Here is a 140,290-nt window from a genome sequence, read left to right on the forward strand (position 1 = left end):
AAGTAGGACGTGGGGGCGGGGGAGGAAAAGGAAAACATGTCCAACTCTTGGAGGCAGGCGAGACTGTGGGAGTTGAAAGAATCCCGCAGGGGACCCTGGCGTGCCCTCCACTCTGTGCACTTGAGGTTGTCTGATTTCGGTGAAGCTGAAAAGAGAGAAAAGGGGAAAAAGGAGTCAAAAGGATCCCGTCTGTCTTCACCAGCACCAGGAATGTATGTCAGCTGGTGCTTCCAAGGGGTGTCAGCTCCACCTCGTGGAATGAGAGCCAGTGATTTGTTTCTGATGCAATTCTTCAGCCAGTAAACACAAGAACAAGGAAGTTATGGCATGACCTTTCTAAAGATCTTTAAAAATACACCAGCCAAAGGGACGTGTATGGAGAATATGTAAAGGATCCTTGCAACCTGGCAGAGCATGGTGGCTCATGCCTGTAATCTCAATACTTTGGGAGGCCAAGGTGGGTGGATCACTTGAGCCCAGGAATTCAAGACCCGCCTGGGCAACATCATGAGACCTCGTCTCTACAAAAAAAAAGAACTTTTACAACCTAATGTCAAAAGACAAATCAGCAAAGGGTTTTGTATTGGTCAGTTCTCACATTACTGTAAAGAAATACCTGAGACTGGGTAATTTATAAAGAAAAGAGGCTTAATTGGCTCATGGTTCTCCAGGCTACACAGGAAGCATAGCAGCTTCTGGGGAAGCCTCAGGGAGCTTTCAATGATGGCAGAAGGCAAAGGCGGAGCAAACAACTCATATGCTCATATGGCCAGAGCAGGAGGAAGAGAGAGAGTGAGGAGGTGCTACACGCTTTTAAACAAGATCTCACGATAGCTCACTCACTATCAGGAGAACAGCACCGAGGGAATGGTGCTAACCCATTCATGAGAATTTGGCCCCATGATTCAATTACCTCCCACCAGGCCCCACCTCCAACACTGGGGATTACAATTCAATATGACATTTGGTGGGAGCACAGATCCAAACCATATCAGGTCTGAATAGACATTTTTTTAAAAGCCAATAAGCACATGGAAAGGTGATCAACATGATCAGCCATCAGGGACATGCAAAGCAAAATGACAAAGACATGATATCACACCCATGAGGTGAGCTAAAATCAAAAAGACAGGTGTTGGTGAGGATGTGAAGAAACCAGAACCCTCACACACTTCCAGGGGGTGGTGGGGAGAATGGAAAATGGATGCAACTTCTTGAAAAACAGCCTGGAGGCTTCCCAAAAGGTTATATAGTTACAGTATGACTCAACAATTCCACTCCTAGTTATATATATATCCAAGAGATGAAAACATATATCCACACAAAAACATGCACACAAGTTCACATAAAAGCATCATTCGTAACAGCCAAGAAGTGAAAACAACCCAAATACGCACCAAATAAGATGTCTATAGTCGGCAGGGCATGGTGGCTCACGGCTGTAATTCCAGCACTTTGAGAGGCGGAGGCGGGCTGGTCATTTGAGGTCAGGAGTTCAAGACCAGCCTGGCCAACATGGTGAAACTCATCTCTACTAAAAATACAAAAAAATTACCAGGCATGGTGGCACAAGCCTGTAATCCCAGCTATCAGGAGGCTGAGGCAGGAGAATCAATTGAACCTGGGAGGCAGAGGTTGCAGTGAGCTGAGATTGCGCCACTGCACTCCAGCCTGGGCAACAGGATGAGACTCTGTCTCAAAAAAAAAAAAACAAGATGTCTATAGTCATACAATGGAATGTTATTTGGCAATAAAAAGGAATGAAGAACCAACACATGCTATAACATGGAGGAACCTTGAAAACATTATGCTAAGTGAAAGAAGCAGTCACAAAGAACTGCATATTGCATGATTCTGCTTATATGAAATGAAATGAAATGTCCAGAATAGGCAAGTCTATAGAGACAGAAAGTAGATTTGCAGTTGCCTAGGGCTGGTGCAGGTGTGAGGCCGGGGGTGGGGGTAGACAATTATGGCTAAGGGGTACAAGGTGTCTTTATGGGCTGATAAAAATGTTCTTAAATTGCTTGTGATGATGGTTGCGCAACTCTGAATATACTAAATGCCATTGGATTGTACACTTTAAATGGGTGACTTATATGGCAGGTAAATTATTTATCAATAAATGTGTTAAAAAAGTAAAATAAACCAAGCTCTTCTTTGTACACCTGCTTGAGGCAAGGTCAGTTTCCAAGCCCCTATATTCCCAACAGTATGAATCACGTAAGGAAAACAAAATCAGGACCTCTGGAGGCTGGAGGCAGGAGAGTTGTGTTGCACTGTGACCCTCAGTGCCCAGAGGGCTCTTCAGTCCTGGCAGCAGCTCATTGCCAGTGGCCAGCATGGCCAGGCCCGTTGAAGCTGGAGGATACACTGTAACCAGCTGACACCATGTACCAAGGAGAGTAACACAGCTCTACTAGCACCAGGTATGGCTGTAAGGCCGGGTGTGGCATAAACTCTGCCAGGTCACACATGGGGTCCAGACCCACAGACACCTGCTCTAAAGACAGAGACAGAACAGAAGCAACATGAGCTTTGGCAACAGACAGACCCAAATTGGCACCACATCCCTTCTATCTGTCAGTTCTATGACCTTAGGCCTATACTCATCTTTTAAAAAATTCAATAATAATGCCTATCATGTGAGCTGCCCTCACTCTTCCCCTCCCCAGTTTGTTTTCTTTTGTTGGGCTAACATTTATTGAAGGTTTACTAGGTACTAAGCAAATGTTGTACAGGCATTAATATCTCTGTTAGTCTTCACTGCAATCCTGGACAAATCCAGAATGATTTCTTATTATGCCATTTTTGGGTATGAAGGAACGGAGGTTCAGAGAAGTCAGACAACTTCTCCATTGTCACAAAGCTAGCAAGTGGCAAAGACACTATGCCCAAGTCATCATTTTAAGTGTCATACTATACTCTATCCATATAGCAAGAGTGACATTTCGTAAGTAGATAAAGAGCTTGACACAGAGTTGGGCCCTCAGAAAAGAGTCCTGAGAGCCAGGTGTATCAGTCTGTCCCCACATTGCTATAAAGAAATACTCGAGACTGGGTAATTTATAAAGGAAAGAGGTTTAATTGACTCACAATTCTGCATGACTGGGGAGACCTCAGGAAACTTACAATCATGGCAGAAGGTGAAAGGAAAACAAGGACCTTCTTCACATGCAGGCAGGAGACAGTGTGAGCAAAGGGGAAAGAAACCCTGATAAAACTATCACATCTCGTGAGAACTCACTGTCACAAGAATAGTATGGGTGAAACCACCCCCGTGATCCAATCACCTCCCACCAGGTCTCTCCCTAGACACATGGGGATTACAATTCAAGATGAGATTTGGATGGAGGCACAGCCAAACCATATCACCAGGGTACCAAAATCATTCCCCCGAGTGGTGTCCCTATCCAGAGGCCACAGACAGGACACCTGGCATGAGAAGGTGACATGGCTTGGATGTGTGTTCTCTCCAAATCTCGTGTTGAAATGTGACCTCCATTCTGCAATTATAAAAGCAGTAAGAATAAAACAAAATGAAACAAACAAAAAAGAAATGTGACCTCCGATATTGGAGGTAGAGCCTAACAGGAGGCATTGCAACATGGGGATGAATCCCTCATTAATGGCTTAATGTCATCCCCTTGGTGATGAGTGAATTCTCTCTCAGTTAGTTCATGTGAGATCTTACTGGGGAACCTGCCCCGATAGTCACATAAGTTCTTTTCGATTTTCCCTAAGCATCAGCCGGTTTGAGAAACAAAGGGACAGAGTACAAAAGAGAGAAATTTTAAAGCTGGGCATCCGGGGGAGACATCACATGTCGGTAGGTTCCATGATGCCCCACAAGCCACAAAACCAGCAAGTTTTTATTAGGGACTTTCAAAAGGGGAGGGGCTGTACGAATAGGGTGTGGGTCACAAAGATCACGTACTTCACAAGGTAATAGAATATCACAAGGCAAATGGAGACAGGGCGAGATCACAGGACCACAGGACTGGGGTGAAATTAAAATTGCTAATGAAATTTCAGGCACCATTGTCATTGATAACATCTTATCAGGAGACAGGGTTTGAGAGCAACCGGTCTGACCAAAATTTATTAGGTGGGAATTTCCTCTTCCTAATAAGCCTGGGAGCGCTATGGGAGACTGGGGTTTATTTCATCCCTACAGTCTTGACCATAGAAGATGGCCACACCCAAGGGGGCCATTTCAGAGACCCACCCTCAGGCACGTACTTTCTTTCCCAGGGATGTTCCTTGCTGAGAAAAAGAATTCAGTGATATTTCTCCCATTTGCTTTTGAAAAAAGAGAAATACGGCTCTGTTCCGCCCGGCTCACCGGGGTTCGGAGTTTAAGGTTATCTCTCTTGTTCCCTAAACATTGCTGTTATCCTGTTCTTTTTTCGAGGTGCCCAGATTTCGTATTGTTTAAACACACATGCTCTACAATTTGTGCAATTAATGCAATTATCACAGTGTCCTGAGGTGACATACATCCTCCTCAGCTTACGAGATGACACGATTAAGAGATTAAAGTAAAGACAGGCATAGGAAATCACAAGGGTATTGATTGGGGAAGTGATAAGTGTCCATGAAATCTTCACAATTTATGTTTAGAGATTGCAGTAAAGACAGGCATAAGAAATTATAAAAGTATTAATTTGGGGAACTAATAAATGTCCATGAAATCTTCACAATTCATATTCTTCTGCCATGGCTTCAGCTGGTCCCTCCCTTTGGGGTCCCTGACTTCCCACAACAAGATCTGGTTGTTTAAGAGTCTGAGACCTCCCTCTTCTCTCTTCCACTCTCACCATGTGACACACCTGCGCCCCCTTTGCCTTCCTCCATGATTGTAAGCTTCCTGAGGCCCTCACCAGGAGCAGATGCCAGTGCCATGCTTCCTGTACAGCCTGCAGAACTGTGAGCCAACTAAACCTCTTGTCTTTATAAATTACCCAGTCTCAAGGAATACTTATTCTTTGATAGCAATGCAAAAACAGACTAATACAAAAAAATTGGTACCAAAGAGTGGGGCATTGCTATAAAGGTACCTGAAGATGTGGAAGTAGATTTTGAACTGGGTAACAGTTAGAAGTTAGAAGAGTTTGGAGAGTTCGGAAGAAGACAGGAAGATGAGGGAAAGTTTGAAACTTCTTAGAAACTGGTTAAAGGGTTGTGACCAGAATGCTGATAGAAATATGGACAATGAAGTCCAGGCTGATGAGGTCTCAGATAAAAATGAGGAACTTATTGGAGAGTGGAGGTCAACAAAGGTCACCCATGTTACACCTTAGCAAAGAGCTTGGCTGCTTTGTGTTCAGGCCCTAGGGATCTGTGGGAGTTTGAACTTCAGAGTGATGACTTAGGGTATCTGGCAGAAGAAATATCTAAGCAGCAAAGCGTTCAAGATGTGGTATGGCTGCTTCTAATAACCTACGATCAAATACAGAGACAAAGAAATGACTTATGTTTGGAACTTGTATTTAAAAGGGAAGCAGAGCATAAAAATTTGGAAAATTTGCAGCCTAGCCATGTGGTAAAGAAAGAAAAAGCATTTTTCAGGAGACGAATACAAGCAGGCTGCAAAGTAACCACTTGCTAGAGAGATTAGTGTGACTAAAAAAGGATCCAAGTGCTAATAAGCAAGACAATGGGAAAAAGGGCCTTGAAGGCATTTTAGAAATCTTCTAGGTAGCCCCTCCCATCACAGGCCCAGAAGTCTTGGAGGAAAGAACAGTTTCAGGAGCCACTCCCAGGGCACACGCTGCCCTGCACAGCCTCAGGACACTGTTTCCTGATTCAGGCCTACTCTGGCTACAGCCTTGGCTCAAAGGGGCCCAGGTACAGCTCAATCTGCCACTCTAGAGGGTTCAAGCTGTAAGCCTTAGTGGCTTCCACATAATGTTAAGCCTGTAGGTGTGCAGAATGCAAGAGTGAAGGAGGCTTGGTAGCTTCCACCTATATTTCAGAAAATGCATGGAAAGGCTTAGGAGCCCAGGCAGAAGCCTCCTGCAGGGGTGGACCCCACCACAGAGATGTTCTACTAGGGCAGTGCAAAGGGAAAGTGTGGGGTTGGAGCCTCCACACAAAGTCCCCACTAGAGCACTATCTAGTGAAGCTGTAAGAAGGGGGCCACCACTCTTCAGACCCCACAATGGTACAGCCAACAGCAGCTTGCATCCTGAGCCTGGAAAAGCCTCAAGCACTCAACTCCAATCTGTGAGAGTGGCCATGGGGGCTGCACTCTGCAAAGCCACAACGGCAGAGCTTCCAAAGACCTTAGAGTCCCACCCTTCCATAAGTGTGCTCTGGATGTGGGACATGGTATCAAAGGAGACTATTTTGGAGCTTGAAGATTTAATAACTGCCCTGCTGGGTTTCAGACTTGTGTGGGGCCTATTGCCCCATTCTTCTGGCTGATTTCTCCCTTTTGGAATGAGAACATTTACCCAATGCTGGTACCACCATTGTATCTTGAAAGTAAATAACTTGTTTTGATTTTACAGGCTGATAGGTAGGAGTGAGTCTCAGATAAAACTTAAAACTTTGGACTTGATGCTGGAACGAGTTAACACTTTGGAAGACTGTTGCGAAGGAATGATTGTATCTTGCAATGTGAGAAGAACATGAGATTTGGAGGGCCAGGGGTGGAATGATATGGTTTGGATATTTGTCCCTTCCAAATCTCATGTGGAAATGTGACCTCCAATGTTAGAGATGGTGCCTGGTGGGAGGCAATTGGATTATTGGGGCGAATTCCTCATGAATGACTTAGCATTATCCCCTTGGTAATGAGTGAGTTCTCTCTCCATTAGTTCATACGAGATCTGATTTTTTTTTTTTTTTTTGAGACCGAATCTTGCTGTGTCGCCCAGACTGGAGTGCAATGGCGCGATCTCAGCTCACTGCAACCTCCACCTCCCAGGTTCAAGCAATTCTCTGCCTCAGCCTCCCAAGTAGCTGGGATTACAGGTGCCCACCACCACACCCAGCTAATTTTTGTATTTTTAGTAGAGATGAGTTTCACCATCTTGGCCAGGCTGGTCTTGAACTCCTGACCTCATGATCCACCCACCTCAGCCTCCCAAAGTGCTGGGATTACAGGTGTGAGCTGCCATGCCCTGCCAGATCGGATTGTTTATTGTTTAAAAGAGTCTGCGACCTCCCTCTTCTCTCGCTCTTGCTCTTATTTTTGCTCTGTGACGTACCTCCTCCCCCTTTGCTTTCCTCCATGATTGTAAGCTTCCTGAGGCCCTCACCAGGAGCAGATGCCAGTGCCATGCTCCCTCTGCAGCCTACAGAACCATGAGCCCATTAAACCTCTTTTCTTCATAAATTACCTAGCTTCAGGTATTTCTTTTTAGTGGTGAAAGAACAGACTATATGGAAGGGAAGGATAATGCCTTTGGTAGGCACATCTCTTGAGCACTGTGTGCTTGGGACTGTGTTAAGCAATTTACTTGCACATGCCAGAAACTATCTGTCCTGCCCAAATATTCCATGTGTGCACTTCTTCAGGAGACTCTGATAGAAAGGCAACAGTCTACAGGAAAAATCACACCCTTACCAGAAGATGCCTTTTGCTTTAGAGGGAAATGGGGCAGATAATTTACAACTGGCCTAAAGTGAATAAGAGAAGTTCTGAAGACAGGACCAGAGGATGAGGCCAAGGCAGGGCTGCACATCAGCCAGTAGACTTACTGTGGAACAGCCACCCAGTGAGAAGGCTAAACTTAACCTTCCCAAGTCCAGCCACTTCTCACCCTGTGTTCCAGTTACTATTGCTACATAACAAATCACCCCACAGTTTAGCATCTTAAAATAACCATTTTTATTATGTACCTTTATTCTGTGGGTCAGGAACTTGGGCAGGGCATGGGGTGAACAAGATGACCAGAGGGATGACTTGTCTCTGTTCCATAATCTGGGGCCTCAACCAGAAGAATCCTAAGGCAAGGAATGATTTGATGGCTAGGGCTGTAGTTATCTGGGGCCATTTTGCTCATATGATGGGAGACTCAAAGGCTGGGATTAACAACAGAGCACCTACATGTGGTCTCTCCCTGCAGCTTGGCTTCCTCAATGCATGATGGCCTTGGAGTACTGAGACTTCCTACTTAGTGGCCCAGTGCTCCAAGCACCAGTATTCCAGCTACTAAGGCAGAGGAATGTCAAGGAATTAAGGAATTTGGAGGCCATGTTTTAAAGCCTTCACACCCTGGCTTCCAGGAAGGAGCCAAGCTCAAGGGCATATGCAAAAGAGACTCCAGAGGATCTTCCCCTGTCCGGGGACCTATTTCCTGCAGAATCCAATGGCAGAATCTCCCAGGCATAATGATAAGCAAAAGAAGACAGGTGCAAAAGAGTGCGAACTGTGTGGTTCCATTTATGCAGCATTCAAGGAAAGACAAAACTAAGTTCAGAATAGCAGTTACCTGCAGGTGGGGTGCAAAGGGGCACAAGAGAGGGAGCTTTCTAGGCTTCTGGCATGTTCTTTATATTAATACATTTGTTACACAAATGTATTCATATGTAAAAAACTAATCAACTCCTACACTTAAAAGTCATGCATTGACCACACTATGCATTTTCTACTTCAATAAAAATTTTGTAAAGGAATTATCCACAGGAGGAGAGGAGAGGGGGAACAAAAGAATTATCCTATCCATTCAGAGCACCTCACTCTCCATGCCTTCCCCTAGCCAGATTTACATGCCCTAGAAAAGCAGATTCCCAGGCCTCCCCGCTCTGGCTAGTCAATGGCATGTGGATGCAGCTCTTTAGGGGAGGCGTTTCCAGCCCCTCCTCTGCCCTTCTGCCCAGACTTCCTTCTCCGTTTTAGAATCCAAAAGTGCTGGAATGTGCCAGGACTATCGCAGTTTCATTTCATACCGTCATTTTATGGAGGAGGAAAGCAGGAAGGGGAGTGGTGGAGGGACTGGAATGTGCAGCCAGGGAGGCAGGTGAGGCCCGGACTCCTCTGATGGCCAAGGCAGAACTACAGTCTTAGGGTCTTTCTCTTCCTCTCAGTGAGGCAGAGCCCTCCATTGCCCGTAAGACTGCTTAGTGTGGGCTCTGTGCATCCATGTCTATCCAAATGGGAGTTTCTGGAAGGCAGGAAGGTTTCTCACTTGATAAGCTTCCGGGACCCACCCAGCTGGGTGGGGATTTTCCACAGGGCCCAGGCAGAGGGATAATGCTAGCCACTCCTTGGGGCGTGGCTATGATCACAGACCCTGGGGGCTGTGGGCCTGAGAGCTTTCACCCCTCCCAGAATCACCAGAAATGGGATGGGAAGCTGAGATGCTTTCGCTTTCCAGTGAACCTCCCAAGGATCGAACCAGAAGCCAGCATCTTAAATCCTAAAATGTGAAGCCCCAACAATCAAGCTCTTTCCTGATCTGGCTTTGCCCATCCCCCTACCACCCCCTGTGTTTTGCAGTCAGCTTCTATTATAGACAGAATGGTATTCCCCCAAAATTCATATGTTGAAGTCCTGACCCCCCAGTGCCTCAGAATGTGACTATATTTGGAGATAGGGTCATTAAAGAGGTTAAGTTAAAATGAGGCCCTTAGGATGGTCCCTAATCCAGTCTGACTGGTGTCCTTATAAGAAGAGGAAATTTGGACACACAGACACACCAGGGATGTGCAGAGGAGGCAGGGCAAGAAGTCAGCTGTCTGCAAGCCAAGGAAAGAGACCTCAGAGGAAACCAGACCTGCCGATACCTTGCTCTTGGACGTCCAGCCTCCAGAATCATAAGAAGATAAATTTCTGTTGTTTGTGTCTGTAGCATTTTATTACCGCAGCCCTAGCAAACTATACAACTCCCATTTCCTAAATGTAACACATTTTTACACCTGCCTGGGGTGCCTTTCCCTCCCTCCTCCCTTGACCCTCTGAAAAACACCACCTTCCAGTCCTTCCCTGCCAATTGCTCCATGACATGTCTCTTCAAGCCCCGAGTCAGTGAACTGTGCTACACGGTCTTGCATTGTACACATGTAACCATTATCATCTCTATGACACCATATTTGAGTTTATCTTCTTGCCAGACCTTGACCCTGGAGACAGGGGCCATTCCTTACTCATCTCCGCATCCCCAGCCTGAATAACAAATGGTTTGATAAAATGTCTGCTGGATTGAGCTGAACTGGAGAATTTGCTGAGTGCTTCAGCATCCCCTGGCAGGGTCTCTGGCCCTCAGACCCCACACTTCTCCTTCACTGTATCCACCTTGCACCCTGCACAGATGCCAAGAAAGGCTTTAAGGTCAAAAGAATTAGCACTGTCTTAGAAATTGTATAGAGGTGGTCCAGATGGTCCCCAACTTACAATGGTTCAGCGTACAATTTTCTGACTTTAAGATGGTGTAAAAGCAATACACATTCATTAGAAACCATTCTTCAAATTTTGAATTTTGATCTTTGCCCAGGCTAGCAATAAGTGGAAATATGCTCTCCTGTGATGCTGGGCAGCAGGAATGAGCTGCAGCTCCCACTGAGCCACACTATCACGAGAGCAAACAACTGGTACTCGACAGTATACTGTGTTGCCAGATGATTTTGCCCAACTGTAGGCTAATGCCAGTGTCTGCGCATGTTTAAAGTAGGCTAGGCTAAGCTATGATGTTCAGTAGGTTAGGTGTAGTAAATGCATTTTCAACTTACAGTGGGTTTATTGGGCACTAACCCCACATCATAAGTCAAGGAGCAACTGTATTATAAAACAAAGACTGGGGGAGGGCAATGTTTAACCTGGAGACGTGGATTGCTCATGATAACAACGTAGGATGCCAGGGGCTGAACATAGCAAACTTGAGGGGAGGGGAGGTCCCTTCTCACCTATCCAGCACCCCAAATCTTGAATCAATAGCTCCTTCCCACACTGGGTGAAATCAGCCCTGAGCTGTCTGTGAATCAGAGGAAGTGTGTGTGTGTGTGTGTGTGTGTGTGTGTGTGTGTGTGTGTGTGTGTGTGTGTTGGAGAGGGTCCGGGGGAGGGATGTGTATGCGCATCCTGAGGTGGAAAAATCCCTAAACTCACTCACTTGTGTGGTGAAGCAGCAGGGCTGGAGGCTTCTAGAACCCTAGGGAGGGCGCAGCCTTTGACTTTTGGACAGACCTGGTTAGAAGCCTCACTCGTTTGCTGCCAGCTGATAAAGGAGCCAAACGAAAGGGCCCAGCATAGCTCCTGGCCTTTGGAGCATGCCCTTTATCCATAGGATGCTACTCTTCTCCTGATGTCCATCTTCCCCTAGTGCTGAGCCCAAAGCACAGAAGGCATCCTGTTCCGGGCCAGGCTGGCTGGGGTTAACAAGAGAAAGGCAGCTGCTTCCCGAAAACAAAGGGCTGGGTCAATAAATCTGCCACGGCGGCCATTGATCCGTGAGGGCAAAGGCTCCTGTGGGGAGCAGCCAGCCAGTTTCTCTGAAACGTCTAGAACAGAGCCATCCAGGAAAGTAAGGCTGAGGCTTGAAAGGCCCTTAGGTAGGCCTGTCCTGGGGTCAATATCCTCAGAGCACAGGGTCCCTCTCCTCATCCCCAGCACCCTCCAGGATCAGACTCAGAGTCTCACAGAATCACAGAGCTGGAAAGGACCCCAAGCATTCTCCAATGCAGTTTTTTATCTGGGACCATGTTAAGAATTCATCCATCTATGCACTTGGATGGGTCAGGGGGAAAAGGTTCACTAATCTATAACTGAAATTTAGCATTTCTTTCTATCATGAACCTAAGCAACAAACTACAGTAGAATTTGGAGAACCTAAGACTTTGTCACCAAGAGACATGACAGGCATTTTTATAGCTCAGTACAGGCATTCCAGAATTCTCAAGACATTGTTGATTAATACTACCTCAAAATTGTAGTAATGATCAGGGCCACCACTAGATCTCGCTTAATGTATTAATAAATAAGCATTGTTACTGCTATATCACAAATTTGTTTTTTTATTTTGACAACTGTATTTTGGTATCATTAGTTAACTTTGTTATTCAATGTATTTTATATTACCAGCCTTCAAAAGTGTCCACGACACAGAAAGGATTAAGAATTCCTACTGGGCTTTAACCCTCACTGTAGATGGAGAAACCAAGGTCCAAGACAGGCAGTGCTTCTTCCATTCTGATGGATGATGGATGGATGGATGGATGGATGGATGAAGGGACGGATGGATGGTGAGTGAACAGATGGTGAATGGATTAATGGATAGAAGTGCAAATGAAAAAATAGCACAGTAATAGCAATAATAATCCTCATGGACTGCTTACCCTGAGCCAGGCATTATTTTAAACTATTTAATTCTCACAACAATGCTATGAGACAGATAATATTATTTTCTCCATTGAACAGATAAGAAAATTGAGATATAAAGTTATGAAGTGATTTGGACAAGGCTACAGAGCCAGTAAGAGGAAGAGCCATGTATGACTCAAACCCCTGAGCCTCTCTTCTCTATGACTGCTCTGAAGCAGTCTGGTGAAGCTTGGTTTAGTGCTGAGCTCTGGGATCATAAAGCAAGGACTGAATTCCAATTCTGGCTACTTGCAAGATGGTGACTCTGGGCAACTGATTTCACTATTGCAAATCACAGTTTTCATCCATAACATGAAGACAGTAGTATCACCTCCATCACGGGGTCATATGTAGATTAATAAGTCAGGGAAAGCACATAGCACAGTGCCCAGTACATAGTATTGCTAGATAATTTTGTTTTTAATGAATGACAAGACCAAGGCATAGACCCATTTAGAATGGTGATATGTGTCTCTGTGCTAAAATTGCCAAAAATAAGAAAATTAAGGTAACAAGGCTGGAACCCAGATCCCAGATCCTGGCAAAATTGAAGGGTGTCAAGAACTAACAAGTTGAGGCTGGGTGCATTGGCTCATGCCTATAATCCCAGCACTTTGGGAGGCCGAGGCGGACGGATCACTTGAGGTCAGAGGTTCGAGACAGGCCTGGCCAACATGGTGAAACCCTGTCTGTACTAAAAATACAAAAATTGACCGGCATGGTGGTGGGCGCCTGTAATCCCAGCTACAAGGGAGGCTGAGGCATGAGAATCACACCCGGGAGATGGAGGTTGCAGTGAGCCAAGATCGCGCCACTGCACTCCGGCCTGGGCAATAGAGCAAGTCTATGTTTTTTTTTTTTTTTTTAAAAAAAAAAAAAAAAGAATTAACAAGTTGACTTTCAAACTGCAAGAGTTGAAAAAAAAAAAGAAAGAAAGAAAGAACAAGTGCCTAGTGAAATTTTGCTTTCAAGATGGTGTAGACAAAGGGATGAATTTAGATTGAAGTAAATATATGAAAATTCTAGTAATTAGCAATTCCTTCTGAAGAGTATGGTATGGAAAGGGAGGGAAAGAATAACCTTGCAGTGGAGAAATTCAACAAGCACTACCCCAGCCAGCTGGCCAAGATTAAAGTTACCAGTGATAAATCACGTTGATATGATAGACGTATCATAGATAGATGGCACTTTACCTTTAACTTCCAAAAACTCATGTACCCAGTCTAATCATGAGAAAAGTATCAGACTGACTCAAATGGAAGGACATGCTACAAAATACTTGACCAAAACGTCTCAAAAACTATCAAGGTCTTCAAAAAACAAGCCTGAGAAACTGTCCCAATCTAAAGGAATCTAAGGAGATAGGATAACTAAATGTATTGCAGTATCCTGAATAGGATCCTGGAGCAGAAATAGGACATTAGGTAGAAAGTAAGGAAATGTGAATAAAGTATGGACTGTGGTCAACAATACTGTATCGATATTGCTTGATTCGTTGTGACAAATGTGCCATACTAATGTAAGTGACTAACATTAGGGGAAACTGGGGGTGAAGTACAGGAGAACTCTCTGTACCACCATTTCAGCTTTTCTGTAAATCTAAATCTATTCTAAAAAAGAGTATTCGCTTTCAAAATGCTAGTAGTTGATCTGGTGGTGAGATTACAGGCAATTTCTTTTCTTAGTTTTATTTGTCTGTATATTTTTATTTTTTCTTCTTTTTGAGACAGGGTCTCTCTGTGTTGCCAAGGCTGGAGTGCAGTAGCTATTCACAGGCATTCAATCATAGCATACGACCGCCTCCAACTCCTGGGCTCAAGCACGTAAACTGAGTCTGTAGCTGCATCTGTATTTTTCAAATGGTCTATGAGGAATACATACTGCTTTTGACATCAGAAAAAAAATTCAATGAACATTACTTTTTTAAAAAAATGAATGGATGTTAGGCTCTTTGGAGACAGTACTATATACATAAAAGTATAACTAGAGTTGTCCTTGGACAGCGACTAAAACCCATTTTATCGGCCGGGCGTGGTGGCTTACGCCTGAAATCCCAGCACTTTGGGAGGCCAAGGTGGGCAGATCACTTGAGGTCAGAAGTTCAAGACCAGCCTGGCCAACATAGTGAAACCCCATCTCTACTAAAAATACAAAAATTAGCTGGGCATGGTGGCGGGTGCCTGTAATCCCAGCTACTCAGGAGGCTGAGGCAGGAGAATCTCGTGAACCCGGGAGGCGAAGGTTGCAGTGAGCCAAGATCATGCCATTGCACTCCAGCCTGGGCAAAAAGAGTGAAACCATGTCTCAAAAAAAAAAAAAAAAAAAGGCCAGACGCGGTGGCTCACGCCTGTAATCCCAGCACTCTGGGAGGCTGAGGCGGGAGGATCACAAGGTCAGGAGATCGAGACCATCCTGGCTAATACGGTGAAACCCCATCTCTACTAAAAATACAAAAAATTAGAATTAGCCAGGCATGGTGGCGGGCACCTATAGTCCCAGCTACTCGGGAGGCTGAGGCAGGAGAATGGTGTGAACCTGGGAGGCGGAGCTTGCAGTGAGCAGAGAGCGCACCACTGCACTCCAGCCTGGGCAACAGAGCGAGACTCCGTCTCAAAAAAAAAAACAAAACAAACAAAAAAAAACACTTTATCACTCTGCACCCAGGGCCTGGCACTCTCCCCGGGGGAGGGTGGTGTGCTTCTGAACCTGCCAGCATTTTTTCTATCTATGAAGCACTTGCTGGTGGAGGTCAAAGGGCTATCCCGGGTGAGCCTACACTGCTGGTTCGAGAGGCCCCAGGCAAATCAGCCCCAGGAAAATCTCGTCCATCAGCTTCTAGGCCAAGCCTCAGCCTGCTCTAGGTCATCAGTCTGGGAGGCAGGAAGACTGCAAAGGGTCCTCAGTTCTCACCATACGAACAAAAGACAAGACGAGACTCGCCAGGAATGTGTGGTTTGTCCCAGGCACTTTGTCCTGCATCCAGACCTCAAGCAGTCCCATAAAGCTGATTCTTTATTTTTGCACTTCTTTTAAAGCTCAGGCTCAGAGAGAGAGTCCCCAGCTCACAAGAGTCAGAAGCAGGATATAAACTCTGATCTACTCACTCCAGAGCTGCCCACTAGAAGGACACCTGTCTCTACCTGTCTCGGGAACGTGCCATGACCACAGCAGATGGCTGGACTACATTTAGGAGACAGGATGCTGGAGAAAGGAAGTGGCAAGCAGTGGGCAGCACCCTTCAGACTTCCCCTGACACCAACCACTACCACCCCAATACTGAGGACTCCATGGACAAAGGCCAGCTCGTTCTTGGGCCCAAACACCAGTTGCAGCTCTTGGATCCTGGGAAACGTCAGAAAGCACCAGGGACTGCTCCCTGGGCTCCACCCCTGTTCCATTCCCAAGGGCATCCTCCATCATCCTGGTATCCAATTCCTAGGCGGACAGGCCCTCCCCTTGCTGAGGACCTCCAAAGCAGGGGCCAGGAGAGAGATGGTGCTGACACATTTCTACTGTAATTGCATTGGGACCAGACTGTTTCTCTCTCTCAGAGTTGGCAACAAGAACCCCTGAGAGGAACAACAACTCAGCTTTCTAACAGGTAGCCTTGTTTTTTTTTTTTTTTTGAGATGGAGTCTCACTCTGTCGCCCAACCTGGAGCTCAATGGCATGATCTTGGCTCACTGCAACCTCTGCCTCAAGCAATTCTCTCACCTCAGCCTCTGGAGTAGCTGGGATTACAGGCGCACGTCACTATGCCTAGCTAATTTTTGTATTTTTAGTAGAGTTGGGGTTTCATCATGTTGGCCAGGCTAGTCTCGAACTCCTGACCTCAAGCGATCCACCCGCCTTGGCCTCCCAAAGTGCTGGGATTACAGGTGTGAGCCACCGTGACCAGCCACAGGTAGCCTCTCTAAAAGGCCTTTTTTTTTTTTTTTTTAATACAAACACTGAGATGTTGGCTTCAAAGTGGTCCCCTGAAAGGCTGTCCAGTTATTCTAGTGAATTCTCCAGAGCTCATTCAACTCTTCAGAAATTGCCTTCAGCGCAACCTTTGACCAAAATTGGTCAACCTGCTTCATTGTCCAAAGTATTCCCCAATACGGGTAGCCAAAGAACTTTCAGCTATTTCCAAAATCCAAATTCAGGTTCAAAAGACCAAGAGCTGCCCCTCTGAGGCCACTCCCAAGAACCCTGGGCATAGTCTGAGAAAGGGCTGCATGGCAGACATATCATTACTTTCTCAGTTGTGTTGTCAGACAACTGCCTTTAGGGTCAAAGCTTGTGTGTGTTGGCTTCCTCTCTCCCTGACTCCCAACAAAGGCTCTGAACCATTCCCCAGATCTTGGCAGAGTGTGGGACGCCCTCCTCTGACTTCCCCAGAAGCGTGGCCCCCTGCCTCTTCTCCCTCCCAGCACAGAGCCCCTGTGCTGGGATCAGCCCAGGCTCCACTTGTTCCTCTAATGAGTCTTAAGTATTTGGCTTGGGCTCCTGCCAGTCCTACTCCTACAGGGAGGAGGGAGTGGAAAGAATGGGCCAAAGCTCATGCCAGCTCAGTTCTGCTTGGCCCTGGGCAGACTGGCACAGGGGCTGCCTGGCCCAGACCCACCCAGGGGTGCAGCCAGGCACCCATTTGATGCCCACAGCCTTTCTTTACCCTCCATTTCAGGGGCTTCCCACAGTGCAGATTCCTGGGCATACTTCCTGGGTTGGAATCCTGGGGTGAGGCTCAGGAATGTGCATTTTTAATAAGCACCTCAGGAGATTGTGATGCATAATGAAGATTAAAAACCAGTGCTCCGGAAAGTCAATGACAGGGATTCAGGCTGGCTTGTGAAATTGTGTATATGTGCATTTTTCTAGAGTCCACAGTTGTCAAATTCTCAAATTAGGTCAATAGTCCCCATAACCCTTTAAAAGTTTTTTAAAAACAAGCCCAATGTGGTAGCTCACAGCCTATAATCCCAGCACTTTGGGAGGTAGAGACAGGAAGATAGCTTGAGGCCAGAAGTTCAAGACCAGCCTGGGCAACATAGCAAGACCCCATCTCTACAGATAAGTAAAAAAAATAATAACCTAGCTGGGCATGGTGACACATACCTGTAGTCCCAGCTACTCAAGAGGCTGAGGCTCAAGGATCACTTGAACCCAGGAGCTTGAGGCTGCTGCAGTGAGCCATGATCATGCTACAGCACTCCAGCCTGGGTGACAGAGCAAGACACCATCTCTAAAAAAAATTAAAAATTAAAACAAAAGGCTAAGAAGCACTAGTAAATGAGATGATTCCTAAGTTCAGTTGTAGCTCTGACCTACTACAACTTGATGACCCTGTTCAGGCCCCCATCAGGGCAAGCCCCCAGGATGCTCTCCTTTTACCAAACCTCAGGGAAAGATAAGGCTGGCCTTGAAAAAGGCTGGCAAGTCTGGGGAGACCAGGATGACATAGAACTAGGCTGAGGGACAATAGGATGGCAATGGCCATGGGCTTGGGTAAGAAATGACACAGGACCCTTAGATATCAATGAAAGCAAACCCCTGGCAAGAGGGGTGAATTTTTACCAATATCAGGTCCTCTCTCTCTGGCCACATAGCTAAACTACATTTCTCACTCCCCTGTAGTTGGCGGAGGTAATGAGTTGAATTCTGCCCAATGCAATGTGGATCTCTGCTATGGTCTGGATGTTTATGTCTCCCCAAAATTCATATATTGAAGTCCTAGCCCCTAAGGTGATAGGTTTAGGAAGTGGAGCCTTTGGGGAGGTAATTAGGTCATGAAGGTGGAACCCTCATGAATGGAATTAGCGTCCTTACAAAAGAGACCCCAGAGAGCTCCTTTGCCCTTTCCACCATATGAGGACAGTGAGAAGGCACTATCTATGAACGAGGATGGGTGATATGGTTTGGCTCTGTGTCCCCACCCAAATCTCATCTTGAATTGTACTCCCATAATTCCCACGTGTTGTGAAAGGGACTCAGTGGGAAGTAATTGCATTATGGGGGCAGTTTCTCCCATACAGTTCTCGTGGTAGTGAATAAGTCTCACGAGACCTGATGGTTTGATAAGGAGAAACCTGCTTTCCTTGATTCTCATTCTCTTCTCGTCTGCACCATGTGAGACATGCCTTTCACCTTCTGCCACAATTGTGAAATCTCCCCAGCCACATGGAACTATAAGTCCAACAAACCTTTCTTTTGTAAATTGCTCAGTCTCAGGTATGTCTTTATCAGCAGTGTGAGAATAGGCTGCTGAGTTCACATGAAAAGGCCCTCACAAGACATCAAAGACATCAAATCTGCCAGTGCCTTGATTTTGGACCTCCAAGCCTCCAGAACTATGGGAAATAAATGTTCGTTGTTTGTAAGCCACCCAGTTTAAGGTATTTTGTTACAGCAGCCCAAACGGACTAACAACAGAAAATGTGTATCAAGAAGTAGGGTGCTGCTATAACAAATATCTAAAATGTGGAAGAGGCTTTGGAATTGGGTAATGAGTAGAAGCTGGAAGAATTTTGAGATGAATGCTAGAAAAAAAAATCTACATTGCCATAAACAGACTGTTAAAGGTGATTCTGGTAAGGGCTCAGAAAAGGGGTGCTACAGAGAGAGCCTCACTCTTCTTAGAGATCACCCAAGTGGTCATCAGAATGTTGGTAGAAATACAGATGGTAAAGGCTGTTCTGATGAGGTCTTAGATGAAAATGAGGAACATCTTATTGAAAACTGGAGGAGAGATGACCCTTGTTAAAAAGTGGCAAAGACATTTGGCTTTTGTTCATGTCCTACTGTTTTGTGGAAGGTAGAACTTGTGAGCAATGAAATAGGATATTTGGCTGAAGAAATTTCTAAGCAAAGTATTGAAGGTGCAACTTGGCTCTTCTTAAATGCTTATAGTAAAAAGCAAGAAGACAAACTCTAAAGATGGAATTTTTCATCAAAAGAGAAGCAGAACTTAAAGATTAGGAAACATCTCAGCCTATTTATATTGCAAAAAATGAGAAAGTGTGCTCAGGCATTTGCTACAGAGACTAGCATGAATCAGACATGTGCTATTCATCAAGACAATAGAAAAATGGCCCCAAAGGTATTTCAGAGATTACAGGGGCTGCCCCTTCCATCACAGGCCTAGGGTGCCAGGGCCTAAGGAACAGAATGATTTCAAAGAAGGAGCCACAGGCCTCCACAGGCCCTCAGTGCTCACTGTCCAGCATCACCTCAAGGCTCTGCTCCCTGCATTTCAGTGTAGTCCTCCTCACCATCCCAAGTTCAGCTCCAGTGGCCACCCTCCTCCCACCCCTAAAGGACATAGGTGGTAAATTTTGGTGGCATCCGCATGGTGCCATCTCAGCCAGTACACAGAGTATATAAAGGCTGTTCTGATGAGGTCTTAGAAAGACTACTACTACTGTGGGGACATGGTTACCTTCACCTAGATTTCAAAGATGCTCCAGAGAGCCTAAGGGGCCAGGCAAAGAACCACCACAGGGGCAGGGCCACTGTAGAAAGCCCCAACGAGGGCAATGCCCAGGGGAGCCACGAAAGTAGGGCTACCTTACAACCCAGACCAGTGGGGCCACCAGTGTGTGATCCCAGCCCAAGATAGCTACAGGTGCACAGAGCCTCCACAGAAAACGGGACCACAAGACAGAACTGCCATGGAGGCAGGACCACCACCCCAGTGGGTCCAGAAGACAGGACCTCTCTACCCCTGTGGACTTAAGAGGGCAGAGCCTCAAGTCAAAGATGACTGTTTTCCAGCCTTAAAGTTTTGCACTTGCTAGGGATCTGTTACCCCTTCCTTCCTATTTCTCCCTTTTGGAATGAGAATGTCTATCCTATGCCTACCTACCCCACCAGTGTATTTTGGAAGCACCTATTTCACATGTTCACAGCTGGGGAACATTTTGCCTCAGGATGAATTATGAATTATGCTTTGAGTCTCATCCATATCTTTTTTGAGACAGAGTCTCACAGTCGCCCAGGCCATAGTGCAGTGGTGCAATCTCAGCTCACTATAACCTCCACCTCCAAGGTTCAAGTGATTCTCGTGCCTCAGCCTTCTGAGTAGCTGGGACTACAGGCACACATCACCATACCTTTTTTTTTTTTTTCTGTATTTTTAGTAGAGATGGGGTTTTGCCCTGCTGGCCAGGCTGGCCTTGAACTACTGACCTCAAGTGATCCACCCACTTTGGCCTCCCAAAGTGCTAGGATTACAGGTACGGGCCACCATGCCCAGCATTAGATAATATTAAGATGAGACTTTAGATGGGTAGAAAGCCATGGTCTGAATGTTTGTGCCCAACATTTGTTAAATGTTGTTAAATTCCTAACCTCTAAGGTGCTACTAGGAAGAGAGGCCTTTTCCGAGCATGGTGGCTCAGGCCTTAATCCCAACACTTTGGAAGGCCAAGGTGGGCAGATCACTTGAGGTCAGGAGTTCAAGATCAACCTGGCCAAGATGGTGAAACCACATCTCTATTAAAAATACAAAAATTAGCCAGGTGTGGTGGTGAGTGCCTGTAATCCCAGCTACTGGGGAGACTGAGGCAGGAAAATCACTTGAACCTGGGAGGCAGAGGTTGCACTGAGCTGAGATTGCACCACCACCCTCCAGCCTCAGTGACAGAGCAAGACTCCATCTCAAAAAAAAAAAAAAGGGAAATGTTTAGTTCATGAGGTTGCAGGTCTCACAAATAGAATTAGTGCCCTTATAAGAGAGGCCCCAGAGAGCTCCCTTGTCCCTTCTACCATGTATGTGAGGATGCAGCAAGAAGGCACTCTCTATAAACCAGAAAACAGGTCCTCACCAGACACTGAATCTGTTAGTGCTTTGTTCTTCAGCTTCCTGGCCTCCAGAACTGTGAGAAATAGGTGTCTGTTGTTTATAAGCCATCCAAGTCTACAGTATTTTGTTACAGCAGCCTGAATGGACTCAGAGTGTCTCCCACAAAAGATTCCCCCTTTCTCCATTAGATGTGGCAGAAGACTCCAAGCCCTGAAGATGGCCGAGCCACAACAGGGAAAGAGCCCGGGCTCTGAATGACTTCAAGGTGCAGAGTGCCCCTATCACCAGCCCACCCTGGACTGTGTCATGGATGAAATATAAACCTTTTTGTGTTAACTACTAAGATTTAGGGGGTGTCTGAATTCTTGATCAGCCTATTGTAAACCATATACCCTTCTCAGTGATGTAAGTGAAAGGGAAGTGACACATCCAGTGTCAGAGTGAGCCCCTGGTGGGGCAGAGTGGGAATCAGCATTTTCCAACTACAGCCTTGGAAGAGGAGATGGGCAGCCATGACCACGCACCACCACCTGGACAGCACCAATTCCCAAAAAACTTTATTTATTGTTTCAAGTGGCAAAATGTCATTGGTCTCTGTGGGGTACCTGGTGGGGCAGAGGGAGACCTGGGGTGAGGCAGGGGTATAGTCCCACCCATTATAAAAATCAAAGGCTTTTATAAAAAATGCTATAAATTGGTATCAAAAGAAAACCCAAGGGAGGCTGGAGGAGGAAGCAGAGAGGGAGAGGGAAGGAAGAGAGGAAGGGACAAAACCTTCAACCACTAGTGACGAAATCCAGGGAAGGGAAGGTGTGGGGGGAGTTGGGAAGGTGATACAAAGTGCATAAATGTGCCTCCCCAGATGCTCCTCAGAGGTGGAGGGGGACAAAGGCTGCAGCCTGGGGCATGGTGGGGCTCCAGCCGTCTCCTCACCCAGGGACCCCACAGGAATGGGCACTGCCTGAGACTGCCAGGTGGGAAGAACCTGCAATGGGAAGGGAGGAAAAGACATCAGGGAAGGACACTGTGGAGGCTTCAGCTTCCTCTCCCCTACACCCATCTTGGTGCCCCCAGCTAAGCCTGGTCATGGAGCCTGGTAAGTGCCCACAGGGTCCCAGACCAGAAGGGTTGGCTGACCACTCTCCGTCCAGCCAGGGAGCATGGGGGGACTGTCCCTGAGCACAGGGAGGCTGGCTAGGATGGTAGCCCTCCTCCTCTTCCATACCAGGCCAGACAACACCCTGAGCTCCCTGTGGACAAAATCTAGAGGAGTCAAGGGCCTACCGAGTCTCTGGAGCTTGGCTTCACCTGCTGTTTCTAACTTTGCACAGAAAGGGGTGGGAGCTAAGAGACAGAACGGGCACGAGGCCTCCCAAGCCTCCAGGGCAGGCCCTCCTCAGACTGGATCCAAGCCCAGGAACCTGTCCTCACCTCAGTGACTTCTCAGACCTTCTTCTTCTTCAGTTTCAGGGCTTGAAGCCAGTTGGGTGACGATCCTTCTGACCTAGGAGGCAGACGGCAAAGGTTCAGAATGCAAACTTTGAGGAAACTGAACAAAACAAGGAGACGTGATAGGGACAGAAACCACCCTCTAACAAGAAGAGGCAGTCTGGGGCCTGGCTGCAGGGACCCAAATTCTGACACCATCTTCATACCGTTCACCTGGGGCATGTCCGACTGAGGCTCCTCTTTGAGCCTCAGTTTGCCTCTTCTGTGAAGTGAGAGTTTCCCTTTTCATCAGGGTAATACAGTGAGGTCAGCGGATGCCCACAGCTTAGGTCACCTACCCTGAGGATTTCTCTGGCTTGGGAGGTAACGTGAGGGGCTTCCCCAGCCCTGGGACCTTGCAGGATTTCGAACGCTGGACCGCAGACTCCTTCTGGCTCGACTTGCTCTCGGCCGGCTCCCCCTCCTCAGCTGAGCGATTCCGGGGGCGCAGCTTGGCCTGAGAAACAAGTCCAGATGCAGATAGATAGTAGAGGGACAGGCAGTAGGATTCTCAGGGGGTGAGACCTTATCTCAAGAGTGTGCAGTCCCCAGAATCAAGCAGAGACCCCTCTGCAGTCCTTTCACCCCAAAGGATGGGAAGTCAGTTAGAGATGCACTTCCCGCAGAACTGAGCTATGCCTTGCACACCTTTCTGTCCTCAAAAAGATATGGCAGGATTGAATTCAGACAAACTGGGTGGGACAAAGCCAGTGGTGACTTCCCACCCCTGTTCCCTCTGCCTGCAATGCCACCCCACCACCCCGGCTCAGGAGCCAACTCCTGTGCCTGCCGCCGGCTAAGATCAAATACTTACAAGAGGCCTTCTCCAATCCACCCTCCACTCCCCTTCCCCTCCACTCTGCTGTTAGGAAATAACTCCTCTCTCTCTGAACAGGCCCAGGCCTTATCTGTGCCTCTCCTCAGGGACACCTAAACTTCTCCCCTCATCCAGGCTAATTATGGGCATCATGTCTCCCACTGCCCCTGAGGTTCCAGGACAAGAACACGTCTTGTTCTTCTTTCCATCCCATTTGGCACACAGCACAGGGCCCAGCAGGGCACAAAGGGATCTTCTGGAGCCCTCAATGGAGAGGAGAGTGAGAGGGGGAATGGGAGAGGGGACAGGGGAATGAATTGATGGATGGAGAGAAGAAAGACAGCATGCAAGGTGGCCACCTGGCCAGATGGCTGGACATGTTTGCTTAATGATCAGATGGTACCTTCAGGGCTGAAGGGCTCAGGCCAGGAAAGAGGTTGACTTTCAGCCCCTTGGTGCCCAACGACATCCGTGTCCGGCGGCTCTGAGGTTCCTCCACTACCTCTTCATCTGAAGATGGCACCCGAGATGCCCGTGGCTCTGCAAAGGCCCAGGAAAGGGGCTCAGTGAAGGCAGCACACCCAGACTCCCCAAACCCGTAGACCCTGCAAAAGCTTGGCCTAATGCCCCAGAGATCAAGAGACATCACCAAATAATACATCAGCCCTACCCGTAGAGTCCTGGAACAGGCGTGCGTCCGAGTCTGCTGCCTCCGACAGGCCCAGGGTACCCCCAGGCCGAATGGCTGGGGCCCGGTGCCCACGCTTGCGCCCCAAGTTGGCACGGCTCCGATACATGGCACTGTCGAGGATCTCGGTGTCCTGCTCGGGACAATGGTGACACCACTGCCATTACTGCCTCATCCCACAGGAGCCCCTCAACAGTAGCTGACCAGGAGCTGGACCCCTCCTGCAGCCGGAGCTTCACGTTCACATGATGCACCTACAACCCGCTTTCTGCCTCCTGGACTGGGACTGCTCAGGGAAGCTCTGCTCAGGGAAGCTCCAGGAATGGGGCTCTGGCTGCCTTGCCCTCACCCACCCACTGTCTTGGGCTCATCCTCCACTGACCTCAATGAAGGAGAAGTCCTGACTGGGGGATCTGGCAGGAGGGCCTTGGGAGGGTCGCCGAGAAGTCTGTGCTGGCCCCTGATCGCTCCACCTGGCTGCTGAAGAGCCCCAGGTGCCATCCACGTCTTCTGTCTGGCTGGCCTCGCCATCAGGCTGGGGCCTCCAGGAGGGTGGAGAGTCCCTGCGAGGCTCCAGCACCTCCTCCTGGGCAGCACCTGCCCCGGCTCCTTCCTCCAACAGGCCCCCAAGGCCCGAGGCCGCTGACTCCCTCCGAGCCACCGTCTTGGAGCTGCTGGCTGCCAGCATCTCCTCCAGCAGGCCCTGGGAGCCGGAGGGTGGGGGGCGGGCTGGGCACCTGCCAGGGCTGTAAAGGGGACAGAGAGAGAACGAGATCATCGTGAGGCCCCATCTCCCTGCCCTGAAGCCTACTTCACAAGCTCCTTCCCCCAGCCCCCAAACTCTCCCTTGCCCTCCTTCCCATGCTTTTTCCAGACTCCTTCAAGAAGGACACGGTCAGGGCCTTGAGCAACACAGCACACAGGTGAAGAGCTGAGCCAGTCTGGCAGGTTCAAATCCCTGAGACCCTGGGTGAGGCCCCTTCCCTGGAAACAGCTCAGGCTCCTCTAACTGCACGGAGTTGCTGCAAGGATGAAAGAAAAATCTAAAGCACTTAGCGCAGTCTTGGTCAGCACGCACCCCAGAAGGAGCAGCCATTATTCCTGCTGCTGTTGTTGTTGGATGCTAGCAATGTGTTCCCTCCCAGGGCCACGTGCTCGAGCAGTCACACTCCTTAGGGTGAGCCAGGTACTGGCCCACCTGCCTCTCCAGACTCATGTTGTCTTCAGCCCCCACGTTATGCCTCTTCATTCCCCAGGCTCACAGAGCAACCAGGGACCATCAAAGACACCTGGCCCTCACATGCTGCTGACTTTGAACGAGCTGCTCCCTCTTCTGGAAAGCTCCCCGCACCACACTGTCCCTGGTGGTACTGTCCCCTTGGTTCAATTCCGCTTCTGAAGCTGCCCCGCCCCCTCCCAGCCACCATGGCCGCCTCGGACCTACCAGCCCAGGGCTCCAATCCATGCCAGTTCCTGCTTCTGTCCTGTGGTTCTTTGTCCCCACAGCCTGTCGGTGAGCTCCTCAAGGGCAAAAACGGGGCCCTTTCTGCCTTTATGCCCCCAGCACCTGACCCAGAGCCTGGCTACGCACTGGACTAAGCAAATGTTTGCCAAGCAAATGAGGGGATGGGTCACCTTGGACCTCCATGCAGCATATGCATCTTCTGTCTGCTGCTTCCTCAAAACACAATACAGCTGGACATGGGATGCAGGGCTCACACCTGTAATTCCAGCTACTTGGGAGGCCAGGGCAGGGGGACCACGTGAGCCCAGGAGTTCAAGACCAGCCTGGGCAACATAGCAAGACCCCCATCTAAAAACAAAATACAAACACAGCAGGAGCACACCACACACTCTCTAACTCATACTACCCACCCTGTCCAGCGGCCACTCCCCAAAATGACAAGACACATTCACATTCATCACACACACTCAGGCAGAGAGCTTGTGTGCTGTTTGTCACTCCCCCAGATGAACCTCGCACTCACGTCTACAGACACGGCACAGAGCCACACCTGACACAAACACGCGCATCCCCGCGCCCCCACCCCCGCACACACACACACTCATACCACGCACAGAGGTGTGGGAAAGGCTGGCACGGCAGTGCCTGGAAGCCAGGCCCCAGGTTCCCACTGGGATTAAAGCAGGGGGAGAGTGGGGCAGGTGAGTCAATATCAAGCAGGAAGAAGCGGCAGGGAAAGAGAGCATGAGTGGCAGTCTGTCCTTCCACAAGCTGCTGACAGATGGAAATTGAAGTGGTCTGGGGAGAGACATTGGGGGAGGAGGCAGTGGCGGCAGCAGAAGTACAGCAAGGCAGCAGAATTGGGAGCTGCCCTGGCTGGGGGCCAAAGCCAGCTCACCCTGACAGCCAGCTTAAAATCAGGGAGGATTTGGAGGGAGGGGGCGGCAACAGCACCCCACCCAGCCTCCAGAGGACGGGCCCAAAGCCTCTCCCTGGGGTGGGGCAAAAGAAGGCTAAGGGCAGGCCCCATGAGCTAAAGAGATGTAAAATGCCCAGAGAGCTAAAAAGATCCATTCCAGCCAGGCGCGGTGGCTCACGCCTGTAATCCCAGCCCTTTGGGAGGCCAAGACAGGCGGATCACCTGAGGTCAGGAGTTCCAGACCAGCCTGGCCAACATGGTGAAACTCCATTTCCACTAAAAATACAAAAATTAGCCAGGCATGGTGGCAGGCGCCTGTAATCCCAGCTACTTGGGAGGCTGAGGCAGGAGAGTTGCTTGAACCCAGGAGGTGGAGGTTGCAGTGAGCCAAGACGGCGCCACTGCACTCCAGCCCAGGCAATAAGAGCAAAACTCTGTCTAAAAAAAAAATCCACTCCTAAAGCGAGAGGTGGCCCAAGCCACTCAGGCAGAGGTCAGTGAGCTCTGGAGGTGGCCTTGAGGAGTGAAGAGTGGCGAGTGGGGAAAGCCCAAGAAAGTGCAGCTACGTCCACCCCGCTGGACTAAACCCCGCTCGCCCTTCACCCCACCTTAGAAGCAGCTTTTCTACCCCTAAGCACCCAAATCACGTACAAGCTGAGCCCCTCCCAGCACGGGAGCAGGAAAGAGGGGTAGTTAGGAACACAGGTGCTGAGTCCTGCCACTCCAGGACGCAGCTAGGCTCTGTCTCCTCCTATGCCTGTGGCTTTGACCACAAGTTACTTGTCCCACTCTGAACCTGTTTCTTTATCTGTAAAATGGGGATAATAAAAGTACATAAACTGTTCTAGTTTGTTGGAAGAAATATGTGCCTAACACATAGTAAGCACTTGACAAATACAACAAATTATTAGGATAGTCATTATCATCCTCAACATGGGTCCCTGGCCAGAGAGGATGTGCCTCATCTTGTCGCATCTATACCCTTCACCTGGTCTAAACTTTAGAGTACCCTGAGGACCAAGACTGTATCCCACTCCACCCTCCACCACTGCTCCAGAGGCAAACATGGCACTGGAACTACAAAATGTGAATATCCCAGTGTTCTGAGACCTGAAATGAGGGAGGGGTGAAGCTGGAAAGATGTGTCTAGAGAAACAGCAGCTGACCTTGACCCCAGAGAGACACGGAGGGTGCCCAGAGAAGACTGCAAGGCTTGGGCCCAGGGGGACAAGAAGAACCCACAGCCACCAGCCATGGGAACCGGTGCAAGTTACACTGCCTCTCTGGGTCTCAGTTTCCCTAGTTTTTGTGAGGACCAATTAACAAAACCCCATGAGTACTAGGAGTAAGTTACTCCCAACTTACAGATGAGGAATCCGAGGCCCACAGAAGAGAACAAACTTGCCCAGGGTCATAGAGGTGGTGACAGAATCAGAATGCAAGCCTGGCAGATGGACCCAATGCCAGACCCCTCTGAGCTATTCTCAAGGACTTCTCGTTACAAAGGGAACCTCCAAAATTTTCTTTAAAGAGAAAGTGCCCACAGTGTGCCAAGCATGGTGGCTCATGCCTGTAATCCCAGCACTTCGGGAGGCCGAGGTGGGTGGATCACCTGAGGTCTGGAGTTCAAGACCAGCCTGGCCAAAATGGTGAAACCCCATCTCTGCTAAAAATACAAAAATTAGCCGGGCGTGGTGATGTGCGCCTGTAATCCCAGCTACTCGGGAGGCTGAGGCAGGAGAATCGCTTGAACCCAGAAGGCAGAGGTTGCAGTGAGGCAAGATCGCACCATTGTACTTCAGGCTGGGAGCCTGGGCGATAGACCGAGACTCCGTCTCAAAAAAAAAAAAAAAAAAAGAGAAAGTGCCCATAGTGTAGAATTTCCCTACATCAGAATTTCCCTGCTCAGAACACTAGGTTCTTGGACATTAGCCAAATTAGCTTGGAAAATACTGTATTACTTGTCTTTAAGGTACTAATATATGCTAATATACAGACTAACTCTTCTGTACAGCCACAGAATACCCAGCATTTTCCAAACATATTCACAGACTGGTACTCTTTAGGACACATGTTAGAAAAGGCTGCCCGAAAGCATAAAATTCAAACAAGCCCCTGGAATTCCTCTCTAAAGCAACTGTTTCTGTTCGGCTTTTGAGAAGCCATGCTTTCTGTTAGGAGCCACGCTTTCTGTTGCATACAATGAGGCTCACCTGTATGGCATCACTGCTAACCCCTGAACTCAGGTTAAAGTCAACACTGGCCAGATTATGGTAACACAGCCACAAAAGCCTGGGTGCTTTAAAGACACAATGAGACCAAAGCTCAGTGAGTGCTTCCCTGCTTCTCTGACACTATCTGCCTCTTCCCCTAACCTAGTCCTATCACAATCCCCGCCCCACCTCCCTCCATCCTAAATTAAGGGAACAAGATGATCACTTTCCACTTCTTAAGAGCCACCCCACACAGAACGGAAAGGCAGAGAGCGGTGGGTCCCACAGCGGCCACACCTGAAAGCAGTTAACATATACAAGTGAGAAAGAGGTACTCCTGACTCTTTGCCCTTAAGGGGTCACACCACCTTTCCACCCTCCAGCGGAGAGGATAAAAATCACTTTCCTGCTTCACAGAGCAGCTGTGAAGATCAATGAGGTAAGATGTGTGGTTAAGAATGGGGCGTGCGAAGTTCTTTGAGTCCCAGGAAGAGAAATCAGGAATAACCACGCCAAGCCTGGACTCTCCCCTGCACTAGGAACATTAAAGCTGGAACTCTGCACTTCCTGAGTCAAACCCTGAGAAACTGAGGCTCAGAGCCCAGCAACCTGCCCAGGACCACAGGGTCTCCCGACTCCTAGTCCTGCGCCCTCCCCTTGTCCCTGCAGTCCTCAATGCAGCCTCAGTGGTTCCCTGTGCTCCGTCACCACCCCCTCAACAGCCTGCGTTGACAGGAAGCTCCCCTTCCTCAAACCCCCCTGGGCATCTCCCTGGGCCCATCTTCCTCTCTCCCTTCTCCTCCTCCATCCCAAATGTCTCTCCTGACTCCCCAAGACCACCATGATGTGCTCTAGCCCCTTCCTGCTCCTCTCCTCCCACCACCAACCCCTTCCACTTATAAAAGCCCCTGCCCCACACTTCCCTTGCCTTCCCCACATACCCAGTGAGAAGCTCCCACTGTGGGGCTGGAAAAGATAACATTTTCTGCTCACTAAATGGAATAAAAGCGAATCTCAATGGATGCAAATGTTAACAAAAACGGATGCGATGCCTTTTTAGCACCTTTCTCAGCTGCAAAATCGTCTCAGCTGGTTTTAAAACATCCATGAAACAGATTGTGCTTGGCTTGCAAAGCCTTTGGAAAGTTCTTTCAGCGAATTTGCACATAGAGGCCAAGGTCATGGGGCCAGGTCCCCATACCCTTCAGGTTCTTGAACTTGCTATTCCAGGCTTCATGACAGGACAGGCAAGAAGCACCAAGTCCCTAACCTCTTTGAGAACCCGTGGGTGCCACTGTCCACTCCACTCCTGGCTGTGGCGGCCCCGGCCAAAGACACAGAATTCTCTGCCCTACACCTATGAAACCACCTGTGGCTTCAGGGCTGAGAGGCCTAGGGAACGGCTACTGTGTACAAGAGTAGAACCCATCAGAAACCATCCAAGCTATGACATGCACCATTTCCTCCATCACAGTCACAATTCCAAATCACCAAGAAAGCTCAAACACGGGTTGCAAAAGTAACACATTAGTCATCCTTCAAAAAAGGAACTCACCTGTATGTGTATCATATTTCAATTTTTTTTTAAGTAGAATTAAAAATTCTTAGTCCAAAATGTCTCAATTATCCAAACACTAAAAGTCCTCAGGAAAAACTGTTTCTTCCCTCCTCAGAAAGGTTCCGACTTCTTGGACAGCCCTCACACGTTCCCTCCCACACTTGGGATGGGGCTCCGTTCATTACCTGGCTCCGAAGCTGAGGGCTTCTCCTGTCTCCATTCCAGGGTCTGCAGGGTGTGGCTCCAAGGAAGATGAGGAGTCATCTTCACCCTGGGTCTCTGGCCCACTTGTCTCACCAACCCCCAGCTCCCTGGCCTCCAAGGGGTCTCTGGCCTCCAGGCCAGGAGACAAGCTGCCATTGTGCCTCAGGCCAGGCTCCGCGCACTGGCTCACCCCACCCACCCCATGCTCCCTGGCTTCACTCGGAGCCCCAAAGAGCTCCACATTCCGGGGTGCCAAGTCCTGGGTCCAGTCCATCTGCCCCACTCCACATCCCCGTGGCCCCTGAGAACCTCCAGACTCTGGGTCACAGGTCACCTCCAAATCCCTCAGGCCCAGATTGTTACCCCAGTCCATCTGGCCCCCCCCAAGCTCTTTGTGCTCTCCAGGACTGCAGACTGCCCCTGGGGCCATGTTTCTCAGCCCGAGGTCAGGTGTCCAGTCTGCCTGCCCAACTCCACGCTCCCTTGATTTAAGGAACTCTCCGGCCTCCACACCTGACCAGTCAGTCTGCCCCACGCCACTCTCTCTGGCCTGACTGTGGCCTCCTCCTTCCCCGACCTCAGCCAAATCTTTGCTCTTCACATTAACATCAGAAGTCCAGTCCTTCTCCCCAACTCCGATTCCCCCGGGCTCTTCAGACCCTCCACTTTCCAAACAGCCGGCCAGGTTCATGTCTCTCAAGCTCAGGCCACCTGACCAGCCCATCTGTCCCATGGCATTCTCCCTGGCCTCGCTTGAGCCCCCGGAACTCACACAGCTGGACACTTCCAAGTTCCTGAGACCCAGCTGGTCAGTCCAGTCCACCGAGCCAGCTGTGGTCTTCCCAGGAGGCACAAAGTGACCACCTCCCATCTTGCTAGAAGGGCTAAAGCCAGCACCACTCACTCTGTCGTTGCCAATGATGCCAAACTGATAGCTCCTCTCACTGGCCTCGATGCAGAAGTCCCGGCTCCAGTCCTGCTGCCCTGGGCTAAATGCTGCCTCTCGCCGGGGGCCAACACTGAGGCTAAACTCACCGACCCAGCCTCGCTTTCCCATCTCCCCATCTTCCAGGTCAGCACTGCCAGGGCCCCGAGCCCCTGCCTGCTGTCTCTCCTGATGCCCTCCCACCTCCTGGCTAGCATCACTGTTTTGCCAGCTGCTCTGGTCTCTCTGCCCGAGTGCCCCATCCGGCACGTGGGCAGTGCTAGGACTGAACAAGCCCCCTGATTCTCTCTCTCCTGGCCGGCCAGCATCCCTGCTGCCCTCTCCAAGGCTGTCTTCCACACTTGGAATCTTCTTCTCAAATTCCTCATCCTGTTGCTGGGCTTCCTCGGGGCTGAACCCAGAGCTCAGGGGTCTCGTTCCAAAGCCTCTGTCCTGGGCATCAAGGGTCCTGGAGCTGCCACCGCTGCTGTAGTCCCTCATCCAAGTGCTCTTCCCAAACTCCTGTTCCTGTGGCTCTGCACCCCGGCTGCCATAGGTGCTGAGTGACACATCTCTCTTCTGAAATTCCCAGTCCTGTTCATCGGCATCCTGGCTGCTGTACCTGCCATGGTGGTCCCTCTTCCCCAAATCTTGGCCCTGCTCGTTGGCATCTTGGCTGGCATAAGCACCCAGAGAATCTCTCTTCCTGAATTCCCAGTCCCCGAGGCTTACATCTCGACTACTGTAAGTACCCAGTGAATCTCTCTTCCCGAATTCCTGGTCCTGGAGTTCCGCATCCCGGCTGGAGTAAGTGCCCTGGGAATCCCTCTTTCTGAACTCCCAGTCCTGAACATCTGCCTCCTGGCTCCGCTGGGTGCCAAGCTGGGCTGGCTTTCCAACTACCCGGTCCTGGGCTGTGAGCGCCCCTGGGGCAGACACTCCACTCTGGTCTTGGCTGCTGCTGGCCTCCATCTCCTCCTGGCCGATGCCACACCTGCTGGCCCACTCCCTGGTGCTCCCTTCCCCTGCTCCTTGCCCATACTTGCTGGTCCAGTCCCTCTCTCCGAGACCTGGGTCTCCTCTATGACTTGCACCCCCAAGGCCATAGTCCTGAGAAGCACCTTGACACCAGCTGGAAGGACTGAAACTGCTGGGCTGTGGGTCTCCTGTGATCCCAAATTCACTCTGCAGATCTTTCTGGGACCAGCCAAGGAGTCCCTGGGAATAAGAAAAAAAGTAGACAAAGAAACAACGATTAGATTCAATTGGGGTGGGAGTCAATCCAGCAGAGTCAGCGCTGCCTAGTGCCTGAAAGCCCCACTTTGGCAACAGAAAGCTGTGTGACCTTGAGCAAATCACTCAACCACTCTGGGCCTCGGCATCCTCATCCTTAAACGAGGATAATTCCTATTGCATGGGGCTCGTGTGAGAGGATTAAATGAGATCATTTAGACCAAGCACTCAGCATGGTGCCTGGCATGCAGTGGGCACTCAATCGATGGTCCCATGGTCATGTTTACAAGTCTTGGGCAATACTTGGCTAACAGCCAGGAGAGGAGTGGTCTTCACACAGGAATGGCATGCAGTGCACTTTCCTTTTGATTAGGAGAGGTCAAGATTCAAAGCCTCTCTGCGACTTCCCTTGCAAGGCAAGGTTCCAACACCAATGACAGCTTTTCCAGCCCGTCCTCCCCCATGCCCCATCTGACCCCCATCCTCCTATAAGTACCCAGGCCCTTCTTCCCCAACCAAAGTGCCGTCTGCTTAATCTTCCCCAGGAAGACCTCTCAGCCCTCACCCTGGCCCAGGAAAGACAGGAAGGGCAGCCTCTGGCACAGGGGAAAATCCCAGCCAGGGCTTCTTGCACCCCACCCCCCACCTCACGCTCCCTGACTCACCCTTGTGGGCGGGAGAGCCCTGGGCTCAGGGCTTCGGAGCCGGCCAGCCTCATCCCTCAGCGCAGCGTTGGCCAGCAGCCGCTCCAGGATAGACATGCTGGCCTCCCCATCCCCGGGCTGGGCCATGGCCCCCCGCCCCCAACCTGCCTTGGGGCTGCTGGGTGCGGCCAGCCAGGCGCAGGGATAGGGCTGGGCTGCTCCCCGCGCTGGGACCTGTCCGACGGCTCTGGCGCTGGCTCTCCCTCACCCTGGCCCTGCTCCCTCCGGAGCAGCTGCAGCTTGGGCAGCCCCGCCCAGGAGCCAGTTGAGTCACCCACATCCCGGGACAGACACACCTACTGCAGGAGTCAGCTTAACCCCTTCCTGCTCCTCCTTCTCCCCGCCCCCCAGCCCCTAGAGGCCCCCAGGCTCCTCCTTTCCTGCAGCCCCGCCCCTTACAGCCCAGGCCTGGCTTGAGAAATAAATTTCACAAGCCACCTGGCCCCCAGCCCTTAAATTCAGAGGCAGCCTGGCAGGAGAAAGGGCACTGGGCCGGGAAACGGCGCTGGCCCGGGCCCAGCCACCAACTTGCTGGGTAACTGCACAAGGCTCGCCTCCTCTGAGGCCTAGCTGCCTGTCTACAAAGCAGGTCTGGAGCTCAACGTTAATAACGTTTGTAAAAGCCAACACTTCTTAAGCACTTAGGATGAGCCAGGCGCTATTCTTGGCACTTTAGACATTACAGATCATTGAACCCTTGCCAACACCCTCGGAGGTAGAGCTCATCTTGTTATCCACATTTTACAGATGTGGAAACTGACGCAGAGGGCAGAAAAGTCGCTCTTTTAAGGTCACACCTGGGCAAAGGAAAGCAGAGCCAGGAGATGAACCCAGGAGCCCACGCTCTAAATGGCTACACTATTTTGCCTTGAACGATATTCCCATAATGAGACTGAATACCCAGCACCTGCCACACACTGTGCCTAGAGCTTTCCGCCTCGCATTTACCCACAATATAACTCTAAGAGGCCAATGCTACTATCAGGAAAGCACTCTGAAGCTCAGCAGTTAAGGTACATTCTTCCCAACACCGATCAGCTAGCGAATGCTGGAGCCGGGATAGAGTCTCACACGAAACCCCACACACCGTCCTGTGTGGCTCTGCAGAGCTACAATCTGCAGGTCCACAGCTGCCTTGCTCGCTACGTAAAATCCATGTTCTCGACACGTAAAATCCATGTTCAAGCTCTCGACAAGTAAAATCCACGATCAAAGAATGAAGCCCACCCAAGCCCTGGCCTCTGTCCCCAGAAGTCCCACGCTCCCTATGCCCATTCTCACCTCAGAGCAGGTACTTGGGGACTGTGCGTCCTTCAGCTCAGATCCAGCTCCCCGCCTTGCACCGCCACCACTGGCTGGTGGTGAAGCCAGGAGGTCGTCCAGCCAGCGGGAGCTGCTTTCAGGGCCCGGAGGCTCGGGGGACGCCCTACACAAGTCTTGAGCCTCTGTCCTGGGTTGGGTGGTCTCAGCCCGGGCTAGGGTCACGGCCTCCTCCTCAACAGGCAGTGCCTGCCCAGGCTCAGGGGCATCAGCAAAGAGAACACAGGGCTGGTCAGGGGGTGCTGGCTGCTCCTGCCCCAGGACCGGCTCTAGGATGGGCAAGGCTGCCCCCCTGGTAGCCAGGGGGAGAGGGGACTCCTGTCCAGCCAAGGGCTCCTGCGACTCGTATCTCTCCTCTGCCTGCTGCAAAGGTAATCCAGGTGTGCCCTCAGTTGTAGGCAGGGGCTCAAGGGGAACAGCTGGGAACTGAGGTTGACTCTCCCCAACGCCCTTCTGGGTGAGGGACATGCTTGGATCATCCCCCTGCACCCAGGAACTTCCTGACCCACTTGGAGCTGACCCGGCCCCTTGCCCCTGCTGAGACACTCCTTCTTCCCTGCTGGAAACAGCCAAGTTGCCAGCCTCAGCAGCTTCGGCGGCCTCACTGGCTTCAGTGATGGGGGAGGGAGGCGGGGAGTCCAGCCGCCACACGCCCAGACCCGAGGGCCGCGTGGGGAAGGTCCATTCGAAGGACTGTGATAAGCTCCAGTTGGACTCTGCCCCAAAGGGACGATCCAGGGCCAACTGGCTCCCCTGGCCTTGGGGCAGGGCAGCCAGCGAGCCCCCCAGCTTCTCCTGGTCCTGGCCGGGTGACTGGAGCACACCTTCGGAGAATCGGCGCTGAACCAGGCTAGTGGGGCGGAGGTGTGCGTCACCCTTGGCCTCCTCCTCCCCGCCAGATGGAAACGTCCGAGTGAGATCCAGCAACTCACCCACCTCGATCAGGGGCCGGGGTGAGGTGGCAGGGGGCTGATCCAGGCTGTGAGGCTCCAAGACCTCAGGGGGAGGGCTGCTGGGTCTGGGGGCCTCTGGAGCCCCCTCGGCAGGGAGCCCCGGGCTGGGGGTATGGCAGGAGCTCTCGTCAGGCAGGGCTGCACTTGGAGCTGATGGAGTCACAGGGGGACAGGGAGAAGCTTGGGAAGCTTCAGGACTCTGGGCTTCCAGAAGCTGCGAGTGGCAGGGAGAACTATTGTCAGGTGAGTGAAGATGGGGAGAGCCAGGGCCTGAGCCTGAGGCTTCTGCAGGGAGGCCTGGGCTGGCAGGGCCTCCATTCTCTGAGGAGGGGGCTGGACTTGAGGGAATCCAGGGCTTGGAAATCTGCAAGAGAAAGGTCAAGAGCTGTCACTCACCTCTCAGCGGGGTGGGGAGGGTCCCCTCCGACCCCACACAGACCCCAGGTCAGCTTCTCCCAGGCTGGGAGGAGGAAACTGGAACCCGAGGGAGTCCTCTTGGGATAGATGGGAGGGGCCCCACAGACGATGCAAGGCAGGACTTCTCAGAGCCCCCTTTAGACCTTCTCCCCCAGAATGCGCCTATCCTTATTCACAAAGCATAATTCCTACCATCTCAGGTAGTTGGAACCCCTCACCCACTCAACCCAAAGCTCATCTGAGGATCTCCTCAGAGGCCACAGTTTGGGGTCCAGAACACCGGCTTTATAAAGGGAAAAGGAACATTGAGAATCTAGCTCTTGAGGCACCTCAGCACATGGGAGTCAGGAGGGGAGAGAGGGTTTTGCATCCAAGCAGGATTCAAGGTGCAGTGCAGCTACAGAGCAGCTCGCAGGAGTGGCTACAGCGTGCAGGGGGTGCCCCTCGTGGCACGGAAGGTGCCAAGGAAGCAGGAAGGCCATGGGACCCAGGCAAAAGGCACTGGGGGTTGTGACAGCCCCTGGCTTGAGCCATCCCAGCACTGCCTCTTACCAGCATGTGCCCTCCCTCACGTATGGCGGACACTTGGTCTCTCTGAGCCTCAGCTTCCCCATCTGTACATTAGGGCTGGTGGCAACAATGCTCATCTCCCAGTTAGGTGAGGGTGAAGGGAAATGTGTGCACTGGCCCCTCGGCATAGGACTCATGGGATGATGGCGGCAGAGAGTGGGGAGGACATGGAGAGAAGAGGGGGACAAACAAGGCACCAAGCACCTGGCACTCCACCTGTCCCCAGACAATGAAGCGAGTCTGGCTCCATCTGACCTTTGCCCTCTGCAGAGGTCACGCTTCCCTGGCTGCCCTCTCCCATGCAGTTATTTCTCCTACATCATCAGCTACTAGGCCTGGGCAAAATAAAGGGTCCTGCTTGCTTCTCAAGGTCCCTTCTGTTCCCTCCATGCTCACTCCCCTCTGCAACGTTCTAATTTCAAAGTTCGTGCCCTTAAACTACAGCACACACAATTCTTTCTTGTTATCGACCCTTAAACACCCATCATTCCTTGAAAACCATAACCGCTGGATCACTGCAACCCTCTCCATCATTGCTGTGATAGCTTACAGTCAACTCCATAGCCAGATGCGACCCTTCCAGCCTCTGGTTTGTTGACCTCCTCTTCCCAGTGACTGTGCGACCCATCCTCTCAAGGTCACACCCTAGACCTCATCCTTACCAGTGGCTGCAACCTCTGCATCATCTCAATCCCAAGTATCCCGCTTGCCCATCCCCACCGCCTATCTGACTGGCTCACTCTATTTCCCCAATGCCCTCATTTTCAGCCCCTCTCGTAGCACAGCCCCTTAACCCTAATTCTTTCTCACTGTCCCCCACTCCCCTCACACCCTCACCTCTCTTCTTATCACCATTAACGTCACTTTTTACCCAACGCTCAACTCCCTCATCTGCTTCATCACACTGTTTAACCTGTTTAAATACAGCTCTCCAATACAGCTGGGCCAGTCCTAGCCCAGCACCTGAGTAGCTGCATGTGGCTGGAGAAAAACACATAATCGTGACAGCTGGTCTCACTCCAGATTCACCACTGACCTCAAGCCGGCCTTAGAGCTGCCCAGAATCCCACGGCATTCCCCCTCCCATTCACTCCATTACTCTCCCAGGCAGTGTTTTAGCATCTTCTCCCGTCAGACCTCCACACCTCCCCCACCTCCCCCAATCCTCTCTCAGCTGATGGCCTTGCTTCCTGTTCCCTGAGAACACAGAGGCCACCAGCAGAGAACCCGACAACCGCTGCCCCCCACCCCCCACCCCCCACCCGGCCCCCTGCCACACACACACACACCACCCACTTCCTGCATGGGAGCCCAAGCACTCTGCTTCCCTTTCTGCTATCAGGCACTGTCCTCGCTTGGGGCTGAGGTCAATCCCTCCTCTCTCTCCTGCATCATTGATTTTTTTTTCCCTCTCTACTGGATCATTTCCATCAGCACACAAACTGCTCTAATTTCTTCTGTCTTGAAAAGCCAAAAAAGCAAAGCAAAAAACCACTCTTGACCCCACATCACTCACTAGCTACCACCCATTTTCTTGAAAGCCCTGTCTACATTCACTATTAATATCCACAGTTCTTCTTGTCCCCTTCTCTCTTGAACCCACTCCAAACAGGCTTTCTCCTTTACCTTGCCACCTAACTACTCTCGTCAAGGTCACGGATGACCTCCCTGGAGCTGAATCCAATTCTCTGTGCTCACCTTACTTGACCTGTCAGTGGCATCTGACAGCTGATGGCGCCCTCCCCCAGTCCTGGAGGCTGTCTCCACTTGGTGGACTCTCTCACTATCCTCCCAGTCTCCTTGGCTGTGCCTCCGGGCCCTCCCCTCCTGCACCATCCCCACTCTCAGTAATCTCAGCCAGTCTTCGCAAGCATCCCTACTCTGACAATTCCCAAGTGTTTCTTTCAAATTTGCTCACTTCCCTTGAAGGCCAGACTCGACTACCCAACCATCCGCTTGACGTTTCCACATGGATGTCTGAAAGCCATCTCAAATTCAACAAAGCAAAACTCCTCCCATCTCCCCCGATCCTGCTTCACCCTTAGAAGTCCCCAGCTCGGCAACCATAAACTCATCCTTCCGGTTGCTCAGGCCAAAAGCCCTGGGGTCACCCTTGATTCTGTGCTCTCTATCTGAAAGTCCTTTCCACCATGCCTTCAAATTCTATCCAGAACCAACCACTTCTCCCCTTCTCCACCGGTGGCTACCTCCAGGGTCCAAGCCGTCATCATCTCTCACCTGGACTATTCCAACAGCACCCCCTGACTGGTCCATGCTGCTGATCTTACCTCCCTGAAACTGATTCTTAATCCAGTGAGCCAGGTGACTCTTTACAACTAAGACAGCAGCATCCCATGCCTCTCCTGCAAACCCTTCAAATGGCCTGTTGCTCTCACTCTAGCCAAAGTCTTTATAGAGACCTTCGAGACTTGACACAATCCAACCCCACCACCCGTCGGTCCTCACTACCACCTAACTCCTCTCTCACTGCGAGGCAGACATCCTGGCCTCCTTGCCAGGAAAGCACCAATGCCTTTGTACTTGCTGTGCCCTCTACCAAGAATGCTGCTCCCCAGACATGCATACAGCTCAGCCTCTGCCCTTCAGTGACACCTTCCCTGACCACACTCGTCCTTGCACTCTCTACTCTACCTTGACAGCTATCCCAACATCCAGCTCCTAACAGGCACTCAGTCACTGCTTGCTGGATGGACAAATGAATCAAGTCAGATCTCCAGCTAGCAAGGGCTGTATGAGCAAAAAGGGCCATCCTGTACCTTGTTTACTCAAGAAAGCAGGCTGACCATCTTCAAGAACAAGAGTATGATGGGAAAATCTCAGCAAAAGGACTCACCCCTCTTCTGAACCCAGAAAAGGCAGCCCAGCCAGGGAAAGCACAGGAGGCAGACACATCAGCTCCTGCCTCAACCTAAGTTACTTACCCTTTGTGAGTACAGGTGCTCTTACCTCTCACATGGGACTAACCGGATCTACTAGCCAGAGTTATCACAAGGATTGAGTTAGTTAACGTTCCCGGGACAGACCCAGCACATAGTAGGGACTTAATCAATGGTAGTTGCTGTGGATACTATCATTACTGTTTATGATGAATGGCCTCATGGCCTTAACCACACTTAGCCACTTTGGTGATCAAGAGCACTGGCCTAGGAATCAAAAAATCCCAGGGCCAGCCCTCCAGTGAGTCACTCTCTCCATGGGCCTCAGTTTCCCCATCTGAACTACAAGGAGAGTAGAAAAGATGATCTCAGATGACACTTTCAGCTCTAAAATACGTGATTCTGATTCATAACCAGAGGATAACTCACATCAGCAGGTAGCTCCGAGCTGGCTGTCTTAGCCAGGTCCCCGTTGAAGGCCAGGTCGGAAGGAAGGCTCCTGTGAGGGATGAAGACAGGAAATGGAAGCATGGAACGTTAGAGTCTGTCACAGAATGGAAAATGTGGGAGAGTCTCCCAGTGCAACTTTAACAGCACCCAAAGGTTAAACCCTCCTAGCCATTTACTCTTGAGCCCTGCCTGGAACTACTAGGGACACAGAATCTGTCCATTTTCCATTCGGCAAGTGTCCCGGAAAACAGTGCTTATTCCCTACCTGAGCATGAAGGGTTAAATTCCCCAGCTCCTTTAGGAAAAGCATCCTGGATGCCCAGACCTCTCAACGGCTCCTAAAAAGGATAACTCCTCTTTCCTTTAACCCATAAAGAGTTAAAGTTCTCCTCTAGCCAGGAAGAGTGCAGCTGGTCCTGCTGCCCTGCCAATACTTCTTGAAGAATTGCAGTGGGGGAGGGGAAGAGGAAAGAGTGATTTTCCAGGGTTGAAGTTGTTCTTAAGCCCTACTTGGAGTGAGGGAGAGAAGGAAGATGGCGGGTGGAACCTAGCCTGGGCAAGAGTGTGACCTCACAGCACCCTGGTCTGGGACAGGCAAAGGACTAGCTCTGGGGCCAAGGCTCCGGACACTTTCAGGTGAGAGAAGGTCAAGGCCAGAGGGCAGGGCAGGGCAGGGCCCCTCAGCTTCCCGCTCAACCCAGACCACACCAGCCCTTGCCTTCATAGCAGCAGGAAGAGAAAGGGAGCCTCTGAGCCCAGCACAGCGGTCAAAGGCCCAAGGAGCCAGCCATACCTCAAGCTGGCTCTCCCAGCACTGAGGACAGCCTCTGTGCAGCTGATGGCTCCTGAGATGCCTCAGCCTCTTCCTCCAATGTCCTGTGCCCACCACCCCAAGAAGCACCTCCTGGCCAGCCTTGCTTTATACTGGTGGCAAATCTGGAGAAGCGTATCATATGCAAATATCTCCAACCAGCCAAAATCTCTGTGCAGACACTAGCTGGCCTGGCATCAAGATGTGTTCTTCTTGCTGGGCACGGTGGCTAACGCCTGTAATCCCAGCACTTTGGGAGGCCAAGGCAGGCACATCACGAGGTTAGGAGATCGAGACCATCCTGGCTAACACAGCGAAACTGCATCTCTACTAAAAATACAAAAAAATTATCCGAGTGTGGTGGCGGGCGCCTGTAGTCCCAGCTACTCAGGAGGCTGAGACAGGAGAATGGCGTGAACCCAGGAGGTGGAGCTTGCAGTAGGCTGAGATTGCACCACTGCACTCCAGCCTGGGTGACAGAGTGAGACTCAGTCTCAAAAAAAAAAAAAAATTGCGTTCCTCTCTTACCTCTCCCATCAGATTCTACCTCACAGGCAGAGACTGTGCCCTACTCATCCTGACACATGCAGCCCCACCCCAAGACTGGCACACTGCTCTGCCCACTGTAAGAGCTGGCAGTCAAGAGCAGAGGATTTGGAATCAAACAAACGTCTGTCTCTGCCTCTTAACTTGCTGAGACTATGGGAGTCATTTTTGAGCCTCAGTTTCCTCATCTCTACAATGGATCTAATACTCCCTTGAACAAACAGGATGCCAATGAGGCAAAGTTTGGTGCCCAGCTCTCAGTACATAGAAACTAAAAATAAACTTCTTGGCTGGACATGGTGGCTCACGCCTGTAATCTCAGCACTTTGGGAGGCCGAGGCAGGCGGATCACCTGAGGTCAGGAGTTCAAGACCAGCCTGGCCAACAGGGTGAAACCCCAACTCTACTAAAAATACAAAAAAATTATTAACTGGGCATGGTGGCGCATGCCTGTAATCCCAGCTACTCAGGAGGCTGAGGAAGGAGAATCACTTGAACCTGGGAGGCAGAGGTTGCAGTGAGCCAAGATCGCACCACTGCACTCCAGCCTGGGCGACAAGAGCAAAACACCATCTCAAAAAAAAAAAAAAAAAGTCTATTGTCTATTAAACTTCTATACTGTACATTTGAACTCTCTAACATAAACCTGAATCAACTCTGTAAAGAAAACTACAACTTTAAAAGCATACAGTAATGATAACACTATCTGCTGGGGAATGATTTGTGACCTAGATCGGGATCTGCCTGTACTCACAGCACACAACCAACCTACAGGTAAAAGTCACAACCCTATATGGGGCCATGCACTTGGTCCCCAGCCCCCACCCAATCCCACCCCACCTGACCTCCAGGCTGCCACAAAATATACAACCTCCCACCCTTCACCTCTCCTCAGGGGTCTTGCTGTGCTCTTCCTGGCACTCTGCTGGAGACTTTACTGGCCCCTCCTGGGACCATTCCCTGGAGAGGGTGCTGCCATCCTCATCCCTGGGAGCAGTGGTCGTGCCGTAGGTCCTGGGGCCATACCGCGAGCTGCCATCGTGGTTAAAGGTGAGGCGGGAACCCCACAGGCGGTCAGGGCTGGCAGGGACCTCCTTCCGAGGCTGCTCCATCTTGGCCAGGATCTCTTCCACCGTGGTGGCCGCGAAGCGCTCTGAGGCTGGGCGGAAAGGGGCAGGGGCCTTCCGTACGCCCCCTGGGGCGGCACATCGAGCTGGGGGTGTCAAAGGGGGTGGCTCCTCTTTCCCAGCCTCCTCTTTCCCAGTCTCTTGGGTGGCTTCTCCTCCAGTGGAGGCCTCAACTGCAGGCCTTGGTGCAAAGGGAAGGGGGCGCTTGCTGCCACCATAGGGCTGGGGTCCTGCCAGCATGTTCATCTTCCTGGCAGAAGGCAACTCAGCCAGGGGACCCCGGGGAGGCCGAGGCCCAACAGGCACCAGCAGGCTGGGTTTGGCAGGCAGGGCTGGCTTGGCAGGCAGGGCTCGGGGTTTGGGCTTGACAGGGGGTTTGGCCCGAGTGTCACCTACCAAAAGGAAAGGGTTGGTGGGGGAGCTGTCAGAAGAACCAGGAAGCAGAACTTCTTTGTTTCCTGTTCCACCTCAACTCCCACCCTCCAATTTAAGAATATTCACATCTTTCTAGGCACAAGTCATATGCTACCTCTTCCATGAAGCCTTCCTTGATTTTCTACACACATCCCAAAAGCATCTTCTCCCTTCTTCAAACTCCCAAAATGTTTTAGCCGATTCCCCTTTTAAGCTGAAGCTATTTAAGGACCTACCTGGCACCTTATTTCTTCCTGTACTGTATTTTGTACCTAGTATAAGTTATAATTAAACAAAAGAATGAATGAACAAATGAGCCAATAAACAAATGCCTGCCTGCCCCTATCAAGCAGTCAGCCCCCCATATTCCCAATCTAGTTTTTTCACCTTATGTGACACTCTTCTCTATCATCCATAGTAAACTTTCAATCTCAGCTAAGCTTCTCTATCCTGCCTCCAGGCTGCCTCCTCTCAGCCACAGCACACTCCCAGGCCACCTCCCCACTGTCATCTGGTGAGTGACTGGGAATGCAAACTTACTATTGACCCAAGTCAAACAAAAGTAAATCTGCTACGGGAAGAAAAAAAACAGGACCAGAAATCTACCTTCTACATAAAGCTAAATGACCTTGGAAGTACCCTCGTCCACAGTCCTCCTGATAGAATCCCGTATCTCCTACACGTTCGGCTAAATATAAGAAAAGAGTCTACACAAGGAGCCAGGAGGTCTGGGTTCAAACTCCCACCTGTACACTCCATTTTTCCCTGTGGGCCTCAGTTTTCCCCTCTGCAAAGCATGCAGCTTGATCCATATCATCTCAAAGGTCCCTGTCTGCTCTTATACCTGTTTGAGATTTATGATCCCAAACAGTTCTGAGTCTCAAGAGAAGCTGAGAACCTTTCAAACTCATCCTGCACTGCCTTGGTACTCCTTCCCTATCTCAACAGAATCATCACTCAACCACCCCCCAAGACAGAAAGAGGGGGCAGCCTCTGCCCTTCCCACCCCCTCCCAGCCACCCAGCTCCATCCTGCACCCATTGGTACCTGGCTCAGAGCCAGCAGGCACCAGCTCCTCCTCCATCTCCCGGGGCAGTGGGGAAGCCATGGCTGAGCTTTCCCTGAGAGTAGACACTTTCATCACATGTGGCAGACCCTCCTTGAGAGCGGGGAGGCAGAGAGGTAGGAGCCGGGGTGGCTGCACACCTAGGAAAAGAGAGATTAGAGAAGGAAAAAAAGAGTTGGGCGTTGCCAGTAGGTTTAGCAGAGAGAAGTCTCCTGTTTCTAGCAGAGGCAGAGTGTGGGACAGGGAGAGAGAACTTGGGGTGGGGGAGGGTAGGAGGAGGTCAAGGGAGGTTCCCAGCAGCCATATCCTCAACTCTTCCCAGATCCTCCCCAACTCTTATCTCCTAATCCCAAAGTCCTAGCGCTTCAGGGAGTCATTCACTGCTCCCTCCTCTGACAAGCTCTCCAAGACACCCCACTTACAGTCCCCACAGTGCCCCTTGGGTAGGACAGCCCCGCTGGAGGTGTCTACTCAAGGCAGAGCTAGAGAGCTGCAAAGTATGAAGTCTCTCTGTGAATCACCTCACAGGAGACGGGAAAAACCCGCTCCTCCCCAACCTGGGCTCCGCCCCACTGCCTGCCTCCCCCTTCCCGCTCACCCTCCTTTCCTCTCTCCCTCCCTCCCGCAGCTGGGAGTGGTTCCTTCTCCCCCCTCTCCCTGTTCTCCTTCCACATCCCTGCCCCACTCTCCCCTCCCTCAGAGCTGTCTCATCCAAACACGGAAAAATAAGAAATAAAAAGTAAACATCTGGAATATATTTTTTTCTTTAATTTCTCAATCGCTTGGCTTCAGCTTGGAATTTGATGAGGTAAAGCCAGGGCCTAGTCCTGTTGCCATAGCAATGGCCTCCCACTGGATTTCCAGGGCCTAGCCAAGAGGAAGGAGGAGCCGGCCCAGGCCTGGGCTGGGAGAACGGGACAGGGCTTGAGAACATCCGGGGGGTGGAGTGACTTGGGGGAAAATTCCCTGGGGCTCCACCTTCCAAGACAGTCAGGGTGGAGCAGCCACAGCCTATGAAAAGGGGCTATGTGGGCTTCACTCACCAGCCTAGGGTTGGCTTTAAGGAGTTCTGAGGGGGACAGAAGAAATTAAACCAAGTGGCACAGCCCGGTGGTAGAAGCCTGCCACATGAGCTTCAGGATCTGATATACCAAGATTCAATGCTGGGTGGGTCTACCACTTTCTAGCCGTGTGACTTCTCCAAGCCTCAGTTTCTCCAACTGAAAAATGGGATTATTGAGACCCTGAGGGGGCTTACATGAAATAGGCTTAGCACAATGCCTAGCACATAATAAGGGTTCAACAAATGTTGCCTATTATTACTGTGATTCCATTCAGTGTCACCAATGAGCTAACATCCCTGATCACCACCTCCTCCTCTTCCCTGACCCCAGGCTACCAGCATTCCCACACCATTCCTTCACTCTCCCAGGCCCTAGTCCTATCACCTGTTCTTCAGATACTCCACCACCTCCTCAGTTCCCATCCTGACTCCTGAAGCACTCTCCCACCCACAAAAACATGGAGACCCTGGGGGATAGGGCCCTGCACCTCTCATGCAAGGCAGAAGTTTCCCTCACCTGGTATGCAGAGCCCTGAGGACAACCCAAACTTCTCCAACCTGCAAGGGGCATTGCCTCACTTAAAGTCACCCACTCCAGCTGGTCTGGGAAGACAGCACCAAATCCTTAAAAGGGACCCCCAGTGCTCAACCTCTGCAAAATCCAACTCCCCTCCCCTAACGCTGACCCTGCCCCAGGTGTTTCAAAGATGGGAGAGGGTATGAAGACAGTAGAGAAACCTAGTACTGTCAACCCATTGGTCAGTCAACCACCACGGAAGACTGCCCACTGTGGGTGGGTGAATAACTGTGCAGAGCCAGGCCAAGTGTGGTGGGGGGAGGGGCACATAATAGAAAAAATAAAATTAAAACACAAGATTGTTTCCTTGTCCTTGAACATTATTACTAGGGACATAGTGTGGGTGGTTGGAGATGGAAATGAATTGGCTCAGAACCAAAAAAATCCTTTCACCTGGGGTTCTGATGGGCCCCTCTGCGGTATGAGGGGCTGCAGCAATGAAGGCGGGCTCAGAGTCCCCAGGTGCGGAGGTGGCCACAGCAACTCAGAGACCCGAGCCAGGGGCCCCAGGTGACCAAGGCCACCAAGGCTGTGGCCAGAAGCTGCAAAATCGCAGCGGTTCTGAGCACTCCCCACCCCCAAGAGACCGGCGGTAGAGGGTAGCGGGGCAGAGGGTAGCAGGGTAGAGACGAGCTGACCCCTGGCAGATAAGGCCTCCAGAAGGGCTGGGCAGCTCCAGCCCTGGAGGAGACTCGGCGCAGGCGGGGTCGCCCCTATGGAGCCCAGGATCTCCAGCCGGATCCGAGGCTAGAGAGGTCGGCAGAGACAGCACGTAAACTGCTGGAAAGAGGGAGGGCCAACGGGAAGATGGAACAGCCCCGGGCAATGGGCTGTCTGGAGGGGCCCAGTGGGGAGCTCTGGACACAGAAGGGACGGCGGCAGCCGAAGAGGAGGAGGAGAAGAGGATGGAGGAGGAGGAGGGGGCGGCGGTGGTGGCAGAAGCGGAGGACCTGTGAGCGGGCTGTGAAGCAGCCGGCGAACAGACGGTGGGCTGCAGACGTCGATCAGGTGGGGGCGGACTGGGGTGGCTGGGGGCGTGCCGAAGGAGCCGGGGGAGGGGGCTAGCGCGGCCCGGGGGAAGGGGAGGCAGGGGTCCCTCCAGCGGCTCTGCCCGCCCCCGGCCCCGCCCCAAGCCCTCGCCCCCTCCCCCCTTTCTTCTGGCTCCGCCAGCACGAGCTCCGAACCATACCCCGTCCGCCCCCGCGCACACGCGCCACCTTCCCCCGGGCCTCAAGCGTCCCCAGCGCCCCCGGCCCCTGCAAACTTTCCTGGTGACCCCCCGACCACCACCACCTCAACCCAAGGTGTCGGCTGGAAAGCAACCACTCCTTCCATGCCCCTCCCCCGCCCCATCCCGGACCCCGCCCCCTCCTTCGCCCGCCCGCCCCCGCGCACTCACGCGCTCGCCCAGGATCCGGCTCCGCTCGGCTCGGGGCCCCGATGCCAGTCCCCGCCGCCGCCGCCGCTGCTACCGCCGCCGCCGCCGTCACCGCGGGACGAAGCCACTGCGAGCCCCGACGGGGCCCCGCCCCTAGCTCCGCCCAGGCCACGCCCCTAGGGCGCTTCATGAATATGCATGAGCCGGTGGAACCCGCGAGTGGGAAGCCTGTGCAGAATTCGTCCCACCGTCGGCAAACAGGCGCGGCCCAGTACTCAATTATTCATGAAGCTTGCAGATGAGGGGCCCGCCCCAGGCTCAGACCGGGGCGAAACTGACGCAATTCAGCCGGGAGCGCTCGGGTAAAATGGCCACCGAGACGACTGCCTAGAGAAACTGCCTTGGCGGCCTCTCCCGGGCCCCGCCGCCTGCACAGAGCACAGTACCATCGAGCTACGCCGGCAAGAAGGTAGCCGCCGGCGGACTGGAGCGGCTTCCTGGTACAACCACCTGAGTGCTGAGAACGCGCGCAACGTGGCCACTCTCCTGTGTCAATTCAGATTTAGAGCCACCGTGAAGAAGTCTGGCAGCTCTGCATTCTTCATTAGTGACCTTTATCTCCTTTTAGGCCCCTTCTCAGACATGGGTTCCTCCCTACACTGAAGTTTGTATCCCCACCTTCTTCCCGTAAGAACAAAAGCTTCACATATACTCCGTACTTTTCTTGCACCCCCACCAGGCTGCAACCACCACCACTCTACACACACGCTCATCCTCCCCGACTCCGCAAGCTCAGGTTTCCACTCCCCCGGCTGCGGGAAGGACAGTCAATCCTGATTTCATTATCGAAAGCCTTGGAAGACCCTTGACTCATAGGTAAGGATGCAGCCAAGAGCTGCCTCCCCCTAGCTTGGTTGGCTAATGGAGTGTAACTGGGAGAGACTTCCTAATCAGATCAGCTCTCATTTCTAGACTCTCAGGTGGCCCATCCGGGCAGAGGCGGGTGAAAACCAATGCTTGTCCAGCCGGGAACAGAACAGGATGTACCTCGAGACTTGCTTCCCGGCTGGCCAGGAAGGCCCTGCCCAGTCTGACCAGAGCAGTAAACACCACCAATAAAAGTGGGAGCAACACACCAGGGCTACAAAGCAAGCATGAGGACATGGTTTCCAAAGTCAGTTCCCTTTATTAAATCATTTTCACAGACCAGAAATACAAAATAAAAGTAGAAATAGGCCCCAGGTAGGAGCTACAGGCCTGGCCTCACATGACCCCTGCTCCAGCAACTTGAACAGGACAAGCAGCAGCTACATCCTTAAGGTCGGGAAAGTAAGATGAGGATTTGGAACCTGCATTGCCCTGCCTCCCACCCTATCTCTTCCCCAAATTATAAACAGCCATCCTTGGGAAGCAGCAGAGTTAAGACATCTCCCCACTGCCCTAGTGACATACACACCAACAGGAGAGCATGTTCAGATGGCACAGAATCCAGGGACTGCATTTCATGAGGAGAAACTGGTACCAAAATATGGGTGGGGAGTCTGGGGGTGTGAGAAGGCAAGCGCAAAGAGAACCTTCCTCCGTTTCTACTCATCGGATCCTGACGCTGAGTCCTCTGAGCTGGGGGGAGTACTGGCGAGTTCTTCTTCTTCAGAGTCCTGAAAACCAAAGGTGTCTTAAGGGAAAAGCTGGAGTCCTGGGTGCCCCACCCACTCTTCAGTGAAGGGCCCGCAATTCCCTACCGCCCCCAACTACAGCACCCACCTTCAGAACCTCAGAATCCCACCATCCACTCCAACTCATTACTCTTACAGACCAACCCCAGACACACATGCCCCTCACCCTGCCCAGCCCACAGCCCCCACATTCCTGCCGCACCTCGCTCCTCCTCCTCTTCTTTTTGCTCTTGTTCTCTCCCGAAGAGCTCTCATCACTAGACACAAACTCTTTGCTCTTGAAGCTCTCGCTTAGTTGCTTTGAGGACGACTTGGATGATGAGCCCCTAGAGGGCGTGGATTTCTTTTCCATCTTTACCTTTACTTTCTTCTTCTTCTTTGACTTGTCCCTGTATTGGCAAGAGGGAAGAGGAGCTGGGCCTTCAGGTCCCCTATCACCATGACCAAACCTCTCCCAGCTTTAACAAGGCCTTTCCCAATCCCAGCCACACAGCCCATTTCACTCTGAACGTAAATGGATGTGTCAGCCTGAAGAGCACCAAGGGAGAGTATCATGAGTACACCAGAAGAATCAGAGGGCACAGCCTAAAGCAGCCCCATATGCAAAACCTACTTGACATTTCTTGCTTTATCTTTTAGAGTTCATGCGAACTGTGCACTGCACTCCATAATAGTATTTTTTTTCGTTCCCCCGTACCTTCAAATAAAATGGTCCAGGAAAATGGGCCATATTTCCCCAGTGACTTGAATGCCCTGTCATGTCACCCATACTTGGGCAATGGCCTACCCAGGTTTGAGAAGCACTACCCTACTGCAGTCAGAAGCATATCTGCTGTCTTTAACTTTCCAATGCTCAACTTCGGCCTGTTAAAAAAAAAAAAAGTCTGCCACAAAAATCAGTGACTGGGCCACGTTCTCGACACTCACCTCTTAGAAGACTCGCCTCGGCCCCCTTCATATTCTTTCATGGCTTTTTCATAGTCCCTCCTGGCATCCTCAGCCTTGCGATCCCACTCCTGTCACACACACAGAAAAAAACAGTGAAGAATAAGACCTCTCCCATCTCCCCTCTCCCCTGATGCAGGCAAAATCGATATAGAAAGTCCCTCCAATGGCTCATACTGCTCCCCGATCAGTCATGAGACTCGCCACCCCAAGAGAGCACCTCTTGCCAGCCCATAAGAGGCATCACCCCTCCTCTGCTGCTACTCACCTCTTTCTTCTCTTTGGACATTCCCTTCCAGATCTCGCCTGCCTTCTTGGAAAGATCTGTGATGCTGATGCCAGGATGGTCTGACTTGATCTTCTCTCGGCTGGCATTGAGCCACAGCATGTATGCAGACATGGGCCTCTTGGGGGCATTGGGGTCTTTGCCCTTCTTCACCTACGTAAGAACCCAAATACCTTCAGCTATTTCCCATAGAACTCACACATTTTCCCAAATAAATTATTTAGATCACTTAACGTGGAGAAAAAGTGGAGGACTAAATAGCATCAGGCGAGACGAGAGCTCCCTAAGGGCAAGGATAGTATCTCCTTCCCCTCTGCAATTCAGTGCCTAGCTTACCAGGACAGAAGCCCATCTCCTAATTCAGACCTTCCAGAAGCTTATTAATCTCAGGGCTAGTGAGAAAAATTTCCAAGAAGATACCCCTCAAGGCTATAATCACTGGCTATAAAAAACAGCCCCAAGGAAGAACAGGTCCTACTGATGGTGGACAGGAGAAGGTAAAGAGAATGCCTCCCACGCCCCCCACCCACTGCACCACACACAGCCCCTCCCATCTACAGTCTGCACCTCTACAGGCTTCTTGCGGCTCTTGCGGTCCTTGGCCATCTTGGCCTTTTTGAGCTGTTTCCGCTTCTTCTCATCCCGGTCACTGTCACCCTCATTACTGGAGGAGCTGGCAGAGGCGTTGCTGTCAAACCTGCCAGAGAACAAGCCAGGCTTAGACTTGAGGAGGGAAGACAGGACCCCACCGCCTCAGGACAGGAGGAAAGCAAATCCAAAGATACCCACCCAAAAGGGGCAAGGGAGGAAGACCAGAGGACAGTATCCACCACCAATCCCCAACACTGCTTCCTCCCATTCACTGAGGTGGCTTCAGCCATGCCCTCTCTAGACCCAGCCACAGCAATTGGTTACTTGATCGGAATTAATGAATGAAAAACAAATCAATGAGCTTCAGCGGATCTCCCTGGGCGTGGCCAAACCAGGTCCTAGTCCATCCCCAGGACACCACAGGCAGAAACACTGCCTCATTCATGCCTGGAACATGGCCCAAATCCACTTCACCACTTCCTTCGGAGTAATCACCTTAATCTACCCTATACTCTTTTTTGTCTTTTTTTTTTCATGTCAGATGGGTAATGTGTCGACGTCATAACAAGGCTGGAGGGTGGCACGTTTCACACATGCACGTAACACCCAACCATTATGTTTATGAACTACAAAAGGATTGGCCCTACAGTCTTCTGATGAAAAGATAATGAGTTACTACAAAAAGAAAACCAACTTCAGTCCAACCCAGTGCCTACCGCTGTAATTGACAGTCTTATCTGATATATGTGAAACTCCTCAAAAAATGCAACTACCTTACTTACACCTGTATGCTGCTGGACAGTTTTCAAGGCACTTTCACAAATATTTGCTCATTACACCTTCATAAACCTTCATAAATATGTGGCAGGCTGAACTAGTGGACTCCTGTTGGGTGTTTTTTTCCTGCTCGACATTCTTTCACAATCCTTCTGGATTAAGAGAGCAGAGTCCCAATTTTCTGTTGGGAACCACCTTGCCCCCACTCAGGAAGGGTTTACCCCAACCACAGGCTCTAAGGGTGGGCACTTGGCCTATTTCTGGCCCATCAGACCCCGGCCCATCCTAATAACTCAGGCTAGAAAGGGGCAGGTAACCATTGTGTTCACTATGCTGTTCACCAAAAGAGGCACTTCTGGTGTTGTTTTAAACCAGTAGGATTAAGCCTGCCCTGAGCTTCTGAGAGTCACTGGGCACCCCATGGGGTAAACCTATTTTTAATTAAGGAAATCGGAAGAAATAGATTTGAGCGCCTGAATCCAGTAGTGTCTGAAGCCAATTAAATCCCCAGACTCCACAGTAACATGAACTTATGAAATTCCCTTTTATATGTTCCCTTTTAAAGTGAGAGTGAGTCACATTTCTGACACTGCTAACAAAAAGTCTTAACCAGTTTAGCAGGGGTCCTACTGCATTTCTACTGATGAGGAAACAGATTCAATGACTTACTTGACCAGCTCTCATTCCCATTCTCTCCTCATCCAACTGTGAACCAGCCCCGACTGGCACATTCAGGGTGGTATGGCCATAGACCCCACTATACTTTTGTGACTTCAAAATATGACTTGCACTTACAAAGCCCTTGACAATTTCCAAAACATTTTCATGTATCACCGCATTGGAGGTCACTCTCCCATTCTAGGTCATATCAACCTTGTGAAGTATGAAAAAAGATGACCACATCCCCTGTCCCAGCTAATGCTGGGACCTGAGAAATGTCCAGAAATCTTCTGGTCCCTTAAGCTTATGGGTCACCATCTTATCCCCACAAGGTACCACCAAAACTCACTCCTCTGCCACATCTTCCTCCTCTTCACCTGGGTTGAATGACTCATCTGAAAAAGGGCACAGGATGCATCAGCTTCTGCCCCAGTGGAAATCCCCCCACCTCACCCAGGCACCCAGCTCTGGCCCAAGGGTGAGTCCAGCCCGGGCCACAGCGAGGAGCGTCTGACCATCCTCGTGCTCAGCACGGAGGCTAACCCACCGGTTTCTTCTCCTGAGTCATCGCTGCTGTCATTGGCATTCTCCTCCCGGATCTTGCCCTCCTCCTTCATCCTCTCCAAGTAGGCATCATGCTGGTCCTCATCAGAGTCGGCATATTCATCGTAGCTTGGGTTCATGCCCTAGCCAGGGAAGAGTTCACAGTGGGGCCAACTCACCCTCGAGCCAGAATCCCTGCACACTCAAAAGCACACCCCCATGCCTGTCAAGTCAGAGCAGCAGCTCCCAGAAGACCTGGGGCTGGATTGTCCACACACAGCCAACGTGCAGGGCCTACGCCCAAGTACTTCCTGCCAACTGGGTTAGTCCAAGCCCCAAGCCCCTCCCTCTCCCAGCCCCACTGGGGGCTCCTGAGGGGCTGCATAGACTGGTCTAAGGTCATGCAGAGGAAACCTGCACCAGGAGGGGGAAAGGGTCACACGCACCTCTTTTTTCTATAAGGGTAAGAAGAGAAGAAAGAGTGAAAAAGAAGCCGGAAAAAATCTCCACCCCTTTCTCCCCTACAGAAAGACCAGGAGAGGGTCTCATCCTCCCGACACGGAAGTACCTCTTTCAATCCTCGGTTTTTGATGTTGAGCTTTTTCGCGTTGACAAAATCAAACAGTTTCCCGTACTCCTCCCTGTGAGGAGACATGCACCATGTTACCAGAGAGGTAGTGCCAACACAGGGGCAGACTAAACAATGTTCTGATTCCATGAGCTGGGGTAGACTGTGGAGCCTGGAGGTCTTGACTATGCTACCCAACCCAACAGCTTAGAAACCCCCAGAGGACAGCAATAAGGCAGAGCCAGAGCCAGACATTAGTCCTGAAAGAACTGCATGGCTTTGAAGAGCTCTGGGAAAGAAAAGGCAGGAAGGGGTTCGCACCTGTTTACCAGAGGGGAGTAAGTATGGGGCAGGGGATGTGGTCATCTTTTTTCATACTTCACAAGGTTGATATGAGGATTACACGTGAAGATGCTTATAAAACGTTTAGTCCACAGTGAGCACTCAATAAGCATTAGCTGCTATGTTCTCAGGCACAAAGCTCATTCCAGGAAAGAAAGAGATAGCATTTCCATCATGGTGGGGAGTGGAGGAGAAAAAAGACCAGTAGTGAAGACATATAGCTTTCAGAATACAGAAAAAGTTTGTTTGTTTTTTAATGACCAGAAAGAAAGCAATGGAGAGGTTTCTAAAGTCTGAGCACTCCAGGGAAAAGGACCAAATCCTGATGTAGCAAAAGAAAAATTCTGCTCCAGGGTTGGAGAGTGCCCCAGGCCATGCCAGCCTTCCTAGACAAAGCTGGCTCGGGACCAGGATGCCCAGGAAGTGACAGGTGGAGGTTCTCACCTCTCAATGCTGCTGAAGGTATACTGAGTGCCCTGCTTGGTCTCAATTTCAAAGTCAAAGGAACGAGTAGTAGTGGTACCACGAGCAAAGTTGACAAAGGAGATCTCATCGAAGCGGATGTGCACAGGTGGCTTGTGGACATAGATGAAGCCCCGCTCCAGTGGGTAGAGCAGTCCTGAGCTTGCCTTGTAGGAACAGGTAATGCACTGGGCCCCTGAGTGCCTGACAGAGGGTGCAGGGAGCCTGGTTAGTGCCAACCTCAGCAGAGGTAAAGGGCATATCTAGCAGCAGCGACACGCATGCTCATGTCCTCGACTAAGTAAACCTCACTGAGCTGTTCTGACAGAGGCGCTGACACCTGTTGTGACACAAGGTCCCATCCAGGCCTCTAACAGGCTGCATTCCCATCTCAGGAAGGGTTTACCAAGGAGACACGGCATTTCCCATACCCAGGCAGGGCAGGATCCCAGGCCCACACTCTCACCCTTGGAAGTTGCCTGGCACTGTGATCTTGCGGTTCACCAATGCTTTCATGACCCGGCTGACCATCTCATAGAGGGATCCTGACATGTTCTTGGTGAGCCGACCCTCAAAGCGCTTCTCCACTTCTTCCCTACAAAGAAAGCAAGGTGAGGTCACAACACTACTGCCTTCTAATGGCACACCTGTCTCCTGCCTGGACAGTGGCAGAAAACGAGTCCAGGGAGACACTCACTCGTTCATGTTCAGAGTCAACGAAATGTCCTCGTCCTTGGAGAAGAGGAGGATCAGGAAGTGGTAGCGAGTTTGGCCTTGCTTGATTGGGGGATCCAGGCTGATCTAGTAAGGAAGAGTACTAATTGACACTCTACAATAACTTGCAATTAACCAGCATAGAATTCTGCACACCAGTGAGATCCATCTACTTAACACTTAGGCAAAAACCAGGATTATCCGGCCATAGGGATTTCTGCTTACCACAAAGAACATCTGGCGCTGGTCCTTGTGGGGTAACAAAAACAGACGCAGTACTGTGGTGTAGGGGATCTTATAGTCAAAGGTCTTGCCATGCAGGTGCAGAAAGGTGGGGTAGATCCGAATGTCATAACGACCACGAGGAGTCAGACACTGCAGCTCCCGGAAGATGCAGATGGCATCTCCCGTGGCTTGGATTACATCCGCCTTCGACAACACATTCTGGGCAAAGGCCTGCAAAAGCACACACTGGTAACCAAGCAGCAGGCCCTGCTCCCAGGCCAGCCAATGCCTGCTCAGCACCATCTGCTGCCAAGGCAACCAGGGGAAGCCTCACCTCAACAGGGTCCACACCATCCTCCTGGGTGGGTGGGACGTAGAAGCGCACCTCCATGAGAGACACCTCTGCGTCATCGTTTTGGTGGAATTCCAGTGTCACCTCATTCTTGCCTGTGGTGCACTGGGACACATTGCTGAGGGGTATCTCAAAGACTGGCTGGTCACCAATATCAAAGGAAAGCAGCTGCCCTGTGAGGAAAGGGCTTATCCAGCCACAAGCTCCTCCCCTTAAGTCTGCATAAGCAATATTCCCACCAAACTGAGTTCCACAGAGACAGGATACTGGGTTTAGCCTGTTTAGACTGTAACCCCAACCCCAAGCACAGTGCCCAGTATACTGTAGGTACTCAATAAACACATGATGAACATGCACACAGATAGGAAATCAGAGACAGTGGCAGAGGGAAAAGAGCAAAACAAGTAAAAGGCTGAAACCCTTCACCCTATCTTCCTCCCCAAATCTCAGTCTTCCCCACGACTCACCACCAAATTTCACTGTCCCCCAGTTCCAGCCCTTCACACAAAGGTCCTTCTCCATTAGCTCAAGGCGATAGTGAGTTTTGAAGAAATCAGAGAGTTTCTCAAACTCCTGTGGGTGGAGGGAAGAAGACATAATCCCAGTAAACCCTGGTGGCCTTAACACCAACTTGAATGTCCTGGGATTATCTATTTCTGAGAAACTGCCCCAAATAGGCTTTATAAGAAATCCATGCTGACTTAGCAACCCAGCTCATGGTTTAAAAGATTGTTGAAAGAGGTTGCTTCTAGCCACTGGATCTGACATTCCTGGTTATGGGCCATCTGACTTTATAAACTTTGTATAGGTATTACTTTAATGAAAGTGGAAATTAAAATCAAATAAAGCCTTTAACTCAAGCAGTTCAAACTGGAAAACAAAACCCCACACTTTAAGACATCAGGCTAGCCAGGCACAATGGCTCATGCCTGGATCTCAACCCTTTGGGAGGCCAAGGTGGGCGATCCCTTGAGTCTGAGAGCTCAAGACCAGACTGGGTAACGTGGCAAAACCCCGTTTCTACCAAAAATTATGAAAAATCAGCTGCGCATGGTGGCAGATATTCAGCATCTGTGGTACCAGATACTCAGGAGGCCGAGGTGGAAGGATTACTTGAGCCCAGGGAGGCGAAGGCTGCAGTGAGCCGAGATTGCGCCACTGCACTCCAGCCTGGGTGACAGAGCAAGGCCCTGTCCCAAAAAAAAAAACACACAAAAAGACATCAAGCTAAGATTCTGAACCTTGATAAAAGCCACAGGCAAAAACTACTGTCTAAATCAAGACAGAAGAAAGTCTTCTGGAGTCAAGGCACACAGAAATTCACAAGACTTCAACGCTCAAAGCCAAACACTGATTGCCTGATGGCGTCACAGCCCTGCTCTAAGGAGCCCAAACTAGCAATCACAGGGTTACATGAGGAAGGAACATCGAGTCTCTAGAAGATTAAAATAAGATGATGCAGTAAAAAGGAGGTTTACAGCCATGGGACATCTCACCGATTCTCGGAAGCCATCATACTTGTAGACATGGCCATTCTTTGTAAGCAGTTTAAGTCCATGGCCCAGAGCAACACGGCGCCAGATGCCTTCTGTTAACTCCCCAGCCTGGATGTTGTCCACTTTGCCTGTCTTGCTATTCTTGAAGATGATGCCCTGGCGGCTCAACCTCAGTCGACCATCATTCTGTAAGAAAAGCAGGCCCAGATGCATGGAGACAGTACACAGCATGTCCTGGGTTCTACAGCTCTACCTAACACACATTCCTGCTGCAAGTGGACTGGCCAGATTATCAATGCAGGAGCAACAGCTGAGGGGGCCAAGGAGTCTAGATTCTAAACCAGACTCTGGTATCTAGAACCTTTAACAGATTCTCAGTTTCCTCATTTGTAAAACAGGAATTGGGAACTGAACAGCATATACGGTCCCTATAACTCTGAGACTATGTCTCAGTATTGCCTTGTGTTGGGGGAGACACGAGGTATACATTATACTGAGTCTTCTTTTTCCAAAATAACGTTACCAAAGCAAGCTCTCATTAATGGACAAAAACTCTACCCTCCTTCCTTCTCTCTACTTGTATCAACTGTCCAAGCCATTCTCACCATGGAGCCTTTCACCTCCTGATAGACGTCGTTGAACTCCAGTGTTTCTGCCATCTCGACCCCTGCCTGTGGTGGCCTGGGCAGAGCCCCAGGCTGCACAAGGGAAACCAAGTAAACTGGGAGCTGGGCCCCAACTCCTCAGTGAGTGTGCGGATGCTCAGCAGGTTGGGAATCTGAATTCAAGAGGAAGACAGATAAGCATGAAAGGCAGCACCTCGCTGTGCTCACAGATGGAGCCAGGTAGCAACTCCCAACTGCGCCTGGATGTCTCAGGATTTCCTCTGCCTGGAAATCTACAGACGGACGCTGCAGTGCCCGAGGGTCCAGGCCCAGGCCCGGGTGGAGAACCGGGCCTGGAATACCGCTGACACCCAACCCGACGCCCGCTCGGGCCGCTCCGGCGGGAGCCATGGCAACGAGCAGCGGAACCCCAGGGTCTGCCCGGAGTCCGCACCTCGCACGCGCCCCAATCCAGCTCAGAGTGCAGGGTTTCCCTCGCACCGCTCCCACCACCCCGCGACCCCAGACCCACGGTTCACCCCCGCCCCACAGAATGGATTCGCCCGCTCCCCGCGGTTTCGAACGCGGAATGGTCCATGTCGAGCGTCCCGTGGGGGAGCGGGGCCCCTGCCTTCCAGGGACCGGGGGACGACCACTACCTACCTCCTCAGGCTGCAGCCTCGCGAGGGCCCCGGCGCGGGAGGTGGGCTCTCTGGGGGGATGCGGGGGGGCGCGGGGCGGGGGATGGGGGGGACACCGGGGAAGCTTTTCCCGCGTGCGCGGCCCCGCGTCCCGCCACCGGAAGCCGCGCACAGGCCATAGAGAAGACGAGCTGGCTAGAGAGACGCGAGCCGGGCCCGCCTGCGAGACAGTCGCATAGAGCGTCAGCGACTCTGGAGGACCTGAGGGAAGGGTGGTTGCCGTGAAGCCTCTCTCACCCGGCTGGAATCGCCTAGAAAATGTGTGTAGGGATCTTTAGAAACTACAGACACTTCTTCAGTCGAGACTAGATACTAAAGAGAAATTGTGTAGTTTTATTGTATCAGACTTAGTACAGGGGTGGGGTGGGGTGGGGGTGTGTATTGGAATGATGCGTGCCCGTTTCGCTGCAAAATAGTTTCTGTGTCATGGAAAGGAGTCTATGGGACAAGAAGAAAAGTATTTGAACAGTTGTGGGAAGAAACGACCTCTCCCACTGGCTGCGGAGAGTATGCGGGTGTTGGTGTCATCGTGGGTGCACTGCTTTCTGGCTGAACTGTCAAGTTCACTGTCTATACCCAAAATTTTCACATCCCTAACCGAAAATTATAGGTACCTCCAAGAGGCTGGCAAACGGCCGTATCCAGTTCAAGTCCTGATGTCAGATTCACCTTGGAGCCAGAACTGATTTGAAATCATATCATCCTGGGGTTGCAGAAGCCAGGTCTCCCCCGTATAATCCCAGAGTGCATTTTGCAACATCAGAGACCAGACCTGGAAAAGATGTTTTAGTTTTTCTACCCCAACCTCCTTTTACTGATGGGAAAACTGAGAGCCAAAGGGGAGTGAGTTGCCCAGGGTCTCAGTGCGTTGGCAACAAGGCTAGGACCCAGACCTCCTTGACACCACCAGTCCAGTTATCTTCTGTCATAATCACAGTGACTGTATGTGCACAATGACTATTGATATGTGTCCTAGGTGAAGACATTAGTACAGAATATGTAAACTCAAGATTTCCCTGACAATCAGTACACCAGCTTGCTAACTCAATCCTGGGGTAAGAGACAACAGGAATGCACCCTTCTCCCCTGAACTCATAGCTTTAACCTCTGAGTAGTGGCTATTCCAGCATTATCTAGCAAAATAAATTCAACTGGGTTTAACAAAGAGATATTAAGGGCCCATTACTACTTTAGCACACTTCTCGGATTTGAGGAAACTTGAACAAGGTGAAAACATCCCCGGCCAGGTGCGGTGGCTCACACCTGTAATCCTAGCACTTGGAGAGGCCAAGGCGAGGAGATCACTTGAGGTCAGGAGTTTGAGACCAGCCTGGCTAACGTGGTGAAGCCCCGTCTCTATTAAAAATACAAAAATTAGCCAGGCATGGTGGCAGGTGCCTATAATCCCAGCTACTCAGGAGGCTGAGGCACAAGAGTTACTTGAACCCAAGAGGCAGAGGTTGCAGTGAGCTGAGATCATGCCACTGCACTCTGGCCCGGGTGACAGAGCGAGACTCTGTCAAAAAAAAAAAAAAAAGAAAGAGAAAAAAAAAAAAAGGAAGGAAGGGAAGGAAAGAAAGAAAAAAAAAACCCAGCCCCAACCTTTCAGGAAAACATAATCTAACAAATGATTTTGATAAATAAACTGACAGTTTAAAAAAAAAAAAAGAAGTTGGCACATATACACTATGGAATACTATGCAGCCATAAAAAAGAATGAGTTCATGTCCTTTGCAGTGACACGGATGAAGCTGGACTCCATCATTCTGAGCAAACTTTCGCAAGGACAGAAAACCAGACACTGCATATTCTCACTTATAGTTGGGAAATGAACAATGAGAACACTTGCACACAGGGTGGGGAACATCACACACGGGGGCCTGTCATGGGGCGGGCGGAGTGGGGAGGGATAGCATTAGGAGATATACCTAATGTAAATGATGAGTTAATGGGTGCAACACACCAACATGGCACATGTATACATATGTAACAAATCTGCATGTTGTGCACATGTACCATAGAACTTAAACTATAATGATAAAAAAAAAAGCAAAACAAACAAAAAAAGAAGTGCTAACTGCTATGCTACAGGTAGAGCAAAGCTCATTACCAACTGGAGTTAGAAATATGTGACTCTTTACTCATCACACCCCAGAAGACCCAGAAAAACTTTCAAGAGACCCTCTCCCCCTGACCCATGCCACCGGGGGCAACTCAGGAAAGGAGACGGCTGCAGAACTGGGTGGAATTTGGCAGACACTCAGGAATGAAGGGATCCTTAGCTCAGGCAGGTTGTTAGGTGACTGGGGGATGGGAAATTGCAAGGGGCTTTAGGGAGAGCGTGAGCAGCTGGTGAGCTGGGATGAGGATGCTGCAGAAGAGAACAGAACAGAAACAGTAGACAGAGTGCAGATAAAACATTAGTCCCAGAGGGCTCCAGCCAGCTACATCCCAGGCAATCAGGAGCCCAGGATTGGAGACCCCACCCCTGCTGTGACATCACAGGGGAGTGGGGTGGAGACGAACAAAAAGGGGGTCCCCCGCCCTGGTCCCGGCCTCTTGGAAGCCAGAGTATCAAGAGCAGAGAGAACCTGACTAGGATTGCCTGGCTTAAAGGGACAGGCTCCCCATTCCTCCGACCCCTCTAAGCTGCCCCCTCCAGGTCGTGATCTCATCTCCCTGTCCTGTAGGACCTCCCTCTCCTGAGGCCACCACTGGGCCCCCTTCTGAGTGTCCCCTGAGCACTCTCTCAGCATGAACTGCATATCTGACTTCTTCACCTATGAGACCACCAAGTCGGTGGTTGTGAAGAGCTGGACCATCGGGATCATCAACCGAGTAGTTCAGCTTCTGATCATCTCCTACTTTGTAGGGTGAGTCTGTGGCCCTTCAGGTCCCTGGTGGGGTGGGCTGCCTGGCATCCCATCTTCACCCTCCTGCCTCGGTGCTACCGTCCAGCTTCCTGAGCTCCTCCCCTCCTGGGAGAAACAGTTTCTTCTGTGGAGCCGAGTCTTAAAGACTGGCCTCTGCCACCCCCACCTAGGACCTGAATTCACCCAGATGAATTCTTTTCCCGGTTCATCCTCCAGAGTTGAAAGTGGTTTCAAGGCACACGCTCGGAGGAGTAGGGTCCCTGCCCTGGCACTGCCCTCCACCGAGGGAGGGCTCAGGAGCTCCATCTGCACCCTCCCTGCTCTCATCTCCCCAACAAGAGAACAGGCAGACCCCCTCCCACATCTTCGAATTCCCCTCAGTCAACTCTTCGGGGTCTCAAAAAGACAAGACAGCACAGGAATAGGGAAGGGAAGGCACTGAGACAAGGGGGTGGTGGCAGGTTGATCAAGTTGGTGGCCGGGAGGGAAAGAGAGAACTGGATCCATTTTAGAATGAGGAATTTCCTTCTGGCATGGATGGGTGAGATGGTGAGAGAGAGAAGGGCAAGGGAGAAGCCCTCTGCTCTTGAACGGGAGGACAAAGAGGGAACTGCCCCTTGATGAAGAAACAAACATAGGCCCAAGGGAAGAGGGGCCAAGGAGAAAAGGAGCTTTCCTGAACGTGGTGCAGCTCCCTCCCCAGGAATCTAGAAATGCTCCTCTTTGTCAAAAGGCATAAGTTCCCTACCTCTCCTTGACCCTGTGCCATGTAACCCATCCTAGGAGTTGCTTAAGAGCCAGGAAGGTGCAACCATCCCCTCTCAGCCCCCACCGCCTGGAAGCGCGCGCACACACACACACACACACACACAAAGGGCTGTGGAGCAGACAATGGCTGGGGAAGAATGCAGGTCCTATCCTTCTTGTGGTCATTTCCACACACTGGTGGGCACCAGGAAATACAGGCAGAAACCTCAAAGATTTTCTTTCCTGGCATGCGGGTCTCCAATCTTATGCTGTTCTTTCAGACAATGAGTCTTTGCATTTGAGGCAGCAAGCCACTGACTGTGAGGAGTTAGTTCAAGCAGGTCAAAGGAGAATCCTGTGTGCCTGTGGGCTGAAGCTGCATGCAAACCTGCTTGTCTGAAAAGTTGAAGTTTATGTGAGGGTGTGGAGGGAAAGGTGGCTAGATGTGACTGTTTAGGTGATTTTTCCCTCTGTGTGCTGGGCAAGCCCTGGTAGGCTTCAGTGGGCAGGTATTGTAAAAAGGCTGCACCATCCAGTGCTCCTTTGGGAGATTTTAGAAAAGGGATTCAAGCTTTGGAATAGCATTAAATGGCCACAAAATCCCTTCCAATGTTGAGGTTTTGTGAGATACGAGGTTTGCAAATGTTCACTGTCTGTATCTCTAGAGCTTGGCTCAAAGTTGGTTCTTAAATGTTCTGTGTTCACGTGTATATTCAATGCTGTGGTTGTTTATAGCCACAAGATGGTATGTTGGCCCAGGTGAGTGCAAAAGCTGGCTCAGCACATTCCCCATCTGGCCTGGCTCCACTGGCTCCAGGCAGAGATTGATGGGGGAGAGAGTGGGCTCCTAGACCAGCCCGCTCAGCCCCCACTGCCCTTGTCTCTGTCTCATCATGATCAGATCGAATCCTCCAGTCCTCAGGGCTGGAGCCCAGCCTGCTGGAGCGAGTGTGCGAAGCTCTTTGGCATCTTAATTTCCAACCCCATCCATCTCCTAGCCTGACAGCTCCCCACGGGACACTGCCTTCCAGTTACATCGGTGCCCTCTGCAGCCCAGCCCCCTGACCTGAGTCCCATCTCGGTGTATGTGAACCCATGCACGTTGTGACTTCATGAGTCCACCATCATTAATTTAGCAAAAATGTACCAGCATCTCTGTATGCCAGGCACTGTAGACTGAGGACAGAATGGTGGGCAGAAGCAGACAGGGTCCTCGCCCTCGTGGGGCTTACAGTGGAAGGCAAGAGATAGCATTCATCTGATGATCTCTACAAATGTGAAATGTCAACTGTGGCTTGGAGGTGCACAGTTATAGGAGAGCCACTTCTGTGAAGGTGTTTGGCCCGGTCAGGGAGTAAGGGAAGGTTTTCTGGAGATGTGACATTTTAGTCAAGACCCGAAGGATGAGTAAGAGCAATCCAAGTGAAAGAGGGAAGGAAGAGAGTTCAGGGCAGAGGAACCCACCTCTGCAAAGGGAAGGAGCCTGGCAAACAGGGGAAAGAAAAGAAGGTCGTTGTGGCTGGAGCCGAGGGAGCAGAAGTGAGTGAGGGTGGTGTACGGTAGATGGGAACACACACAGAGGCTGGACCTCAGACACCCTTAGAGGGCTTTTTTTGTTTTTTTACAGGAGATGAAAAAACAGAAGCCATGGAAGCATTTTAACCCATGTGTCTGTGTGCACTTTTGTGTGTGTGCACACGTGAGTTTGAGAGAGAGAAACAGACACGATGAGATCTGAGTTGGGAAGAGCACCCGGGCTGATTCGCCTGGAAGCGGAGGGAGTAGGAGTGGGTGCAGGAAAACCTGCTACGAGGCAGTTTATGGAGAGAGGTGACAGTGGCTTGGACCCAATCGAATTTGAAGGGATTTTTAAGGCTATAGTGTTAATATTTCACTGATACTTCAATCCCTTCCCCATCATCCCAACCAGGTCGACAACCTAGACTCTGCCTAACATGAGCCCATCATTTCTCTGAGACCTTCTCAGCAACACACCACCTGGTCATCCCACATACATTCTCACCCCGCCCTCAGCTGCTTGTCTGTAGTTGACACCATTTCATCACTATTTTCCTTTACCCACTCCAGGGCACACAGAGAGGCCTGGACTTACTTGATGTTTCTCACATCTTTTCTGGGTCCAGGTGGTAATCCCCACTTGCCTCTGTGGAGTGGGACTTCCCGAGAGCCCATCCCCATTCTGGATTCTGTGGGGACCTGAGAAGTTGAAGGAAATCCCTGGGATCTGAGTCCCTGGAAGCAATAGCCTGTGCTTGGCCTGAGGTTGATTTCCAGGGCCTTCCTGGAGGAAGCTGCCTCCTTGCAAACTAGGAGGCCAGGGACTTACCAGGCCTTTGATGCCCCATTGCCCTGAAGGGTCACTGGTGGCTGCTGGAGCCTCTGACCCTGTCACAGCCCTGCCCTGCCTGCCCTGTTCCTCCCTCATACAAGACCCAGTCCACAAACTTGCCATCTGTACAGCCCCATGCTTTGGTTCACAATATGCAGCCTCATTTCAGATCTTAGGTGGGAGTTCAATACATAAAGCAGGTAAAAGGGAGGAGCTGCTCTGGTTTAAAGAGAAGGATCTGGAATCCTACCTTCTTGGCTCTCCACTCCATCCTCAGCCCAGGGTATCACTGTGAGGCACCTTGTCAGCACAATTAAGTGACTGATATGGTGGGAAGAGCTGTTATGGTGGGAAGAACTGTTGCGCTGCCCCATCTTTTTTTTTTTTTTTTTTTTTTTTTTTTTGAGACGGAGCCTTGCCCTGTCCCTCAGGCCGGAGTGCAGTGGCGCAATCTCGACTAACGGCAACCTCCGCCTCCTGGGTTCAAGCGATTCTCCTGCCTCAGCCTCCCTGGTAGCTGGGACTACAGGCGTGTGCCACGACGCCTGGCTAATTTTTGTATTTTTAGTAGAGATGGGGTTTCACCATGTTGGCCAGGCTGGTCTCAAACTCCTGACCTCAAGTGATCCACCGGTCTCAGCCCTCCCAAAGCAGGGATTACAACATGAGTCACCATGCCTGGCCGGATGCCCCATCTGGACCAGTAATCCTGGTCCAGAGAGAGGAGTGACTCTCATTCCTGCCTGCCCTCTCCCCCAATATGGAACATAGAGCACTTGGTTAGAAGCCTGGCTCTGACACCAACTAGGAGAGGGCCTCCTAAGAGTGACTTTACATCTCAAAGTCTCAGTCCCCATATCTGTAAAATGGATTTAGGAATACCTCCTCCCTGGGAGTTATAGGGAGGGGAGGTAACATATGTGAAGTGCCTTGCGGAGACGGTGACTCAGTAATAGATGGCAACTGTGACTACTTCACAAAGACCCAACCATCACCCCTCCCCCTTTCCCTCTGCCCAGCTCACACCTTCCTAAGAGACCCCTCTCCTCCTCCCACACACACAGCGTGCACTCTTCACACCCACTCCCCAGCCTCCCCCTTGACTCTCTGGGGGCGGATGGGAGGGTGCTGGGGCGCGGCTCTGGCCTCTCTCCTGCACATCCCACCTGCCAAGGAGCTGCCACACGCCTTCCGCTCTATAAATAATAAACCATGAATGCGAGAAGAAAATAGTCAGAGCAGCAGAGTAAATGCCAAGAATTGAAGGCTCAGGCCTGCCCTAGCTCCTGAGCCCTGGCCTCCAGAGACAGACGCAGCCCCTCCGTTCTGGAAATGAAGCATCCCCTTCTTTCTAGCTGCCTTGATGACATCCTGAGGCCCCGTGAGGCCATTGAAATTCTTCCACTTGTTATTTAAGTCAGAGAGAGAATTCTAATATGGCCTCTCCGCCCCACTGGGCACAAGAAGGAGCCCTGAAGGAGGAGGAGGAGGTAGGAGATTGGTTGATTGTTCCTTGGAGTCCTCGGCTCTTTCCTCCTGAGACTATCCTAAGCCAGGAGGTGCTTTCACTGGTGATGGAGCAGGAGCTGGTAGGAAAAGCACGGGGTCCTGTTCAGGGGGCCAGCATGGCCTGGCTTTGAGCTGGGACACAGCTAGAGACCTTCGAGTGAAGGGGCTGTGAGTGGTCTGGAGCAGGTTGCCTGGTTAGAGCCGACATACCAGCTGTGAAATCCTGGGCAAGTTAACACCCTCTCTGTGCCTCAGTTTCCTCATTCGTGACATGAAAGTAATAACGAAGCTGTCTCAGTAAGAATGCAGTGAAAGATTCAGCTTAGCGTGTGCCGCATTGGTTATATAATAGTAATCTGAACTCCGCATCTCCAAATGTTCCTGGACTTTAAGGACGCAGGGCAGGGGCCTCAGAAAACCATTTCCTTAGGTCGACACTGAGAAATATGTCTATTCTGTGGCTAGGCACATTGAGGCTCAGTTCCAGAAGGGTGTGTTTAGACCACAGTTTGCGCTCTGCGAATGTACAGCTGCGGCCAACAGCCATCTTAGCTGGAAGCAGAGAGCCTAGGCCCCAGACCTCACTCCCGTCACTCTGCAGGGCCCCAGGCTGTGAGCTAATAATGCTCATTTGGGTTTCCTGTGACAGGGAGGCTCCCTTCTCTTCTGCTAGGATGTAATTTGGCAGATGGGATTTCTATCTGTACGTGAGGCATACTTCCTTGCGAAATCTGAATGAAACCCCTCCCCTTCCAAAAAAAGAAGAAAAGTGCTGGGAGATAAAGCAGCACCACAAAGCCCCATAGAAGGCGGTGTGCATGAGAGCATTTTACAAGCATGCAAGTCACTCTAAGTGGTGCATTAATCAGGATGCCGCCTGCCTGCTCTAAAGCAGCAATAGGAAAACAGGTAACGGGTTTAAAGCCATATGCCGTTGCTGTGACTACACCCTTTCTCTCCTGCTCAAGAAATCATTCAAGAAATACTACCAAAAAAATGATAAATATGTGAGGTAGTAAATGTGATCATTAGCATGGCATAATCATTCCACGAGGTACAGGCATATCAAAACACCCACATTGTGCCCCATGAATACATACAATTGTTACTTAACAATAATAAATAAGGCTGGGCATGGTGGATCCCACCCGTAATCCCAGCACTTTGGGAGGCCAAGGCAGGCAGATCGCTTGAGGCCAGGAGTTTGAGACCAGCCTGGCCAACATGGAAAAACCCCGTCTCTACTAAAAACAAAAAAGTTAGCCAGGCATGGTGGTGCCAGCTACTCAGGAGGCTGAGGCACGAGAATCACTTGAGCCCAGGAGGCAGAGGTTGCAGTGAGCCGAGATGGTGCCAGTGCCTGGGTAACAGAGTGACACCCTGTCTGAAATAATAATAATAAATAGTATTTATTTATCAAAAATTTAAACTTAAATTAGAATAAAAAGAAAAAAAGATTCCAGTGAGCAAAGGAAGACCCATGATGGGGATAACGCCAAACCCTCTCACTGAAAACTGAACAAAGAGCCACTTGCAAATATCTGCTGGGGTTTGCAGTAAATAGGATTGTGGTGTCCAAACTATAAGTGGTTGGGACCCCCGGTACATTCTGGGAGCTGCTGCTCTTTGCATGTTCCAACAGTAGGTGACCCCAGAGATCATTCAGTCCAACCTCCACCTGAGGAAGGGGCCTCCTCTCAGCACACCTGCCAGGTGAGCAACACGCTGTCCTGGAGTCTTCCCAGACGTGTGGCACGCATGTGGTGACTTCCCGCAGCAGCCAGTTCTGGGATTGAAGTCCTCACCCACCTCCTTATAGAATTCTCAGGTCAGCCCAGCTCCTGCCTCTGCAGCTTCCCAGCCTCTAACTCCTACGGCTTTGTCTTCTCTGGGCTACACAGTCTCAAATTCCTTCCACTCACCTCCATCTGGTGTGGTTTTCCAACCTCGTGCCACCCTGGTTAGAAGCAGAAAATGCCCTCACCCAGCATTTCCAAAAGTGTGCTCCTCAGTTCCGTGAGAGGTCACCAGTATTTCTCCAAGACTGGCTTTTGTGGTCAAATAAGATTGAGAGACAGTGAGGTTAACAAAATGTAACAGATGTATTTATTTGTTTACACTGTATGTTTCTCGGGGAGGGAGGAGGGTTGCATGGCATTTTCTAAACGTATTTGATGAGGTTTTCTCATCTGTCGAATGGGGATGGTGGCAGCATCTTACCTCCCAGTGTGCCATCAGGAACAAAGGCAATCTTGCCAAAGGCTGGAAGTGTGGGATTAAGTGAGGCTGAGCGGGGACTTCAGCCTTGAGAGCTGTGATTGGCGATTTCAAATGGAAAGGCAGGCACTTTATAGGAAAGCAGAGGCACGAGTTGCCAGTAAGTATCTGCAGGCCCTTCTTGCTCAAGGCCGGGAAAGTCTGAGAAGGAAGGTAGGGATGGAAGAAGGGAAGGCCTCATCCACGTGGTCCCATAATGGCTTAAAGCTGCAGGAAGGAGCCAGTACAGGTAAATGACCACTGGGTGGCAGCACAATCCAAGGAATAAGATCAGACTCCTCCTCTTCCCCCAGCCCCCCACCTTCAACCCAACTCCTTTACCTACCAGGTAAAAGCTCAGCCGCTGTCCCCACTTCCTCCTCTGTTCTCATCTGACACCTGGGCAGATAGATTCTGCCAAGCACCCAGCTCCCAAGGACCTTTATTGATTTGTTTACTGAGCTACTTTGTGTTGGGCATTAGGGTACAGCCGTGGGCCAAGGCTGGAATGCACGGGAGCAGAGGCCTGGGATTGTCTGTCCTTCTGTCTCCTGGGTGCCTGCCAGAGAAGTGGCCCCCATCAGCAGCATGGAATGACTTTGAGCCATGCATTCTCAATGGGGCCATATGGCCCCCGAGGAGGCGAAAATTGGTTCTCACTCTTTTTATTCATAAAGCACAAATTTGCATACAGTACATAAACAGATAGCTGTGATATCAGAGTTTCATGGAGGAGGGGGCCACTAGGGGAGAAAATGTCTAGAAAGGCACCTGAGGGGCAGTAATGGGACAAAAGGTGGAGAAACGCTATTCTAAGTCAACCAAGGGCTCACTCTAGGTCTCACACCTCCAGAAGGAACCACCCGCACACCCTGCCAGGCATGGCCAAGTGTTGGCAGGAAGGTGTCCTCTCCCACCTTCTGTCTGCCGGGTCTATGGACTCCTCTCTTTCTCTTCATTTATGCTCTCCTGCTCCAGGTGGGTTTTCTTGCACGAGAAGGCATACCAGGTACGGGACACAGCCATTGAGTCCTCGGTGGTAACCAAGGTGAAGGGCTCCGGACTCTACGCCAACAGGGTCATGGATGTGTCTGATTATGTGACGCCACCTCAGGTATGGTCCCCCTACCCAGAGAGGCATGTGGATGCCCAGACGCTGGGCAGGTTGGAAGGGAGAAAGCAAGCAAAGAGTGCCAGTGGAATTCCCAAACTAGAATCCATGATGTCACTAATCCAGAGGAACTCTCCCCCAGCAGCTGAGAGCTGTGCGGGAGTTTGGGCCTGCGGTGTGAGGCATCAGGAAAGCTGGGTTCCTCTCCAGGCTCTGCCACAACTTGTAATGCAATCAAGGACCACACACACGGGGGAAGGGGGCCATGTGGGTGGCTGCAAAGAGCCAGCTCTGCCCCTCACCAGCCCTGTGACCTTGGCCAAGTCACTAGACACAAGCCTCGCTTTCCTCATCTGTAGAGTGGGGATAATCAATTATAGTCCCTGTCTCACAGATTGGGACTGCTGGATGTTTTTCTCTCCCTTCTTCTCCCCGCAAGGGCACCTCGGTCTTTGTCATCATCACCAAGATGATTGTTACTGAAAATCAGATGCAAGGATTCTGCCCAGAGGTGAGGGGAGGAGAGAGGTTGGGTGAAGCAGGTCAAGGCTGAAAATGTTGGTGGGAGTGGGAGTGGTGGCAGGGAGGGGCGGGGTATGAGCAGAGGCCCCAAGTCTGGCCTTGCAGCTGGGACCTGGGACCTCCACCCTCCTGAGGCTGCTGGTTGTGGGGAGGTCGTGGGAGCCGAGGGGCTCACCAGGCCAGTACAGTGTCCTTCACCAACCTGTGACCCGTCTGCCCACAGAGTGAGGAGAAATACCGCTGTGTATCAGACAGCCAGTGCGGGCCTGAGCGCTTCCCAGGCGGGGGTGAGTCCAGCCCCTTCCCCACCCCACAATCCCAAGTGTTAGTGGGACCAATGGGGGAGATCCCATCGTTGGAGAGGGAGTGGGAACCAGCCTGTTCCATGTCATTCTGCTGGCATTTACAGATGCTCCCTGGGTGCCACACCCAGCGGGTGCTACAAAGGTGGCATGGGCCCTGTCCCCAGAGGAGTTCCCAGTCTAGGATGGTGGTGACAGACAGGGGTGCTTGAAGTGGCATGTGCTGTCCAGGAGGTACAAAGGACTGTGGAGCCTGGGGGAGGGGGAGAGATTGCTTCTGGGTAGGCGGTACCCAAAGGTTTCCTTGAGGCGGTGACATTTGGGATGGTCCCTGAAGATGAATAGGATTTGGCAGGACAGAGGGGGCTTCAAAAAGTGCATTCCAGACAGAAGGAACAGCTGCAGCACAGACTCAGAGGCAAGGAAGGAAGAGCAAGAAGAAGAGGGGTCCTCAGGGTTGCTGGGGCTCAGAGTACATGAAAGAAAGGCTGTCACCTCCCTTTGGCTGGGTCTGGGGCTCAGGAGAAGCAGCAGGAGAGAAGTTAGATCCCTTTTCCCTGCCGGTTCTTTTCCCCCACTTGCCAGGGTCCCTGATGGGGGGAAGGAAGGGAAGAGGGAGGAAGGGAAGGGAGAGGAGCAAAGGGCAGGCAGCCACCCAGCAGCTGTGGCTCTCACTTTAGGGATCCTCACTGGCCGCTGCGTGAACTACAGCTCTGTGCTCCGGACCTGTGAGATCCAGGGCTGGTGCCCCACGGAAGTGGACACGGTGGAAACGTAAGGCTCCAAGCCAGATGGGAGGAGACAGGCCCCCACCTCAGCTTCCCTTTGCCCATGTGGGAGCCGTGTGTCTCTGAGCTTGAGGAGGGTCTGTGACTCTCTCTGGTGTTGACCCTTCCTGGTGTGGGAGGTGACCTCAGGCCCAGGGTGTCATCTTCCCCAGCCCACCCACCTGCCTCCTCCTCCCGCTCTGACGCTCAGGCACAGACAGCCCCTTCCTATGGCCCGCTCTCAAAGTACCCTTTATCTATAAGAAGTCTCCCTTTGGAGGCACCCACCAGGAAAAGTCGCCCTGGGATAAAAGCCTTCATTTCCTCCTCTTCTTCCGGGAAAGCTAAGGCCTCCTGTGCTCACCCACAGGCCCATCATGATGGAAGCTGAGAACTTCACTATTTTCATCAAGAACAGCATCCGTTTCCCCCTCTTCAACTTTGAGAAGTGAGTCCCCACTTCTTCCCTAAAGCCAAGATGCAGGCGCCCCCAGCCCTGCCAACCTGTTTTCAGGGAAGTGGAGATGCCCCCTCGCCACAGCTCTTCCCACTTTTGCTCCGCTGACCCATCTCCCTGGGGCTTCCATTCCCAATCTCCCAGCGGGCCTTGGCCACTGAGGATCAGGTGAAATTTGGGGTCAGTTTCTCTGCCAGCCTCCCCGCCTTGGGGCTCAGACCCAAACGGGAGTTTTGCTTGGGGTAGGAGAGGGACAACTTAGGCCTAGTCCTGGGTCAAGGATGCCTTCAACGGTTGAAACCCTTTCGGTCTCGTCCCATTTCTTTTTCCCCACATCTAGCCCATGTGTGGAAATCCCTTTTCTCTTAGTCAGTTCAGCCCCCATTCATTGACTTATTCATTCCACAGCTACTTGGTGGGCATTGGCCATGTGCAGAGGGCAATGCCAGTCACTACAGAAGTGCACTAGGCCAGGCGCAGTGGCAAACGCCTGTAATCCCTGCACTTTGGGAGGCTGAGATGGGTGGATCACGAAGTCAGGAGTTTGATACCAGCCTGGCGAACATGGTGAAACCCCGTCTCTACAAAAAAATACAAAAAAAAAAAAAAAATTAGCCAGGCGCCATGGCGCACCCCTGTAATCCCAGCTACTTGGGAGACTGAGGCAGGAGAATCGCTTGAACCTGGGAGGCGGAGGCTGCAGTGAGCTGAGATCAGCCACCGCACTCCAGCCTGGGCAACAGACCGAGACTCCGCAAAAAAAAAAAAAAAAAAAAAAAAAATACACAGAGTAACCAGGAATGATTCCTGCCCTCCCGAACTCCCAGCCTGGCAGCTGGAGATTAGTCACCGACATACATCACCCTGATACAGGGAAGGGGGTGATGGGGCACCAGAAAGATGCAGGGAAAGGAAAGAGAGAAGGGAGATGGCGAGGTCTAGATGAAGGCAGAGGGGTCAGATCCCCCCTAGGCGTGGAGGGCCCTGAGGCTCCGGAAGGCGGGGAGAGATTGCACAAGCCGATCTTCCCATGAACCCTGGGCTGACCTCTCTCTCTGCTCCTCCCCAGGGGAAACCTCCTTCCCAACCTGACAGCCAGGGACATGAAGACCTGCCGCTTCCACCCGGACAAGGACCCTTTCTGCCCCATCTTGCGGGTAGGGGACGTGGTCAAGTTTGCGGGGCAGGATTTTGCCAAACTGGCTCGCACGGTGAGGACCTAGCCACTCTTCCGCGACCCCAAACTCCCCAACTTCAGCCCTTACCCAGATTTCAGGGCCCTTTGGCCGGCACTGGCCAGGAGCCTCCGCGAGACAGCGCCACCTGGTGGAAGCATCCCAGGCCTGGCTTTGTGCCTGAATCCTTTCTGCTCTCCCAGCGCAGAGCGGTCTTGCCCCCCGCCCCGGCCGAGCCCACCTTTCTGAAGCCTCAGTTTCTCACTCCCATTTCACACTTCACCTCAGGGAGAGACCTTAGATCTGTAGTAAGCCCCAAACGATGGGAAAGTAGACCTGTGGCCACTTTCTCCTGCATTGTAGCTAAAGGACTGAAGATCCCAAAATTAGGATCTGTCGCCCAGGCTAGAGTGCATGGCGCGATTTCGGCTCACTGCAACCTCCGCCTCCCGGGTTCACGCCATTCTCCTGCCTCAGCCTCCCGAGTAACTGGGACCACGCCTGGCTAATTTTTGGTATTTTTAGTAGAGTCAGGGGTTCACCGTGTTAGCCAGGATGGTCTCGATCTCCTGACCTCGTGATCCGCCCGCCTCGGCCTCCCAAAGTGCTGGGATTACAGGCGTGAGCCACCGCTCCCGGCCACCACAGCACTTCTTTAATGAGCGGCATATGACACGTCACTTTCCGTTCTCCCTGCCTCCGTCTCCCACCTGGAGGATGGGAGGAAATCGTTTGTCACGACCTCCACCCCAACCCCACCCTGGCCCAGTGCAGGGAGTCAGAGGGCGAGGGGAAAGCTCATACCCGGCCCGTTTCTTCAGGGGGGAGTTCTGGGCATTAAGATCGGCTGGGTGTGCGACTTGGACAAGGCCTGGGACCAGTGCATCCCCAAATACTCCTTCACCCGGCTCGACAGCGTTTCTGAGAAGAGCAGCGTGTCCCCAGGCTACAACTTCAGGTAATTCCCTGTCTCCTGGGACATCAGGAGAAGAAGGTGCGGGCTGTTAACAGCAATGTTTATTGGGGAGACAAGATCCCACATCCATCCACCCACCCCTGGCCCCAAGTCCCACCTCAGGTTTCATTTCAAATCAGGAAGGACTCTCTAACAGCCATTAGGATCTAGCTGGTTGTCCTGGGAGACAGTGTCTCCTTATCACTGAAGGGGAACACGCCAAGGATTCCTGCTGCAGGTCAGTAGTTAGAAGAGAGGGCCAAGGTCTCTTGAAATGCTGGGGTTCTGCGATTCTTTGCCTGTTCCTAACGCTGGCCTGAAACTGTAACGTGCTTAAGTGACTTCCAGATAGGCCCATTCCCTGCCCTGGGCCTGAATTTTCTAAGGTTTCTTGCTCTACAAAGTAAGGGTGATAACTGGTATCATTTTACATTTTACAAGATGGCAACTTTGCATTTCTGTCCGCAAACATGTGTCACCAGTAGCAATTATAATTGTCAGTGGTTCTTCGATGCCTCTCCAAACGAGAACTCAGACCAGTCTTTAAATATCATCCCAATGGCTTTGAGACTTCAGGGATCTTTTCGGGTTTTGTTTTGTTTTGTTTTTCCATTTTGAAGAAAGGGAGAGAGGAATCAGAGGACAAACTGTTTGGTAGCAACTGAAAGTGCTTGAACAAGCCATTGGTCTTCTCCCATCCTGATTTCCCCACCTATGAAATTGTGATAGTACCGCTGTGATCTTCAGGATTCAGTTAACCAGTGTGTGAAAAGCTTCAGCTTTCTGTTTTGTTTCTGTCTTTGTTTTTTTCTGAATCATTCATTTATTGATTCATCCATTAAACATGTACCATTTGTCTACTACATGCTAAGGACCATACTCAGTTATCTTAGGTAAGCAGTTCTTAAAGTGTAGGCTACAAGGTCAACACTACTTATTAAAGGTTTTGTTTTCTTTTTAATTGATAAATAACAATTGTATATATATATATAGGATACAATGTGATGTTTTGATACACGTATACATTGTGGATTTCCCCCAATTTTTGAAGATCCTGAAGCTTCTGGCAGGGCCCTGTTTAAGTACACAGCATTATACACTAAACAGCTTAAATAGACCAAATAGGCAGTGACCAGGGAAAAAAAACACATAAGAATATATTTCATTTACATTTGAACATAAGAATATATATTTGAATATAGTCAAATAAATGTTACTCAAATTTCCTTTGTTGAGGTGGTAGTTTCTGATACAATGGCATACATAAGCCAAAAATAATCATTTCACCTTTTTAAAATGTTAATTTATAACTTAAAAAAATAATCACCCACCCCATTAAGCTTTATATTTAATAGTTTAAAATATACATGTGTATTCTCTGGAAAGAAGAATCTTTAAAAATTGAAAGTACTTTCATAATCAACTCCAAACTTTAAAAAAACCATAGGAAACAACACATATTTTAAAGTAGGTTAAAAATACTGTTCGGCTCACTGGCAGAAATTGGCATATTTATTCAGTTGGTATATCACACTGAGATCAATACAAAGGATATTTGTATGGTGGCTTAAAATAGTAACTATTAATAAAATTCTCATGATCTAAAATGCAAGTTTTCATCTTCATAACCTCCCTTTGGCCATTGGGAATTCTTTAATCCTCCAAATAACTCATTTGGCAGGAAAGCTTATGAAGAATGTGAATATTATAAAGACCCCCAACTACGGATATCATACAGTTTTAGAACAGCATCTCTCATCTAAAGAAGAATTGGTCTGAAGTTCTTTATCTCCAATTTATTGCACTGTGGCTGCCTTCCCTCCCTCCCCACCTGAGCACAGAAGGATGTGAGATAGACCTGGTCCTAAATAAGCTTGGAGGGTATTTGGGGAGGCAGGACAGAGTGTCTCCAAAGATCCTGCCTGCATAATTCCCAGAGGCCTAAGAGAAACCACTCCCTCTTAGGATCTCAGATAAGTGACTCCCCCAACAAAGCCCCCCAGGCCAGAGAAGAAGGAAGCACAGCTGCTTAGTTTGACCCTTGTGATTTAAAAGTTTCCAGAGGGCCCAAGTAATAGCCTGACACCGGGGGACATCTGATATCCGTGGCAAGCAGAGGGCTCTGCCCAAGCCCCTTCCCATCCCTTCACCTGGGTGCCCACCCACCACCCTCATGCAACCCTCAAACTACTGGCACCCAAGGCTAAGCTAAGAGCCCACGTGTGGGAGGCTGCAAAGCCGTCTTTCTGAATGCTGGAATAAGAGAGAAAGAAGGGTCACAAAGCCAGGTTCAGTGCAGGGCACAGTGCACTTTCTGTGATATGGTAAAATTTACTCTGTTTTTTAGCATCTCACCAAGCTACTTATCAGTAGAAACCGTACTAGTCACCCTGTGTGCAAAACGTTTTGTGTGCTTCAGCTCAGCGCTCCTTGCCCGCCCAACAAAGTAGATGCTGCAACATCCCCCCCAACTTTACCGAGGAGAAGATGGAGTCTCACTGTTAAATAACGTTCTCAAAGTCACAAAGCAAGCAAGAGGGGGAGCCTGGATTCAAAACATATTTCTTTGGATGATCTCCACCCCAGCCAGGAAGATTAGGGACATTTGTACTTGTTAATCCTCAGAAAAAAAAAAAAAAAGCATGCCTATGTGGTTGATACTTTCATCCCTGCTTAAAAACAAAGAATCTAAGTTCCAGGGAGATTTAAAGACTAGCAGATGCAGGCAGCACAATTCATAGCCTGGCCTTTTGTCTCCCAAACAAATTCATTTGCCGCTCCCTCCAACAGAGGCAGATTTTTCAACACCCCTACTGTTGCCGTTTGCTCTGGAGGGAATGGAATTATTCAGCCAAGATTCGGCCTTGCTTGAATCCGCTAACTAAGACATCCAGAGGCAGCTAGAGATTCACATTTCCATCACTAATTACATTCGCAGCTCCCTTCCAAATGTCACTCCCCCCCGCCCCTACTTTTTGTAGCTCTTTGCCTGCAGAATCAGAGATTTTGAGAATTTATAGCTGTTGAAGTTCCCTTGCAGTCACCCAGAGTAAGGCGGTCACTTTGCAGATGAGGAAGCGGAAGTTCCAAAGGGGGCATCTTAGAGTAGCCTCAGAGGTCATTGGATCTCAACTTCTAATGCGACCCTTGTGATTTAAAAGAGTTTACAGAGGGCCCATGTAATCACCCTGACACTGGGGGATATCTGATATCCATGGCAAGCAAATTGGCCTGCTCCAGTCATTGGAAAGGTGACCTCAAATTGAGCCAAAATGTGTCTCCCTTCAACTCCTCTCCAGTGTACTTGGTAGTGTCCATGCAAGTTAATCTTTATTTTTGTGATCCCCTAAAGATTCTGTTCTTCCCCTACCTGAAATTTAGTGGAGAGATTTTATTTTTACTCCTTGGTCTGTTCTGCGTGGCTAAAGACTCCGTGGGCCGCTTTAACTTCGTATTTTTATGAAGCCTCTTTCCAAGCACACTGAGATTGCAGTTGGTGGGGTCATCTGGATTTCTAGCAGACAAAGTGCAGCAATTTCTAAAAATAAGAACTGTTGAGAATCACCAGTTCAGTGCCGCACAAGTGAAAGGCGCCCTCAGCAGAGCCCTGCAGTTCTTCAGGAGGCTGTCTTCTCTGTTGACAAGGTTTCTGTGGCCCAGGTAGACCCTCAATTCACAGGAGCAGGATTTTAACAAGAGTACTGTATTTCCCAATGTCCTGGGAGCAGGTGATGTTGTGTGTGTGTGAGTGTGTGTGCACATGCGAGTTCGTGAGAGTGGGTGTATTTGTTAGTGGGTGAATGTGTGAGGCTGAGAGTGAGTGTGTCAGTGTGTGTGTGTATGCGTGAGTGTATAGGCATTGATGGTGCAATGACAGATTAAAAATACTGTATCCGTCAGGGTCCCCGCAGGAAACAGATGGCACATTCTAACTGGGTAATCTGAGGAGAGTTTAATAAAGGGACTGTTTCAAAGGTGTGGGCAGGGTGTACGGAAACCACACAGATAGTGCAGTGCCAGGGCCAGAAACAGGACACTGGTTACCACCCAGGTCTGAAGAGGCGAGGAGAGGAAGCAGTGACAGGAACATGGAGACGGACACAGCTGTGAGCAGAGGACAACCTGACATGTGGCTGTGACTCAGGAGATCCCCGCCAGAAGCCAGAGCTGAGGCAAAGCGGCCCACTGAGGCAGCCAGGGCAGGGCGAGGAAGGGAAGAGCGTGGACCCGAGGGGCACCTGCAGAGATGTCCGGGACAAGTCCTGACAACTTACATCTGTGAAATCACAGCCCTTCCTTAACTTTCAGAGGTCTCTAACTGCTTTATGCCCCCACCGAAAGTGGGGACCATTGTCCAAAGAAGACGCACGTATTCATAGACATGAGCAAATTCGCAGGCAAGTTCTCTTCTTAAAGGATATTTTATTTCTTTCTTTTTTTTTTTTTTTTTGAGACAGAGTTCTGCTCTGTTGCCCAGGCTGGAATGCAGTAGTGCAGTCTCGGCTCACTGCAACCTCCACCTCCCGGGTTGATGCAATTCCCCTGCCTCAGCCTCCCCAGTAGCTGGGATTACAGGTGCCCACCACCACGCCCAGCTAATTTTTGTATTTTTAGTAGAGACGGGATTTCACCATGTTGGCCAGGCTGGTCTCGAACTCCTGACTTCAAGTAATCCACCCACATTGGTCTCCTAAAGTGCTGGGATTATAGGCGTGAGCTACCACGCCTAGCCAGGTTATTTCATTTCTACAAATAAGATATAAATACATTCTCAGAGTAATAAATCCAACCAATACTGATCTGTACAGAGTAATGACATGGGAAGTCCCTTTCATTCCCCCAGGCCTGCACCCTTTGCAGGGAGTTAACATCTGGGACAGTTTAATGAGTTTCCTTCCAGTTCTTATTCTATGCATTTATACTTATGCAGCATAAAATTCCAAGACTTTGAGGCCCTCTAAAAGCCTATCCCATAGCCAGGTGTGGAGGCTCCTGCCTGTAATCCCAGCACTTTGGGAGGCTGAGGCGGGAGAATCCCTTGAAGCCAGGAGTTCAAGACCAGCCTGGGCAGCAATAGCAACACTCCTTCTCTACAAAAATAAGATTAAAAATTCTAAAAAATAAATAATAAATGAAAGCCTATCCCTGCACCTCAGATTAAGAGCGCTAGAGTTAAGTTTGCAAAGCCCTTTCACACCTATTTTTGACAGGATTCACAGCTCACCATCTTCCCCCACCCCCCAAGGTAGGCTCAGAAAGATTTCAAAACTTGCCTGAGATGATACAGCCTAATTAAGAGGCATATCAGGACTCAAACCCAGGAATTTGATCTATATCCATTGCTTCCAGCATACCTTGCGCCATCACATGGCTTGCAAAAAAGGAAAAAAAAAATAGCTCTGAGAGATATACCTGATAGTGATGGCTGGTGTGATTGATGGGAGAGAATCGAAACAGTGCATTTCAAAATGCCTGATTTCTTGTTTCTCCTCTGAGAGTTCCTAAGACAGCTTTGCTACTAAAAGGCAACACAGTTTTGGATTTCCTCTTTTGGTGTCTGGGACAAAAAAACACTTGTTCAGCTGCTAGATGTTCCTGGTGCGGTAGGTGTTTCTAGTGATCGTTTCATGTTGGAAATGTACCCACAGCAGCTTTCATGAAGCTCGGAGATTTGGCGCCTGTCCTGCTTCCAGGCAGAAACGTGTGGATCAGCAAGATCTTAGGCCAATTGACAGAGACAGAATCGAAGTGCGCCCTTGGCTTTGATCATTCTCTCTACAATCTGGATTTTTCTCTTTCCAAAAGCCATAGAATATGTGTTATAAGCAGCCAGCACCGTCATTTCCACAGAAACACTTGAAGGCCCTCTTCCATGGGAAATGTACTTGCTCAGATTCTCTATAATCCATTTTCTTCTTCATCTTTTTTAGGTTTCAGTGGAAGTGATGCAATTAGAGTGATCCTGGATTTAGATAGCCCTTTATCATGTTCATGTCTATCCTATTCTCACAGCAACCAGTATTATTCATAGAAAATATTAGCTGACACTCATTGAACACTTAGCAGTGAGCCAGAGAATTAGCAGGTACTCTGTGTGATTATCTTGTTGACCCTGAAGAGGGAACATTTTAGAGCCAGGTGTGGTGGCTCACACCTGTAATAATCCCAGCACTTTGGGAGGCCAAGGCGGGCGGCTCACGAGTTCAGGAGTTCGAGACCGTCCTGGCCAACATAGTGAAACCCTGTCTCTATTAAAAATTAAAAAAAAAAAAAAAATTAGCCAGGTGTGGTGGTGCACACCTGTAATCCCAGCTACTCAGTAGGCTGAGGCAGGAGAATCGCTTGAACCCAGACACGGAGGTTGTAGTGAGCTGAGATCTCACCACTGCACTCCAGCCTGGGCGACAGAGTGAGACTCTGTCAAAAAAAATTAAAAAAAGATATAACAGCTCAAGAGAACATTTTAGAACTGGATACCTGAGCTCAGGGGTTTCATCTACCTGCCCAAGGCCACACAGCTCCTACTGCTGGAGCCAGAATTCAAACCCTAGCAGCCTGGCTCCAGAACCTGTGCTTGCAACCACAAGTAGGACCAGTATGGTAACGCCCATTCTACAGATGAGGAAACCGAGGCCAAAAAGATCTCAGGAGCAGACAGCGAGTAACCTGGCTCTCAGGTACATCTTCTGGCTCCAGGTCCATTGATCTTTCCCTACCTTATTAATTAAAGATAAATTAATAGTAATGCATTTTTAAAAGATCAACAAGAAGCATTTTTTTAATGTCTGCCTTTGAGGTTGATTTGGTGCCTGGAATATGAATAAATAAGTATGGCTTTGGGCCCTTCTCTAAGGAGAAGAGTTCCAGCCTGTTCTAAGGATGTTGCCCCACCCTGAAGCAAAGAGTCTGCCAGGAGATATTTTCCTATCAGTATGAAATCAACTGTAAAAGTGTATTTCAGCTGGCAAAATTACTTCCCACCAGGCAAAGCTTTGCTGAGAACACCACCACTTTCACGTAGAAACCCAAATTCCAGGCCCAAGTTTTCCCTTGCAAGTCAAACCCGGCTCCGGCAAGTTTGTTGCTGTTTTTCCTGCTGCTGTAACAGTTACGTGTCCCTGCTTTAAGAAGGAATTTCCACCACTCGATGAGAGGATGGATCATTTCTAAACAGATGTCTGAGAGCTTCCAAGGGATTTGTACATCATGATAAAAAACCCTTCTCCATTCAGCAAACGTTTATTGACTGCTGACTACTGCAAATGTCAGCTCAGCATGGGGAAGTACTTCTAACAGTTAGAGCTATCCAAAGCTAAATTTGGGCTGCTCCTACAGGTAGTGAGTTTCCTTGCACTGAATGTATTCAGGCATCGGCAGGGAAACCCTTTGTAGACAATGTAGGGAGAACTTTGAAGGTCTCTTTCAACTTCCAGATTATATCACATGCTGGGCTTTGTGGCGAATACAGAGATGAACAAGACCAGTTCCTAGAATCAAGCAAGTTTTAATATAGTGATGATAAACTTGAATCCAAATAACAAAAAATGCTCATACAAAAGAATATATATATATGTTGTGCAGGGGCAAGCCAAGGATAGTCAAGATGAAGCAGAGGTAAAGCAGAAGGATGTGGGCTACAGTTCAGGCCTTGCTGTAAATGCTGGATGTGATGTTAAGCATGTCTCATTGCCTCTGTGGGCCTCAGTTTCCTCCTCTGTAAAATGGGCTAGTTAAAGATGATGATCTTTTAGGCTCCTTCAAGCTGTAAAAGTGTGAATCAACATGTGTAGGTGTCTGAGGAAAGGCTGTGGAAATTTGGGCTGCTGAAGCATGCACTATTATTTATAGACCTATCACAATCACATTGGAATGGAGCTCCAGCCCTGCCCTGCAGAAGCGCATCTGACAAATGATTTATTATGGTAATTGACGTTTGTACTTACTCATTCTTTATCTCTTGCTGGTAATGCCACAAGGGAGCGCGCGCACTCTCACACACACGCACTCACACGCACAACATCCCAGCACTATTGGGCCTCAGAATCATTTGATTGAGTCCTGTGTTAGAGGTGTCCTGTCTGGTCACAGCTAGGGGTGTCTCAGTGAAGGCCCGGGAGGGAAGGCACATTCAGCTGGGGTTTGTGAAGAAATTTACACAACAGGAACCAGCATGGGAGTCGAGGCGCTCAGGGATGAACAAAGCAGGAAGCCGTCACCACTGTAGACCTGCCGCCCCCGTGGGTGGAATAGGAGCCTGGTTTTGAGCTGGGGTGCCTGACAGGAGCAGCAGTCAAAGTGACACAGCCACAGGCAAAATCAAGGCAGAGCAGGGAAGCGGTGAGCGGATACATACCCCATCCCCTCCTTCCCACCCTCGGGTCCCCTGCCAGTGCCTCCCATTGACCAAATTCCCCAGAAACCAGCGGGGAGGAAGCCAGGGAATGTGGGCTGCAGAGGTCCACCTGCAGGGCTCTCCAGACCGGAGACTGGCTCCCGGGGCAAGTGCAGAGTCTCTGGTCCACCAGATAACCATCCCTGCTTCCCTTCAAGTGTCTGGACTCCAGTGGCCCTTCCAGCCGCGCCTGTCAGAGGAGCCCCCGACCCTGACAACTCCAGCCCTGCCTGTGCCTCTGGGGCTGCTTTCCCCTTTTCCAGCTCAGCGCTGGCAGCTGTTCGGGCTCTGTTCTTTGCTCTGATGCCTACGGCATCCTCGCAGTCACAGCCATGCTATGCTTTCTCCACAGCTGAGGTGTTTTCACAGACACCAGCTTAGCAAGCTCCCTGCCCACTGAGGCTGCAATGAACTCCTTTTGGCTCCTCTCTTAGGGAGGCAGTAGGGGTAGGCAAGGGCTTTGGAGTCAGGCAGCCAGATTTCAGATCCCAGCTGTGCCCCTTGCAGGCAGAGTAGCCTATGGAGCATGTCTGTGCCTTTCCCCAGCCTGTAAAATCAGGCACGTTGCCTGATGACCAGTACACAACATTAAGAGAAAGCTGTGTGCTAGGTACTGTGCTCAGCCTTCACATTCCATAGTCATTTAATCCTCTAGGCAACCCTACAGCTACTGCTCTCATCTCCATTTTACAGATGGAAAAACAGACTCAGAGAAGTAATTCGCCCAGGGTCATATAAACTAGGTGGCACAGCTGGGATTCAGGCCATTTCAAAGTGCGTAAGCCGCCAGCTACCTCGTTCAGCTGTTGTGAGGCCTAAATGAAACAACAAGTGTGGAAGCCTGTAGCCTAGTGCTTAGCAGGAGTAACTGTCCCACATACATTTTCCCACTCTTTCCCCCATTGCCCCTATCGAGAGGCTGGCTCCCACCAGTGGCACCCACTTTCCCACCTAGCTAGCTGCCGAATCTAACTGTGTTCTGCTGGGGAGAGAAACAGCCTGTTGTTACCACCTTATACTAGCTCCACCTGCAGGATCAGGAGCATTTGGAGAAACCAGTGGCAGCAGGAGGGAGCCCTGACGACAACCTAGCTAAACTCAATCTTTGAGATGTCAAGAATCTCAGAAATTCATTTATTCTTCTAGCAAGCATTTACTCAACCCCCTACTGTGGGCCTTAGGCCTTTGGGCAAACAGAAGCAGTCAGATAAGAGGCCAGGTGCGGTGGCTCATGCCTGTAATCCCAGCACTTTGGGAGGCCGAGGTGAGCGGATGACAAGGTCAGGAGATGGAGACCATCCTGGCCAACATGGTAAGACCCTGTCTCTACTAAAAAAAAAAATACAAAAAATTAGCTGGGCATGGTGGCGCACACCTGTAATCCCAGCTACTTGGAAGGCTGAGGCAGGAGAATCACTTGAACCCGGCAGGCAGAGGATGCAGTGAGCTGAGATCGCTCCACTGTGTACTCCAGCCTGGTGACAGAGCAAGACTCTGTCTCAAAAAAAAAAAAAAAAGAAAAACAGTGAGATATGGCTCATAGTCCATAGTCAAAATTATTAGCTATAGTCTGGTGTGGCAGATACTGTAGTAGAGGCCTGAATCCTAATGGGGAGAGAAAAGGCAGCCCTGGGGGATGTCCCAACCTCAGCTCATGCCCCTGGTTTGTAGCATTGGCTAGATTTCTGTGAGGTAAATACTCCAGGATGGTCAATTTCAAGCTACCAGGGTGAAGTCACTAAACGTGGAATTGGGAAGAGTTACACACAATTGGCTGCCAGCTGGGGCATGTGGACCCAACTGCTGCCACTTCCATCTGCCTCTACCCAGCAGCCCACCAACTCTCTTCCAGCTGCTTCAGAAACACCACGTTCTTTCCCATGAGAGGGTCTGCAGTTCCCTCAGCCAGGAATGCGGCCCCCACCTCTGGCCTTCTTGCCCTTTTAACTCTCCATCCTTCAAGCCCCAGCTTGAGGGTCACTTTCTTTTTTTTTTAAGTTCTGGGATACATGTGCAGGACGTGCAGGTTTGTTACATAGGTAAACGTGTGCCGTGGTAGTTTGCCGCACGAAAAACCCATCACTTAGGTATTAAGCCCTGCATGCATTAGCTATTTATCCTGAGGCTCTCCCTCCCCCTGCACCCCCAACAGGACCCAGTGTGTGTTGTTCCCCTCCCTGTGTCCATGTGTTCTCATTGTTCAGCTCCCACTTATGAATGATAACACGCAATGTTTGGTTTTCTGTTCTTGTGTTAGTTTGCTGAGGATGATGGCTTCCAGCTTCATCCATGTCCCTGCAAAGATCATGATCTCATTCCTTTTCATGGCTACATAGTATTCCATGGTGTATATATACCACATTTTCTTTATCCAGTCTATCATTGATGGGCATTTGGGTTGATTCCATGTGTTTGCTATTGTGAACAGTGCTGCAATAAATATGCATGCATGTATCTTTATAATAGAATGATTTATATTCCTTTGGGTATATACCCAGTAATGGGATTGCTGGGTTAAATGGTATTTCTGGTTTCAGGGTCACTTTCACATGAAGGCTTGCCTAACCCCCAGCCTAGGTTAGACATCTAACTGTGCTCATAGAATGGCACTCCTCTCCTTCCCAGCCCTTCCTTATGTCCAATTTAACTACTTATGGGCTTGTGTGGTTAATTAGTATTTCTCTCCTTCTCATGACAGCAGAGCTTGGCAAGGTATCAGCAGTACCTGGAACAGTATCTGGCACAGAGCAGGTGTGCTCCAAATATTTGTTGAATGCTGAAAGAACGAGAGGCCATCTGAGCTGGGCCTAATGGATGAATAGGAGTCTGCAAGGTGGAAAAGGGAGGCGAGAGGAACAGCATGGGCAAAAGCATAGATGTCTGTGTCTGTGGGATGTGTTCAGGAAGTGCAGGAAGGCAGGTAGTCTGGTGTGGCTGGAACTTGAGTATGTGGCAGGGAGAAGAGCCTGCAGATAAGGCAGGTGGACTGGGCCAGGTCGGGAGGGGCCAAGGTATCGAATGGTCCTGTCATTCTCACCAAGCCCAATCCTAACCAAAAAAACAAAAGTGATCTGGTAAGAACCAGAGGACTTGGGGGCAATCAAGGCTTGGGCATGGTGTATGTAGCTGAGCCATTCCCCTTTTTAGATGAGGAGGCTGCAGGATCCTTCTGTCCTGACACTGCATGGCCCCCCAGGCTTCCTGTTCTGCTCCCAGCCAGTGACTCTGGGTATGGAGACCCACCTAGCAAATGCAAAAAGATGCCCCAGCTGGAGAATGAAATTAGTTATGACCCAACAGAAATCAAGTAACAAAAGAACAGTATAGAATGCTGGCTAAGAGTGTGGGTCCGACAGCTGGACTGCCTGGGTTCGAATCCCAGCTTCACTCACTGTTGGTTTTGTGACCTTAGACAAGTTGCTTCACCTCTCTGATCTTGATTCCTCAGCTGTGACATGGGAATGGCAACAGTACTTAAATGCAATGGGGTGGTTGTGAGCATTAAATGAGCTAATAAGCATAAGCACTTAGCACAGTGTCGGGTCACAGAGGAGTACTCAGTAGATGTTGGCTGTTATTATTACTAATATCATTATCTACAGGAGCCAGGAGAGCGTAATGATTAAAGTAAATGGAGATATTGTTTCATTTTATCTTTATGCTAGGATAAGACAGGGATGTGTTTTAAGCACTGGCTATATATGGACACTCTCTCAACTCATCCTCCTCAGAGCTCTTTTTCCTCCAATTTTTCAGTTGACGTAAAAAGCTCAGAGAAGTCGAATGACTTTCCCAAGATCAAGAAGCTAATTCACAACAGCCATAGCACCATACCCAGATCCTCTAGGGCCTCCTTAGAGGGTTTACTCCTGGGATATAGCAACATGGGACTGTGCCCTGTGTCTAATCCTGAGTAACTCCCCAACTTCAGCTCTTTCTTTGTCCCTTGGCAAATTACATCTCTCAGCCATGAAATTCTGGGAGTTTGTAACAGTCAGGGTTAGTATTGCTAGTTGCTATAACAAACAAACCCCTCATTTCAGTGGCTTAACGTGAAGGTTGATTTCTTGCCTATGGCACGGTGCACTGTGGGCCAGCGGGGGTGGGGAGCTCCATGCAGTCATTCAGGGATCTAGGCTCCTGCCATCTTGACTCAGTCTCTCTAGAGCCTCAGAGTCCTCTCCTGACTCCTGAGCAACTGGCCATCAGGTGAGGAAAGGGAAGACGTAGAAGGTACACTGCTCTAAACCACCTCAGTCCAGAGGTAACAAACCTCACGGCCATTCACATTTCATCGGCAAAAACTGGTCATGGGGCTCCAGCTAAATGCAGGGGACTGGGAAATCTGGTCTAATCATCTGCAAAGAGAGGAGATAACCAGACCCTGGTGACCAATGAGCCATCTCTGTCACAAGGGTGGGCAGATTCTGTGATCCCCGTCGGCCACAGGATAGTGCAGAAGCTGGGACTTCTGGGTTACCCTCCCTGTCTGCAGCCTGGGACCACACTCCCTGAGCTCTGTTCCTTCTCCCTCCACCCGGGAAGAGAACCAGTCCCTGCCAACCCTCTTCAGAGGGTGGGTGGTTGGTGAGATAATGATCTTACCATGCTTATTGCCTCTTGGAAGGCAGGTGCTGGAGAAAAACCAAGTCTGCTTTGATTTTTCTCCCTGTTCCCTTCACATTCCTTCCCAGGATAAATTTAGCCAGCCCTCACTTTGAACGGCAGTGCCCAGGATACGACTTTTTGTTCTCCAAGTTGATGTCACCGTCAGAGCCGTTTTCATGGTTGCAGCCTTTGGCCAGCAGTAAAGATTTCAGGATCACAGGCCCAGCCTCTGCCCTGCCCCAAACCTCTGTGATCCATCCTCTCACCCCTGCCCACTACCCATGGGCATGAGGAGCCACATCTCTGAGACAAAGGCCTTAAATTCTCTAGTGATGTGAGACAGAACACAGTATTTAGAAGGCTTTGAGATCTTGCACAAGGGCTGCGTTATGCTTAACAGCCTCCGAGAGCTCAGAGGCAGGACGGTTCAAGGGGCATGAGCATGAACTTTAGAGGCATCAGTATGGATTAGAATCCCAGCTCTGGCAAGTTATCTTCTCACCTGTCTCCTCATCTGTACAATGGGTCAACAACAGTATAGTCTTCATGAGATTAGTGGAGATGCTTATATTAAGGAACTGCCTATATTGTTGGTGCTCTATAAACAGTGGGCATGGAGACAGTGATGGTCTATAAGGACCTCCTGGAGGCTTCTGCCCATTCCAGATACTTCTTTTTTTTTTTTTTTTTTTTTTTTTTTTTGAGACGGAGTCTCGCTTTTTCACCCAGGCTGGAGTGCAGTGGCGCAATCTCGGCTCACTGCAAGCTCCACCTCCTGGGTTCACGCCATTCTCCTGCCTCAGCCTCTCCGAGTAGCTGGGACTACAGGCGCCCGCCACCACGCCTGGCTAATTTTTTGTATTTTTAGTAGAGACGGGGTTTCACCGTGGTCTCAATCTCCTGACCTCGCGATCCGCCCGCCTCGGCCTCCCAAAGTGCCGGGATTACAAGCGTGAGCCACCGCGCCTGGCCCAGAATACTTCTTTTGCAGACTTCTTTAAAATCTCCTGAGAGTCCTCCTTGGAGAATTATGTTCTTAGACTCTGTCATCTTTATAGAAATGACGTCCTCTCTTGTATCCATCCGATTATCCTACTTTTGCTGCACCTTGAATTCATTCTGTTTTGCCTTGGTTGTAAGGCTGTCTTCCTCCACCACCTAGACTTGAACTTAGCATCATTTTAAAGCTGGTTTAGCCCCTCCCCTCTTTCCCTGACCTCCAAGCCCTCTTCCGGCTAAGTAGCTGCACTTCTTTCTGCTGCCTTCCCAGGGCCACTCTCATTCTTACTCTGGGTCTTACTCTTTCTTGGGATCCTCTTGCCTCTCCTGCCTCTCCCTCAGCTGCACAGCCCACAAGGAAACACCTTCCCAGGTCAGGCTCCCCTGGAAACTTTTTTTCACTGAGTTGTTCTCAGCCTTACTGGAGCAACAGGTACATCACTCAGGCACACCAGCTCTGCTCGTGCCCACGCATAGGCAGAGACAGAAAATGTGTCACCCATTCTCCTGTGCTCCCTCCTGACCCAGATAAAGCTCTCTAGGACTGAGCTTGCTCCTCTGTAAAGTGGGAGTGGTCAGGGTAGCTGTCCTGAGGGGAAACAGTGCGTGGTCTCACAGGGGTGACTGAATAAACAGACTATACACAAAGGTGCATTCCAGGTCAAGGGAAGGGAACTAACCAGGCCAGTGAAGGGCCTCTGTGCTGGCAGTGATGCCAAGCTGCTACCACCTAGGCTGTCGGGAGTGAGGGGAGGAGCAATTCCCAGAACCTGAACAAAAGCCGAGGCTGCCCAGCCACCTCAATGCCCTGGCCTTTCTTTTTCCCTGCCCTCTGATCTCCTGTCAGTGCCTTCCATTGACTGAACCCACCTGGAAACGGAGGCCAAAGTGGTCTTTGCAGACCAGGCTCTCAGGGCCCAGAGCTGGGCACAGAAGGGACAAAGAATGGCTGTGGAGGAGCAGACAGAATCTCTAACACAAGAATCTCAATGGTGTCCGCGTTTACCCTGTCTCACCAACAGACCTTCTAGCAGGGCATGAGCACACCTGTGCTTATAGACATGGAAACGGACACCCTGAAGGCTAAGGAACACCAGAGGCCACATGAACAAGTAGTGGAGCCAGGATTTAGGTTCATTTCTGCCTAATTCCAGAGTGCCCCACTGCCAGATGGCAGCCAGAGCAGACAGTGGCAAACGTTTTCCTTCCCCATCACAAGTTATCTTCCTCCCATGCCTGTAATCCCTCAATGATTGATTCGCTGGGGCTGAGCATTTCCTTCTCTCTGTTGTACAGGTTCAAATGCAAATATCCCTGTCAGGAGCGTCATGTCAATCAATGAACACTTTCAGGGAATCAGTTTCTCAGGCCCCTGGTGGGAGAGGCCTGGGAATCCGTGGGGACTGGATACCCTGAGAGGGTACAGTGTCGACCCCACACGGCTAAGGAGCTTTCTGGGCCCTTTCACTCCTGTGATTTCACTTAATCCTCACCACTTTCCAAGGTTACTGGCATTAGAAACCCATTTTACAGCTGTGGGACAGTAGCCCAAAGAGATGACACTTTCCTAATGTTAGAGTTTGGCCCGTGATGGGCAGAGCCACACAGCAGAAAGTGCACTGGCTTTAGAAGCCAAAAGACTGAAGCGATTTGAATCCCAAATCCAGCACTTCACTAACTGCAAAACCACAGGCAAATCTCCTCCCCAACATAGGCATCTGCAAAATGGGGGTCTGAACACTCATGTCTCTGTGTTGAACACTAACCCCTGTTTGTGGTGAGAATGAAATGGGATCATTTTCCTAAGTCCCCAGCACAGTTCATGGCACCCAGAAGCCAAGGCAGAGAAGGTGCAGGGTCAAAGGCTTGGACTTGGGCAAATCTAGTGCTGAGCTCACCAGCTGGTGAACTCAGCACCAGCTCTGCGTAACCCCAGACAAGTCACCTTACCCTCTCAGAGCCTCATTTGAAAAACACAGCAATCACATGCCTATCTATAATCATCCGCTTTCTGTTGCTTCTACAAAATACCTGAATCTGGGTAATTTACAAAGAAAAGGAATTTATTTCTTCATGTATAGAGGCTGAGAAGTCCAAGGTTGAGGAGCCAGATGCATCTGGTGAGTCTTTCTACTAGTGGGGACTGCAGTCTCGGGCTCAGGGTGTCACATGGAGAGGGTGTTGGGTGTGCTAACGTTCTAGCTCAGATCTCTCTTCCTCTTCTTACAAACCCACCAGTTCCCCTCCCATGATAGCCCATTAATCCATTAATCCACAAATAGATTAATCCATCCATGAGGGCAGAGCTCGCAGGGTCCAATCTCCTCTTAAAGGCCCCACCTGTCAATACTGCCACATTGGGGATTAAGTTTTGACATGAGTTTTGGATGAGGACATTCAAACCATAGCACTATCCCAAAGGTTTGTTGCAAGGGTGAAATGAGATGAGGAGTCTGAAAGCACCTTTCAAAACTGCTCTATAAATGTAAACAATAACACTGGCCAATATCAGCGAGTGTTTCCTGAGTGCTTACTGTGTTCCAGGCACTGTCTACACCCCTGACGTGTGTGGTTTCACTCAATGCTCATGGCAGCCTTATGAAGCAGGACTTTTGTATATTATTCCCACCCACAAATGAGGAAATTGAGTCTTAGAGATGTTAAGTAACTGGCCCAAGTTTGCACAGTCAGTAAGCAGCAGAGCCAGGCTTTGAGCCCAAATAAGCAGAGTGAGCTGGGCTCTGGGAGACCCAGACAAATGGAACTGAAGAAGCTTGGAGTCTAGCAGTGGCTCAAACTTTCTAGCACATTAGAATCACTGATGGAAATTATTTAAAAGGCAAGTTCTGGCTGGACGCGGTGGCTCACCCCTATAATCTCAGCACTTTGGGAGGCCGAGGCGGGTGGATCACTTGAGGTCAGGAGTTCGAGACCAGACTGGCCAACACGGTGAAACCCCCTCTCTACTAAAAATACAAAAATTAGCCAGGGATGGTGGCGCGTGCCTGTAATCCCAGCTACTCGGGAAGCTGAGGCAGGAGAATCACTTGAACCCGGAAGGCAGAGGTTTCAGTGAGCAGAGATCGCACCACTGCACTGCAGTCTGGGCAACAGAATGAGACTCTGTCTCAAAAATATAAAAATAAATAAAAGGCAAGTTCTTGGGCTGCACCCACAGAGATGCTGATTCTGTGGGTTCAGGGTGGAGCTCAGGAATCTGCTTTTATAACAAGCCCCCAAGATGATGCTTGTGCGAGGGGTCAGCTAACCACACGGGGAGGAGCGTGGCAGGTGTCTCAGCAAACCGTCGGTAAGGGTTGCTCAGTGAGCGAAGACACAGGGCTCTGGACACCCACAGAAGGTTCAGGCAGGAGAGACAGGATCCCACAGAGGGACCCATCTCTGCCTCTGACCTCCAGGTTTGCCAAGTACTACAAAATGGAGAATGGCAGTGAGTACCGCACCCTCCTGAAGGCTTTTGGCATCCGCTTCGACGTGCTGGTATACGGCAATGTGAGTCCATGGGCCAGGCAGATGGGGTTGACAGGGGAGGCAGCCCAGACCACCTCTCGGGTTCTGAAGAAGCTCCTCTGGGGTGCAGGGGTCTGCTGCTGGCCAGCTTTGACACCCTCAGTGGGTCACTCTCCCATCAATTCACCTGCGCCGTGAAGGGGAGGGACCTGCTGATCCGCCAAGAACCCTTCTGGCTCCACGTGCAGCCTCGGGCCTCACCCCCATCCCATGGGCCCTCTGCCCATTCGCCTTGGTCTTTGTGCACACAGGCTGGCAAGTTCAACATCATCCCCACCATCATCAGCTCTGTGGCAGCCTTTACTTCTGTGGGAGTGGTGAGTTCAGCCCCTCCACGCTCTGACGGGCCAGTCAGAGTGGGGCCCGGACTGGTACCAGCAGGCAGGGGAGTGACGGGGGCAGAACTCTGCCTCTGCCTGGAATGTAAAACCCCTACCCCCACTTGCTAGGTGCTTCAGTCTCCTTGGCCACCACCCTGCTGCGTCAGCCCTGGCTGGAACGTCTCCAGTTATGGAGAGCTCATTACCTCCGGAAGCAGCCTTCCCGTTTTCAGGAGGCTCCACCTGTTACAGAGTTCCTGTTTCTCACCGTATAGCTGGGGGAGGAGGCTCTGGGTTTCTGCAGACCTGAGATGCCTTAGTGAGGAACAGAGCCCACGTGGCATGGTGGGCACATAGCCTGCCTTCAGGGACTTCCACCCTTCCACCCCACGCAGTCCTCTCTCTGTGCAGCTGTGGTCTGGGTCACCCCTAGGAGCTGGGAAGGCAGCCCTGAAACATCCTGCAAAGTCCCTGGGCATTTTTCTAAGAGGGAACATCAGTCAGGCGTCCCTGGAGGACTGGTCCCCACCCTGGCCTGCAGTCTGCTAACATGCTAGCTTGGATCTCTCTTCCTCTTCTTATAAAGCCACCAGCTCCTCTCCCATGATAGCCCATTAATCCATTAATCCATACATCCATCAACGGATTAGTCCATCCATGAGGGCAGAGCCTGCAGGGTCCAATCACCTCTTAAAGGCCCCACTTGTCAATACTGCCACACTGGGGATTAAGTTTCAGCACGAGTTTGGATGAGGACATTCAAACCATAGCACTATCCCAAAAGTTTGTTGCAAGGGTGAAATGTCCTGCCCACTGTTTAGGCAGCTTGGGGGTGCTGCCCGAGCCCACTACTTCCTGCCACCCTGATCCCACCCACCCCAGGGCACCCCTCGGAGCCCACCCTGCCTCTCCTCCTCCAGGGAACTGTTCTCTGTGACATCATCCTGCTCAACTTCCTCAAGGGGGCCGACCAGTACAAAGCCAAGAAGTTTGAGGAGGTGAGTTGGGGGAGGGGCACCCTTGGATAAAAGGGAGAGGGGGCAGGGCAGGCAGGGGCAGAGACTCTCAATGGCTCCCCTTCTGAGGCCTTCTGAAAGGGGGTTCACCAGGCCTCAATGAATATTTGGGGTCCAGACAAAGGAAGGCTTGGCCAAGACTGGGCTCTGCAGAGAATCTTGCGGGTTCTGTGGGTCATCTCTGTCATGGTCCCCACCCTGTCACCTCCCCTCTCCATTTCTGGGGCAGGACTAGGGGAGGCCATGGGATGAATGGGGTTTCTGTTTGCCCTCGGGGTACATGGGAGGGGCCTTGGGATCACAAAGATGCCCTGGCTCCCCTCATGACTAGGTCATGGGTGCCCACTGCTGAGTCTGTCAAATGGGGTCACAAAAGAGGACATTGCCCATAGTCAGAACTCGACAAACCCAGCTCTTCTGCCTGCAGGTGAATGAGACTACGCTGAAAATCGCCGCTTTGACCAACCCAGTGTACCCCAGCGACCAGACCACAGCGGAGAAGCAGTCCACCGATTCGGGGGCCTTCTCCATAGGCCACTAGGGCCTCTTTCCAGGGCCCCACACTCACAAAGGCTCCAGGCCTCCCCACAGAGGACCCTGCCTGAGCAAGGGGCATGGGAGGGAAGAGGGGCTCTCATTTCTGCTGCTCACTCCATGAGCATAGCTGGGACCCAGGTGTCTGGGCCTCCCACTGCTCCAGCAGACAGGCAGTGCTCCCTGCTGAGACCCCAATCTTACCTTCACTCCTTGCCTGGCCCCATCTGCTTCCTAGGACCCCTGGGGCAGGAGCACCTGAGCCATCCCTTTCCCAAAGAGTAGAGATGATAATGTAGGACAGATGGCCACAAGGGCCTACAAGGGCCTACCAAGTGCCAGGCACTTTCACACACGTTATCTCATTTAATCCTTAGAATAATCCTATGAGGTAGATATTAGTTTCCCTTGTTTTGAAGATAAACCAAGGCTCAGAGAGACTGAGTCATTTGCCCCAGGCCAGATAGTCAGGATGTGAGAGAGCTGGGATTTGAACCTCCGTCTGACTAACTCCATCGCCCACACCCCATGAGAGAAGAATGAACTCCTGGGGGCCGTCAGCCCTGCTGCTTCAGCCGCCTCCACCCTGACTGTGATTCGGTTAATAAAGAGTAAGCCCCATGCCTTTCCCAGCAACAAAGGCTGCGTTTTAGGGAGACTGGTTAGACAGTGGTGAGGGACCCCATCTCTGACGTGGGTGCATCCCAAACTTAGAAGGAAACAGAAGGCATGGCTGTTGGTGAATTTTTCCTCATCACACCCCACAGCTCTCTCCCCAAACCAGGGAAGGGGTCATTCTTGTTCTTCTCTGGGACCCCACACCCACACACATCTGGGCCCCCTCACTCTGGGGATTTGATTCCTGGACCTGGGGTCCTGTCGTAGGCCGGGACCCTGTTCCAGGAGTTCAGCAGTCCTCATTTATAACATCAGTGAAAAGGCTCCAGTAAAACCTGGTGCCTTGTGAGCTGCTCAGCCGGGTCGGCCAGGCCTGTCCCCATAGGGTTTTAATAAGGTGCCCCGTTTTCTAAGGTTAGAAGATAAAGGGGTCTTAGAAACCATCTTATCTAACCCTCTTGCTTACAGATGAGCAAACTGAGGCCAGAAAGGGAAAATGATGGGTCAGTGCCACAGTTCGTGGCCAAAAAGGAACCCGCATGTCCTGGCCCTTCAGGGAAGGAGGCGAGAACAGGAGGCTGGGTCCATTGACCCAGACATCCTCTATCCCCTTTCTGTCCTCTCTTACAGTGAGAGGCCCAGAAATTGCCCTAGGGCAGGGCTCTGGGGCAGACCTAGGTTTTGTGAATCCTAAGCATATACAATTTGGGAGCATCTCTTTAGAAAGAATACAAAATCAGGTATTAGAAGGGGCTCATGCAAGTGAATGAGCCTAAAGAATGTTTCAATAGCTTCATGATAAATCTGCATCTGGCAGTCGGAGTGGGCATGATCATGAGGTCTTAGCAGCACCAGCTCAACTGTAGATGGAGGGTGGCCCCTCAACACAAGGCACAGGAAGTGGGGAAGGGACAGCATCAGGAGTAGTTCAGGAGGCTCAAACGGTGGGTACTTGCAAAGGCCTTGCCCAATGACCCCCCACCCCAGGGGGAGAAGGGGCAAGACCCTCCCCACATAAAGCTCAACACCGCTTCCCTCACTCTGCCCTAACCCACAGCCCCATGCCGAGGATGGTGGGGCGTATCTGCCCAGGGTCAGCCTTGGGAATTGGGCAGTGCCTGGAGATCTGACCAGACTATGCTTCTCCAGCAGAGACATCAGTGAAGGCAGCACCACATTTTAAAAATTTCTCCACCTGGGAGTCCCCCAGGCATCCCTGGGGAATTCAGCTCTTGGGAGGCTGGGGTCACAGGGATTCTCTCTAATGGGGAGATGGAGGCAGTGGTGTCCTGAAGGGACCCTCCCCCCAACCCATCCCTTTTACCCAGATGGAGGTCGTCCTCCTGCAGGTGCCTCAGCCCCTCTGGAGCCGGCCAGCAAGTGTGTGTGAGCCTGAGGTTGTCCTCCCCATATCTGAACTAAGTTACCATTTCTGTGTGCTAGATGTAGGGTTAATATCAGTAGTGAAAAAAACAGCTACCTTGTCTCTGTTTGCATTATGGTTTACTCAGCACAATCAGCAACATAATCACATGGACCCTCACACCAACCCTGGTGAGTCCGCTATGGTTTGTTATTAATCCTATTTGATAGAAAAAAATTTACAGTACATGGAAATGAGATCGGGAACCCATTCCCATTCCTAACACTACATTGCCTCTTTAATCATTCAGCATAAAAGCCAACATTGATTACTTACTATTGGCAGGCAATGGACCAAATGAGTGACGGGGATTGTCTAACTCAACCCCCCACTTTACAGAAGAAGAAACTGATGCATACTAAAACAAAGAAACTGAAATAGGAGAACTGGGATTTGAACCTAGAACTTTATGACTCTGGAGTCTGAGATCATGACTTCTATGCTCTATCTGGGGAAAATCCAGAAACTTGTTAGTACCTTTTTTTTTTTCTATGTGTGTTCATTCAGGTAATACAGGTTTTGCTGCAGTAACAAGTAAAATCGCAGGGTTTAATACAGCAAAGTAGGTCAGATAGCCCCCTCCATCTGGTAGCTGTGCCATCTGAGACACATGGACTGCCAGGTCACTGTCACAGGGAAAGTGAAAACTGGAGGATCACAGGGGGTAACCTGAAGGCCAGGCCTAGAGTGGGCTTACTTCACCTTCGGCCACTTTCCATTGGCAGGATTCAGCAGCGTGCTGCAGAGCCCAGCTTTACTGTAAGGATACTGGGAAAGTCCCAGTCCTCTTGGGTGTCTAGGAAGAGAAAATAGTGAGCACAGCCCTGGCTCTGCTTTGTTGTCTCCATTTTAATAGCTTCTCTTCTCCCCCTCCCACCCCACTCCCACCATTTCCACTGACAATTCCACACATCCTTCCCTTCTGTGTTCCTTCTCACAAAACCTTGTTCTCAGCAAGCTGCCAATCAGCTTTCCAGGGGTATTAATAGATAACATTCTGGGGAATTTCTTCTCTCAAGAGTATTTCCTTTTTAATCAGGGGTTATTCAAGACTGGAAGGGCTTAATCAGCCGAAGGAATGAAAATATAAGAGTTGATGTTGAGGCCTAATGCTAGACCATGCTGGAGATTTGAGGGACATCTTATCTACCATGGTCTGCCTCAAGTAAGCTTTAGTCTGGAGGAGTCTTAGCCCCTCTTCTTTCCCCTCTCTACCTCTACCCCTGGTTTTGACTGGCAGGATGTTGGGCTACAGTTCATTCTCCATCAGGGAGATAAGTAGAGGTTGATACAAAGGGCTTGGCATTCAGCTGAAATACCAATCCCCAGATCATGTGCACAGAACTTCCTTTATCGCCTGTCCTTCCCACCCCCACAGACAGACAACACTGTTCTAGAAGCATAGCATCAAAAATGGGCTTATTCTAAAGCATGACTCTCCAATAGGAAAACAAGAAAAAGAATGGGCTTATTCATATAAAAAAGAAAAGCTCAGTATCACTGATCATTAGAGAAATGCAAATCAAAACTACAATGAAATACCATCTCACCAGTCAGAATGGCTATTACTAAAAAGTCAAAAAATAACAGATGCTGGTGAGGTTGTGGAGAAAGGGGAACACGTGCTCCCTTGGTGGGGGTGTAAATTAGTTCAGCCATTGTGGAAAGCAGCATGGCGATTCCTCAAAGAGCTAAGAACAGAACTACCACTGGACCCAGCAATCCCATTACTGGGTGTATCCCCAGAGGAACATAAATCATTGTACCATGAAGACACAGACACGAGAATGTTTATTGCGGCATTATTCACAATAGCAAAGACATGGAATAACCCTAAATGCCCGTCAATGACAAATTAGAAAAAGAAAATATGGTACATATACACCACGGAATACAATGCAGTCATAAAAAGAATGAGATCATGTCTTTTTTGGGAACATGGGTGGAGCTAGAGACCATTATCCTTAGCAAACTAAAGCAGAAACAGAAAACCAAATACCTTATGTTTTCACTTATAAGTAGGAGCTAAAGGATGAGAACTCATGAACACAAAGAAAGGAACAACAGACACTGGGGTCTCCTTGAGGGTGAAGGGTAGGAGGAGGGGGAAGAGCAGAAAAATATTGGGTAGGCCAGGCGCAGTGGCTCATGCTTGGAATCCCAGCACTTTGGGAGGCCGAGGCAGGTGGATCACAAGGTCAGGAGATCGAGACCATCCTGGTTAACATGGTGAAACCCCATCTCTACTAAAAATACAAAAAATTAGCTGGGCGTGGTGGCGGGCGCCTGTAGTCTCGGCTACTTGGGAGGCTGAGGCAAGAGAATGGTGTGAACCAGGTAGGCGGAGCTTGCAGTGAGCCGAGATTGTGCAACTGCACTCCAGCCTGGGCGACAGAGTGAGACTGTCTCAAAAAAAAGAAATAAAAATTGGGTAGTAGGCTTAGTACCTGGGTGATGAAATAATCTGAACAACAAACAAACCACTGTGACATGAGTTTACCTGTATAACAAACCTGCACATGTACCCATGAACCTAAAATAGAAGTTAAAAAAAAAAAAAGAAGGGACTATTGTAGTGTGTAGTGTGCAGATCTGTGTGGGGCCCTACTCCCAGGTAGCTCCCCTTCCATGCCCTTGGGGAGAAGGACCACTTGACATGCTGTGATTAGGAGCTGCCTGACCCAATTTCCATCCATGGCAGTTGGACAGACCCCTCTACTGAGAACAGGCCTTTTCATGTAGAGACAGTCCCTGGGGCCCAGCATGGATAAAGTCCCTGGCAATGCCAGTACCCATTCTCCTGTTGCCAGAGGCCTGCCCATGTTTAAGGGCCTCATCTCTGTGCTTTCTCCATCACCCACTTTGCCCAGGGCTCTCTGATCCTGTCTCAACTTTAGCACCCTTAGAAACACAGCACATCTGGGAAAAGTTCTTTTCGCTCCTGAAACCACATCCCATCAGATGCTGGTACAGATATACACACACACACAAACATAGTCCTGTATGCAGGTATGCTCAGACACACACTAAGACATATACCCACCCACATACATACTGGTCAAAGACACAGAGGAAGACACATATGCATACAAAGAGAGATTCGGGAACATAAGGCTGCAAAGCTATGCAGACATATGCATTCACAGGTGTACGCAGACAGACATATCCATAGAGGTGGTGGAGATGGTGGTGGGGCTGGGAGTAGGGGTGGGGGTGGGAAGTGGGGGCATGGGAGTAGGGTTGGGTGTGGTGGAGGTGAGGGGTTGGGAGTATGGGTAAGGATTGGGGGGCGGTGGGTGGGAGTAGAGGTGGTGGAGATGGTGGTGGGGATGGGAGTAGGGATGGGGGTGGGAAGTGGGGGAATGGGAGTAGGGTTGGGTGTGGTGGAGGGAGGGGTTGGGAGTATGGGTAAGGACTGAGGGGGTGGGGGGGGGAGCTCAGTTGGTGTGGGGTGCTTTGCTGGTCCTCTTGCTTTGTTTGGATTCAGTATGCGGTGCAGGGTGGGGTGGCTTTCCAAAATAAAGGTGATAGAGCTATTTCAAGAGTTGGTGTGGAACACTGAGGTCCCACCTATCGGACAACACCAGGAAGTGGGGAGAAAGCAGTCTTGTCTTGGGGCAGACTGCTCCTCTGGCCCTATGTCTTTCTGGCTTCTGATAATGGCCCTCAATTTTATTTCCAGCCACCTCTGTGAGTCCCCAGCCTCCTCTGAGGCATGTTCCCCATCCATTCCCAGGAGGGTGGTGGTCCTCCCCTTCCTTCCTCCTGGCCTGCCTCTGTAGAGGGGCCACATCCTTAGGAGGGAGCGACTTCTCCCCAGCAGGGCCCTGGGCACAAAGCCAGGGTGTCTGGTAGTTCCCATTCCCAGTTCTGCAGCCTCAGGCCTCTGTGGCTCTCCATCCCCCACTTTCTCAGACCCTGAGGACATTGAGAAAGATTATTGTTGTTGCTATTAACTTTGTCACAGATGAGGTACTGGGTTCCAGGAAGGATGTAGAGTTGATGAAGTAGGAAACTCAGACCTGAGACCTGGTATCGAGAGGGTAGAGAGCCCTGGATTGTGGGGGGCTGAGGTGGTGGGGAGAGAGAGACTTCTTGGGAGTGTGTTTCTACATGGGGCCCAGGGAGAATACAAAAGTATTTCTGTATGTGCACATGTACATGTGTGCGTATATATCTTGGTGTGTACATGAGTCAGTGTTTGTGTACATGTGTATACCTGTATATGTATGAATTTATATATGTAAATGTGCATAAATCTGTGAGTCAGTATGAATTTGCATATTGAGTGTGCATATGTTTATATATCTCCTCAGAGGAGGCTGGGGACTCACAGAGGTGGCTGGAAATAAAATTGAGGGCCATTATCAGAAGCCAGAAAGACATAGGGCCAGAGGAGCAGTCTGCCCCAAGACAAGACTGCTTTCTCCCCACTTCCTGGTGTTGTCCGATAGGTGGGACCTCAGTGTTCCACACCAACTCTTGAAATAGCTCTATCACCTTTATTTTGGAAAGCCACCCCACCCTGCACCGCATACTGAATCCAAACAAAGCAAGAGGACCAGCAAAGCACCCCACACCAACTGAGCTCCCACCCCCACCCCCTCAGTCCTTACCCATACTCCCAACCCCTCCCTCCACCACACCCAACCCTACTCCCATTCCCCCACTTCCCACCCCCATCCCTACTCCCATCCCCACCACCATCTCCACCACCTCTACTCCCACCCACCGCCCCCCAATCCTTACCCATACTCCCAACCCCTCACCTCCACCACACCCAACACTACTCCCATGCCCCCACTTCCCACCCCCACCCCTACTCCCATCCCCACCACCATCTCCACCACCTCTATTCCCACCCACCACCCCCCACATCCTTACCCATACTCCCAACCCCTCACCTCCACCACACCCATCCCTACTCCCATCCCCCACCTCCCACCCCCAACCCTACTCCCAACACCTCACCTGCACCACACCCATCCCTACTCCCATCACCCCGCCTCCCATCCCCACCCCTACTCCCATCTCCCTACCTTCCACCCCCACCCCTACTCCCATCCCCTCACCTCCCACCTACACACCTACTCCCAACGCCTCACCTGCACCACACCCATCCCTACTTCCTTCCCCCCACCTCCCACCCCCTTCCCTACTCCCATCCCCCCACCTCCCACCCCCACCCCTACTTCCAACCCCTCACCTGCACCACACCATCCCTGCTCTTATCCCCCCACCCCTATTCCCATCCCCACCTCTCACTCCCACCCCACTCCCAACCCCCCACCTCCCACTCCCACCCCTACTCCCATCCTCCCACCTCCCCACTCCCACCCCTACTCCCATCCCCACCATCTCCTCCACCCCTACTCTCAACACCTCACCGGCACCACACCCAGCCCTACTCCCATCCCCCCACCTCCCACCCCCACCCCTACTCCCAACCCCTCACCTGCACCACACCATCCCTACTCCCATCCCCCCACCACTACTCCCATCCCCCCACCTCTCACCCCCACCCCTACTCCCATCCCCCACCTCCCCACTCCCACCCCTACTCCCATCCTCACCACCATCTCCCCCACCCCTACTCCCAACCTCTCTCCTCCACCACACCCATCCCTACTCCCATCCCCCCACCTCCCACCCCCACCACTACTCCCAACCCCTCACCTCCACCAACCCTACCCCTACTCCCATCCCCCCACCTCCCACCGTCACCCCTACTCCATTCCCCCACCTCCCACTCCCACCCCTACTCCCAATCCCCCACCTCCCACCCTCATCCCTACTCCCATCCCCCCACCTCCCACCCCACCGCTACTCCCAACCCCTCACTTGCACCACACCCATGCCTACTCCCATCCCCCCACCTCCTACCCCCACCCCTACTCCCAACCCCTCATCTGCGCCACACCCATCCCTACTCCCATCCCCCACCTGCCACCCCCACCCCTACTCCCAACCCCTCACCTGCGCCACACCCATCCCTACTCCCATCCCCCCACCTGCCACCCCCACCCCTACTCCCAACCCCTCACCTGCACCACACCCATCCCTACTCCCATCCCCCCACCTCCCACCCCCACCCCTACTCCCATCCCCTCACCTCTCCACTCCCACCCCTACTCCCATCCTCACCACCATCTCCACCACCTCTACTCCCACCACCCACACCCCTGCCCCCATCCCCTATCCCTACCCCACGCCCAGGGAGGCCTTCGGGCTGCCCCAGGTCCCGCTCTGCCGCCCAGCGCCGCCACCAGCCCCCACTGGGCCGCCCTACTCGGCCATCGCTCACTTTCCCGAGAGTGAACGCTTCCAGGATTTTTCCGAACTGGGGTAATCCCCCAAAGTGAGCAATAAAGAAACGAGAGTCAGGAAATGCTGTGGGAAGTCTGGATTTATGAGCAGGAGAGGTTGGGGGACGGGAGGAGGCTGCTGGCAGGGTCTCCGTGCCGCTGGCTTAGAAGGAGCAGACGAAGGGCAGTTGCTTGTTGCATCGAGCTCGTCGCCAATAACCTCCTAGCAGCAGAGGGCACAGTGAAGTCCACCGCCCTGCGGGGTCTGGCCTGGGCTTCACCTCTTTCCCTTCTCAGGGGCCCCCTATGTCCCCATCGATGGCCATCGTCATCTGCCAGCTGTATGCTTGCCCCACATCCCTGCTGGCTCACATTTGCTGAGCTCTTACTGCTAGCTAGGCTGTGCGCTAACTGCATTAGATGGACTTAGGTGGACTATTGCATTTAATCCTTACCGTGACTCCACGAGGTGGGTGCTGTCATCATCCCCATTTCACAGATGAGGAAACGGGGACTTAGTGGAGATAAACAACGTGCCTGTATCTCAGTTGGCAAGTGGCAGTGCTGGGATGTGAACTGCAGCAGTCTTGCTCCAGCACATATGGTCTTAGCCACTATACTAAACTCTCATCTGGCACCCATGCTGCTGCCCACATCTGCTGTTGGAGGCGGGCATCTTGTCTCTCAGCCACCCCTGATTCCCCCATCCTTCCTTTTCTCTCATCCACACCTTATATCCACTTCCGCTACTCTCATTGGTCACATCTGTTGTTCGAATTTATTGCCCTCATATCAAAGGAGGGAAAGAATTTTCCCACACACATACCATCCAGGCCACCCCCCTGTCTCCAGAACTCCTATCATCTGGTTTTGCTTTGAGGATTCTCTATGTCTCAGCCCTCCTTACACACCGGACTTTGGTTCTTCAGTCAGCGGGAGAGTCTGAGTTTGGGGAGGTGTGTTCAGGCAGCTCAAAGGGGTAGTATTAAGAATCCACTTTACTATCCCTTCTCCCTGCCCTGGTGCCCTTCCCCCTCACCTTTGGTGCATAGGGCCACACAGCACCCACGCCCATTCGAAGGTTGCCCTGGGGACCAGTATGCAAAATTCCAGTGGCTCCCATCAGTCCAGCAAAACCGCTTCCACAGGAACTAGAGAAGTGACAGACTAGGTCAGAGGGCAGAGGTTCAGATCCAGGACCTCACAGAATACCCCCTGTTGACTTCTCTCACTGCCTACCCGGCCAGGAGCCAGACACCCTAGAGAGCCATTCCTAAGAGTTTCCAGGCAATGACAGGAAGAGCAACCATCTATCTCAGCCATCACACAGAGCAGGCTTCTCAAACTTTACTGTGCATACGTTATCTCCTGGGGATCTTGTTAAAATGCAGGTTCTGATTCAAGAGGTCTGCGGGTCCAAGATTCTGCAGTTCTAACAAGCTCCCAGGTGATGGTGGTACTGCTGATCTATGGACTGTACCAAATATAATGCCACTTATTCACCCACAATTCCAGAACCACCCTGAGAGAAGAAGGTCCCCATTTCAGGGATAAAAAAAAAAAAACAAGGCTCCAAGAAACCTATTTAGCTAGCGTTCTAAGTGACTAAGCTGGGCCTGGACTCCGTCTCGTGACTCCAGTGGTATGCTGGTAAATGTTTATACCAGCTCTTGGGGTGGGTGGGAGGATGGGGAGTAGAAAGGAGCCCTGGTGTGTAGCAATTGCCAATTTCCTTTGTGTAAACACTCCCACCATGGCTGATGTCAAGCTGCAAGCATGTAGTCACTGAGCATGGAGTTGGGAAGAGATGGGCACGATCAGTTCTCCTGAGCCAGTGCAAGCCAGCTCCAGCACATCATTGCCTGCCACATTAAGGACACTTCAGCTGCTGGCCTGAGGCTTGGCACCATCAGGTGCTACTTTAACACATTCGGAAGGAACTTACTGCACCCAAGGTTTGGCCCCTGACTTACCCAGCCCCTGAGGATGCCTCCAATCCAGACCTGGGCTTGGTTTGCTGTGCTAGTGTAGCACTGAATGCGATAGTTGAAGTTGAAGTTGTGGATGGAGACAAGGTTGCCTCTGTAGCATCTCCTGCAGACGTTCTGCAGACAGAAACAAAGTAGAGAATTCCCTCTCATTTATTTCAAGTTTCTGAGTCTCCAGGCAAGAGCCTAGCATCCCTTTTCAGGTTAACAATAAACCTACTTGCCTCCCTTAATCCTATCTTTTGCTTCTTAATTAGCTGTCAGGACAATCCTGCAGGAAATAATAATACTCATAATAATTATAACCACCACTTATTGAGAGTTTATTACAGCCCAGTGACTATTCCAAACACTTTTCATGTATTATCTCATTTAATGCTCACCACAACTCTAAGAAGTTGGTGCTATATATCTTCGTTTTACAAATGAAGGTGCTAAAGCTCTGAAAGGCAAAGCAACTTGCCCAGATAACACAGCTAATAAAAGGCAGAACCAAAATTTAACACAGGTGGTTCTAACACCAAAGCCTTTTGCTTAAATCAGTGGTTCTCCCCAGACCAACAATATCATCATCACCTGGGGATTTGTTGTAAATGCAAATTCTCAGGCTTCACCTCAGCCCTCCTAAATCAGAAGTTGTGCAGGTGAGGCCCAGAAATCTGTGTTTTAACAACACCTCCAGGTGATTCTGATGCATGCGAGGCTTTGAGAACCACTAGCCTAAATGAATAGGGAACAGAATACTGAATGTACTCTCTTCTCCCCCAGGTCCTCCGCAGTAGCCTCCCTACTACTTACCTGAGCTTTTGCAAACGTTGTAGGAGTCCGCACCAATATGTAGCGGCAGGTCTTGCACCTTGGACTTCCCTGCACTTCAACAATGTCTGCTTCCCTGGGGCACTGAAAGTCCTTGTCTAAGGCAGCTGGGTCTGACTCCATGGCTTCCTCATCCTCAAAGGTGTCTTGACAGGCAGAAGCCTTGACCTCCTCTCCCTCTGCCTGAATCTCCTCGGTCAGAGCCAAGTCTCTCTCCTGCTCCTTTGAACTATCCAGATCCTGGCCTAGGTCTGCCTGTGTCTCTAGGCTCTCCAGATGGGGGACATCATTCTCTGGGAAGAAGAGGTAGCCTGCCATCAGGTCAAGAGCTTCCTTGTTCCAGAACCGTGGACAGCTCTAGCAACCTCACTCGAGCTTTCCTAGGAATTCCACCTGAAGACAAGACTGGAGGATTTCCTTGGTGTTAGGTAAGGAGAGATCTCTCGGGTCACACCCACAAATGGTCAAGAACCTGACTTCTCGCCGACACCACGAGTGTGTGTTTTGAAGGTGGGAGAAACAGCGACTACCAGCCCTTCATCTTAACAGGCGGTTGGTTTTTCCTTCTGAAAGTTCAGGTTACAGTTGGCCGGGTGCGGTGGCTCACGCCCGTAATCCCAGTACTTTGGGAGGCCGAGGTGGGCAAATCACGAGGTTAGGAGTTTGAGACCAGCCTGGCAAATATGGTGAAACCCCGTCTCTACTAAAAATACAAAGATTAGCCAGGAGTGGTGGCATGTGCCTGTAGTCCCAGCTACTCGGGAGGCTGAGGCAGAAGAATTGCTTGAACCCGGGAGGCAGAGGTTGTGATGAGCCAAGATCGTGCCACTGCACTCCAGCCTGGGCAACAGAGCAAGACTCCATCTCAAAACAAAACAAAAAACAAAAAACAACAAAAAAAATCAAACAAAAAAAGAGAAAGTTCCAGGTTACAGTTCTGAGTCCAAGTGATATCTTACCAGAGATGAGCTGTATCAGCTAAAGAGGGAAGACTGTGGTCCTGGCCTCATGAGTGCAAATAAAAGCCAGGGAAGGGGAGTGTAGGAAAAAGGAAAAAAGAGAAAGACGGATGAGGAGGGAAGGGAGAGACTTACCCAGATGAAGAGCAGAAACTGTTCCCAGCAGGAGAACAGGCAGGAGCAAGAGGCGTTGCATATCTACTGTCTTTTAGCGAGGACACTACTCCACCTTCCTTCTTGGGGCTGTCTTTGTGTGTCTAGTATAGTCCCTGGCACATAGTATAGAGGGAATATTTGTTTAATTGTTTGATTAAAGAGCAAACAAGATTGCTTTCTCCTCTTGCCATGAACAGACCCTGAGCCAGAGAGTCTAGAAAAGGAATGGTGGGAGGGATAACTCAGGTACAAAATTTCATTTGTCTTCCAGTCTCCATTGCTGCTCTCCAGTATCACCCTTAGCCCAGACTCCTGCCCCTGCGGGGACAGATCTGCTCAGCTATGATGTTCCTAAGGACAGGCCTCCTACATGTTTGCCCTGTGAGGTGCTGCTTCTTCCCAGGGCCTACAATGGTCCTGCCTGGGCAGCCAGAAAAGAACTCACCTTCCAAGAGTCTGAGACCTCCACTCTCAGTGCCTCTGGCTTCAGGGCCCAGAAGCAGCCGTTTTATACTGGGTTTTTGGGGAAGTGGGAAGAGGCCAGAATGATTGCCCCAGGCCAGAGTGGGGGACAAAGGAGCCGATAACGAAGTTTTCTCAGTCTTCTCACCCCTGTGCCCTGCTCTCTGCTGGGACTGCAGGGACCTGCCTCCTGGGGCCTACTGCCTTGTGTGGGTGCCCCACACCCTGGTTTGCTTCAGAAGGCCCTGGATGTTATGACTATTGTCCAGGCATAATTATTATTTCTGCCTCCTAAAGTGCCCCAGTCTGAACAATGCACCTTAACTCGAGGAGTAGCCTCCTGCTGGTGGAATCCTAGGAAGTGAAGTGGAGATCCCAGGGAGCTAGTGGGAGACAATGGGGGGAAGCAGTAAGAGGGGAAAGGGAGGCTCAGTGCTCCCAAGCTCTCACTCATCCTAGGGGCATTGTGTGCAACACACCCCTCACCCTCATCTACACCTCATCTCCACCAGGCATGTATGACCACCCCTACTCCACAGAGGCAAAATGTGAGATTCAGAGAAAGAGAGAAGGCAACTTGCCAAGGTTCCCTGGGAAGTGGAAGAACTGGAATTTCTAAGTCTTTTTGACTCCAAAACCTTCTCTCTTTCTTTCCTCGCTCTCTTTTTTCTCTCCCTTCCTCTTTCTCTTCTTTTTTTTTTTTTTTCTTTTTGAGACGGAGTCTTGCTCTGTCGCCCAGGCTGGAGTGCAATAGCGAGATTTCGGCTCACTGCAAGCTCCGCCCCCCGGGTTCAAGCGATTCTCCTGCCTCAGCCTCCCGAGTAGCTGGCTAATTTTTTGTATTTTTAGTAGAGATGAGGTTTCACTCTGTTGGCCAGGCTGGTCTCGAACTCCTGACCTCGTGATCCACCCGCTTCGGCCTCCCAAAGTGCTGGGATTACAGGCACGAGCCACCGCGTCTGTCCTCATCTGTTTTTTTTTTTTTAAGAGACAAAATCTTGCTTTGTCACCCAGGCTGGAGTGCAGTGCTGCAATGATAGCTCACTGTAACCCTGAATTCCTGAGCTCAAGTAATCCTCCTGCCACAGCCTCCTGAGTCACGGGGATTACAGATGCAAGCTTTCTCATCTTTAATGTGTGAAAAATCTACATCCTTTCTTCTGTGCTGTGGATCTAGATCAAGGTTCCTCAACTTTGTGCTATTAATATGTGAGATCAAATAACTCTTTATTGTGGAGGGGCTGTCCTGGGCATTGTAGAAAGTTTAATGGCCCCTCTGGTCTCTACCCACCAGATGTCAGTAGCACCTCTCCCCACCCCCGCAGATGATCAAAAACGTCTCCACATGTTTCCAAATATCCTCTGGGGAGAAAAATGGCCCAAGTTGAGAATCTCTGATCTAGAATATGCCACCTTGTCCAGCCTCAAGTCATAGCTTCAGGGCTGGCAAACAGGCAGCATGAAAAGCTCCACACACAGTCTCTCCAGCACTCTGTAGATCATCCTCTCCACCCAATACTCCCCTCCTCACCTCCTATCTCCCACCAGTCTTCTGTCACCCCAGGTCTGGACTAGAATCAGGCAGGGGAGGCTCTCAACTCAGGGACACTAAGAAATTAAGGAGACACTAAGAAATTCACTATTCAAGATAAATAATATTTTAATACAATATTTCTTAAAAATTGAAATTAATGCAAAACAAAACATCAAAATTTTAACTGACCAAGCTCTAGACAAATTTGCTGCACGTTAAAGAGAGGCCAGCATGTCTCAAGCCTTGAATTCGCCAGATGTCTCTGCCAAGAGCTAGTGGACTTGTCAGGGTGAACTCAGAGGCATCCTTGTGGGATGCTTCTCAGAACTATGCCTGGCACATGAGTGGAGGGTGACCCTTGTCAATTAAAAAATGCAGATTTGTAGGACTGGGCATGGTGGCTCATGCCTGTAATTCCAGCACTTTGGGAGGCATGTGCGGGTGGATCACCTGAGGTCAGGTGTTTGAGACCAGCCTGCCCAACACGGTGAAACCCTGTCTCTACTAAAAATACAAAAATTAGCCGGGCGTGGTGGCAGGCACCTGTAATCCCAGCTACTCAGAGACTGAGGTGGAAGAATAACTTGAATCCGGGAGGCAGATGCTGCTGTGAGCAGAGATCACACCACTGCACTCCAGCCTGGGCGACAGAGCGGGACTCTGTCTCAGAAAAAAAGAAAAAATGTACAGATTTATTCCCCATATTCCACCCCAGCCCTCCACGGCTCAGAGAGCAGGGAAAGGCAGCCCAGAGGGTGAGAAGACCTAAATTCCTTCCTCTCCTTTGCTCTCCCAAGAGACCCACAAATGGAGAAGTAACTGAGAGGCCATTTCTGAGTCTGATTGCAGAGTAACGGCCTTGATCACTATCTCCTTAGCCCAACGGACCAAACCCTCCGCTTATCTACTTGACTGTAGGAGGACTGGCCAGGTCCAGGACCTAAAAACCTGGTCGCTGGATTTCAAGCTTGAGACCTCCCTAGTGGTGGAAGGTGGAGGCGTAGACCCCCATTTGCCATTATTCTTCCTCATCCATTGGCCCAAGCCAGGGTACCATTTCACTTGGTGGCTGGGATGACCAATAAGGTTGGCTACTCTCAGGAACCAATACCACAATGAGCCTCACACTCACTCATTGTTTCTTTTTCTTTTTTTTTTTTTAGACAGAATCTTGCTCTGTCACCCAGGCTGGAGTGCAATGGCGTGATCTCGGCTCACTACAACCTCTGCCTCCCAGGTTCAAGCGATTCTCCCACCTCAACCTCCTGAGTAGCTGGGATTAGAGGCACCTGCCATCGTGCCCAGATAATTTTTTTGTTTTTGTAGAGAAAGGGTTTTACCATGTTGGCCAGGCTGGTCTTGAACTCCTGACCTCAGGTGATCTACCCGCCTTGGCCTCCCAAAGTGCTGGGATTACAGGCGGGAGCCACCATGCCCGGCCTCGTTGTTTCATTTTACAGATGGAGAAATGACATCTCAGAGACTTTAAACAAGTTGCCCGAGGTCACACAGCAAGTAGACACAGGCCTGAACCGTAGGCTCCCAGCTCCTTATCCACTAGATAGCTGTGTTTCCCTAGCCTCCTCTCATCAACCTCCCTCCTGAACAGACCATTCCCTCTTTCACATCAGCCCTGTTTTCACTGTATATAAACCCTGGGCAAAGATATTCCAATGACCTCGGTGACATTTTCTGTCTGATTTAAAACAAGAAAAAACATTTTTGAAGGTCTTCCATGTACCAGACACTATGCTTCATTAAGGTTTTTACATCTGTTACTTAACAACCGCTTAATCCTTAAAAGTCATCCTACAAATTGGGTATTGCCATCTCTAGTCTATGTATGTACTACAAAAGCTCAGAGAAGTCAAATGACTTATCCAAGTTTGCACAACTAGTAACAAATGATACATCAGATCCTAGTCTGTCTGACTCCCAAATCTTTGCTTTCTTTGACACACCCAGATGTGTTACCCCCAGATGATCTAGCCAGTGATGCCAACATTGCTTTCAGCATCCATGGAACCCCAAGCCTCTGGCTTAATGTTTGCATTTATGTTCATAGGGGTTTCAAACTCCTCCTCTTGTTCCAAGATTCAGTCCATCCCCTCATTATGCAGACGGTAGGCCTTGCCATCTTGAAAGGCAGTGTAGGGTAATGTATAACGAAATCACAAGTTCCAGGGTCAGCCCCTCTCTGCCTCAGCTTTCTCATCTGTAAACTAAGGCTAATGACAAGACTTGCCTCTAGTGAGATCAGCTTAAGCAAAGCTCTCAGAACTATGCCTGGCACATGGGTTGAGTGAGGGTGGCCCTTGACTATGAAAAAGCAATGAGTGCACTGTTGATTGAGCCCCTACTCTGTGCTCTGCACAGTGTAAGGAACCCCAAGGATTCAATGATAAAGAATCATTGATAACCAGTTTCACAGAGCTTAGTTAGTATCTTACTGGAGAGGAAAATGCACACACAAACCCATATTTTGGAATATTAGCCCAGTCCCCTTATTTCAGGATTTTTACTTTTTAAGAAAAAAAAAATCTCTTTCTTTCTTTTGAGATGGAGTTTCGCTCTTGATGCCCAGACTGGAGTGCAATGGCACGATCTCAGCTCACTGCAACCTTCGCCTCCCAGGTTCAAGCGATTCTCCTGCCTCAGCCTCCCGAGTAGCTGGGATTACAGGCATGTGCCACCACACCCGGCTAACTTTTTTGTATTTTTAGTAGAGACGGGGTTTCTCCATGTTGGTCAGGCGGGTCTCAAACTGCTGACCTCAGGTGATCCGCCTGTCTCGGCCTCCCAAAGTGCTGGGATTACAGGCATGAGCCACCGTACCCGGCCAAGAAAAATTTTTCAATGAACGTACAATGTACTCCTATAAAGCACACTATAGAGTGGACTGCTCAGGGAATCTTCACAGTGAATGCACCAATGTAAACATGCCTAGGTCGAGATACAGGATGGGACTAGGAGTCCTGCAGCTTCCTTCATGCCCCTTCTTGATATTACTCCCCCAAAGAAGATCTCTGTGGACTGGAAGTCAAACTTCTGTCAAAGCACACACCCACAGCGGCAGAGATTTATGAGGAACAAGACAAAGTTCACCTGCCATTTAGCACAGAACCTGACACCTAGTAAATGCTTAATAAATGGGAAATATTATTACCCTTTGTTGTTAATATTGAAATAAGGGAAGCAATACCTTTCCACACCAGAATATAAAGTCCAATAGGGCAAGGAGTGAAAGTTCCACCTCAGCTGCATCCTCACAGTACTCACCACAGGGCTGAACCCATAGTCCACCATCTTTGATATCAACAGATTCTTGTGGAACAATAGTTGAAATGAACCTGAGTTTGATTTCTGTCTCTTTCTCAACTTACTATGTGAGCTTAGAGAAGTAGCATCCCTTCTCTGTACCATACTCCAAAAAAATAGAGTTCTTGTTTCACCCCTCTCTGAGCCCCCAATCCCGTATGAAGATCTATGAATTGGAGGCATGCTGGAGAAAAAAATGGCTTTAGAACATTGAATTATTTTCTTCTTCTGAACTCCCTAGTAGAGAAGGGATTGAGAATGCCTTCCTCCCTCCCCTCTGAGTAAAGCTCCCTCACCTCCAGCTGGGCTGGAGTCATGTGTCCCAAGATGAACCCAAGAGTGAGACAGTCTGGCTTTCCTCCTGCCATGCTTCATCCCCATGTGACCATAAGGGGAGAGTAGCCAGCTGTAAAAGCACAAGTGTTAAAGGAACATGCTTTGGAGCAGAGTTGAATTTCAATATGGGTTGCATTTAGAGGTTCAGTCTCGGGCAATTCTTTTGACAGGTCTTAACTTCTCTGAGCCTGGTTCTGTAAAATAGGGATCATAATTATTGATTACATGAGGCCATCTAGGCAAGGTGCCTGCCACAGCAGGGGTATGTTGTGGGTGCTCAATAAGCGGTAACAACTAGTAGATGTTTTTGTGCCTATGTTACAAATAACCATATATCCCAAGTGCCAGGGGACTATGTCTTGTATTCCCAGGCCTCATTCAGAGTCTGACGTATGGCAAGCTGTCTTATATCAGGTTTCCCCAGAAGGAGATCCTGAGAGAGGGAGTTGTGTACAAGTGTTTATTTGGGAGTTGCAGAGAGTAGGAAGGAGCAGAGAGTGCAGTCGAGGAAGGGAAGGCAGCCCATAAAAATGCATGCAATAAGGCCAACTACCACAGCAGGCCACTGGGAAATGGTGCCCAATACATGTTAGATTTATTCCACTTGAGGGGCCGGGGATTGGGGTACTTATACATTCATTCCTGAGAGTTGTGGACTCTTCCCAGGGACATGTTAATTTCCTTACACATCAAACCAACCACAGTTCTGGGGTTGGAGAGAGAGAGAGAAAAGGTCTTTGGATACAGAGATGCAAACTGGGCCATTGGGAGTCTACCTACAACCTTGAAAAGTCCTGGCAGCACCTATGCAGGTGCCCAGTAATCAGGTGTTCTATGAAGAGAACTAGCTGAGCCCATTCCTCCATCTCCAAAAGGCTCCATAGACCCAACTCCACCCTCCATCCTCCTCCTCAAGGAGTGGTAGCTTCTGACCCTTCTATGAAAGGTGTGGTGTGGGGAGAGATGATAAGGAAGACGTTTCAATGAGGGCTAAGCAGAGTGGATCAGTGATCAGAGGAGAAAATAAATCCGTTTCAGTAAAACCCATTTTATTGCAGGGAGGTGGAGGGAGGGACGGCAAGCAGAGGAGGGGAGGCAGCTGCCCAGGAGAGGGCAGCTCTGAACTGCTGGCTGGGACCAGCTCAGTAGGAACAGATGAAAGGAAGTCTTCTGAGGCAGTGGGCTCGACGCCAGTGGCCTCCTGTGAAGGCAGAACAGAAAGGGACTTTCAGCCTCTTGTCCACCCCAACTCAACCCACAGGAGGGCCTCTTCTCCCACCCACACACTGCTGTGGAGTCAGAGTATATAAAAGACCCAGGAAGCCTCTCCCACAAAGGGTCAGGCTCTTCATAGCATCTCCTCCTTGGGGCACTTCCCATCTCCCAGACCTTTCCATCATTCATCCCCAGCCCCACCTCACCTCGGGTACACAGGGACACGCAGTGACCACCGCGGGACCAGGGCTGGCGAGCAGCCCAGTACGCAAAGTTCCAGCGGCTGCCATCAACCCACTGCAAGTGTCTACAGCGACCCTGGAGAAAGCAAGAGGGGAAGAAGGGATGGCGCAGAGGGAAGGCAGAGAAGCAGACCTGGCCCTGTATCTGCCAGCTCCTCCTGCTGCCCACCGGGCAATGGGCCCTTCTCTGCTGGACCATGATGGGAACTGTCCTGGTCATCTGAAATGCTGATCCATGGCAATCATCACCATCAGATTCTATGCATCCCAGTGACAGGCTTATCCTTCCAGCCCTAACAAAAGGTAGAACAGGGGTTGCCAACTCATCCTAGAGAAGAGGAAACAAACTCATCGTCTTGTTTTAATTTTTTTGTTTTATTTTATTTATTTATTTATTTATTTTTGAGGCGGAGTTTTGCTCTTGTTGCCCAGGCTGGAGTGCAATGGCTCCATCTCGGCTCACCACAACCTCCATCTCCCAGGTTCCAGTGACTCTCCTGCCTCAGCCTCCCGAGTAGCTAGGATTACAGGCATGCACCACCATGCCCAGCTAACTTAAGTTACATAGATGGTGAGAGATGGAAAGGAACTTGGACCCAAACCTCCTGATTCTAAATCCTTAGCTCTTCCCTGAATGCCCAAGCAGCCCCCTCAGTGTTGTCTGTGGGTGTCCATCTATCCCTGGTTCTTCTGGAGATTATACAGGAAAAAAACAGACAAATCTGACGCAAGTTGAGTGCTGGCTGAGATCAGCAGGTGCACCCCTGATACAGTGAGGTGGGGCTGTATTCACACTTCTCTTACCGAGCCTGTGATCCTGCCTCCAATCCAGACTTGACCCTGGTTGAGCCCGCTGACTGAACATTGGATTCGGTAATTAGTATTGAAGTTGTGGATGGAAGCCAGGTTGCCCCCGTAGCACCTCTGGCAAGTCAACTACAGGGCAGGATAAAACACAACGAATGGAGCATCCTTCCTACATGAATTCACATGGGTCTTGAGTCCCCACAATTCATGCCCTCCCTCCCCTGCCACAACCATTTGAAGGTTGGAGACCAAAATGCAACTCCTGTTTCTAGGTGGCCCTCCCCTCTTACCCCAACACCTCTGTGAGGCTCAGGTTCTACTGACACCCCCAGGGCCCTCAATGGGGAAAAGAGCCAGTGATAGCAATGCTGGGGACATATCCCACACCCGTCCCATGCTCCCGCCTCAGCCTCAGCCACAGGCCACTCACCCAAGCTTGATTAAACGTCTGAAGACTTCTCACCAGGAGGTAGCGGCAGGTCTGGCACCCAGGGATGCCCACCACTTTTACTGTGTCCTCTTCCTCAGGACACGTAAGGTTTTTGTCCACCATATCTGGGACTAAGATAGACTCAACAGCCCCATCTTCCTTGGAGGCATCTTCACTTCCAGAGCCCCACTCCTCCTCTTCCTCCAGCTCTCTGGAAGGGGTCTCCTCCACCTCCTGCTCTGGTGTCTCCTCATCCTCAGGCAGCGTCTTAGCACCCAAAGGGGTCTCAAAGGTGGAAGTCTCAGACCCTGGCAGGGAGGATAGCTAAGTGTCCTTCCTTCGCATCTCCCCTTGTTCCTCCCCAGAACCACGGACAGCTCCCACCTTGCCCTGGGCATCAGAGTGCTCAACTCTGCCTGGGAAGAGGAACCTGGAACCCAGTCTCTATGAGGGGAACCCAAGCTGCCTGACAAGGTCAAAGTGGTTAAGAGCATGGACTTAGAGTCGGGAAGTCATAGGCTTGGGTACTGGTTCCATCATCCACCAGATGTATTTCTTCGTCTGTGAAATGGGTATGCAATACCACCTACTTCATGGGGATGCTAAGAGAGTTAAGGGAGAGAAGGCATGGAAAGTGCTGTGTACTCAGTAAGCTCAAAGTAAGCATAATGGAGAAAGGACAAAATTGGGAATGTCACAGTAGAACCAAGACCACAGACATAACAGATGCCTTGAGAAATCCTTTCAACTCTTGGCCATAGGGTCCCCATCCCTTTGAGCACACAGAAATTCAGAAATAGAAGACGATCAAAGAAGGGGGTGGGTGTGTAACTCTGACCCCATCTACTATAGAAAGGAAAAAAACAGAGAAAGAAAGACTGAAGGCAAAAAACACTTACTCAGATGAAGAGCAGAAACTGCCCCAAATAGAAGAGCCAGAAGTAGGGGGAGTTTCATCTTGGCTTTATCCTGCAATGGAGAACACAGTTTGTCATTGACACACACAGACACACACGCACACACATCACAATCACACCATTAGAGGACCGTAGGAGTGAGGTGGAGAAAAAGAAGGCCTGAATAGAAGTCAGGATGGGCCAGAAAAGCTCATGCCAAGCCCAGCTCCTGATGCTCCACGATCCAGGACGCAAGGACCTCTTTCTAAACAGAACACAGCAAACTCTGAAGGGTGGCTGAGGCTGGCTTTCCTTCAGGCCCAGAAGTAAAGAAGGGACTATTACGCTTATTTGTTTGTACTTAATGGGTCCCTCAGAGTCTATGACATAAAAGAGGCAGGAGAAGCAATGATTATTGGCTTTCCTAGGAACACATAGAACTTAGAAGGTATGTCCTCTCCTCAAAGCTCAAGAAGCCACCCACACCCTCCTCCAAGTCTCCACCGTCTCCCTTCCCCAGCCAAGGAGCGCTTTCACATCCCACAGAAAGAATGTGCAAGGCAGAGGATGAAGGCTGCCCCTGCTGACATCCTCATAACCTGAAAGCCACAAGTAGACCCCTGCCAGCCCTCCAGAAACTGTCAGCCACAGCCAGGGACCTCCTGGGAGAATAAACTGTCACCAGCTCCACCACAGCAGAGAAAGTACTCACCCACCCAGAGACCTTCCTGGGTCTTTAGAGCTTCCCAAAGCCCAGGTTCTTCTTTGCTTCCTCTCACAAAGACATCTTATATAGAGGCCTGGGAGGAACTTCCTCCAGGGAGAGTTTGCCTCTGTCAGAGGGAGATAGCAAGGCTGATAAGGACCATTTCATCACTTCCCTGGGGAGCCCACTCATTCAGTGAAGATTTCTCTCCCGATACCCCCTTCAGGAACCCAGGGGCCATCTGGAACGGCTCTGGGCAATTGTTCTTATCCTGGGCTACACTTCAGAATCGCCTTAGGGGCTTTTCCAAAATACATATCTCCCCTGCTTTACCGGTGTTTTGAATTGCCACAGACATTTTGAGAACAAATCTGTCCATATCTATTAAAATAAAAAAATGCACATTTGATCAATTTCACTCTTTGGAGACTATCCTTTAGACATAAACGCACCTATAAGTAATAAAACTTTTACAGAGTTATGTTATTGCTTGACTATTTGTAGAAATGAAAACAATCTTGATATCCACCAATCGGACACTGAATAAAATGTGTCCTCTCTATTCTACAGAATGTTATATGGCTGTGAAAAGAAGAGCTGGATCTGTATCTATAAACCTGAAGAGATGTTTGTGTGACATGAAGTGAAAAAAGGCAAGATACTCAGGAAAGTATTTAGTATGTGAATAGTTTTAAAGGAAAAAAAAAACCTGCATAGGTGCTTATCTGTGAGCGTCCTTATGTGACCATTGATGGAGGGAATGCTAAGAGGAATCACACCAAATAGTTGACCTTGTTGCCTCCAGAAGCAGGAGAGGAGAGGGAAGAAAGCGGGAGACAGATTGTTGTTTATCTTCTTTTTATAACTTTGCATTTCTTCAGTGGTTATGGTAAATGTGTGCTGAATCTGTAATTTTGAGGCTGCCTTATTAAAGATTTTTAAAAATATGCAGATGCCCTGCCCAGAAACTTCTGATTGGCTAATAGGTCTAGAGTGAAGGTCAGATGTCTGCATTTTTTTAAAAGCTTCCCAGCTGACTGTGATGGAAGATGGTTCTAGGAGTCACTGTCCTGAGGACCTTCAAGTACAGGAAATGTTCACGTATGTCTAACTGCTTTCCTTCTGAATCAGACCACTCAGTTGGCCAACCTACCAGCCTTCATTATGGTAACATTTACTGAACATTTTTAAATGCCATGCATGGCAAGTGGCTGGATGCAGTGGCTCATGCCTGTGATCCCAGCACTTTGGGAGGCCGAGGTGGGTGGATCTTTTGAGGTCAGGAGGTTGAGACCAGCCTGGCCAACATTGCAAAGCCTTGTCTGTACTAAAAATACAAAAATTAGTCAGGCGTAGGGGTGCCTGCCTGTAATCCCAGCTACTTGGGAGTCTGAGGCAGGAGAATCACTTGAACCCAGGAAGTGGAGGTTGCAGTGAGCTGAGATTGCACCACTGCACTCCAGCTTGGGCGAGAGAGTGAGACTCTGTTTCTGTCAATCAATCATCAATCAATAAAATGCCGTTCATGGCAAGTATTACCTCATTTCACCTGTTTTTAAAAACCTAGTGAGGTAGGTGGTTGATACCCCATTTTCCAAGTGAGACAACCCAGGTTCTGTGTGGCTCCTGACCTCCCCACAACACTGCCCTTATTGGATCGATGCCCTGTATACACCCTCTTGTAGCTCCAGGGGCTTGTCCTTATCACAGTTAGTCATTTTACTTTTCTTGTGAGATTACTTGGTTAATGGATTAACATCTGTCTTCCTTCGTGATGGCGAAGGCTGCATCTCTTTACTCATCATTGTATCCTCGGTGCTTAGTACAGTGCCTGGCACATAGTAGGTACTCAATAAATATATGTTGAAGTAATTAATGGTTAAGTAACGTGCTCAGGTAAATAACAGGGTTAGAATTCAAATCCAGTTCTTTCTGGCACCAAACTTCTCTCTCCTCCCATGTGCCTGCTTGTGTGTCAAAAATGATGCTATCCAGGTGGAGATAAAAATCAGAGTGAAGCATAGATCCTGTATTCAATTAGCTTACAATCTAATTTGTGAGATGAGTAAATTGAGGTCAAACAAAAGGAGAAGGGTTAAGACCAAGCTAGGAAACATCCTCTGCTAATTCAGAAGGAAGTCCATCCATAGTAAAACAGAGCAGGAAAGGCTCCATGAACCAAGGAGCTGATTCCTACCTGGATGGAAAGGTGCAACTAGAAGGGAAGGAAATAGGCATTTCAAGTAGAAGGAACAGCTTGAGCAAAGGTGTGGAGGTTGAACAACCTTGGTATATGCACAGGACACTGTAATTTCCTTCATAACTAAAGTTAACAGTACACACATTGGGAAGGAATGAGAAAAACAAGGAAGGATGCATTTCATCTTGAGCCGAGGATGGAGATAACCCTCCCCTGTCTCCATTGATTTAAAAAGACAGAAGCAGGAATCAAAGGAATACTCAACAAGAGCCTAGTCAGGAGCTTTGAGCTGGGCTCTGCCCACTCCCATCTGCAAGCCCTCCCCACAGGGCCTCTTTGGCTGTTGGACAGAGGATTACTGTCAAAAGGTGATGAGAGGGAGCCCATTCTTGGAAACCAGTTGACTATTCAGGGACCCTCACTCCTAGGGGAGTCTCTCTTTTAGGTCATACAATCCAGGATCTGGACTGGATCTAGCACTTAATAGCTGCGTGTCGTGTCCTGGGCAAGTTCCTTAAACTTTCTGTACCTCATTATCATCATTTATGATGTAGAGATGACAATACCTACCTCACTGGGTAGTGTGAGAAATCAATGAGATAATTCACATGTAGCATGCATGCTGTGAGCTGCCCAGTCACCTCACCCCTTCCTGTGGTTTCTTGGATTCCATTTCCTGTGGATCTTGGTGGAGGGCAGGCCTCTCATTTTTGAAGACAAAAGTGCCTATTAGATTTTCAGCTTCCTTTGCAGCTAAGGCATATGACTGGGCTCTATCAAAGAGAAGAAGCATCTGTTCAAGACTTTGAATCTGGAGCTAGTGACCAAAAAGATGGAGGCCAAGAAGGCCTCTCTCTGGCGGTGGCATTGACAAGATTGAGTTCCTGGAGTTGCAGTACCCACAGAGGCACTGCAGGATACACTGATCCAGGGTCCGAGCCCTACAACATCCTGGGTGCCAGCCACAAGGTCTAGGTCTCAGCAGCAGTGGGATCCTCCCTAGACCTGTTCTGCAGCCTGACTTTGGCTCCACGTCTGGTTTTCTGGCCCTTCCTGCAATTTCATGAGCTACTCCATTTCCTTTCAGTCCTGGATTTTTCTCCTCAGATCAGCCAAGGAGAGTTTCTGTGGCCTGCCATTAAGAGCCCTGACTGATGCAGCATTTAGCACAGGAACTGGTATTTAGTAATTGCTTAGTAAATGTATGCTACCCAGGGTCTTTGAGTGTGACCAACATTAATCAAACTCTCAAGAGACTGTTGTCTACTTTTGGCGCCAATGACACAAAGGAGGTTGAACTGTACTCACAAGGGGCCCACTTGCCCGGGCTCTCCGATAAGCAGTTTTTTTCCCTGCATCACAACTGTGGTGCGCTCAGGACTTGAATTTCGAATGGAAGCAAAGAGCTGGAGGCCTTGGGGTCCAGTGCCTTTGAGCAAGAGAACAATACCCATCATCTCCATTTAATCCTCAGCCCTGCCTCCTTCCCCAAGAAATGTTGACTCAACACTGCAGGATCCTGAATCTTAGGCATCCTCCTTTCTAGCCCTAAAGTTACTATAGAGCTTGGAGGTTCCTAAACAGACTCAGTCAATCCTCTCCATACTAGCACTCCCAAAAGGGACCTGACAGATCACCTCTGCATTTAAACTTTTCTGATCTCATTCTCGCGGGCTCATGCCAACTTTAGGCTTGTGGGAGAGTGTGCTGTAGCTCCTGATACAAGCTGTCCAGGGTCAGACCTGGTACTGAGGGGTCTTCCCTTCTACAAGGGTGGGCTGTTGCAACTGGAGAAAAACATGTGTGCACCAGGCAGAGCAGAGATCACCTTGGAGATGGTGTCAATACCAAGGAGCTCTTGGGATGCCCCTCCCGTGCCCAACCCCCAACACACGGCAGCTTAAAGACTAAAAAAACCACCACAGCTCCAGATATGCAGCTCACACTATTCAGCCCTCACCTCCACCTGCATCCCTCCCCACACCCTGCAGCAGAGCTTTTCAACCTGGAAACTATGAATAGATTTCAAGGGACCATGAACCCTGCAATTATAGAAAACATATGGTGTGATGTTTCTAGGGTGAGGGTCCAAACCCTCCATGAGATTCTTTGATGACTTCCCAAAAGGCAAGAGAACCTCTAACTTTACTGAGTGATTTTTTCTGGAAGAACCAAGAATGACATCCCACTGTTCTTCACCAATAAAGTCCCGCTTGGCCCTTTTGATAGGCAGAATTCAGTTGTCCCCTGGTGCACTCTGCATAATCCCTGGGACTGTAAATATGATGGATTTTACTCCTGTGGTTGTGTGATGTTACATGCCACAGTTGACTTTAAGGAAAAGGGACTGCCCTGTATGGGTATGATCTAATCAGGTGATCCTGTGAAAGAGACAGGGCTCTCTTCTGAAGTTAGAGATTCCAACCATGCGGGTGATTCGACCCAAGGGAAATTCTCCATTGCTGGCTTCAAGGATGGAAAAGACCACGCACATGGCAAGGAATGTGGGCAGCCTCAAGGACCTGAGAGCAGCCCTCATCTGATGGTCAGCAAGAAAACAGGACCTCAGCCCTGCAACTCCAGGGAACAGAATTCTGCCACAACCACATGAGCCTGGAAGAGAACCCTAAACTCCAGATGAGCACACAGCCCAGACAACATCTTGATTTTAGCCTTGTGAGACCCTGAGCAGAAAGTCTAGCCATGCTGGGCCCACACTGCTGATGGACTCACGATGAGCTAATAGACATGAGTTGTTTGAAGCTGCTAAATTTGTGGCAATTTGTTATGCAGAATAGAAGACTAATACAGCCCTCAAGGCCCATCTCCCTCCCACGGTGAAATTTACAGTGGGTGTAGGGATTGGCAGAGAAGGGTCCCAAAGGAATGGGCTGAGGAGCTGCTGGAAAATAACCCAGGTACAGCAGAGAGGTAAGATGGACAGTGAGAAAGAGAGGTTTGATTCAGGCCAGAGATCCCACCATTCTCTCCCTCAGACCATAGGAAGCCAGGTGGCCCTTCTAGTTACATGTTCTGCTCCGAGATTCTCTCCCCACCCTCAGAAAAGTGACAGACTCCAGGGACCTGACCTCTGGGGCTGATCAACCGCTTATTAACTGGGCTTGGCCAACATCCCCATGGGGCAGATAAAAGCTGGTGAAAGAGCTAATGCCACTGCAGGGGCGAGTGGCCCGGGAGATACAGACTGGGCTGTTGTGCTGTGAAATCAGCCTGGACAACAGTTCCCCATTTGGATGCCCCAGCGATTGACATAGACCGAGACGATTGGCATGTGAGATCTAGAAGGCCCCTTAGAAACGAGCCAGCACAGTCCCCATGTCTCAGATGGGTTCTTCCCGCTTCCTCAGGAAGTGACATTATCCTCTTTCCCCTCCAGGAACCTCTGCTCCCAGAGACCATGAACACTCAGTGAGCTTAGAAGGAATATGTCTTTGCAGTAATTGCCTCCCCTGCCCCATCTTCCACCTTCCCCAGTCCATCTACTTCTCCCCATCTCTGCTGCCACCTCACTAGCCCCTGCGACCATATTTGATAACATGTATCACAGGCCATTGTCCCCATGCCTCCCATTCAAAGTCTTCCCACATACTAGCAATTAACCCAAACCCATTACCACCATCTGCAAAGTCTTTCATGATCAGGCTCTTGTCTACAAGCTCAAACTCACTGGCATGACAAGTGACCCTTGTCATCCTGGTCCCAGCTCCACTGGCCAAGCTAAAGCATTTGTACTGGTTAAAAGGCCACCTCCTCAGACAAGCCTTCTCCAAGAACTCTTTCTAAAAGAAGCCCACCCACCCCACTCTCCTATTTGGTACTTTTGTTCCACATCATCACATTTATTTCCACAAGAGCATTTACCAAAATGATACAATCTCGCTTTCTTACTGGTTTCTTGTTTTTCGTCTGTCTCCTTCAGAAAGTAAACTTCATGACAACAGAGACCTTGTCTGTCTTGTTCACTGCCTATAACTCTGCCCAGGTCATAGAAGGAGTTTTTCCGTTACATAATGAATTAATTAATCAATTGACTAATCAACTTGAACTTTACCCCCTGGAGAAAGTTTAGCTGAGTTTAGATCAGAGTACACATCCATTTATTTCGATTCTACAGGTATTTTCTGAGCCTCATCCACCATGGACACAAGCCTCTGCCAGGCTCTGGATCATTGATTCATTCATTCATTTATTCAATAAATACTTAAAGAGAATCTCTAGTTGCAGGGAGGTTTAAGGTAGCTGATAAATAAGGCAAACAGAATGAACATATTAGTAAAACAGGACAATATATTGAGGAGATACTCAGAAGTGTAGAACTAACATAAATGGAAGATACACACATTTTCAGTGTTGTCAGGATCACATAAAGGGTGACGGCAGGCACAGAAGGCTTGCTTGAGGAGGTAGCACTTAGCCTGGGCTCCACAGACTGACAGATAGGATAGGATAAGCAGAGGAGAAGTGGGATGGCATTTCTAGGGGCCAACCATCTCCTGGTAGTGCTGGAATTTGAGCCAGGATATGGATGATTTTATGTTTCTTGGACATTAAGTCAATGAGTGAGCTGGCTTCTCTGCTTTGCACCAAAGCCAAGCTCCTCCAGCAAGAGGTGTAGACTCGCTGGCCACTTCCTCAACACCTTCTTTCTCCTCTTACTATAGCAATCTCATTTCTGTTATCCCTATTGCTCCACCAAAACTGCTTTTGCCAAGGTGCCCACTGACCACCCCATTGCCAAACCCAACAGACATTCTTCAGTTCTTATCCTACTTGACCTTTGCAGTAGTGATACCTCTTCACTTCCCTCTTCTTAAGAACTGCTTCCCTTCTCAATAGACTTTGTGGTCATTCCCTCCCAATTTCTGTTGGCAGGCTCCTTTTATTCTTCCAGATGGTCAAATATTGGGGATCACCTGGCTTCTTGGTGCACGTCTCTCCTAACTCTGCACACTCTCCACCGGTTATGTCATCTACTCTTGTGGCTCAAGCTACCAAATATATATGCAGATCATTCCCAAGTCTTCATCTTCAGCCCCAGGACTGTTTCTGAGCTGCAGACTCACACATATGGTCACCCAAGATGCTTCTCCACTTGGATGTCCCATGGGCATTGTGAGTCCAACACATCTCAGACTGAACTCAACACACACACACACACACACACACACACACACACACGTGCGCGTGCATGAACCTGCTTCACATTTTGTGGTCACTTTCTCAGGAAATATCATCACCTTCCAACTAGACCTGCAAGGCAGGACTCTGGGCATCCTTCACCCCTCCTGCCCATCATCCACACATTAGTTAGTTATAGTGCTTTCTTCACCATCTCATCCAGCCACCCATCCCCATTTCCTCTGCTGCTTTCCTAGTCACCTGCTGACCGTTTTTCACCTGGATCATTTCAGTGGTTCCCAAATTACTTTCCCTGCCTCCAGTCTTACCACCCTCCTCCACCTCTGATGCACTGTCTACATGCAGCCAAAATGAGCTTTCTAAAACCCAGAGCTAATCACACCAGCACTTTCCAATTACTCCTTCTTGCTCTCAGGCACAGTCTCTTTATGTTTTGGCCCCTACTTACCTAAACCTCTCAACACTGTGGACATTTTTGACTGGATACTTTTTTGTTACAGAGGCCTGTCCTGTGCATTGTTAGATGTTTAGCAGCCTCTCTAGCCTCTACCAAAAAGATACTAGTAGTACCTTCTCTGCTGGGCTGTGACAATCAAAAAATGTCTGCAGATATTACCAAATGTCCCCTCTGAGGCAAAACTATGCTCAGTTGAGAACCACTTCTTGACAATCTCAATTCTCCCCCTCACCACACGCAGTGCTCCAATCATGTTGAACACCCTATTTTTCTAACATGCCATGATCATCCATATTTTGTCACATGTCGTTTCAACTGCCCAGAATGCCCTTTCCTCCCTAACCACTGCACTCATTCCTTTTCTTCATCGAAGTTTCAGCCAAGGATCACCTCTTCCAGGAAGCCTGCCTTGGCTGTCCCAGAGAAAGGTAGCAAGGACACTAATCAGGGCTTCTCTCTAGTCCAGACCCCTTCCCACCTCATTGTAGCAATCTTCTTGCTGTTTCCCCAGTAGAGCCAGAGCCTTGCCTCCTTCACCTGTGCCTCTCTGGTCCTGCACAGTCCCGGAAACACAGTAGAGGTTTAATTCATGTTTGCTGTGTAAGTGAATAAATGAAGAAAAGCAATTTTTGTTTAAGCTTGTCAAAGATTGAGTTGGGCTCCCTGAAATGAGATCTTAGGCAGAAATTTTAATAATGATAACAACAGCAGCAACTAATATTTAGGAAGTGTTTCTAGGTGCTAAGTATGTTAAGTGCTCCGTATTATTCAACCTCCTAAACAACTCTAGGACGCAAGTGCCATTAAACTACCTAAATTACAGACAAAAGGCTGATCCTGGGAATGGTTAAGACACTTGCCAGGTAAGTGTCAGAGCCAGGATCCGAATGGAGAGGCTGCACTCTTGTCCATGCCTCACTTCCCCTGTGGTGGTGAATAACTAGCACAAAGCCATTTGCATACATTCTTTAATGTAACTTACGCTGTAAGTTGCACGGGGCAGGCGATGATTTGGAAAGCACAAAGAATGTGGTCCTTGGATTTTAAAAAAGCCTGGTTCCATTATTGGCTCTGCTGCCCATAAGCTGGACCTCCTTGGCAGTTCCCTCATCCCCCCAGTCTCCTGTTGCTCATCTGTGAGTTGTTAAGGATGACCACCTCGCAGATGTTGCAGGGCTTGAGGAGGACCAACTGAAATGTGGTGGTACAATAATCTACTAAGTGCCTGAAACACGGTGCCCCCAACAAACAACAATGCTGAATATTGTCCTCTGTTAGGGATAGAAAAAGCAAGGCTTGGAAAACTTAAGTGATGGTCCAAATTTTGCATGCCAGCAAATGGTGGAGCTTGGAAAAGAACTCTAACTCTTCCGTTGGCCATGAGGAGAAATTTTCTGAGCCTCTTCTACATAAATGCTCATTACCGTGTGAGACACATCACAGTCCTCACCATCAGGAGACTAGAAGCTCAGGGCTGGGATTGTAAGTTGAATATCTCTCTCTCTCTCTCTCTCCCCCTCCTCTCTCTCTCTCTCTCCCTCCTCTCCTCTCTCTCTCTCTCTCTCTCTCTCATGTCCAGTATTTATTGAGCCTCCATTCTGTGCTAAGTAAGGTACAAAGTTCTCAGCATACAGTAGGCAATACAAAATATACAGTTACTGCCTGCGTGGAGTTCCCAAATGAAAGCCTAATGGAAGACACACCTGAATATTTTTAAAATCCTATGATGGTACATTAAACTGCAACTGTGACAAGCTCTATGACAGAGAGGTACCTGGTGCTATGAAAACCAGTACTAGGTAACAGTACAGAAAGGAAGGGATATCTCAGCTGAGAACTGAGGGAACTATAGGAGTTAGCTATAGGTTGGGTAGGACACATTCCACAGAAACACAATAAAACTGTTTCAAGGCCAGGTGCAGTGGCTCATGCCTATAATCCCAGCACTTTGGGAGGCTGAGGTGGGCAGATCACAAGGTCAGGAGTTTGAGACCAGTCTGGCCAATATGGTGAAACCCCGTCTCTACTAAACATACAAAAAAAATTAGCTGGCGTGGTGGCACATGCCTGCAATCCCAGCTACTCGGGAGGCTGAGACAGGAGACTTGCTTGAAGGCGGAAGTTGCGGTGAGCCGAGATAGCGCCACTGCACTCCAGCCTGGGTGACAGAGCGAGACTCTGTCTAGTTCAACCATTGTGGAAGTCAGTGTGGCGATTCCTCAGGGATCTAGAACTAGAAATACCATTTGACCCAGCCATCCCATTGCTGGGTATATACCCAAAGGACTATAAATCATGCTGCTATAAAGACACATGCACACGTATGTTTATTGCAGCACTATTCACAATAGCAAAGACTTAGAACCAACCCAAATGTCCAACAACGATAGACTGGATTAAGAAAATGTGGCACATATACACCATGGAATACTATGCAGCCATAAAAAATGATGAGTTCATGTCCTTTGTAGGGACATGGATGAAACTGGAAAACATCATTCTCAGTAAACTATCGCAAGGACAAAAAACCAAACACCGCATGTTCTCACTCATAGGTGGGAATTGAACAATGAGAACTCATGGACACAGGAAGGGGAACATCACACTCCGGGGACTGTTGTGGGTTGGGGGGAGGGGGGAGGGACAGCATTAGGAGATATACCTAATGCTAAATGACGAGTTAATGGGTGCAGCAAACCAACATGGCACATGGATACATATGTAACAAACCTGCATATTGTGCACATGTACCCTAAAACCTAAAGTATAATAATAAAATAAAAATAAAAATAAAGGAAAAACAAACAAACAAACAAACAAACTGTTTCACTGTCATGTAGTGTACTTGACCTGTAATGTGATTTTGCGTATGTAATAAAAATTAGCAGCTGCCATTAATGAAGGACCTACTATGTGCCAGGGCCGAGCACTTTTCATGTAGAGCCTCACTTATCCTTATTACTCTCTGAGGTAGGCATTATAGGTAGCAAACAAACGCACTAAGATGCTTCATGACTCCTACAAGGACACCCAATCTAAGAACGTATAAACAGGACCCAGATCTTTCTGCCTGCACTTCCCCAGCCCAGGGCTCTGAAAGGAATTCATAGCCCCGCCCCTGGTAATTGACATTTCTGTGCACTTGGATTCTCTCCATTGACTGCTGGGGAGACAAAACTATCGCAAAAATTGAATATGAAGATTGATATTTTTCGTTGACTTTGGCTTAAGATTTGGGGTAATTCGAAAGTCTTTTTTTTTTTTTTTTTTTGCCTTTGAAGTTTTCCCATTCCAAGTAATAAAGAACTTGTGTTGTTTTGTTAGGTGGAAACAAGCTAAAGCGAGGGCTTGCAGGGAGGTTTTCCATCCTGAACTATAATAGTGGCATTCCAGACTCCACCAGGTGTGAAATGTGGTGCACGCTCTGAAGGGCACACAGATGTTACTAATAACACCTGCATCCACACACAGCACACCTGCTACAAGCCAGGTGGTTTATATTGATCACTCACTACATGCCAGGTCCCCTTTGAAGTGCTTGATGTTCATCCAGCCACTCAATCCTTACAACTCTATAAAGTATTCCCATTGTTATTCCATTTTACAGATGAAGCAGCGGAGGTACCAGGAATCTAAATGCCAGAGCTTGTGTGGGTAGGAACTGGAAGTTGGTCTTGGACAGTCCATCTCCAGAGCCCAAGCTGCTGCTTTTATTCCCAAGGTTACTCTCTAGTCCTTGCAACAAACCACCGTGGTACCTATTTCCATTACAGATGAGGAAACTGAGGTTCAGGGTGGTTAAGGTCACACAGCTGATCAGTGCCTGCAAAGCCCAGAGCCTTTCCCAAACACCCTACTGCTCTAGCTAGCCTGCAGGCCTGGGAGGTGACACTGGACCCAGGAAAGAATATGCTGAGGGGCCTATGAGCAGATGTTTGGGATTAGAACATAAACACTCAAAATTGGGCCGGCGGCGGTGGCTCACGCCTGTAATCCCAGTACTTTGGGAGGCCAAGGTGGGAGGATCACAAGGTCAAGAGATCGAGACCATCCTGTCCGACATGGTGAAACACAGTCTCTATTAAAAATACAAAAATTAGCCGGGTGTGGTGGAGCGCACCTGTCGTCTCAGCTACTCAGGAGGCTGAGGCAGGAGAATCGCTTGAACCGGGAGGCAAAGGTTGCAGTGAGCCGAGATCGTGCCACTGCACTCCAGCCTGGCGACAGAGAGAGACTCTGTCTCGAAAACACAAAACCAAACAAACAAAACACCTCAAAATCCCTGGAGGGTCTGGTGTGAACACAAGCCATGGTCCTGGGTTTAAGATGCACTCAGACATTGTCCTGTCTGTGAACTCCTTATCGCCAAAGGACTGGAGCTTATGCCTGGAAGCCCGGATGGAAAATGTTCTTCCCGAAGAATGTCAGAGGAATGACTCACTGCTGTGCCCATGTCACACCTGAAGCATTGAGAGTCATCTATCCCCTGAGGGGCTGGCAGGAAAAAGGGCTCCTAGACATAACCACTAGGACCATCACTCCAAGCTTTGAATTTGGGGAGGACTGCTTGAGCCTGGGAGGTCGAGGCCGCAGTGAGCCATGATCTTGCCACTACACTCCAGCCTGGGTGACAGAGTGAGACCCTGTCTCCAACAAACAAACAAACAAACAAACAAAACCACATTGCAGGAGGGAGGCTCTCAGGGCAGAAAGATGAGAGCTGTGCCTGTGGGTTGCTTCTCCTGCTTACTCCCTCTTGCCCATTTTCCCTAGAAATCATCTCTGATTCTCACAGAATAGAAGTGTTCTTAGCAGCACCTGGGCAGGACCTGCCAGCACCTTCAGCTAAAGTACAGTTAGCACCAGATTATGGATAGTGATTAGCGGGTATGAGGTCATTCTCTGGAATATCCCAAGGTGCTCTTTTGTGATAAGCCCACTTGACAACAACTCACCTTCTTAGTGTTTTTATTATTTGCACTCTCCAGTCTGCTGACCAAGGCTGCCCTCTGGCTCACCATCATCTAGGATCCCCACACAGGCAGGGAAGGGGAAAGGGAGTAGGGGGTGGATGGGGATAAATAAGGTGTGGTAGAGCCACGAGATGGGGTTGTGAGGAGCCATTTAAAGTCATGTTTTTGGCTACCATTTGATTACATAAGGAAAAGCTTATGAGATCATTTTAATTATCACATACATCCAGTCAAATGACGGGAGGGAACATACCAACATGTTAACCATGATTATCTCTGAGTGGTCCAATTAATGGTGATGCGTCTTTTTCATGTCCCTCTTTATTTTCTCATCTGTTTTAAATGATATCTTTCTTAAAAGAAAATAAATGCAGGCTGGGCATGGTGGCTCATGCCTGAAATCTCAGCACTTTTGGAGGCCGAGGCAGGAGGATTGCTTAAGGCCAGGAGTTCAAGGCTGCATTTAGGTATGATGAGGCTGCATTCAACCTGGGCAACAGAGCAAGACCCCACCTCAAAAAACAAAAAGAAGAAGAAATGTAAAGTAAAGGTAATGTCTAAATGAATGTGACCTTGGGAGTCAGACAGACCTGGTTTAAATACCAGCCCCACAATGTACTAATGGGTGAACCTGACTTTCTTTATCTATGAAATGGGGCTGATCATATGCACTTCCCTGGGCTGAACAGGCTTAAAGGGGATCATCACACAAAGTTCCTATTTCATGCTGTTGGCTGTCCCTTACATGGCAGGTGTTCTTCCCCTGATGGACGGGCCCAGCTTGGCACTGTGGGGGTGTGATGGGGGCCGATTCACCTCCAGTTCCTCTCTACTGAGGCTGGTTACAGATGAGAAGGGTTGCATTGGAAGCCCATTGCTGATTGAAATCAAAACTTGTGCAACCCCTGGGTTGCTTGCTTCCTCATTGGTTCCACTTGAGGAAGAAGTTGCAGGAGGCGCCAGGTACAGTGGCTCACACCCATAATCCCAACACTTTGGGAGGCCAAGGTGGGAGGATCACTTGAGCCCAGGCGTTTGACACCAGCCTGAGCAACAGAGTGAGACTCCCCAGACTCTATAAATAAATACATAAATACATACATAAATAAATAAAAGATTAGCCAGACCTGGTAGCATGCATCTGTAGTCCCAGCTACTCAGGAGCTCAAGCAGGAGGATTGCTTGAGCCTGAGAGGTCGAGGCTGCAGTGAGCTGTGATCACACCACTGCACTCCAGCCAGGGTAACAGAGTGAGAACCTGTTTCAAAATAAATAAATAAATAAAGTTGCAGGAGGAAGGCTCTCAGGGCAGAACGATGAGAGCTGCGCATGTGGTCGCTTCTCCCGCTTACTCTCCTTTTGCCCATCTTCCCCAGAAATCATCTCTGGTTCTCACAGAAGTATACTGTACACTTCCTGGGGAATCCAGGCATCTTTTCTTCCTTTAAATAACAGTTTTATTGAGGTATAATTAACATACCATAAGTCCACCCATTTTCATCACCCCAAAAGAAACCCCTTCCCCATTAGCCGTCACTACCCATGGCCTCCACACCTAGGCCTACCCAATCATGAATCTACTTTCTGCCTCTACAGATTGGCCTATTCTGGAAATTTCTTTTTTTCTTTTTTCTTTTTTTTTTTTTTTGAGACAGAGCCTCACTCTGTCATCCAGGCTGGAGTGCAGTGGCACGATCTTGGCTCACTGCAACCTCCACCTCCCAGGCTCGAGCAATTCTTGTGCCTCAGCCAACCAAGTAGCTGGGATTACAGGGGCATGCCACTACGCTCAGCTAATTTTTAGTAGAGATGGGGTTTCGCCAGGTTGGCCAGGCTGGTCTCGAACTCCTGGCCTCAAGTGATCTGCCCACCTTGGCATCCCAAAGTGCTGGGATTACAGGCATGAGCCACTGCACCCTGGCCCGACATTTCATATTTAAATGGAATCATTAGCAGTTTCTTGTGTCTGGCTTCTTTCACTTAGTCTAATGTTTTCAAGATTCATCCGTGTTGTAGCATGTGTCAGTACTTTTTTTGATTGCCAAATAATATCCCAAATATGGTACATTTCCTTTTTCACCAACTGATGGACATTAGGCATCTTTTTGTGGCTTTAATATATCATCTGTAATGATAGCTGTGATCTGTTCAACCTACCACATGCCAAGCACTCGACCTAATTTGTAATCCTTACAACAGCCCAGAGAGGCATGTCTATTTCTCCCACCATACTGACAAAGAAGTGGTCCATCCAAAGTCACAGAGCTGACAAAGTAAGCGACAGAGCTGAGATTTCCAGAAGGGTTTTTTTCCACTGCACCACACTGCACCTCCCCCACCCCCATGTGTTTTTCTGGCTCCTTCTAATTGGTTCTGAGGCCAAAACAAGAATCCACTCATTCAACGATCATTCATTCAACAAGAATTAGCTAGCACCATGTGGATGGTAAGCACAGATTAGAGCCAGGCGAGACCAGACCTTGCCTCCTGGAGTTTGCTGCCCAGGCAAAGGGTGGGAGGGTCATGATGTGGAGGCAAATGCCAGTCACCAGGAAGGGTGTGACCAAGTGCCAGGGACTCAGACATGCTGGAAAGCCTGAGTAATGATTTTTGGAGAAGATGACATTTTGAGCAGGATCCCAGCAGACCAGATGGATTTCACAAGCTGAGGCAGGGTGAGCCGCCCACGCAGAGGAACTGGTGCACACACAGACCCAGAGACTGGGAATCTTGGTCCACAGGGATGGGCTCTGCCCCGCTGTTGGTAGGAGGTAAAGAGGGCAGGGGAAAGGTTGAGATCACAATAGTGACAGCCTTGAATGCCAGGCTAGCATCTGGGTTTTTGTTCTGTGGACAGTGGGGAGCTGCTGAAAGCTTTTGAGCAGGGTGACAAGACCAAACCCATCCATTAGATTTAGACGCTGCTCACAGACACCAGTAGAACTCTGGTGTCCACCCTCAGACCCAGGCTCCTGGGCCCCTGGAAATTACACCCCGACACCCACAGGAAGAAGGAAGAGCTGGGCTTCAGACCCTTCTGCATCTTTATAGTCCCAGCATCCAGGACAGGGCCTGACACATGGCAGGTGCTCAATAAACATTTGTTGAATGAATGGATGGATGAACCTGCCTGCCAGCCCCCTGCATTCCACCCCCATCCCCCCGCCTCCCACCGTTCTTTCCTAGCCCCTCCTAGCAAGGTGGGAATGAGACAGCAGGTGTGCCCCAGATCCTCCCATCCCACCTACCTACCATCTCTCCTCCGGCACCCTCAACTTCTCCCTCTTTGCCCCCATCCTCCTCAAGGGTCATGAGTAAACACAGGAGCAAACCCTCATGTGCTCCTACCACATGCTAGGCAGTCACAATGACTTTACATTCTCACAATCGCCATCGGAGATAGAAATGATTAACTGCACTTTGCAGGTGGGCAACTAGTGACTCAGAGTGGTTAAGGGGCTTACCCAGCTGCTGAGGGGCAGAGTTGAAACTCAAACTAGGACTTTCTGATTCCATCCAGCACTTCTAGCTGGGGATGTGGAGTGAGGGGTAGGGTTCTGCTGAAGGTTAAGGATGTGGAGAGGAAGAGGAAGCAGAGAGGTTACTGGGGGAGGAAGTCTCTGGGCCCACATCCCACGACCAGCGGGGTGAATCATAGTCAGGGTTCCTGCCCCACCTCTGGGTCCAGCTGCCACACTAGGATGTGTAGCCAGATTCCCTACCCTCTTCTCATGCCAGGGTAGGGCCTCCTCAGAAACACACACATACACATAAACACACACACACACAGAGCCCAGGCCCAAAGCCTAGAGAGATGGAAACAGTAGTTGCCTTAGACACAGAAGCTTTATTTTTCTATAAAATTATTCCCCAGAGAAATTTTCTTTTAAATGCCCAAAGTAAATAACTTATATCCCTTCTTGAAGAGGAAAACATCCCCAAAGATGGTTTGTCAGAAATCCTTCGGTCAAGCAGGTCAGCTGGCTCCCATGGCCCTTGGGGTGGCCTGACTCTGTCACTGTTCCTAAAACCTTCTAGGACATCTGCTCCAGGAAGAACCTTCAACACCAAAACTCATCTCAATTTTACAGATGGGAAAAGTGATTCTGAGACCAGACCAGGGTCAGGCCAAGGTCATCCAGCATCAGTGGCTGGGCTGAGACTGGGCCCAGGGAACCCTGTCTGCTCCGCTTTTTCCCAGAGCTGTGAGTTCTCTAGCCAAGGCTGCACTCTTGAGGGAGAGCTAGGAAGCATAGCTGAGGCCATGATAACCTCACTCTTCACCTGAAAATTTAACCCGTGGCAGAGGATCCAGGCACACATAGGCTTCGGAGCCAAACAGGCCTAAAGAAATAGTTGACACACTTCCTCTCCCACGTCATCTCCCCTGGAGTCAAGGGTCTGCCAAGGCTAAGTGCAAGGAGACACTCCTGTTTTGAAATAAAGAAGTTCCACATGCCTTTGCTTTGAGTCTCTGTGATATCAATCTGCTTGGCAACTGAGATTCTTTTCTTGCTGCTCAGACGTCCTTGTTAACAGTTAAATATGTCTTTATTTTGTGTGCGTGCGTGTGTGTGTGTGTGTTTTGTTTCTTTTTTTTTTTTTTTTTTTTTTTTTGCTGGGATAAGCAAAGTCTTTTGGGACACGAGGTCCTCAAAGGTGGAGGAAGATGAACAAAACCATCATCAGGGCTGAAAAGTGAGGGCTTCTGAACTATGCAATTGCAGAGGGACTTTCTTTCCAAGTGCGGCATTCCCGACATACCAGAAAAGGGTGGACGAATGTCAGAAGAATGGCAAGCATGAACATCACGTTCACCTGCAGGGAGAGCAGAAGTGAGGTAAAATCCAGGAATTCTGAACAACAGAACTGTTGCTCAATGAAGCAAGCACTGGTCTATTCCATGACCAATGAAGCGACCAGAAGTCTACAGAGTTTATATTCTACTTTTCACCCAGACACTATGGTGCCCTGGAGGAAGGACTTTCAGTTACTTTTCATTCTGCACTATGAGGTGGGGTAGAGGAGGAATATCAAGGCCATTTCACAGATAAAGAAACAGAGGCCTAGCGAGCATTCAGTGACACGTTCAAGGTCACATGGGAAGCTGGTAGAGGCACCAGCTAGAATACACATCTGATTACTAGGTCACCTGATATCACAATCAAGTCATTCGCCTCAGATTTCAAGTTTACTCTTTTGGCCATGCACAGTGGTTCACGCCTGTAATCACAGCATTTTGGAAGGCAGAGGCGGGTGGATCGCTTCAGGCCAAGAATTCAAAACCGGTCCAGGCAACATAGCGAAACCCCAGTGTCTATCAAAAAAATCAAAATAAAATAAAATAAAATTAAATTAAATTAAAATAAAATACAATAAAATAAGCTGGGCATGGTGGCACATGCCTGTAGAGTCAGCTACTCAGGAGGCTGAAATGAGAGGATCGCTTGAGCCCAGGAGATCGAGGCTGCAGTGAGCCAAGATTGTGCCACTGCACTCCAGCCTGGGTGACAGAGCAAGACCATGTCTCCAAAACAAAAACAAAAACATTTAGTCTTTCTTTTCTCCAAGTGATGGATTTAAACTCCTATTCTATGATTTGCTGCTTTAAAAATAAAAAATGAGACAAATAGAGCTGTGCAGTGGTCAAAACACAGAATTCAAAGTTGACTTTTGCTCCTTAGCCGGTGCCTCTGAACACATAAGTAACCTCTTTGAGCCTCAGTTTCTGCAAAGAGCAGGAGAGTCATGCCCACCTCCTAGAGCAGGACCTCAGAGCATCCCTCCAGGTGTAAGGACAGAGAGGTGACAGCACAGAGCTCCTGTCCCTGGGGCCAACTGTGGAAACCCTGCGTGGGCCTATGGGAGAGGCCAGGGTGGGCCTGCACTCACCACAAGCAGGAAACACCTTTGAGGTCTCAGGATTTTGCTTGAAGTTTTGTGAGAATTTCCCACCCTGCTCCAGAATGTCTGTTTCCCCCCACACACAAATATTTTTGCCCCAAATACTTGAATAACACAGACCCTTTGGGAAGCTGCGTCATGCTACATACCCAGGCCATCACAGCCAGATTTGAGGCAGCCGAGGCCTAAGGCCAAGGCCTCCCGCCAGAGATGCCCATCTTCCCAGTACTCACGTAAAATGGGTCATTCTGAAGGGGGCCTTTGATGAGGGTGAAGATGGGGAACTGGAGCAGAGACACCACAGCCGACAAGGCCATCACCAGCCCAAAGAGCTTGCCAAAGTGCTCTGAAGGGAAACTGGGGAGAGAAACCAGAGGGGTTCCAGTGAGCTTCAGGGACCCTCCCTCCACGCAGGAGCCTGGCCTCTGGGGGCTCTGTCGGCCACTTGTCCCCAGCTCCCCTGTCCAAGGCCTGCCCTCCAACCACACCTGTCTGGCCTTTCCCTCTTCACCTCTGCTCAGACATTTGACCCACAGAACCCAGAGAAGGCACATGCGGGGCCCTGGACAAACAGACAGGACCCTCATGCAGGCTGCACCAGGGAAGAAAAGACAGGCACGTAAATGGATGGTATGCCAGACAATGCATGCACTAGCAAAGGAAGTAAGACTAGAGTACTAAGGACACAAAGAAGGGAAGACACTTTTCCATCTCTTCCCTGGAGAACTGGAACAGAAGTGGGCCTCAGAGGATGAATACAAGTTCACCAGGTAGAAAACAGAGGGAGAGGGCCCCGCAGATGTAAAGGCTCAAGTGCATGAATGTTCTATCCTTCCCACCACCTCTGGTCTCACCCCCTCCACACCTGCCCCCAAACCCAGTCTCCCGTACCTGACTGCCTCCAGGCCCAGCCTCACATCCCAATTTCTTTACCTCCAGCTTCTCTTTGCCCCAGTGTGTCCCTCTCCACAGAGCCCGCCCCAAGGCCACTTACGCAAGGGTGAGGAAGGCCGCGTTGCTCCCATAGAGGAAGGAGCGGCTGATCACTTGCAGGATGAAGGTGAGGTACTGGAGAGGGAGGACGGGCACTGAGGCACAGAGGGCGAAGCCCAGGCACAGCAGGGATGTCAGGGCCAGCGAAGGCACCGTTGAGCAGAGGGCCACCGCCAAAGTGGAGGAACCTGGGCGAACAGAGAGGAAAAAGAGGCTCTCTGTAGGCCAACCCAACAGAAGTCAGGGAAGGGCCAAGGAAAATTGGCAAAAGGGGAGGAGCCACTATCCATCCACTGTCCCAACAGAAACCTGGGAGTCATCCTCGAATCCTTTCCCCACATGACCCCCTCAAATTCATCAATAATGCTGACCATTCACCTCCTACATATCATTCAAATGCGCCCACTCCTGTCCAACCCCACTGACTCGTCCTAGCTCTAAACCACCATTAACTCAGTCATGGATTACTGCAATGCCCTCCTGACAGGCTACACATCTGCCCCTCCCCGCCCTGAACGTGTAGCCAGATCCTCTTTGTAACACTACTGGTAATAGCAAAAGACTGGAAACAATCCAAATAGCCATCAGCACAGGAATGCTGCGGCAACTACGCTGCAGCCATGTAATGGAGACCCAGGCAGTGGTTAAAAGGCATGAGAGGTCCCTGCTACAGAGCACCCTCAGGATAGAGTTACATAAAAAAAAAAAACAAACCCTGCAGAATAGTGTATACAGTATACTACCTTTTATCTAAAAGAGAGGGAAATGTATTGATATGGTTTGGCTGTGTCCCCACCCAAATCTCATGTTGAATTGTATCTCCCAGAATTCCCACGTATTGTGGGTGGGACCCAGTGGGGGAGGGTAACTGAATCATGGGGGCCAGTCTTTCCCACGCTATTCTTGTGATAGTGAATAAATCTCACGAGATCTGATAGGTTTATCAGGGGTTTCCACTCTTGATTCTTCCTCATTTTTCTCTTGCCACCACCATGTAAGAAATGCCTTTCACCTCCTGCCATGATTCTGAGGCCTCCCCAGCCATGTGGAACTGTAAGTCCAATTAAACCTCTTTTTCTTCCCAGTCTCAGATAAGTCTTTATCAGCAGCATGAAAACAGACTAATACATGTATATACACCTACATAATGTTTATATTTAAAAAAATAAAAATAGTTACCTAAAGAAGAGGAAAAGGGGTACAAGAAACAGAGAGGGAAACGAAACTTCTTTGAATATATCCTGTTTCACAGTTTTAGCTTTGGGAAAACGTAAATGTCTGATATTGTTGTAAATGTCTGAAATGTACAAATAAAATTAAATAATAATAGGAAGAAAACAAGTAAAACAATCTTTAAAAATCAGAAACAAAATAAAATGAAACCAATGAACATAACTCTATACCAAGTTGGTGACCCTTAAAATCAGTAATTTGGCCCAGTGTGGTGGCTCACACCTACAATCCCAACACTTTGGGAGGCCAGGGCAAGAGGATTGCTTGAGCCCAGGAGTCAGACATCAGCCTGGGCAACAAAGACCCTTCCTCTACAAAAAAAAAAAAAAATTATTTTAAATTAGCCAGACATGGTAGTGCATGCCTGTAGTCCAAGCTACTTGGGAGGCTGAAGGGAGAGGATCGCTTGAGCCCAGGTTGAGGTTGAGGCTGCAGTGAGCCATGATCATACCACTGTACTCCAGCTTGGGCAACAGAGTGAGACCTCATCCCTAAAAATAAAAAGAAAATATGGCAATTTGACTGTACATCTCTAATGGGGTATACCCTAAGGATGAGAAAGGAATAAGGAAGGACAGAAAAAAGGAAACAAAGAAGTAGCAACAGTATTTAGCAATTGTATTGTTATCAAGTAACATCGATATTGCTAAAACCAGTAATTATATTTAAAATACTATATATGTGTTTGTACATTTATATATGCATATGTTAGGAACCAAGATTATCAGAGGAAGAGAAAGGGCTACAAATGTAAAATCAAGGAAATAAAAATTTGAATAAAAATGTCAGTATTAAGTATTTATATTTTTCTTATAAAAAATTATATATATGTTAACTCTATCCAAAACCCAAAAGCAGTGACAATCCAGGAGCAATAAGAAACCTCAGCATCCAGACTTAGTCTCTAAATACCATTTCCAATTAAAGAAACCCAGGGCTAGCTGGGAAAAAATGACAATTTCAGGTCTGGGGCAGGAAACACAACTAGTGAAATGGACCTGAACATTTAATTGCGCTAGAAAGTAAGGAAACTGTCTAGAAATAATGTGATTTCATCTAAAAGACAAAGATTCTGGGTTAGTAAAGTTTTCAATGGCCAAAGGTGAGACAATTTGAGCATCAAGAAGAATCATGACAGAACAGATTGAAACAAGTCAAATATATTTTAAAATGAAATTTTATAAAAGAAATAATTAGTAGCCATCCCTGGAGGTCACTAGAGCACCAACTCATATTTCGAACTGGTAAATAAACGTGTAAACCAAGCACTTATTTCTAGGTAACAAAATAGTAAGGAATGTTTTTCTTTCTAGAAGAATTCTAGTGATTAAAAGCAGAAGATAGAAATAGAAAATCATCCTTTTGGCCAGGGGCAGTGGCTGTAATCCCAGCACTTTGGGAGGCCGAGGTGAGTGGATCACCTGAGGTCAAGAGTTTGAGACCAGCCTGGCCAACATGGTGAAACCCCATCTTTACTAAAAATACAAAAATTAGCCAGCTAGTGGGCGCCTGTAATGCCAGCTACTCAGGATGCTGAGGCAGGAGAATCGCTTGAACCTGGGAGGCGGAGGTTGCAGTAGGCTGAGATTACGCCACTGCACTCAAGCCTAGGAAACAGAGTGAGACTCTGTCTCAAAAAAAAAAAAAAAGAAAGAAAAGAAAATCATCCTTTTGCGATCCTAATAAAATAATGGGCCTAGGCATTGATCATTAATGTCTCCTAAAATCACTAAGTATATGGTTGATGGGAAACTTTATAGTGGATGGTTGAGACTCGCAATGTCTAAACCAGTTGATCAATCTTAACATCGTAACAAGACAACAGACACCAGGGGCTGCTGACGGGAGACCAGAGGAAACCCATAGCTCTACCACTGAGTTATTCATGGCAAAAAAAAAAAAAAAAAAATTAAACTGTGTTTCCTCCAAGCTTCTAATCCTGCTGTTTACAGGAAATACCCAAGGAAAGGAATACTTTTAAATGACACATTAAAACAACGCCAAATCCAAAATATGGGAAAATGACCCAGTTTCTTCAACAAATAAACAAGAAAAGGTGGGGGGGAGGACTGTTCTAGATTTTAAAAGCTATAGAAGACACAGCAACCAAATACACTGCATGGACCAGGCATGGATCCTAATTTGAACAAACCAACTGTAAAAAGATGTATTTGAAATGACTGGAGGAATTTGAACAGTGACTGCACAGTAGATGATATGAAGAAATTATTGTTATTTTTTAGGTGTGATCATAATTTTATGGTGATGTTTAAGTAAAAGAGGCCTTATTTGTTAGAGACACATTTATGGGTATAGAGAAATATTTACGGATGAAATGATACAATGTCTGAGATTTGCTTTGAAAACTCTAGCAGGTGTGGGAGAAGCAGGTGCATGGGTGGGGGAAGGGACAGATGAAATAAGTATGCAAAATGTTAGTCTACTTTTGTCCCTCCTGACCCAGCAGGTTAAAATACCTGAGCATACTCTACTCCTCCAACCAGGTCCAAGGATCAGGCCAAAACTCCCTGATGTGGTAAACAGCCTGACCCCTTCTTACCTCTCTCTCTCCAGCCACTTTCCTAAGACTCCCCAGTGCTCTGTGCCCTAGCCAGCCCCACTCATCTGCCCAGATTCCTCAATGTTTCACTCTCTCATTCACCATTTTGACCCCTCTGTGCTCCTGGGCCACTTTCCAAGGCCCCACCTCTTCATCTCCTCCCTCCTTACTCACACTTCAGGTCTTGGCTTAGATGCCATTTCCTTCAGGAAGCCTTCCCTGACACCAATCCCATCCTCACCTAGAACAGATTATGTGCCCTTTGTGCCCCCCATGGCCCCCTGTGGGTTTGCTTCATGGATTATAGCCTGATTACCTGCCTTTCTCCACCTTCTAGACTGAGAATACCTTGAGAAAAAGAACACATCTATCTTGTCTGTCATTGAATCCCTGGTGTCTGGCACCATGGCTGACACATAACTATCACTCAGTGACTAGTGTTTTAATGAATGAATGAGTGCAACTAGACAGGGTTAAGAACAAAAGAGAATACCAGGCATGGTGCTTCACGCCTGTCATCCCAGCACTTTGGGAGGCTGAGGTGGGCAGATCACGTGAGGTCAGGAGTTCAAGAACAGCCTGACATGGTGAAACCCCGTCTCTACTAAAAAGACAAAAATTAGTGGGGGATGGTGGCACACGCCTGTAATCCCAGCTACTTGGGAGGCTGAGGCAGGAGAATCTCTTGAACCCAGGAGGCTGCAATGATCTGAGATCACACCACTGCACTCCAGCCTGGGCAACAGAGTAAGACTCTATCTCAAAAAAAAAAAAAAAAAAAGGCAAAAAAAAAAAAGAGAAAGAGAGAAGATGTCATGCGGTAAATGAAGACCTCCCTTCCTGGTTCCCTGACCAACCCCTGCCCTCCTCCGCATCTCACCTGTCTTTCTTGCTTCCTTCTGGTACTTCTGTTTAAGCCGGTCCATGAGCAGGCCATTCCAGGGGGCACACAGCACTCCGAACTGAGTGAAGGCAAAGGCATTTGTGTAGGTGCTGACTGCACAGGAAAGAGAAAGGTTGGTTGATGAGAAGTTTCCAAAACTCCCTTCCAGGCAGGGACTCTCCCACCTTACCCTTGTCTGCACGTCCCTCCTCCCCACACCATCAGACCCTCCTCTGGTGTGTACAGCCCCGCTGGGAGGCTCTGTGTTCCCAGCTGGGACATGCAGATGGGCTACCTCCCAGCCCCACCACATACCTCGTGCCATGTCCCCACCGGCCATGTTGGTCAGCAAGGAGTTGAGAGTGCCAATGAAGAGGTAGTGCCACAACTGTATCACAGACAGCCACACCAGGTGCCAGGCAAAGCGCCGAGAGAAAGCGTAGCTCCAGAAGGAACGGAGTTCCTGCTTCTGCCCTGCCCCTGGGGTCTCTAATGGGGAAAGGAGGATCTGGGCATGAATTACGAGGAAAGTGGACAGGTAGGATAGGGAGTGTCGAGGCTTCAATGGAACATTTCAGGTCCGGGCCCACCTTCTACCCTTGGCTCCCAGAACTCACCCTGCGTGCTCTGCGCCTGCCTCGGACTCACACATCCCCACCTCCCTGCTTTGTCATGCTGGCCCTACCACCTTGGATGACCCTCTGTGTTCTTCTCTGTCTATTGAAATCCGATCTGTCTCTCACAGCCTGGTCAATGACACTTCTTGCAGTAATACCTTCCTGATCTTTCTCAGCCAGAAAGGTGAAAGGAACGACAAGGAGAGGAGAAAGTCAGAAGGGAGAGGAGAATGAGTGTGGATACTCTGTTCTAACCTGCTCCTCAGCACCTCCCTTTCTTCTAGTACCAGTATCCTGAGTTTCCTTGGGAAATCTTCCTCTACCCTAATCTTCATGGTCCAGATGGGACCGTGAATTCAGTGTTCTGTTCCTCTCTCAAGGTTAACCAGTGAGATGGTTTCTCCTAACAAGGCAGACCGGCCATGAGTTTAGATTAGGACAGACCTAATCTAAAATAGGTCCTACACCCTGGCAAGTTCAATTTCCTCCCTTGATTTTGGAAGCTTCCCAGAACCCTATTCTTCTTTCTTTAAAATGAACAAATAAATACATGTTTTGGATCCAATTGTCAGATGGTAAAAATAAAAACAAAAAAATCAGTTTTATTCTGTATATTTAAGATATACAATATGAGGTCATAGGACACATATAGCTACTAAGATGGTTACTACAGTGAAGCAAATTAACATATCCATCATCTCACATTTCTACCTGTTTTGTGGCAAGAGCAGTTAAAATCTACTTGTTTAGGAAAGTCCCAAACACAATGCAGTTTGATGACCTACAGTCTTCATGCTGTGCATTAGATCTCTAGGCCTGTTCATCCTGCTCATCTGCT

General features: G+C 49.8%; 6 protein-coding genes and 1 non-coding gene across 14 annotated transcripts in view; 1 reads left to right on the forward strand and 6 right to left on the reverse strand.

Annotated features, from left to right (window-relative positions):
- Positions 1-21,630: 21,630 nt before the first annotated feature.
- TNKS1BP1 (tankyrase 1 binding protein 1) lies at positions 21,631-47,019 on the reverse strand. 3 transcript variants are annotated; one of them, XM_030810823.1, is made up of 12 exons: positions 46,916-47,019; positions 43,858-44,016; positions 42,296-42,788; positions 39,892-39,961; positions 34,587-35,942; positions 30,425-32,586; positions 24,467-24,830; positions 24,067-24,217; positions 23,800-23,936; positions 22,879-23,036; positions 22,523-22,595; positions 21,631-22,076 (listed from the first exon to the last, which is right to left on the reverse strand). In XM_030810823.1, the coding sequence occupies exons 2-11, from the start codon at positions 43,949-43,951 to the stop codon at positions 22,535-22,537; spliced, it is 5,046 nt and encodes a 1,681-aa protein (XP_030666683.1). In that variant the 5' UTR covers positions 43,952-44,016; positions 46,916-47,019; the 3' UTR covers positions 21,631-22,076; positions 22,523-22,534. The 3 variants fall into 3 exon arrangements, with proteins under 3 accessions (XP_030666683.1, XP_030666682.1, XP_003275349.2); XM_030810822.1 differs by having other exon boundaries at positions 42,155-42,788; XM_003275301.3 differs by lacking the exon at positions 46,916-47,019 and adding an exon at positions 44,299-44,397 and having other exon boundaries at positions 42,155-42,788.
- Positions 47,020-48,060: 1,041 nt separating this feature from the next.
- Positions 48,061-57,961, reverse strand: SSRP1 (structure specific recognition protein 1). Its single transcript, XM_003275300.3, has 17 exons — positions 57,800-57,961; positions 57,137-57,309; positions 56,532-56,717; positions 55,503-55,608; positions 55,018-55,208; positions 54,684-54,914; positions 54,442-54,545; positions 54,211-54,339; positions 53,727-53,948; positions 52,941-53,013; positions 52,377-52,515; positions 52,179-52,224; positions 50,369-50,498; positions 49,784-49,954; positions 49,498-49,586; positions 48,773-48,959; positions 48,061-48,552 (listed from the first exon to the last, which is right to left on the reverse strand). The coding sequence occupies exons 2-17, from the start codon at positions 57,188-57,190 to the stop codon at positions 48,481-48,483; spliced, it is 2,130 nt and encodes a 709-aa protein (XP_003275348.1). The 5' UTR covers positions 57,191-57,309; positions 57,800-57,961; the 3' UTR covers positions 48,061-48,480.
- LOC115834982 lies at positions 50,928-51,030 on the reverse strand. Its single transcript, XR_004029962.1, has one exon. It is a non-coding gene; the product is annotated as a small nucleolar RNA U13 (small nucleolar RNA).
- Positions 57,962-60,390: 2,429 nt separating the features above from the next.
- Positions 60,391-94,683, forward strand: P2RX3 (purinergic receptor P2X 3). 2 transcript variants are annotated; one of them, XM_030810123.1, is made up of 12 exons: positions 60,391-60,710; positions 68,551-68,686; positions 69,123-69,194; positions 69,429-69,492; positions 70,188-70,281; positions 70,645-70,722; positions 71,801-71,942; positions 72,728-72,864; positions 90,280-90,373; positions 90,643-90,708; positions 91,632-91,709; positions 92,155-94,683. In XM_030810123.1, exons 1-12 carry the CDS (start codon positions 60,592-60,594, stop codon positions 92,266-92,268), a joined length of 1,194 nt encoding a protein of 397 aa, XP_030665983.1. In that variant the 5' UTR covers positions 60,391-60,591; the 3' UTR covers positions 92,269-94,683. The 2 variants fall into 2 exon arrangements, 1 of the variants encoding a protein (XP_030665983.1); XR_004029584.1 differs by having other exon boundaries at positions 60,516-60,710; positions 90,280-90,377; positions 92,155-92,347.
- Positions 94,684-100,690: 6,007 nt separating this feature from the next.
- On the reverse strand, positions 100,691-105,008 carry PRG3 (proteoglycan 3, pro eosinophil major basic protein 2). The gene is made up of 6 exons (XM_003275303.2): positions 104,972-105,008; positions 104,506-104,639; positions 103,394-103,704; positions 102,581-102,712; positions 101,647-101,758; positions 100,691-100,830 (listed from the first exon to the last, which is right to left on the reverse strand). Exons 2-6 carry the CDS (start codon positions 104,564-104,566, stop codon positions 100,772-100,774), a joined length of 675 nt encoding a protein of 224 aa, XP_003275351.1. The 5' UTR covers positions 104,567-104,639; positions 104,972-105,008; the 3' UTR covers positions 100,691-100,771.
- Positions 105,009-110,622: 5,614 nt separating this feature from the next.
- PRG2 (proteoglycan 2, pro eosinophil major basic protein) lies at positions 110,623-114,540 on the reverse strand. 4 transcript variants are annotated; one of them, XM_004087776.3, is made up of 6 exons: positions 114,479-114,533; positions 113,770-113,839; positions 112,904-113,178; positions 112,438-112,569; positions 111,598-111,709; positions 110,623-111,377 (listed from the first exon to the last, which is right to left on the reverse strand). In XM_004087776.3, the coding sequence occupies exons 2-6, from the start codon at positions 113,825-113,827 to the stop codon at positions 111,319-111,321; spliced, it is 636 nt and encodes a 211-aa protein (XP_004087824.1). In that variant the 5' UTR covers positions 113,828-113,839; positions 114,479-114,533; the 3' UTR covers positions 110,623-111,318. The 4 variants fall into 4 exon arrangements, with proteins under 4 accessions (XP_004087824.1, XP_003275354.1, XP_012354084.1 ...); XM_003275306.4 differs by having other exon boundaries at positions 112,871-113,178; positions 114,366-114,533; XM_012498630.2 differs by having other exon boundaries at positions 112,871-113,178; positions 114,483-114,527.
- A 16,549-nt stretch (positions 114,541-131,089) lies between these two features.
- The window catches only part of SLC43A3 (solute carrier family 43 member 3), a 19,608-nt gene continuing 10,407 nt past the window's right edge, over positions 131,090-140,290 (reverse strand). For both annotated transcript variants that reach the window (XM_030810825.1, XM_030810826.1), the window contains exons 8-12: positions 139,151-139,324; positions 138,833-138,949; positions 134,161-134,347; positions 133,400-133,523; positions 131,090-132,080 (exon numbers count right to left, since the gene is read on the reverse strand). In XM_030810825.1, coding sequence (XP_030666685.1) covers positions 131,976-132,080; positions 133,400-133,523; positions 134,161-134,347; positions 138,833-138,949; positions 139,151-139,324 — 707 coding nt within the window. In that variant the 3' untranslated portion in view covers positions 131,090-131,975. The remainder of the gene's footprint in view (positions 132,081-133,399; positions 133,524-134,160; positions 134,348-138,832; positions 138,950-139,150; positions 139,325-140,290) is intronic.

Source organism: Nomascus leucogenys, chromosome 4, assembly GCF_006542625.1.
Source record: "Nomascus leucogenys isolate Asia chromosome 4, Asia_NLE_v1, whole genome shotgun sequence".
NCBI classification, from domain to species: domain Eukaryota; kingdom Metazoa; phylum Chordata; class Mammalia; order Primates; family Hylobatidae; genus Nomascus; species Nomascus leucogenys.

Coding starts and splice junctions, on each gene's coding strand:
- SSRP1 (XM_003275300.3), bottom strand. CDS start 57,190: ATGGCAGAAACACTGGAGTTCAACGACGTCTATCAGGAGGTGAAAGGC. Junction 52,225..52,376: donor TGACTCAGGAGAAGAAACCG/GTGGGTTAGCCT, acceptor GCCCTTTTTCAG/ATGAGTCATTCAACCCAGGT. Junction 49,955..50,368: donor GCCGCAAGAAGCCTGTAGAG/GTGCAGACTGTA, acceptor GTTCTTACGTAG/GTGAAGAAGGGCAAAGACCC.
- PRG2 (XM_003275306.4), bottom strand. CDS start 113,827: ATGAAACTCCCCCTACTTCTGGCTCTTCTATTTGGGGCAGTTTCTGCT. Junction 111,710..112,437: donor GAGGCAGGATCACAGGCTCG/GTAAGAGAAGTG, acceptor TGCTTTCTCCAG/GGTCGCTGTAGACACTTGCA. Junction 111,378..111,597: donor CGTGTCCCTGTGTACCCGAG/GTGAGGTGGGGC, acceptor CTGCCTTCACAG/GAGGCCACTGGCGTCGAGCC.
- TNKS1BP1 (XM_030810822.1), bottom strand. CDS start 43,951: ATGAAAGTGTCTACTCTCAGGGAAAGCTCAGCCATGGCTTCCCCACTG. Junction 23,937..24,066: donor CCTGTTCCAGGACTCTACGG/GTAGGGCTGATG, acceptor GGGCCTTTGCAG/AGCCACGGGCATCTCGGGTG. Junction 22,596..22,878: donor AAGCCAGAGAAATCCTCAGG/GTAGGTGACCTA, acceptor TCTGCCTCCTAG/GTCAGAAGGATCGTCACCCA.
- P2RX3 (XM_030810123.1), top strand. CDS start 60,592: ATGAACTGCATATCTGACTTCTTCACCTATGAGACCACCAAGTCGGTG. Junction 69,493..70,187: donor TGAGCGCTTCCCAGGCGGGG/GTGAGTCCAGCC, acceptor CTCTCACTTTAG/GGATCCTCACTGGCCGCTGC. Junction 71,943..72,727: donor TTGCCAAACTGGCTCGCACG/GTGAGGACCTAG, acceptor CCGTTTCTTCAG/GGGGGAGTTCTGGGCATTAA.
- PRG3 (XM_003275303.2), bottom strand. CDS start 104,566: ATGCAACGCCTCTTGCTCCTGCCTGTTCTCCTGCTGGGAACAGTTTCT. Junction 101,759..102,580: donor GAGGCATCCTCAGGGGCTGG/GTAAGTCAGGGG, acceptor TCACTTCTCTAG/TTCCTGTGGAAGCGGTTTTG. Junction 100,831..101,646: donor TGTGGCCCTATGCACCAAAG/GTGAGGGGGAAG, acceptor CTCTGCTGCTAG/GAGGTTATTGGCGACGAGCT.